Consider the following 144,179-nt stretch of genomic DNA (forward strand, 5'->3'; position numbering starts at 1 on the left):
CACATATGTTTGAGTAATTTTGCAATATTAGTCTGTCTCCATGTCCAAAACTCAAAACGAGACTGTAGTTTTCACCTTTTGTTCTACTCAGACTGGAAAATTTGAGGCTTGAAATTATCCAAATGATTCCAGTGAAGGTATGTGGAGTTTAAAAACACAGTAGAGCACTTCCTTTGACTTTACTTGAGTCATTTCTTGGGCTACTACTTTGTACTTGAGCATTATTACTTTGAAATAACGTCACTCTAACTTAAGTACAATCACTGGCTGCTACCGACCTCTGATTAAGATTATGCAATTCTATTTTAAAGGGACAGTCTGGAATTTTGGACATAGGACCTCATTTCCTGGGCTATGTTTACACTGAAACGAATCGCCGTGTCACCATATCAGAAACGATTTGTGTCCAGACACGTTGTTTCTGTGTCCGCAAGCTTTCACTATCCACACAGCTTTGAGCGTATTTGTTTACATTTTACAGAAACAAAATTTAAAATCACATGGCTCATTTGCATAAACTAACCAATAGTTCAGGGTTTAGTCCAGGTTTAATCCTGATTTAGTCCTTGTTTAGCTCTGGGTTTAGTCCTGGTTTAGTATAAATTTAATTTATTATTTTAAAAAAAAAAAGCTAATTTGCATAAATTAAGTGCTCACTAAACATCTCGCTATTGTGCTGCTGATGTGGTTCAGCTTCTGTCGGACCAAAGGACATGACTCAGTGGAATATGAGTCATGTTCTTTCTGTGACAGAGGATGTGCTGATGATGGTGAGTCTGTTCTGTGCTTCTGTCGTGTTGGAGATGGTTCATGTTAAACTTTTTAGAGATTATACATCTGCAGGTCGTACGCACAGACCGTATATATGAATGGACATATATTCTAGCCTCTTAACATTTTGGCGGTGAATTTCTTTGCAGTGCACAGACCTGCATCAGCATATCAGTGTTTTCAGGCCTTCACACAGTGCTGGATCAGATCTGTACACAGATGAATTCGTGGGAGCTGGCGGCACCAGATCGTTCCGTCTCTGGAGCCATTTTCAGTCGGATTAGTGTGAACGAACACTGCGTCCACAACGAAAACAACTCGAATACGAACTAGTGTGAATGAGGCCCTAGTGAGCCAAAGTGTTGGAGACATGTGGAGACACTTTTTTAAATATGTAAATGTCTGTGTTGATAGAATAATGTTTGAAATAAAACTAACCTTGCATCACATGAATCGTCGCATGTTGAGGGACTATTTTCTCATATATCAGTCCGCCGTTGCCGAGCTTTCTATCAGGAAGTACAACTCACGGCTGCTGCTCAGACATAAATCCTTCAAATGCAAGGTTACGTTTTCCTTCTAAAATTATTCTATCAACACAGACATTTACATGGACAGTCTGGTGTAATAATAGATTTTTTTCGGGTGTTTTGTGGAGTGGGTAAGACTGTTTTTAGTGGCAGGATAAATATGACCATTGACCTGCACTAGTCTAGCACCAGTGACCTCTGCAAATACAAGAACTGGATGGAATATTTTAAAAAGTGTCTCCACACGTCTCCAACACTCTGGATCACGAGGAAATGAGGTCCAAAATTCTGAACTGTCCCTTTAAATTTCACCAGAGTCAATATTTTATTCTAGTCTGACTGTCGCATTTCTCACAGTGGGCGAACTGCAGTTCATTTTATCGGCTGAATCAATTGAAAAGGGCCTATTCAGTTTAAGCTGTGGTCTGTGGCATCGATCGTGGTGTCTTTTTTTCACATTTGAGTCTGTATTGCTTTACAATTCGGAGATGGGGACCCACACACTGCCGCACACTGTTTCAGAACACATATAGTAGAGAAATTAACTGTTTTATTTGAGTTTTTTATGACTTTACGTTTTATATTTTGCTTGAATAACTGAATCTTACACCGAAAACTATTAAAATTGTGAGCTGGATCATTTCTTCAACTCCTGTTTCAAAGTTACCCAGACTTTATTTACATTTACAGTGTCTGCAGGGTGTATTTACATGGCCCAGAATACTACATGTTCAGATTTCAGGACACTCCCCGATCCTTAGACCTTGGACTCAGATAAGGAGGATCAACAGCAACAGATCGCAGCCACAGATCATCTTAAAGACTCCGTTCAGATCGGAGGTAAGACAAAAGTTATACGTGAGGTTTAAGGAATTGAGAAACACAAATATGATACAAACAAATAAAACAAAGCAGTGTTATATTAGTTTACCAGGTTTTACTATTTCAACTTTAACAATACGGTATTAAAGGTCCCAGATTACGCTTTTTTCTGATCTGTGTTGTGTTTTGTTTCATTCACACATGTTTAACGCAAAAATCCTGCATATTTTGACTGAGTTCTTCCCTCAAACAATCAATGTCGTGTGGCAATAATACTAGAATCATAAGAAAATTTGCAGATTTATAAGTAGGGCCCGACCGATATGGATGCTTTTGCGGCCGATATGATACTGATAAAACAGGAGTTGGAGTTGCCGATACCCGATATAAAAGCCGATATATTTACTGACGTAAAATCCACTGTAAATCTTCAACTGATTATAAAACGTCTGATTCTGAGGTCTGGCTCTGCTGGATTTTAAATTGAGTTTGTTTAGGCGACATTTATTGTTATTCTGCCTCGTTACTGTCATATTTAAAGACGTATGTTGGCCTAATGGTATTTTTCTATGACATTCTAGCTAGTAAACAAACTACAGCTCTCAGTCTTTAGCAGTAAATGTGGTAATGTGGTAATTAATAATGTGTAAATGTGGATCATTCACACCTCTATTTACAGCTTGTGTATGAAGAAAGAACGAAAAGTTGCTTCAAAAACTGACACATTTGAAACACTTGCTGCTCACACAGGCTCCTCTCAGATCACAAGTCTGCACTAATAAGTGTCCTTTCAATCCTGACTCAAAAAGATTGTCCGTAAATATAATATAATCCAGCATGTTGACAGCAGCTGTGAGTGTAAACAAGTGCACATGAGTGACGTGACTCTGGGGGTGCGTTCAGGGGCAGTACGGCGTCAGACACACAGACAAATTACTCCACAGGTAAATATTGATGCGATGCCACATATTAGGACATTTATCTGTCTGTAAATTGGATTAAATTGACATAATATAGAGAGTCTAAGATTTATAACGAGGTATAACATGCCCATATGGACTATTGGCCCATTACAGCAAGATTTAGGCTGATGGTCAATATGTCTCCAAGTGCCCATATCGGCTGATAATATTGGCCAAACGATATATCGATCGGGCCCTACTTAAAATCTCTACTGAACTAAAAGTAAAAGGCAGATGTTAACTTGAAAACTTCTTCAAGCTTCATGAAATCACAAGTTAGAAGAGAGTATTTTGAGCTTTGGAGATGTAGACAGACTTATAATAAAGTATTACTCAAACGTGTGTGAACGAAACAAAACACAACTCACTGTATGTTTTTGATGATTATAACATGGCTTAAAAAAGACCCAAAGACGGGGTTGTGACCCTCAGGTGGGTTGCAAGAGATTTTTTGGGGGGTTGCCTTGTCACGATCTGCATGTAGGTCTGTAATGTACAATTCTGACACATGAGAGAGCGAGTGAGTCCATGAATATATTATCGTCATTCTGGGTGAGCATGTCGTCAGAATATCCTGTCCTGTATTTCTATGCTTATCCTTTCAATACTACAAATATGTGTAGCCGGTTTCACGTCGTGGAAACCGTCTGACCTCGCAGCATAAGGATTCATTCGCTCAATGGTTGGTGGATGCTTGTTTTTGTTTAACCAATCGCTGCTATTTGGTCGTGACGTTTGTAATGCGCCAAATCCCGTAGGAAGAAGCACAATAACGTCTTTCCCCTCGATAAAATTCACCAAACATTCTCTTTGTTCCGGCTTTAAATCCTCGATCTCGGGAATCGTTGCCAACACAGAATGTCTGTCTTCGTCTACATCCATCTCGACGCTTTGTTTACTGTTGCGCTGTTCCACAAAAGGGACACAGACAGACGCGACGAGTTTGACGTCATGGCTTCACAGCTCTTCACTGATTGGCCGGTGTGCAGTCTACAAGTCTTAGAAAACGTCTAGTGCAGGGGTGTCAAACTCATTTTGGTCCGGGGGCCGTATCCAACCGACTTTGATCCTAAAGGGGCCGGATCAGAAAACTCATGTCATATAAACCCCAAAATAACAATAAGTTCAAATATTTGTGCAGAGAAACACAAATCTATTACAGAAATCTTTTTTAACTGATGAACTCTTTCTTTTACAAAATATTATAATATTATGAACAACCTGAAACTTTAAGAAAAATGCAATTTCAACACAATGTTTTAACATTAACTTGTATGCAAATATGAATAAGTCAATTTTTGTTGTAAAATCCTGCACTCGGCTCCACTTTTCTCATGTTGGACATTTTTCTGATGAGGGTGTCACGGTCAACAGTCAAAACGATCGTCCTTTAAGAGCGTTTGGAAAGAGACAAGTCTTCATTTGTGCTGCTCTGGTGGGAGGGGCCACGTACAGAGACGCTGGAGACGCTGCTGTGATAAACACCACAGAAAATTAACAATATTTTAATAGAAAATATAATTAAAATATTCTAGTAGAAAATCAGCCGAGGGCCAGATTAAAGGTCTTGGAGGGCCGGATCTGGCCCCCGGGCCTTATGTTTGACACCTGTGGTCTAGTGTATTCTGATTCCTGACCTAGTCGCTGGAAAGAAATGAAATTGAGCGGAGGCACTAGGTGACATTTTATGTTATTTTACTGACTATTTTGTTCCAATATTGCTGGTTCATTTGAATGTTGAAAAGAAAAAGAAATGGGCTACATTTAATGTCCAAACGGATCAACTTATGGATCCTTTTATTGCTACTTCAGTGACTATTTTTCATTGTTTAAAACTTGAGTAATACTAACTGTTCAGAGAGACACGATCACTCAGTCAACAATAAAATATCCTCATTAATCTTCAATAATGTTCAAATCCACCTTTATTTTGTGATTTGTGAATAATGTCTATTGACTTGAGTCTTGAAGGTTTGTGACTTTTAAAATCCCAGAAAACTTTAAAACTTACTTACTTTTGGACGTTACTTTGAAAAACATCCATTAGTTCTGTTTTGTTTTATTTACACTAACAGCATATTTAGGCTGAGTTCTTCTCTCAAACAGAAAAAAAACCCCACTCTGTTCCAACTTGTGACGTCATGTGGTAATACAGGAAATGCTCCACTGTGTTTTTAAACTCCGCACACCTTCACTATGATCATATTAAAATTTGCAGTCCTGGAATTGCCCGTGTCTTCTGAAGTAAAGGTAAAAGGCGAATAAAAACAAAACAGAAGTGCTTATCAGTTTGTGGCAGTTCTCTCGCAGATATTTGAACTATTGCCACGAGTTTATTGTTCAACAGCAACATAATTTTTATAGCAGAGGCCTCTCCTTGGCTAAAATAAATGCAAAACTGCTTCAGCCTCTGTGTCATGCAGCCTGTGAGTTTTATTTTCACTTTGAGCTGGAGTTTTATGACCTGTTCTGACCAGCGTAAGTCACAGAAAAGCTCGTTCTGACAAAGGCAATACGACGATTCTGATTCTGATGTCATACATTTCCATTTTTCTCATTTTCCCCCCTCGCCCTCTGTCTTTTCACGTGCATAATTTGTGAAACTCGGCACAAGACGCACGAGGACGTCTACTCTCTCTCCTCTTTCTCTGTTCCTTCTGTACTTTACTCTCTCTTTTTCTGTCTCTTTCTCTGCTCTCTCCCTCTTTCTCTGTTCCTTCTGTACTTTACTCTCTCTTTCTCTGTCTCTCTTTCTCTGTTCCTTCTGTTTTACTCTGCTCTCTTACTCTCCCTCTCCCTCTTCTCTGTTCCTTCTGTACTTTACTCTCTCTTTTCTGTCTCTTTCTCTGCTCTCTCCCTCTTTCTCTGTTCCTTCTGTACTTTTCTCTCTCTTTTTCTGTCTCTTTCTCTGCTCTCTCCCTCTTCTCTGTTCCTTCTGTACTTTACTCTCTTCTTCTCCTGTTTCTTTCTCTGCTTCTTTCTCTTTCTCTGTTCCTTCTGTACTTTACTCTCTCTTTTTCTGTCTCTTTCTCTGTTCCTTCTGTACTTTACTCTCTCTTTTTCTGTCTCTTTCTCTGTTCCTTCTGTACTTTTCTCTCTCTTTTTCTGTCTCTTTCTCTGCTCTCTCCCTCTTTCTCTGTTCCTTCTGTACTTTACTCTCTCTTTTTCTGTCTCTTTCTCTGCTCTCTCCCTCTTTCTCTGTTCCTTCTGTACTTTACTCTCTCTTTCTTCTCTGCTCTCTCCCTCTTTCTCTGTTCCTTCTGTACTTTACTCTCTCTTTTTCTGTCTCTTTCTCTGCTCTCTCCCTCTTTCTCTGTTCCTTCTGTACTTTACTCTCTCTTTTTCTGTCTCTCTTTCTCTGTTTCTCTGTACTCTCTCTCTTTTCTGTCTCTTTCTCTGCTCTCTCTGTACTTTACTCTCTCTTTTCTGTCTCTTTCTCTGCTCTCTCCCTCTTTCTCTGTTCCTTCTGTACTTTACTCTCTCTTTTTCTGTCTCTTTCTCTGCTCTCTCCCTCTTTCTCTGTTCCTTCTGTACTTTACTCTCTCTTTTTCTGTCTCTTTCTCTGTTCCTTCTGTACTTTACTCTCTCTTTTTCTGTCTCTTTCTCTGCTCTCTCCCTCTTTCTCTGTTCCTTCTGTACTTTACTCTCTCTTTTTTCTGTCTCTTTCTCTGCTCTCTCCCTCTTTCTCTGTTCCTTCTGTACTTTACTCTCTCTTTCTCTGTCTCTTTCTCTGCTCTCTCCCTCTTTCTCTGTTCCTTCTGTACTTTACTCTCTCTTTCTCTGTCTCTTTCTCTGCTCTCTCCCTCTTTCTCTGTTCCTTCTGTACTTTACTCTCTCTTTCTCTGTCTCTTTCTCTGTTCCTTCTGTACTTTACTCTCTCTTTTTCTGTCTCTTTCTCTGCTCTCTCCCTCTTTCTCTGTTCCTTCTGTACTTTACTCTCTCTTTTTCTGTCTCTTTCTCTGTTCTCTCCCTCTTTCTCTGTTCCTTCTGTACTCTGGTCTCCCTTGCCCTCTCTCTCTCTCTCTGGGTCTGTCGCTTTCTCTCTCTTCCTTCTGTTCTCTGCTCTGTCTCTCTCTCTCTGTCTCTCTCTGTCGCTTTCTCTCTTCCTTCCCTTTTTGTCCTCTGCTCTCTCTTTTTCTCTTCCTTCTCTTTCTGTCTTCTCCTGTGCTCTCTCTCTCACTCAATCAGTCTCTCTATCTCTCTTCTCTTTCTGTACTCTGCCCTTCCTTCTCTTTCTGTATTCTTCACTCTCCCTCCGTCCCTCCCTCCCTCGCTCTATCCCGCTCTCTCTCTCTCTCTCTCTGTCTCTTTCTCTCTTCCTCCTGTACTCTGCCCCCCCCTTTCTCTCTTCCTTCCCTTTCTGTCCTCTGCTCTCTCTCTCACACTCTCTCTTTTTCTCTCTCTCTTTCTTTCTTTCTTTCTTTCTTTCTCTCTCTTCTTCTCTTTCTATCCTCTGCCCCCCACTCTCTCTTTCTCTCTTCCTTCTTGTTCTGTACTCTCCTCTCTCCCTCCCTCTCTCTGGCTGTCCTCTTCTCTCTCTCTCTCTCTCTCTCTGTCTAGATATCTATCTATCTTTCTCTCTTCCTTCTCTTTCTGCCCTCTGCTTTTTCTCTTTCTGCTCTCTCTCTCTCTCTCTCTCTCTTTCTCACTCACTCATTCACTCTCTCTTTCTCTCTTCTTTCTTTTTCTGACTTCTCCTCTGCTCTCACTCTCTCTCTTCCTTCTCTCTTTGTCCTCTGCTTTCTCTCTCTCTCTCTCTGTCTCGCTCACTCTCTTTCTCTCTTCCTTCTCTTCTTGTACTCGCCTCCCTCCCCCCCCTCTTTCTCTGCATTCTCTCTGTCTCTCTTTCTATCATCCTTCTCTTTCTGTCTTCTCCTCTGCTCTCTCACGCTCTTTCTTTCTTCCTTCTCTTTTTGCCCTCTGCTCTCTCTCTCTCTCTCAGTCTCTTTCTCTCTTCCTCCTGTACTCTGTCCCCCCCTTCTCTCTTCCTTCCCTTTCTGTCCTCTGCTCTCTCTCTCTCTCTCACTCACACTCTCTCTTTCTCTCTTCCTTCTTGTTCTGTACTCTCCTCTCTCCCTCCCTCTCTCTGGCTGTCCTCTTCTCTCTCTCTCTCTCTCTCTCTCTCTCTATCTATCTAGATATCTATCTATCTTTCTCTCTTCCTTCTCTTTCTGCCCTCTGCTTTTTCTCTTTCTGCTCTCTCTCTCTCTCTTCCTTCTCTTTCTCACTCACTCATTCACTCTCTCTTTCTCTCTTCTTTCTTTTTCTGACTTCTCCTCTGCTCTCACTCTCTCTCTTCCTTCTCTCTTTGTCCTCTGCTTTCTCTCTCTCTGTCTCGCTCACTCTCTTTCTCTCTTCCTTCTCTTCTTGTACTCGCCTCCCTCCCCCCCTCTTTCTCTGCATTCTCTCTGTCTCTCTTTCTATCATCCTTCTCTTCTGTCTTCTCCTCTGCTCTCTCACGCTCTGGCTCTTTCTCTCTTCCTTCTCTCTTTGTCCTCTGCTCTCTCTCTCTCTCTCTCTGTCTCGCTCACTCTCTTTCTCTCTTCCTTCTCTTCTTGTACTCGCCTCCCTCCCTCCCCCCTCTTTCTCTGCATTCTCTCTGTCTCTCTTTCTATCATCCTTCTCTTTCTGTCTTCTCCTCTGCTCTCTCACGCTCTGGCTCTTTCTCTCTTCCTTCTCTTTTTGCCCTCTGCTCTCTCTCACTCACTCACTCACTCACTCACTCTCTCTCTCTCTCTCTCTTCCTTCTCTCTCTCTGTCTCTCTTTCTGTCAGTGTGTGTCGTTTCCTCTTCGGTGTTGGAGCGGGCGCAGTTCGCCGGGTCTCTGTCCAAACGCACCGGGATGATTTTCTAACATGACTCCACTTCACGTCTCCAAACGTAAGTAGCGAAAGTTACGCTCGTAAAATGACCTTTTCCTAAAAACTTTTACTCTCATTTCGCGTCGCTGCTTCATTTCATCTGCTGTGAGTTTAAAGTAACGCGAGTTTACGCACGGAAAAACGCGAAACTTTAACGCGTAAAATCCATGACAGCTGCGTATTTTGGAGATCGTGGTTCGCTTTTATCTCGCACGGTTGGCGTTGTGGTGCAGGGATCGGTTCCTTGGAGAGCTGTCATCCCGCAGATCGGCGCGTCCCAGCGGATTAACGGTGTTCATTTCCACCGGCGAAGTGCCCCGAGATCCACTTACAAGGCAAACGACAGCGCCAAACGAGACGGGGAGCAAGAGACAGAGAGAACGCGTCCTAGAAAGGCTGGAAAAGCTGAAGCAAAACTATTCTGAACGTGTTTTATGTTGAAAATTTATGATAAACACTTAAATCTACCGGAAAATTGCATGTTTACAAACTGAAAATCAATGAAAATCTTTACAAACTGTTCATTTCTTAAGCGTTCGCAGTATAGTTCGGGTAAAATTTGGATAAGGACCAAGAATTCCCTGGTTCCTCAAGTGTCTATACCAAAATTTGAACTACAGATGTTGAAGTTTAGAGGATAAAATTCACTTTTCGATACAGAGCGAGTTGTTTCTAAGAGTGCACTGCAAAAAAGCTTGGCTAAAACTGAAGATAAACACGTAAATCTACTGGAAAATGTTCATTTCTTAAGCCTTTACGATATAATTTGGGTAAAATTTGGACAAGGACCAAGAATTCCCTCGTCCCTCAAGTGTCTATACCAAAATCTGAACTACAAATGTTGAAATTTAGAGAACAAAATTCACTTTTCGATACAGAGTTGTTTCTAAGAATTCTTGGTCAAAATTTAAGATAAACACTTAAAATGACATGTTTACAAACTGAAAATCAATGAACATCTTTACAAAATGTTCGTTTTCTTAAGCTTTCATGGTGTGGTTTACATAAAATTTGGACAAGGACCAAAAATTCCTTCATTCCCCAAGTGACTATACCAAAATTTGAACTAGAAATGTTGAAATTTAGAGGACAAAATTCACTTTCCTACACAGAGCGAGTTGTTTCTAAGGGTGCACTGCAAAAAAGCTTGGCCAAAAAAAAAAAGATAAACACTTAAATCTACCAGAAAATGTTCATTTGTTAAGCTTTCACAGCATGGTTCGGGTAAAATTTGACCTGGACCAAGAATTCCCTCACAGTAAGTGTCTAAAATCCAAAATTTTAAACCACAGATCTAATCAGAATGTCTAAATAGATTATCTCACGATCATAAATATGTGTGAAATATAAATATAATGTTTCAAAAAGCAGGAAGAGCACATTTTTCTTATTTTCTTGTTCTTCTTTTTGCATCTTTGAGCCAACTGTGGTGTCCTGAGTGAAATCAAACTCAGAAGAAAAGACCCCCTCCCCTTGACTGACTTGTGTTCCTTATGTGCATCATGTACAGGATGATCACAACTTTCACGGTTTTGAGATCTCTTTGCTCCTTCAAAAACCAGCAGGTGTCTAATTCTGGGAACCTGGGGCACGGGGGAATCTCAAAACAGTGAACACTTGAACCCGTGAACTCTGTCCCATTAAAAAAACACACACAAACACGGTCTGTACAGTTTCACAGTTTATAATGATATCGTTTAATGTGACGATACGGTGTCGATATCATTTGCTGCTGTATCGATTTGGTTTGTTTTACTAAATTATTTTGTTGCAGAGCTACAGTTTTGTTGTTTGTTCAGAGGAAGGAAACTCTTTTATGTGACACATTTGACATTTTCACTGTTTCGATGATTAAAATGTTTGTGTTTCATATGAACGTTGCACAAGAAGTGGTTTAACAAAGACTTTTGGTTTCACAGCCACGATTTAGCCTTTATTTTTTATTGAACTGTGTCGGAATTGACTTGAAAAATATTATATCAAATCAAAAGTGCACTGTATTGAGATTATGTACGGCCTATGTATCGTATCGGCAACTTCTTAATGATTCCCTGAACCTAAGTTTCAAGATTCCCTAAAACTTCTATTTTTCTTCATTTGAGCCGCACTGATAAATCTAAAATCCATCTCAACTGATCTGGGGGAAAACTGATCCAAACCAGCCTCAGTGTCCAAAAATTTGTAGCACCTTTACAAAAGTATAAAATTTAGAAAATATTTAATTTTTTTCTATTTTGTCAAAGCCATACCGGCCTGTAAAAGCCTGATCCCGTCAGATCTCAGAAGCTCAGCAGGTCAGGGCCTGGTCTGGACTTGGATGAGAGACTCTGGGAAAATCAGGAGCCACAGTTGGACAACAGTGGTAAAAAAGGTGTTGTTGTGTCCTGAAGCAAGACACTTCACCCTCGCTGCCTAGTATGAACTCTCAAAGCTCTGTAAAGTGTCTTTGAGTGTCCAAAAAAGCGCAATATAAAACTGATGCATTCATTATTTTTTGTCTGTTTTGGCAACGTTTAGGAAAAGTCAAATTTGAAAAAGACAGAGGTGGGGACGTGTAAGTCGTGATTTGGACTCAAGTCAGATTTGAGTTACTATTTTTAGGGCTTAAGACTTGACTTGATAAAATGGACTAAGACTTGGGACTTGACTTGTACTTGAGGCCTGTGACTTTGCAAACCATCTAGTGTATTCTGACTTAGTCGCTGGAGAGAAATGAAATTGAGCGGAGGCACTAGGGCTGCGTTCAGACTGCAGCCTGAAGTGACCCAAATCTGATTTTTTGGCCCCTATGTGACCTGTATCTGATCTTTTAATGACAGTCTGAACGACACAGATCCGATTTCTTCAAATGCGACCCAGGACACTTGGATATGTGCTCCTGAAACCGATACATATCTGATCTTTTGACATGCGACTTCAGTCTGAACGGCCAAAGTGCATTCATCCACCTACACGTTATCAACAAGACCACAAACGTCACTATTCTGCGCTGAAGTAGGCAAAAATTGTTAATGAACTCTGTGTCACTGAAGCGAAGCACATCACCACTCACCACTCTTGGCTCCGTCTCCACATCCACACGTTCCTTTAAACGGACGTCACACAAAGCGCCACGGCCAAAAACCTCGTCCTTCTCCTTCTCAATCTCCTCCTTAAAACAAGTAAGTTGTTCATGTTCTGGCTCCGGTACGAGAGGAACTTTAAAATCTCCAGGTGCTCAATGCTCATGCGTCCATGTTTGGAACAACTTCCTTAAAACACAGAGACGCTCGCTGCGGTTGACGTCGTCGTGTCTCCAGTGTCACATGCGGGGACACTTTTGGGCTGTTTAATGTTCACACTGGAGTCACATACAAGTCACATTTAATTGGAAATGTGAACGACCTCGCAAAAACATCAGATTTCACCAAAAAAATCAGAATTGAGCGTTAAGCCCTGCAGTCTGAACGTAGCCTAGGTGGCGCCAGCCTTGCTACAACTCTCCACAGATCTGACCTGTAATGTAGTGTAGCGCTGATTTAATTTATACTTTGGAACATTCTACACAAAGCAATAACATTTCCACGGAGACAAGCAGTTTGCCGGGGCTCTCCACTAGAAATGTTACGCAGTGCACCTTTAATAAACCATTGGCACAGAAATGAAGCCACATCTCTGTCGGTCTGCCCCAGGGCGACCGCTTTGGCAACAGGAGGAGCAAACCGCGGTCATTACTGAAACACGACAGAATTAAATTACCTGTGTTTGGCTACAGCAGCACAGCACTTAATTAAAGGTTCATTGTGTAACCTTTCTTACGCAGGCGGGTTCACTTTTCCAGACTAGAATGTTCCAAAACATTCTATAAAGGGAGACAAGCAGGTTACAGGTCAGATCTGTGGAGAGGCAGCCCCACTCGCTCTTAGAATGTAACTTTAAATGTATTACAGAAAAAACGACATCTGTAGATTTTGTTGAATAATTAAAGCCATATTGTGGAATATTCCTGACAAAGCAATAATGAAGGATACAAGCAGATGTAGGAGAATTATTCTACTGGGGACGTGAGTCTTGACGTCATGAACTCCGCCCACCTACACCGGGACCAGACCGGGACTAAGACCAAGGACTGAACTGGGAGGACTAAACCAGATCTGAACCAGGACTAAACAAGGACTAAACCAGATCTGAACCAGGACTAAACGAGAACTGAACCAGGACTAAACAAGGACTAAACCAGAACTGAACCAGGTCTAAACCAGGTCTAAACAAGGACTAAACCAGATCTGAACCAGGACTAAACGAGAACTGAACCAGGACTAAACCAGGTCTAAACCAGGTCTAAACAAGGACTAACCAGACTGAACAGGACTAAACCAGAACTGAACCAGGACTAAACGAGAACTGGGTCTAAACCAGGTCTAAACAAGGACTAAACAAGGAACAGGACTAAAACCAGGTCTAAACCAGGTCTAAACCAAACTAAACCAGGACTAAACCAGGTCTAAACCAGGGTCTAAACAAGGACTAAACCAGAACTGAACCAGGTCTAAACCAGGTCTAAACAAGGACTAAACCAGAACTGAACCAGGACTAAACCAGGACTAAACCAGGTCTAAACCAGGTCTAAACAAGGACTAAACCAGGACAAATCCAGGACTAAACCAGGACTACACCAGGACTAAATCAGGACTACACCAGGACTAAACCAAGACTAAACTAAACCAGAACTGAACCAGGTCTAAACCAGGACTAAACCAGGTCTTAACCAGGACAAAATGAGAACTGAACAGGTCTAAACCAGGACTAAAAACTAAGGTCTAAAAAACAGGTCTGAACCAGGACTAAACCAGAACTAAACAAACAACTAGGTCTAAACAAGGACTAAACCAGAACTAACCAGGACTAAACCAAGGAACTAAACCAGGTCTAAACAAGGACTAAACCTAAACCAGAACCAGGTCTAAACCAGGACTAAACCAGGAACCAGGTCTAAACCAGGACTAAACCAGGACTCCAAACCAACTAAACAGGACTAAACCAGAACTGAACCAGGTCTAAACCAGGTCTAAACAAGGACTAAACCAGAACTGAACCAGGACTAAACCAGGACTAAACCAGGTCTAAACCAGGTCTAAACAAGGACTAAACCAGGACTACACCAGGACTAAATCAGGACTAAACCAGGACTAAACCAAGACTAAACCAGAACTGAACCAGGTCTAAACCAGGACTAAACCAGGTCTTAACCAGGACAAAATGAGAACTGAACCAGGTCTAAACCAGGTCTAAACCAGGACTAAACTAGGTCTAAACAAGGACTAAATGAGAACTGAACCAGGACTAAACAAGGACTAAACCGCGTCTAAACCAGAACTAAACCAGGACTAAACCAAGTCTAAACCAGGTCTAAACCAGGACTAAACCAGGACTCCACCAGGACTAAACCAGAACTACACCAGAACTACACCAGAACTACACCAGGACTACTCCGGAGCCATTTATAGACTGAAAAATACATTAAATACAAGAGCCTTACATGGGGTTCAGTTTGATCTACATGATCTATCATCCATTTATTAGCGCACAAAGATCAAACGATACATGTACACTGGTAAAAGTCATTTAATTCATCAAATTTTAGTCATTCAGCACATTACACAGGATTCAGAAATATCTTGGCGAGCAGGTGGAGAGATCCTGGTACCACCCGAGCTGCAGGTTGGAGACTCTGTAGCTCTGTGGAGTCACAGTTGATCTGGGTCTGGTTCAGTCCTGGCGTTCACCTGGTTTGGCCCCGGACTCTGACCCTGGCTCCTGTGTCTCCTGTGTCTGAGCTCAGAGAGGATCACATGTCCCTCTCCAGTGTAATGTGATTATAAAGCAGCTCCAAACCCCAGACCCTGCACCTGTCTATCTGTGTGTGACTGACTGAGTGAATGAGTGAGTGAGTTTACTGTCAGTACGGCAGCCTGTTTGGACAATCCACTCAAACGTAAACAAATGGCTGTTTTGGCAATACACAGGTGAGGCGATCTGCGCTGTTAAACGAGTCTCTCACACGTAAAATTACAGTCACACACTCGATAGAAACAGTTTTTCAGTTTGTCACTCTCACCTTTTTGTTGTAAATCAAACTCTTTTTCTTTCCTATTAATCACAGGCTCCTGAAAATGTGATTTTGCGTCCAACATTCCACCATTATACATCCATGTAGAACACCCCCAGCATGATATCAGTGCAAAGTATCAATAAGTGTTTGTACCTGAAGCGGTTAGTGTCCGGAAAGGCTTCTGACGTAAATCCCACATGCTGAAAGCCGGAAGATATTTGAGATGTTACAAACTTTGTAGATAATTCTCCAACGACAAGTACGGATTTATTTTTTTAAACCAGTTTTTTCTTGTTCTAATAGACACATCAAGAATTTCAGACTTCCGGTCATTGCACAACTCATACTGGGAAGGATTCTCCGAAAAAGTGAGCATCAAACCGCCATGTTTGTTTTCCCAGTGGGATGCGTCTATTGACAAAGCCGATCTTTTCAAGTTTTTTGAACCATATCGTTTTTTTTTCTGGTTCTGATATTGTCCTATTTTAGTTTTGGGATTCGGACATCGTAATTGTGTGGTTGTTGGATGTTCTGACAGCGGAAAACGGCTCGAGAAATTTGTTTGCGAACTCCATAAATGCAAAAGGGAATCAGATGTGTGTGACTGCAAACCTCTGTTCAAACTGTTTCCCTTCCCAACGGAATTGAAAAATAGTGAAAGGTGAAGGCGATGGGCAGGATTGATCCACGGGAAGGACAAAAAAGGAAACTTTTGGCTGCCTAAGAAATCATCCGAAATTTGCAGCGAACATTTTGTATGTGGAGCAACAACAAAGCGGGATCCCAATTGTTAAGCGAGAGGTGCAGAAGACAAACAGACTGAGCTGCACTTTCTTGTTCTTGTGGTTTTACAGCAACAGCCTTGGTCTCTTTGCAGTGGAAGGTGTTTCTTGGCGAACAGCTGGTGCCTTTCGATTTGGCGTTGACTTTTTAAATTCGTAAACAAGGTTGAGCGAGGGATCGGGATTTTGCTTTGATGGCTCTCCACGTACAAAACTAAAATACGACAAAATCAGAACCAGAAACAAAAGCGATATGTTTCAAAATACTTGAAAAGATCAACTTCAACCTGTAACATCCAGTGCACCCCGGTTATGTGTGTGCCAACTTGTGTAATGATTGGGTGAATATTTTTGCCCGCGGATGTTTCAGAAATTGCCGAAATTGCCTTTATAACGGCGTGACCTTTCAACTGACCCGTGTGACGTCAGATGACCTCGGATCGTCACCAAACTTTTTTTTTTTTGCAGCATCGGGCACGGGGGCTTGACCCACGTACCAAATTTGGTGACAATTGGTCCATAAATAAATTGTTGCAGGTGGACAGACACACAGGGAGAATACAAAACCTGGACAACCGTTTGGGGACCAGGTAATGATGAGTGACCAATGAGCTCCTTTTGTTTCACGTGTCACTCAAATAAACAGATCTGATTGGCCGGTCGTGTTTGAGCCTGACTCTGAAAGTGACAGAGGGAGTGTGCACTAGACTGATATAAATTTGTATAAAATAATACAGATTCTGAACAAATCTCTTATTAGAACAAGAAAATACTGATTGGAATAAATAAATCTGTACTTGTCGTTAGAGAATACACGCATCAAGAATGTCCGACTTCCGGTCATTGCGCATAATTAACTTGATTAACACGATTAATTTGCATATTTTGGGTGATTGTTAAGATAAACAGTTTTAACTCTTATTAACAGACTGATTATATTTGTGCAATTTTTGGTTAGTAATATGATTCAAATTGTTGTTATAGATAGCAGCTAAAAAGATTGAAGACAGGACATTAAAGCTCCAAAAATACCAAAAATATGTGTCCGTTTCTACTCTCTAATTGCAGTACCGTTCTGGATAAAGTGGTAAAGTACATGTATACCAGGGGTGTCAAACTCATTTTGGTCCAGGGGCCGTATCCAACCTACTTTGATCCCAAAGGGGCCGGATCAGAAAACTCATGGCATATAAACCCCAAAAACAGCAATAAGTTTATAATAAGTCTATAATATTTGTGCAGAGAAATGTAAATCTATTACAGAAATCTTTTCTAATTGATGAACTTTTTCTTTTACAAAATATTATAATATTATGAACAACCAGAAACTTTAAGAAAAATGCAATTTCAACACAATATTTTAACATTAACTTGTATGTAAATAAGAATAATTAAATTTTTCTTGGAAAATCCTGCACTCGGCTCCACTTTTCTCATTTTTGACATTTTGCTGATGAGGGTGTCACGGTCAACAGTCAAAACGATCGTCCTTTAAGAGCGTTTGGAAAGAGACAAGTTTTCATTTGTGCTGCTCTGGTGGGAGGGGCCACGTACAGAGACGCTGGAGACGCTGATATGATAAGCGACGCAGAAAATTACCAATATTTTAATAGAAAATATAATTAAAATATTTTAGTAGAAAATCAGCCGAGGGCCAGATTAAAGGTCTTGGAGGGCCGGATCTGGCCCCCGGGCCGTATGTTTGACACCCCTGATGTATACTGTATAGTCCTCCTACAAATCTCCAATAATATGTGTAAAAATATACGTACCATGGAAGAACAGTTTAATCATTTCAGTCAGTTTCAGGCTTTAGGTTTTGAATTCCGATTTGTTTTTAATTAGAACCATCTTTAATTAATTGTCATCTGTTGTTTGTGTCAAGAATGTGTGTGTGTGTGTGTGTGTGTGTGCATACCGCCGAGTGTGTAACTCCCTGTGGGGTATTTACGCAGTTTTATGTGGCCACCCAAGAGTTGTTAACTAATATTTGTGTTTTGTTTTTTCCTGATCAGATGCAGACTGGATGGTGGGAGCTTGAAACTTTCTCTGCACGTTTGTAAGATGGAGAGAGAGGGATCGTTCAGGAGGTAATAACACACACACTCACACACACACACACACACACACACACACACATATACAAAGAGAGACTTGTAGAAACATTTACTCTGTGCTTCTCAGTGGCTTTTGTGTCTCAGTCAAAGGTCGGGTGAGGGTCGTCAGTTCTGTGTCAGGGCAGTTTGAGGAGAGGAACAGCCCTCAAGACAAAAGTGAATCTGTGTGTCATTGGTTCATTCGTTTTTCAAATTAAAAATAAGAAAATGAAAAAAAATACAAAAAAAATTCATTATTTGTCTCCAAATTTTGTGTTTAAATGAAAAATGGAAAAAACGGATAACGGACGTTTCTCATTTCCATGACTTTAAACTGTGACTGAACCCGGACTGAACCAGGACTGAACCAGGTCTAAACCAAGTCCAAACCAGAACTGAACCGAGTCTAAACCAGGTCCAAACCAGAACTAAAACCAGGTCTAAACCAGGTCTAAACAAGGACTAAACTAGTGAACTGTTGTGTGATCAGGACTGAGACCGAGACTCAGACCGGGACCAGTCCAAGATTGAGAACAGGACTGAGACCAGGAGCGAGACTGGTTTAGTCCTGGTAGACCTGGTTTAGACCTGGTTCAGTTCTGGTTCCGGCATCACAGTTTAAGTCACGTAAACAGAAAACGGCCGTTATCCGTTTTTTCCATTATTCACAAAAAACGAATCATTATCTGTTTTTTTTTTCATTTTAGTTTTGGAGACAAATAATGAAGAAATAGTTGTTTTATTATTTTTGGTTTTATATTGAAAAGCAAATGAACGAATGATACTCCTCTGTGTCCTGCAGCATCACAGCAGCCTCCAGGGGGCGCCAAGTGAACAAAACTAAAAAGGCCTCGTTGTTAAAGCCAAGTTATAGTTGTGCGTCGACTCAGCACACACTGCTGCCATCGCCTTTTCGCAATAGTTTTCACTGCCGCGATGCTAGGAGGCTTTTCGTGTTTACAAAATGAAGCGGGAAAGCGGAGTACCAGAAACGTATGTAGAGCAGATGTAGAAAGGGCCAACGCAGAGAGTCTGTGTTGTGATGCGTACGATTTGATGCACGACAATAAATTGGGCTTTAGTCCACCCTGGTGTTTCAGTTGGTGACAAAAATGTTCTATTCTCTCATTCTCACTCTCCCTCAGAGTATTTCCTCTGGAAGGTTTTCTGCCACATTTGCTGCCCCATCTGGTGTAAAAAGTCTGTAGCATTTCAAATGTCCATAGTTATTTCAAACACACACACACACACACACACAAATATACATACACACACATGTACATAGGCAGAGGCTTTGTCTCTTCTGTGATGTCCTGTTTCTCTCTGGGACAAACAAAAACTGAAGTCTGCACATTCACAGGGACCTCATTCACTCTCTCTCTCTCGTTCTCTCTCTCATTCTTTCCCTCCTCTCTCTCTCGCTCTCTCTGACCCCCTCTCCCTCTTCAGGCCTCCCTCTCTCTCTCTCTCTCTCTCTCTCTCTCTCTCTGACCCCCTCTCCCTCTTCAGGCCTCCTCTCTCTCCCTCTCTTTCTCTGTCTCTCTCTCTCTCTGTATGACCCCCTTTCCCTCTTCAGCCCCCCCTCTTTTCTTTCTCTCTCTCTCTCTCTCTCTTCTCCCTCTCTCTTCTCTCTCTCTCTCTCTGACCCCCTCTCCCTCTTCAGGCCTCCCTCTCTCTCCCTCTCTCTCTCTCTCTGTCTCTCTCTCTCTCTGTATGACCCCCTTTCCCTCTTCAGCCCCCCCTCTTTTCTTTCTCTCACTCACTCTTTCTCTCTCTCTCTCCTCCTTCTCTCGTTCTCTCCTCTCTCTCACTCTCTCTTCTCTCTTTCACACACTCTCTCTCTCTTTCTCTTTCTTTCCTCGCTCTCTGTTTTTCTCTCTCTCTCTCACTCTCTCTTTCTCTCTCACACACACATTCTCTATCACTCTCTCTCTCTGACCTCCTCTCCTCTTCAAGCGTCTCTCTCTTTGTGCAGTAATTAGTCCGACACAGTTTCTCTTCAGTTCTTCCTGTTGTTCAGGGGACTCGTACAACAAGTGCCAAACGTCCTCCAGCCAGAAAGTTTAATACAGTTTAAATAGTTTGAAACAGGTCATTAGTGTTCGACCGGATGTCAAATAAAACTGAAACTCAGATAAATAATATTATACAATTTCAGGTAATCACAAATTGAATGGACGCAATTAACAAGTTTCCTGCTTAAACGACTAAATCTCCAGTCGTATTCTTCATTTAAAACTGCTAATGTGTTGTGAACTATGAAAATTACAACCAGTTACTTTTCCAAATTAGTTCAGCCTACTCTGCAAACTATGAAATATCAAAATCTTTTAAAAATGCCTTAAAAAACACTTTGTTTAAACCTCTGCAAACATGTTCTGAAATGCAGCTGATCAGTCAGTAATAGAAGTAGAAGTTCAGATTTCAGTTTTGTCATGTTATGTTCATGTTATAGCCCCTTGACACAAATTCCAAACTTTGAACAGAATCTGGATTTGAAAACATAAACTTGGAAATGTAATTACGGATGATCTTGAATTACAATGTGTCATTTTATAAAAAAAAAATAAAAAAATAATAATAATCGTCTTATCGTCTCATTTAAATCTAGAAGCAGTTTACAAGTAACCCGATTCATCAGCCAGTTTCACTTTGTGGAACACTTCGTGACCTCGCAGCATTAGGATTCGTTCACTTGACGCAGGCGGGTACTTTTTTATTTAACCAATCGCTGCTGTTTGGTCGTGATGTATGTAATGCGCCAAATCCCGCAGGAAGAAGGGCAATAACGTCTTTCCTTTTGATAAAATTAATCAAACATTCTCTTTGTTCCGGCTTTAAATCCTCGATCTCGGGAATCGTTGCCAACACAGAATATTTGTCTTCGTCTACGTCCATCTCGACGCTTTGTTTACTGTTGCACTGTTCCACAAAAGGGACACAGACAGACGCTCGAGTTTGACGTCATGGCTTCACAGCTCTTCACTGATTGGCCGGTGCATGGTCTACAACTTCCAGGGCTCTTGCAAACCATCTAGTGTATTCCGATTCCTGACCTAGTCGCAGGAGAGAAATTAATTTGAGCGGAGGAACTAGGTGGCACCAGCCTGACTAGTTTATTAGCAAGGACCACACCACAACAATTGAAAACGATAAAGATACTTACGACTGGGAGGAGACTCAAGCTCGAGGGTTTGTTTGAGGGGATCAGTCCAACCCATTTCAGGACCTTTGTACAGTAGAAGAAGTCTTCAGGCTGAAGGATGAACAAGAGACGTGGGGTGGGTGGAAGGGGGTCGAGAGAGCAGTGTTGTTGTCAGGATAGGCCTGTATAAAAAGGGTAACTGAAGGTGTGGTTGAGGTGAGTTGTGGTTCGCTGAAGAAGAACTCTTTTTGAGAACAGTTCTCGAGATGTGTAAAGAATCCCTCAGTCGTCCAGGTAGAAACCACGGCGAGGAGAAAATTCAGTTTGTTGACTGGACAAAAGTTAGTTTGGTTGAAGACGTTTCACAGCTCATCCAAGCTGCTTCTTCAGTTCTGGAACTGAAGAATCTGAATTTTCCCCTCGCCACTTTTTGAGAAGACTTAAATCATTATTGTGTCATGTTCTTCTGGCATAAAAAGTAAAATATAACTTTTTCTTTATTAGTCATGGTTTCCGACAAACAATTCTTTCCTGATTTGAAGGACACTTTCTGAGGATCCATAGACGACCTTTCCCCATTCAGAAGATATAATATTTTGACAGACAGACTGATACTTTATTGATCAAGAGGGAAATCCAAGATTTTTTCAATTTAGATGAGAATTTCTTGAATTTCTTCATTGCAATGACAACAGAAGATGGCTGAATATGGAGCTAGAGATCTGAAGGAACCTGCGTTCTTTTTAAACCCCATTATGTTTTGTCTACCGTCATCATTGAAGCAGTTTGTTAGCTAAATTATTTTCCAGTCCAATGAAACGTGTCACCTTTAAAAGCGTCCCCCTCCCTCACAGAAGCTCACGAGGCTCAAAGGTTCCATTGTTCTGCGGGCACACGAGGCTGGTGTCTCGTATGTCGTCTGCCTGGCACTGGAGAGGTTTGGACAGGAGCAGTGTCTGGGATTAGAACAGACAGAGACAGAGGTGATGCAGGAAAGGTATGCTGGGAAGTCCAATATTGTGCTAATTTTAGATTCAGATTCAGAGACGTTTGATTTTACTAACACATTTTCAACAAACCAGTGCAATCAATCAATGGTATAACACAACATTTTGGGCCCCGTAAACCTTACTCTGCAGATTTTTGCTTCACCCACTCCTTTTTGAACATGTATATAATTCCTTGCGAATCCTCATTATTGTCTGAATTTTCTTATGCTTTTTGTTAAGTCTTTATACTGATATTTCTGTGCATGTTTGAAATACACAACGGCAACAACAACTAAGGGACAGTCCAGAATTTTGGACATAGGACCTCATTTCCTAGTGAGCCAGAGTGTTGGAGACGTGTGGAGACACTTTTTTAAATATTCCATCCAGTCCTTGTATTTGCAGAGGTCACTGGTGCTAGACTAGTGCATGTCAATGGTCATAGTTTATCCTGCCACTAAAAACAGTCTTACCCACTCCACAAAACACCCGAAGAAAATCTATTATTACACCAGACTGTCCATGTAAATGTCTGTGTCGATAGAATAATGTTTGAAATAAAACTAACCTTGCATCGTATTAATTGTCGCATGTTGAGGGACTATTTTCTCATATATCAGTCCGCCACTGCCGAGCTTTCTATCAGTTAGTACAACTCGCTGCTGCTGCTCAGACATAAATCTTTCAAATGCAAGGTTGGTTTTACTTCTAAAATTATTCTATCGACACAGACATTTACATGGACAGTCTGGTGTAATAATAAATTTGTTTTGGGTGTTTTGTGGAGTGGGTAAGACTGTTTTTAGTGGCAGGATAAACTATGACCATTGACATGCACTAGTCTAACACCAGTGACCTCTGCAAATACAAGGACTGGATGGAATATTTTAAAAAGTGTCTCCACACGTCTCCAACACTCTGGCTCACGAGGAAATGAGGTCCTATGTCCAAAATTCCAAATTGTTCTTTAAGTGGGAATTCTGTATATTTAAATTGAGAACTAGAGAAAAGTCTTGCAGCTAAAATACATAAAACTGAAAAAATAAATAAAGAAAACTAGCAAAATTGAAAAAATAAAAATAAAAAAATAACATAAGTTGATTTGTGTAAAACAGGTTGTGTTCAACCTTCCTCCTGTGAGCCTCTCATTTTAGCAGCCGTGAGAAACTGAGAAGAATAAATTTGATGAATTACCTTTGTAAATGTATCGTTACACATTTACAAAGGTAATTCATCAGATTTTATTCACTAGGGACAATGTGTATAGTTCAGAAATCCCTTGGTGAACTATTGGGAGGAAGTGGAGAGCTGCTGGTCAGTCGTGGAGACTTGCAAGTTGTCCCTGGGACTCGAGTCAGACTTGAGTCACTATGTTTAGGACTTGAGTCTTGACTTGATAAAATGGACTAAGATTTGGGACTCGACTCAGACATGATTTGAGAAGACTTGATGCTTCTAAAAATCTATGTAATTTTACAGAAACAAATAGGAACATGTCCCTCCCACTTCTGTTTGGTACTTTGAATGTAAATGAAGTACTGTGATGTGGTATCCTCAAATGTACTACAGTAATATATAGTAAAATACAGTACAATACAGTAAAACAGAGGGAACTACATAGAACATGATCCTTCCATTTCAGTGCAGACAAAGTTTAGAACTTTTAAATCTCAATTCTTTCTGTTCTGACCATAAAGATTCACACTAAGATCTTGTCAACACATTTAACATGGAAAAAGTTACATTTCTACAACTGTTATATAAATACCCATATATAATATACTGTGACTTTTATAATATACTGTATAATACTGTATATACTGTAAAATATACCGTACAATTTAGTTTAAAATTCATATAAATTGCAAAAATCAAAGCTATAATCAAAGCTGAAGCTCAAAGCAGACGACTTGGACTTGACTTGGACTTATGGGCCATTGACTCGAGACTCGGACTTGGACTTGCCTGTGTTTGACTTGGACTCGGACTTGAGGTCAAAGACTTGAGACTTACTTGAGACTCGCAAAACAAAGACTTGGTCCCAACTCTGCTACTGGTTCAGTTTGGAGACCCATGTTTTTTTTTTTTTTAAGTCAACACTGCTCCAGTTCTTTGGGAGACTTTACAACGCCTTTATTATCAGTTTGTAGTTATCTGCAGCCTCATGCAAAACCATATAACTCAGAATGACATGCAAACTATCATGTTCTCCCCTAAGGCAACACTCATTATATTACTTAATATTTGATGTCTGTTCCGGGTCCTGGACGGTACAACCCATCCCCAGCATCTACATATTAACCAAACCAATTATACAAAACAAACAAGAGGACAGACAGCTGCATCAGGTCAGACATTTATGCTCTGAAATTTATTTGTCCATCCTCCTGAATTTACCCACAGTCTCTGCTTAATAAAGTTGTCAAAAGTATCAAGAATCAGCTACTTACCGATTAGGGGTGTAACGATATCCAAGTCTCACGATACGATATCTTCACAGTATGAAAATCACGGTACGATATTTATTGCGATATCGCGGGAAAACGCACGATATGACGGGGAGGCTCACGATTAGGAATGTAACAATATCCAAATCTCTCTGTACGATATTTTCACGACATACATCTCACCGTACGATATTATTTTGATATTTTGTGGAGGCAAATATGCGACTTTTTCCTCTTAAAATCCCTTGACAAGGCTTCATCCAAAAAACTAAGACTTAAAAGTGCTTAGATCTGTTATTTCTTCTTGTAATCTGCACTGAAATGGAGCAAAGGATCATGGTCTATGTAGTTCCCTCTGTCCTTTTAAGCTATTGCTGCACCATAACTTTTTTATTTAAGTAAAGAGACTTGTAATTCGATGTATTGTGATGGTCCATGATATTATTGTGAGAACTTTGACGATACGACATCACGATATTTCGGTTATTGTTACATCCCTATAACCGATACTGAATTTATTATCAAAAACTAGATCCCCCTTTGAGCAGGTATTGATACTAAAAAAGTCACACTGACAGGACAAAAATAAAGCTTTTCTGCAGTTTTATAATGATCCTGAGCTGTGTCAGGAAAAGTATAAGAGCACAAAGACTAGTATATACACCCATGGACCACTGAGGGATTAATATAAAAGAACGTACTTTGATTTAAGGTTGAAAATCACATTCTGTTGTCTAAAGAAAGTGTTTTTTATTCTAATTGTGGAATCAGTATTGATTATTTATTTATTTGGGTCACAGGTATATTTTGACATGAATTCACAGACAGTCATATTTAACATACACAGACCGAAAAGGTGTCGGCTGAAGCTTAAAGGTTGTATGGAGGATTTTTGTTTGTTTGTTTGTTTGTTTCAAATTGTCAATGAAAGTTTAAAATACCATTACAGAGATGCAGCAGCTTTGTAATTATGATGATCAAAAAAAAAAAAGAATGAAAATCCATCAACTGTGGACGTGTTGAGGCCAGATAAACATCAGCCAATAGAAAACGAGACTCCCTCATTTTCTATTGGCTGTTAGGTTGTCAATCAAATTCCCTAGTGTAAGTGACTCGCCGGCGCTTGGGGATTTTGTGGTTTATGCAGCGGTTCTTCGAGGCTTTTTTAAACTGTCGCTTCCTCGCATTTCGCACAAAGTTTGTTGAGACGGCGGACGAGAATCCACGACCAGTTCACCGCAAAAGAAAGTCCGTTTTTGAGGTCACTGAAAGAAAAAGAGAAGGGGAAAAGGAGCGAAGACAAACTGAGGTGATTCTTGGAGATTCCTTCCACCGATGGTGCGACTGAAGCAGACGAAGGGTCTAAAAACTGACACGTCGGTCGTTAAATTACCTCTAGACAGGAAACTTCAACAGTGATTCTGAACGTGCACAAGGACTCTCGCTGTATTTCTCTTCCCTTAAAAAAAATCCTCTATACAACCTTTAAGCTTATTATGCCTTTACCTTTTATTCCTTTATCAGAGCGTCATCTTGACACCAGTTCGTCTTCATCAATACAGCAAGAGTAAACAAACAAATCAGAAACAGCACAACAAAGTACGACAGCACAAACTAAGTATCATAATTCATGTATCTGTCCAGAGTTAAACACTTAAACTTCTTTATAAAGTGAAAGAGAGTGGTGCACAATTTTAGGTTTTTTATACAATTGTTCCACAGCTCCACCCCTTTAACAGATATTCAACATTTCATAATGTTTGTTCTAATTTTCTTTTTGATAAACAGGGCCGTACCTCTGAGCTCATATTGGCTCTTTTGGATTTTGATGTTCTGTAAAGATTTATTGAGTATCGAGGTCTATTCCTTTGTACTGAAATCGAGTTTAAGTAAATTTAAGTATCATGACAACACTGCTGCTTAAAGGAATGAAATTAATATGCCAGGAATTTTATATCGCAGTTTTCCTGGAGCCAGATTTTATGAGGATTCTTTCTTCTTTGTATCTTTATGTTAACTTGCATAGAGCTAATTGTTTCTTCTGAAAGTTCACACATTGCAGTTGTTTAAATCCAGAAGTGTCTTAGTCTTTCTGAAGTTGACCAATAGGAGGAGTGTGTTTGTTTAAGCGTACACTGCAAAAAACAAAATCTATTCAAGTTTAGATGACTTGAATTAAGAAAATGTTTATCATGATTTGAATAAATTTCTCTTGACAAGTAAAATGATCTGCCAGTGGAACAAGACTATTTATACTTAAAATATGAGAATTCATCTTGCTACAATTAAAATAAGAAAAACAACAACTTTTTGCACCTAAAATAAGAAACAAAATCAAATGTTGCTTGAATTAAGAAAAACACACTTATTCCATTGGCAGATACTTTTACTTGTCAAGTTGAATCAACTCAAATAAAGTGAAATGTCAATGTCAATGTTTTAACTTATTGCTTTTTTCTAGTGAGCATACATTTCAAAAAGTTACATCTTTCCAGGTTAAAATGACTTGAATTAAGAACAATTTTAATCTGATTTGAGTAAATTTCACTTGACAAGTAAAATTATCTACCAATAAAGCAAGACTTTATACTTTAAAATACAAAAATGCATCTTGTTTTCTAAAGATAAGAAATAAAAAACATATTCATTGGTAGATAATTTTACTTGTCAAGTCAAATCCACTCAAAATCAAGTAAAATGTTCTTTATTTGAGCAGTTTAAATGTACCTAGATATTACTTTTTGCAGTGTAGATCTGCATTCGTGAGAAAATTCATTCATTTGACCAAAACAGCAAATGCTCGCGATAAGGTTTTACTTTTGTCTTGTCATATTAAAAAATAGCAGCACTAGTCTCCTTTCTCTTTAGAATACAATGATGAAGTTGTGTGTTTGACCAGAGGAAGAAGGAAGTGAAAGATGAGAATCATGATGAAAAGAGGAAAAACGTCTGTGTCAAACTGAAGATTTTCACACCAACACAGAATCACTCACTCACTGCTGTTAACCGCATATGGTATACAGTTATATTAATATGGTCATTTTTATTTACATTTTTTTTTTTTTTCTTTTGTATTTTTTACATTAATTTGTATTCATTTATTTATTATTTTATTTATTTTATTTTCTCATTATATACCAACTGTTCTACCACTTAAGCCAGTTTTGTCCCTCCTACTAATACAGACCTGGGCATTGTACAGCTCCTTGGAATTATAAAATAAACATATTTTATCATTTTACCTCATGCATGGATTAATTAAGTTTTTTTATTTATTTATATAGCGCTTTTCACAGACATACGTCACAAACCAACACATTCACCCATGCACACAGCACTGTCATACTAAAATTAAAACTGCATTGCTTTTATTCGTTTATTTATTTATTTTATTTTATTTTTATTTAATTAATTTATTTTTTATGACATTTTTGTAAGGTCCCCTCACTTTTTCATTGCTTAGTCAAAACATAAACTCTTACCAGTCTTACCAGCTCATCAAAACAATGATATTTACTGCTTTTTATAAAGAAATATATTAATATTATGCAGAATTGAGTTAAGTTTTTTGGCCCTCCACAATATTTTCTGTTTCCCATGTGGCCCCATGGAAAAAATAATTTCCCATCCCTGTACTAGTAGATGAGGACACTTTCTACAAGTGTTCTCCAATTTATCACAAGGAAAATGCAAAATAGAATAATTAATATCTGGTATCCACTTTTGGTCATTTCAAAAAACAAAAATACACGGTGTGGTATAGGATTTTGATCCCGCGGTGAGGTGACCCCGGGGTCAGAATCCTATTATGGTATGTTGACCCCCCCATGAAAATCTATATTTTATTAATAAACAACGTGAATTCTATAGAAAAACTTTGAATATTAATACTATATTTACAAATTAAAACACATTGACATATTTAAAAGTGTTTTTGAAGAACTCAGATGCATTTTTTATGTCAATTATAACTTTTGAATGTTAAAAATTACTTAGTTGTTTAAACATATATGTTACTGAAAATGAGGTAGGTAGTTATTAATTAATTAGGTAATCAAAGTGATGTATAATGATTTGGAATCTACCTATGACTATAATAATCTGACCCCCCAATATGTTTATTATAGTTATTATGATGTAAAGTAAGAAGTAATGTTAGTTGAATATTGACAATGATCAATTATAATATAAAGGAGGTCAAAATCCTATGACCCCCCCCAATATGTTTATTACAACACAACATGACTACATTCAAGGTCATTATCCATACAAACCATTGCCTAAATTGACATTATGATTAAGGATTAATCTGAACATAAACTAAAAACCTTAACAATGTAAAATACAATATAAAAAGTGACAAGATTGCTATGTATACGTTACATTTACACAAAATACGAAGTCATTATCCATCAAAACATTTCTTAAAATACCTTAAAAGAAAGTGAATATGTAGCAGTATATAATAAAAGTAAATTACATGAGAAATAATGATCATATAAGTAACTACTAAAAAAAAAAAAGTAAGGGGAGTCAAAATCCTATAGGGGTATGTTGACTCCAGATTTTTCATGTCATAGTTTTATATTTTTTCCCCAAATATCTCCAAAATATGTTGTGTTCTCTGAGTCCTGGTCTGATCCTTTGGTTTTTGTAATGGTCCGTCCGCATCGCTGTTTCTTTACACAGGACATCTGCTCCATTTAATCAGAGCCGCCTGAGTCAACACTGACACATGTCTAATAAAAACTCTAATGAAGACTCAGATCTGCTCCTGGAAATACAACACACACTTTTGAACTTTAATCAAACATAAATCTGCTGATAAGATTTTCACGGCGATAAGAACACCTCACATGAATGAAAGAGAGGTTTAATGCCATACTGTGGGACATTTCAGACAAAGCAACCCCAAGTAATTAAACTGTAACCAAACTTGAATATACATTTTTGAGCTGTTTAAAGGTTCTATATCACATAACTGACTCTTGTGAGCTTTTAGTTATGTTATAATCATAGGCGGAGTTTGACTTTTGCGCTCGGGGGGCAAACATTTTAATGTCAAGGCACTAAAGTCAAGATGTAAAATGTGAATTGTCATGTGCACAGTACGGAAACGCCCTGTACAATGACATTATCGTTTTATTGTAAACACCGCTGTGCATTATAATTATTCTTTGACATTATACAGAATAGTTATAATGCTAATAATGCTGTAGACCGCACTGTAGACCGCACTGTAGACCGCCCGTAGACCGCACCGAGACCGCACCATAGACCACACTGTAGACCGCACTAGAGCCCGACCGATATATCGGTTGGCCGATATTATCGGCTGATATGGGCAGCTTTAGGCATATCGGCTATCGGCCGATATGCTTGCTGATATGGGCCGATATTTCATATGGGCATGTTATACCTCGTTATAAAGCTTAGACTCTCTACATTCTGTTCATTTAATCCAATTTACAGACAGATAAATGTCCTAATATGTGGCTCCACATCAGTATTTATCTACGGAGTCATTTGTCAGTGTGTGTCCGTACTGTCCCTGAACACACCACAGAGTCGCGTCACTCACGTGCGTTTGTTTACACCTGCAGACACAGATCCAAACACTGAGATTATATTCTTTTTACGGACAATCGGTTTGAGTCTGGATTAAAAGGACATTTATTAGTGCAGATTTGTGATGTGAGGAGAAGCCTGTATGAGCGGTGAGTGTTGGACATATGTCGACTCTGAAGCTAGTTTTTGTCATTTGTTATGGGTTAGCTGCTGTAGCTCCCGCTCATAAACAGACTGTTTTCTATTGGTCTGTTCTAAAGTGACTATATTGGCCGTATATTTGTTACTGGACCAGCACTGATATGTAAATGAACTGTGAATAGAGGTGTGAATTATGACATTTGCGCATATAATTAATTACCGCGGCGCGCACGTATTTACGGCTAAAGGCTAATAGCGCTACTTTCTTTACTAGTTATGGGTCCGTCGCGAACGAAATGACTCTTAGAACCGGCTCTTTGAAGGGAACGACGGGAGCCTGATCCTTATTGGGAGCCGTGTTTTCTCTTTCTCTCACTTTTTTTCTCTTCACGCCGCGTGCAGATTCGTGGTTTGACAGCGGCAGCGGCTAAAAACGAAACTTTGAGAAATTTGCGTGTACGTAGGATTAAAAAAAACACAAAAAAAAACAACAAAACAAAACAAAAAACGAGCATATTTGACTGTAGTTTAGCATAAAATAAATAAGTCCCGGTTTAGTCCTTTTTCAGTCCTGGTTTAGACCTGGTTCAGTCCTGATTCAGTCCTGCTTTAGACGTGCTTTAGTCCTGCTTGCAACAAAACAATCTGAAGAGCCACTTGGGAGCCAAAAGAACCAGCAGCTTTTAGTGAGCCGAGCCAAAAGAGCCGGTTCTCTAAAAAGAACTGGAATACCCATCACTAGTGTCTAGAATGTGATGCAAAAATGCCATTAAGTCAACCTAGTGTCTGTAAATATGATGTAAATAGGCAGAATAACAATAAATGTTGCCTAAATAAACCCAAGTTAAAATCCACCAGAGCCAAACCTAAGTTTTTTAAACAATTCAACATTTACAGTGAATTTTTACATCACTAAATATATCGGTGATTATATCGGCTATCGGCAGCTCCAACTTCCATTATATTGGTTTCATATCGGCCACAGCAAAATCCATATCGGTTGGGCTCTAGACCACACCGTAGACCGCACCGTAGACCGCACCGTAGACCGCACCGTAGACCGCACCGTAGACCGTAGACCGCACCGTAGACCACACTGTAGACTAGACTGTACTGTACTGTACTGTTGTATGCGTCAGGGGACCGCAGGCGAAAGTACCGGCGCAGAGCTCCACGCCCCACAGGGTAGAGCTCAGCCGCCACCCGATCACAGTTTGTGGACACCCTGCTGCGCGGGCTCTGGGTTCTCTCTCTCTCAAGTCCAAGATTAGTCCTGGTTCAGTCCTGGTTCAGTCCTGTTTTAGTCCTGGTCCAGTGTTGGTTCAGTCCTGGTTTAGTCCAGGTTTAGTCCTGGTTCAGTCCTGGTTCAGTCCTGGTTTAGTCCTGGTTCAGTGCTGGTTTAGTCCTATTTTAATCCTGTTTTATTCTTGGTTCAGTCCTGGTTTAATCCTGGTTCAGTCTTGGTTCAGTCCTGTTTTAATCCTGTTTTAGTCCTGGTTCAGTCTTGGGTCAGACTAGGATTCATATTTATTTCATACAATATTTTTGACATATTTAAAATATGAACACATTTTTTAAAAGTAAATATTTGTATTGGTCATATTAGACTAGGCCATATAGACTCAATGTCTATGTGGCCTAATATGTCTCGTGACATATTTCAGCCACTAGGGGGGCAGCCCTCCCCGCAAACTCTGTCTATGGTTATAAAGCTGTTACCTCCTCAAAAACAGACCTATATTATTAGTCTGTTTACTCCAAAGCTCAAAATGCTCTGTTCCACCTGGTGATGTCATGAAGCAGTGGTAGACCTGTCAGATCCCATCAGATCTCAGAAGAAGCAGAGCAGGTCAGGGCCTGGTTAGTACTTGAATGAGAGACCGCTGGGAAAATCAGGTGCCACAGTGGAGCGCTGTCATTGTGTCTTTAGGCACATTAGAATCAGAATCAGTATTGAGTATTGAGTCTAGTCTTTAGTATTGAAAACAAGTTTGAAAGTTTAGTATCATGACAACACTACTGCTTAAAGGAATGAAATTAAACACATTTTAGGAGTGTGATATGCCAGGAAATGTATGTCACAATTTTCTTTTTATTAGGATTCTTGTTAACTTTGTATCTTTATATTAACTGCTTCACACATTGCATTTGTTGTGAGTGATGGTGGTGGGTAGAGGGGCCGATGGTGCAGAATGGCAGCCTCGTTTCTGTCTGTGTTCAGTCTGTAACAGGGCTACAATATTATCTTAGTGAGTGAATGAATAATTCACGGTAAAGCATTTGAGTGTCCAAAAAACTCTCTATATAAAACCAATCCATTATTACAGTTGACTGATTTACTGTACATTACACTCATCACAGTTCCACTTACACACTCAAAACTACTTGTACCCATTTGTATTTATTGTCCTTTGTGTGTGTTTTCTGTGTTTTGGATTTCGAGGAGTCTTCACAGTAAACTGCGTCTGGGCAGTGGATCTTCCTCCAGCCTCACAGACCTGTCCCAGTCCAAAAGCTCCGGCTCTGGGGACAAGAGCGGGACTCTGGGGGGTCCCTCCGACGAGTCCAGAGACAAAGGAACACAGCAGAGGAGAGCAGGGGCCAACGCTACATGGAACAGGTCTGTACCGGTTTAGTCCTGATATAGACCAGATTTAGACCAGGTTTAGAATCAGTTTCGACTTGGTTTAGAACTGGTTTCGACTTGGTTTCGAATTGGTTTCGAATTGGTTTCGGCTTGGTTTCGACTTGGTTTAGACTTAGTTTCGACTTGGTTTAGAATTGGTTTCGACTTGGTTTCGACTTGGTTTAGACTTGGTTTCGACTTGGTTTAGAATTGGTTTCGACTTAGTTTCGACTTGGTTTTGACTTGGTTTGACTTGGTTTCGACTTGGTTTAGAATTGGTTTCGACTTGGTTCGACTTGGTTTTGACTTGGTTTCGATTTGGTTTAGAATTGGTTTCGACTTAGTTTCGACTTGGTTTTGACTTGGTTTCAACTTGGTTTAGAACTGGTTTAGACTTGATTTAGACTTGGTTTCAACTTGGTTTAGACTTGGTTTCAACTTGGTTTAGAATTGGTTTCGACTTGGTTTAGACTTGGTTTCGAATTGGTTTTGACTTGATTTAGACTTGGTTTCAACTTGGTTTAGAATTGGTTTCAACTTGACTTGTTTAGAATTGGTTTCGACTTGGTTTAGACTTGGTTTCGACTTGTTTTTAGACTTGGTTTTGACTTGGTTTCAACTTGGTTTAGAATTGGTTTCGACTTGATTTAGACTTTCGACTTGGTTTTGACTTGATTTAGACTTGGTTTCAACTTGGTTTAGAATTGGTTTCGACTTGGTTTAGAATTGATTTAGACTTGGTTTAGAATTGGTTTCGACTTAGTTTAGACTTGGTTTAGAATTGGTTTAGACTTGATTTAGACTAGGTTTCAACTTGGTTTAGAATTGGTTTCGAACTTGGTTTAGAATCGGTTTCGACTTGGTTTAGAACTGGTTTCGACTTGGTTTCGACTTGATTTCGACTTGGTTTGGACTTGGTTTGGACTTGGTTTAGAATTGGTTTCAACTTGGTTTTGACTTGGTTTAGAATTGGTTTAGACTTGATTTAGACTTGGTTTCAACTTGGTTTAGACTCTGGTGGGTCTCAACGTTGAGTCCAGAGACATAGGAACACAGCAGAGGAGGGAAAGGGCCAATGCTACATGGAACAGGTCTGTATTGTGTATTTAAAGATAAACAATGTAAATATGATGTGGATTGTCTCCTGCCTGCAGACAATCCACATAATAATTACATAAAAGTTACATAATAGACTTTTAAATTGCATTTTGGTGGTAAAAACATGGAATAACTTCCCTTCCCTGAGATAGAGGATTGATCCATTTGAGCATCTTGTTCAGTAGTGTCTCATTTTCATAGATCTACACCAGGAGTCATCAAACTAAGGCCCCTGGGTCGACTCCGGCCCTTTGACTAACCCCCCAGCCTCTCTGCCCCCCACCACTTGAACTGGCCCTATGAGATAATCCTCAAAAGTTGTCATGGCCTATTTTTTTTTTATTACTTTTTGACAAATAATAACACATTTGCATCATGAATTTTGTTGATTTTTTTCAATTAAAAATTATATTTATATGAAGTATGTATATTTAAATAATTAAATGACGTATTTACATTTTCTTCCGAATTTGCTGCCAAATTTTCATGACCTGACAAACTCAAGATCAAACGGTGACAGTAAACGCACATGCAGAGTTCTGTAGTGCAATTAAAAACAGCAAAATGTTGAGTGTTGAGTGTGAGAGTTGAGTTCGTAAAGGTGACAGAGAGTGCTGGAGTTTTCAAAGAACAGTAGACGACCAATTATTTTTTTGTCCAGTGTAAGGAGCATGCAGTTTGTCTGATATGGGCCCGGTCAAGTGGTAACGGAAGGAAACAGGGGCAGATTTTTTACATTCAAATGTCTCTTATTCAGAAACTAGAGGGACTATTGAAATAAGTAAAGTATCAGAATGTAGGAAAGAGTTACACTCCAACAGGGTCAAGTTAAACCTGTGATATTCTTTCAAGTTGTTGACAAAAAATTTAAAAACTCATGTCGGTAACGGAGGGAATGAAATATGCAGCACTTTTTGGGCAATAAATACAAACAGTGATAACTCTTGGTTCTCACTTACATATCCTTAACAAACTGGTTTGAATATTTGCTTCATATAGTTTTCTACCATATGGTACAAGATTAGGTTGAAAAACCTCTTACTTTTTGAGTCATGAGATTTTTTATTAAGAAAGGTCATGGTAACGGAGGGAAAATTGTGCAAACAAGTAGAAAGTGCATGATTTTGCATAATTTGTCAACTTTTTCCCCCCGAATACTTTAATATTACTTCAAAATGAAAGGAAACTATTTCTATAAAATATGTCAGTCCTTCCAAGCAAATTTTTATCATTTTAAATACGTTTTTTTTTTTTAAATCATGTATCTTCATCAGTGTTCAAAGACTGAATAACACAAGATATGATGAAATACATCAGTTTATTTACATGATTTGCAGGTCTTTGAAATTTGGGAAATAATTTTTGTTCCATGTTTCATACATGGTCTGTTTAAAACATATGGAACTTTAGAACCAAAAATGGTACAGAAAAAAGGTAAACAGTTTCATAAACTAGAGGACATATGTATCTGTTCAATACATTTTATATCAGATACATTAACTTGAATTTTTGGCCTTGATGTTTACTTCTGCTTGACTGGGCCCATGCGTAAAGAAAGTGTGGCAGTTTTCATCCGGAGCGATCACAGTCAGGAGCGATAATGTGGCTCCCAGAGAAAAAAGTTTGGTGTCTCCTGGCCTTCACCATAACTTCTCACTCCTTTGGATAAGAAAACGGGAAATGCCAAATAAATAAAAACTGAAGTCCCATTTAGATTCAAAATCTCTTTGACATCGGAGGCCCGCATTAGCAGCTAATTTATTACAGACCCTTATCCTGGTTCAGTCCAGGTCTAGCTCCAGGCCTAGTCCTTGTTTAGCCCCTATTTTGGTGTGCTGTGTGCTTAAGTGTGAACATATCCTGTGTTTGTTGAAAGTCTATTGAAAGTTTTATATTACTGTACCCAAAACTGACCTTTGTGAGCTTTAAGAAAGTAGTTCTGAAGTATAGTTATAGTTATAAAGTAGTTACCTCCTCGAAAACAGTTTTATTCACACGTGTTTGAGTAACCCTTTATTATTAGTAAGCAGGGACGTAACAATATCCAAATCTCATGGTACAATATTATCACAATATGCATCTCATGGTTCGATACTTATTGTGATATTTTGAAGAGGCTGTTTAAGAGGAACACTTTTTTGCTTTTAAAATACCCTGACAAGATTTTGGTGTGAATTATTTCCGTCGTAATCCCAAGAATTCAAATAAAAAACATATCCAATCCAATCCACTTTATTTCTATAGCACATTTCACAAACAAACAGTTTCCAAAGTGCTGCACAAATATAGAATAATACCAACAATAATAAAATGATAAAATAAATGCTTATATTTAATCACACTAGTCTTAAAATAATAAAACCGGTGAAATAAAATAAGAGCAAAATTATAGAATAGCAATAAATAAATAAAGCCAATAAAATACATTAAAATAAATAAAAGACACAGAGGACGACACAACTCACGCGGTGTTAAAAGCCAGAGAATTAAATTGGGTTTTAAGACGAGATTTAAAACTCTCCACTGTGGGGGCTGTTGGGAAATTGATTGGCTGTAAATCTGGATGAGGTCCAAGACGTATTGTGGGGTCAGTCCATTGAAAGCTTTAAAAACAAACAATAAAATCTTAAAATCAATTCTAAATTTAACAGGAAGCCAGTGCAACAACACAAGAATTGAGGTGATGTGCACTCTTCTTTTGGTTCTTGTTAAAAGTCGTGCCGCAGAGTTTTGGACGAACTGTAGTCGGTAAAGTGCATTTTGTCAGATCCCGGAATAAAGTGCATTACAGTTGTTCAGGCGTGATGAAATAAAAGCTTGCACAACTTGTTTAAAAAATTTAAAAAAAGGTTTGACTTTAAATAAAAGCCGCAAATGATAAAAACTTGATTTTAAAACACCATTGATTTGCCTGTCAAACTTAAAATCACTGTCTAGTGCAGGGGTGTCAAACATACGGCCCGGGGACCGGATCCGGCCCTCCAAGACCTTTAATCTGGCCCTCGGCTGATTTTCTACTAAAATATTTTAATTATATTTTCTATTAAAATATTGGTAATTTTCTGTGGTGTTTATCACAGCAGCGTCTCCAGCGTCTCTGTACGTGGCCCCTCCCACCAGAGCAGCACAAATGAAGACTTGTCTCTTTCCAAACGCTCTTAAAGGACGATCGTTTTGACTGTTGACCGTGACACCCTCATCAGGAAAATGTCAAAAATGAGAAAAGTGGAGGAGGCCAAGTGCAGGATTTTACAAGAAAAATTTACTTATTCCTATTTACATATAAGTTACTGTTAAAACATTGTGTTGAAATTGCATTTTTCTTAAAGTTTCAGGTTGTTCATAATATTATAATATTTTGTAAAAGAAAGAGTTCATCAATTAAAAAAGATTTCTGTAATAGATTTGCGTTTCTCTGCACAAATATTTAAATTTATTGTTATTTTTGGGGTTTATATGACATGAGTTTTCTGATCCGGCCCCTTTGGCATCAGAGTAGGTTGGATACGGCCCCCGGACCAAAATGAGTTTGACACCCCTGATGTAAGGTCTTGGTGACTGTGGGGCGAACATAATTTTATATGTTCACGTGCATATATCTTCATGTTGTCTGCACTGAAATGGATCATGGGATATGTAGTTTCCGGTGTTTATAAGAAAAGGAACTTGTAATTCGATATATTGTGAGACTTTTGACGATACGATATCACAATATTTCGGTTATTGTTACGTCCCTATTAATGAGTCCTTTAAGTGTTCTTTCAAGTATTCCTTATCATTACAGTTTTAACCTTCACATTGACTTTCAGGCCTCTTTTTTTACCGTCACCGTCTTTGTTTGTCACCACCTCTTAGAATCTCACGGCTGATTTCCTCTTCTAAATGAAAACCCTGTACACAAACCTGTATCTGTCCTTCTGTGACGTTTAGCTTCGGGGTCCGTGTGTTTTTCTTTTCACTCGGCGTCCATCTCGTCTTTTCACCCTCCTTCACTTCACTGCTTCACCTTTGTCCCGTGCCTCTCTCCTTTGACTCTTTTCAAAAGCTTTATTTAGGCCCAAAGAAGAAGAAGAACGGGGTTTGCTGCGGGCGTAGATGCTTTGTGGCTTTGTGGACATTACACAACTTTGAATGGGCAATTAAAACAAGTGCAATGGTCTTATCTGTACAGCCTCCAGGATCAGTAATACCATTATTATTATACTGATGCTGAATATCTTGACTTGGTAAATGAAATGACAGTTATAGGGTGAGGAGAACACATGCCCACATTTTTATTTATACATGTAACTCCATCTGTCTCCTGATAATTGTGCTCATGAATTAGGAATTGTACTTCCTATGTACTTGACCAGCCTTTAAGAATAAGAAACAGGTAGTGTCTGATTTAATCACTGTTGGGCAAGTTACTTCAAAACTGTAATGTGTTATTTATGACTTGTTACTGTCATTTCATAGTAATTCATACATTACAATATTACTGTATTTAAAATGCAAGAGATTACATGACTATTGCAGAACTTTAAGTTACTCTCACTAAAATAACTGTGCAAAGATGCCGAACTTTTGCACCGTATACGGACTGAACCAGAATTAAACCAGGTCTAAACCGAGAACTGAACCAGGACTAAACAACTGAACTAGGACTAAACCAGGTCTAAACCAGGACCAAGCCAGGACTAATCTTGGACTAGGACTTGGAATCTAGGACCACCCCTGAGAGAACCCCGAGTCCGTGGAGCAGGGTGTCCACAAAACACGATCGGGCGTCGGCTTCACCGCTGCTGATATCACAGTGATTTTATCGAATTTGTATGAAGAAAAATGAAAAACCCACCACTTGAATCCAGGTAAAAAATGCATTGTAACACACGTTACTGACATTTGTACCAAGTAAAACATTACCTTTTTTTTTAAGGTACCGGTATACCCAAAACTTCAAAATAGAGGCGGTATTATGCAAAATTAACTTTTTTAAAGGTTTCTACCACATTATAATGTTATTCCCTTATCTGAAACATGCCGAAAGAGGTTTTATATGTCATCCATGCACGTTTGAGTAATTTAGTGATCTCTCCTAGGCCCTATTCAAACCCTCTTCAAGTTTAGTAGTAAGATTCTGTTCAAAGTCTATGTCACCCATGCTCCTGCACATTAATTCTCCTTAAATATACAGAAACATTATACAAAACTGTACACAACAAACCTGATGCGATGTGCAGTAGTTTCCTTAGTGGAACATGTGCACAGATTTGTTATGATAATGCTCTGAAGGGGGAGTGACTTAATGTGGAGAGCACAGTGAGGGGAGAGTCAGAGCAAAAAACAAACAAACAAAAAAACAGAAACTTTTTTTAGTACATTGTTTTCTACAAATATAACATTTTAGAAACAATAAAAGGTAACACGGTGATCTAAACATGTTATATGTTAACAATGAATACCTGACAGTAAAAGTAAAATACAGGGGGTATTTTAAATGTCCAGATGTCCCTATTAACCCAGGACAGTTCCTGCTCAGGAATTTAAATAAAAACCTATAATATAAAGTAATTTAAAATAAGGAAATTCAAATTAATAATAAAAAAACTATGTCTATGGATGTGTGGTAACACCATGAAAACATGTACGGATAAAGTTATTTTGCAATTTATGTGATTAATTTATTGTGCACGTACAAAATAACAAAACACACTAATAATATAAAATGTACACTAATAATAATACAAAAAAAAAAACACACTAGTTAAAAAAGTAGGTGCTGGAAGAGGCAAAAAACCCAAAAGAGCTTATATTCAAGCCTCCACCTTCAGAATACAATAAAAACTGAACATTATCACTGTGCATAAAAAAATAAATAAAACATCACATTTACACACCTTGGACTGAATTCATGTGATTCAAACATGGATTAAAACACAATGAAACATCCACAATTGAATAATTATCAAACATTATCATGAAATATCAAACATTTCCTCACACTTAAACATTTCCTCTGATCTGCCGCCACTAACCAAATGTGAAAACCGACTTCACAGTTTCCCACCTCTGTATCGTCGGCAAAACTGAACTCTTGATGTGACTCATTTTGGAACATGAAAATGATGATTTTGACGAGTTTTGTATCTATGAATCTCTGCATTGGTTTTGAAGTAAAATGTGAAATGTTGGGGATCGTATTTTGTAATTGTGATTTACACTTTTTTACTTTAAGAAAATTAAAAAAAAGAAAATTACAAAAAAAAAAAAAAAAAGACTTCTCCAGAATCGTTTATTTGACATAGCCATCCATATTTTTGACCAATCTGAAAGAGAGTTATATATTAAATACAGAAAAATAAATACAGAAACCATAGAACAAAAAAGTCCCAGTTTTTAATTTTGTAAATCTGAGCACCCAACATTAACCCTGTAAACCTTAGACTTTATATCAAACTTAAATAGTATGACTTTTCTTATGCATTTGCAGTGTTGAGGAGTAACAGATTACATGTACCGGAGTTATGTAATCAGAGTACAAATTATGAGTAACTGTATTCAGTTACAGTTACTGTTTCAGTGAGTGGTAATTGGATTACAGTTACTATATCTTTTTTTTTTTTTTTTTTTTTGGTAATTCCACTCATTGCCAGAAAATAAACCAGGTCTAAACCAGGACTAAACCAGGTCTAAACCAGGACTAAAACAGGTCTAAACCAGGACTAAACCAGGTCTAAAACAGGTCTAAAACAGGTCTAAAACAGGTCAAAAACAGGACTAAACCAGGTCTAAAACAGATCAAAAACAGGTCAAAAACAGGACTAAACCAGGACTAAAACAGGTCAAAAACAGGTCAAAAACAGGACTAAACCAGGACTAAAACAGGTCAAAAACAGGTCAAAAACAGGTCAAAAACAGGTCAAAAACAGGTCTAAAACAGGACTAAACCAGGACTAAAACAGGTCAAAAACAGGTCAAAAACAGGACTAAACCAGGACTAAACAGGTCAAAAACAGGTCAAAAACAGGACTAAACCAGGACTAAACCAGGTCTAAACCAGGTCTAAACCAGGACAAAAACAGGATTTAACTGGACCATGCTGCGTGGACGTGTCTCTTCTTCTATCACAATATTTTTAATTTGGTTCAGTAAAGTCTGGGCTTTTTATTTTCTTTTATCAGACAAAACATCTTAGGTTACGATTTCCTCGTCTTTGCTTCTCTACAGCAAATCAAGTAATCCAAAGTATTCAGATTATGTTACTCACTTTAAATAATTTAATGGATTACGTTACAAACTACATTTTGGGGTGTGTAATCTGTAATCTGTAGGGGAATACATTTTAAAAGTCACCTTCCCAACACTGTGCATTTGCTAGTAATACTTAGATTATAAAATTGTCTATTTTTGTCTCAGACTGTGCGCTCAAAAGGGAGAGGGAGAGGAAAAGGGTGGATCACTCATTAACTTTTTTCCTATTTAGATTTGCACTAGAACTTTAACTTTAATATATTTACAAAGCTTAATCGCAGTACTTCCTTATCCTGGGACCTCTTTACTGACAGTTTTTACTTTTTAACACTAAACTAACTAAATATTTATCTTTTCTTGTTTTCCCAGTATCCACAACGCAGTGATCGCGGTGTTCCAGAAGAAGGACATGGGAGAGAATGAACTGTACACTCTGAACGAAGGCGTCAGGTCAGTGGAGCATTTTATTATAAAGCTAATTTAAGACCAGCCATACTTTCCTCTTTTAACACCACAGTGAATCTTGAGGCCGGGCTGCTTTGGGGAAAATTACCAAAATTATAACTTCCTGTGTAATTTTCCACCCTGCGCTCAGACACTAATCCCACACAGTTACACGTCCAAACAGTCACTAAAAGTCTTAAAAGTCTGACGCACAGTACTGACTTTTTACAAACTTTTAATGTACTTTTTAAGGCAGGTGATGACGAGTTTAAACATGCATTATGTAACTTTCCTGGTGGAAGCTCTGCCACTGCTTGCTTGTCTCCATGGAGATGTTATTGCTTTAAGTGAAATGTTCCACCTCATGGCACAAAAGGTTTAGGGTGACCAGACGACCCTGTTGACCCGGGACAGTCCCAGTTTTGAGCAGTGTCCCGTGTCCCAGCAGATTTATACAAAACCATTTATTTGTCCCATTTTTATACAAGAAATGTCCTAACTGTCCCTATTTTTGGTCAATTTGGTACCTGCCAACAGTAAAGAGAGACATAAATTGTCATTTGTTTAGGGGCCCGGTCAAGCAGAAGTAAACAGCAAGGCCAAAAATTCAAGTTAATGCATCTGATATAAAAATGTATTGAACAGATACATATGTACTCTAGTTTATGAAACTGTTGACCTTTTTTCTGTACCATTTTTGGTTCTAAAGTTACATACGTTTTAAACAGACCATGTGTGAAACATGGAACAAAAATTATTTCCCAAATTTCAAAGACCTGAAAATCATGTAAATAAATGGATGTATTTCATCATATCTTGTGTTATTCCATCTTTGAACTGTTGATGAAGGTACATGATTTTTCAAAAAAAATGTATCTAAAATGATAAAAATTTGCTTGGAAGGACTGACATATTTTATAGAAATAGTTTCCTTTCATTTTGAAGTAATATTAAAGTATTCGGAAGAAAAATCTGACAAATTATGCAAAATCATGCATAATTTTCCCTCCATTACTTTTCCCTCCGTTACCATGACTTTTCTTAATAAAAAATCTCATGACTCAAAAAGTAAGAGGTTTTTCAACCTAATCTTGTACCATATGGTAGAAAACTATATGAAGCAAATATTCAAACCAGTTTGTTAAGGATGTGTAAGTGAGAACCAAGAGTTATCACTGTTTGTATTTATTGTCCAAAAAGTGCTGCATATTTCATTCCCTCCGTTACCGACATGAGTTTTAAAATTTTTTGTCAACAACTTGAAAGAATATCACAGGTTTAACTTGACCCTGTTGGAGTGTAACTCTTTCCTACATTCTGATACTTTACTTATTTCAATAGTCCCTCTAGTTTCTGAATAAGAGACATTTGAATGTAAAAAATCTGCCCCTGTTTCCCTCCGTTACCACTTGACCGAACCCTTAGGTAAAATACAGAAAAGCTGCTTAAAAATGATAAAAACACTCTTCATGAATGGGCCGAGTACAGAAAAGTTTTCATTAATTACGCACTTGTTTCACAGTTTTATTATTACCAACCACCTCAAACCAGCGGTGTCCCAGTTTTTGATTGAGAAAATCTGGTCACCCGATGTTAGATGCCTATAAAACATAAACCTTTATCCATTTATTAGTGTATAAAGTTAGGCTCAAAATGATACATGTACAACGGTGAAATTGAATCAGTTTTTACTTATTCAGCACAATAAGTGTAATTCAGAAATCTGTTAGTGAGCTGCTAGGAAGGGGGTGGAGAACTACCAGTAGCTCCCGAGTTACAGGTTGGATACTCTGGTCTAAAGTGACCAGACGTTCCTATTGTCCCGTGTCCCAGCAGATTTATACAAAACCATTTATTTGTCGCAGTTTTATACAAGAAATGTCCAAAGTGTCACTATTTTTGACCAATTTGGTACTTGCCAACAGTAAAGAGAGACATAAGTCATTTGTTTTGGTAAAATACAGAAAAGCTCCTTAAAAATGACATAAACACTCAGACCAGATGTTCCTATTGACCCGGGACAGTCCCAGTTTTGAGCAGTGTCCCCTGTCCCAGCAGATTGATCCAAAACCATTTATTTGTCCCAGTTTTATACAAGAAGTGTCCCTATTTTTGACCAATCCGGTACCTGCCAACAGTAAAGAGAGGCACTAATTGTAATTTGTTTAGATTTGTGTGTATATGTGTGTGTATTGTGCTTTTCGTGTTAACTATGGGAACCAGTTTTATTATTAGTTTATTAAAGATTCACTATGTACATTTTCTGGTGGAGGATCTGATGCCAGCTTGTCTCCATGGAGATGTTACTGATTTACCCAGAATATTTCAGAGCCAATCATGTGATGTCAAATTACAGGTCAGATCTGTGCAGCGGTGACCCGGCTCATACTAACAAACACAAAACAAAAGCACAGTTTTGTCTAGGTCAGGCATGTCCAAACTGTGGCCCATGAGCCAAATATGGCCCTCAGACAAATTTTTCTTGGCCGTCAGGCTTCCAGGTGAATAGGTCCAAATGACTTTGCATGAATTAAAAATAAACTTTTTACTGCAAGTTCTTTGAAAAATTCACTGTATTGAGCACCAGTCTACGGCTTTGTCGGTGTTTGATATGTGGCCCTTGATAAAAAAAAGTTTGGACACCCCTGGTCTAGGTATTCAAAACAGCTGAATGTCATTGAATATATTAAAAATGGATGGGTTAATTTGATACAAGAAAACACAATGACATCACGTTTGGGCAGCGGCAGCAAAAAGGCAAAAAGCATTCGTATCAACAAGTCAACATCAACATTGTCAACAGTTATCGGCGAGTTTTAACTTTTTGAAGTAACATTTTTGATCCTCAACTTTCAGTGACTTAGAGTAAAATGATGAAGTCATGTCAAAACAATTAAATACAAAACCTACTTCAAAATATGACGTGTTATCTCGTCTTATCACTCACCTCACGCTCTGTTCACAGGCAGCTGCTGAAGACTGAGCTGGGCTCCTTCTTCACTGAGTATCTCCAGAACCAGCTGCTCACCAAAGGCATGGTCATCCTCAGGGACAAGATACGATTCTATGAAGGTACACACACATATTTACAACAGAAGGTACACACACATATTTACAACAAAAGGTACACACACATATTTACAACAAAAGGTACACACACATATTTACAACAAAAGGTACACACATATATTTACAACAGAAGGTACACACACACACACACACACATATATACATATATAAAAAAAATGTGTTTCTCACCTTCCACGGTGGTAGGTCTCTCACCCTCATTCAGCTCGGGTCCTCTACCAGAGGCCTGGGAGCTTGAGAGTTCTGCGCAGTATCTTTGCTGTTCCCAGTACTGCACTTTTCTGGACTGAGATGTCTGTTGTTTTTCCCGGTATCTGTTGTAGCCACTCTTCCAGTTTGGGGGTTACAGCCCCGAGTGTCCGATCACCACAGGCACCACTGATGCCTTTACTTTCCAGGCTCTCTCCAGCTCTTCCTTGAGCCCCTGGTATTTCTCTAGTTCCTCGTGTTCCTTTTTCCTGATATTACCATCGCTTGGTATTGCGATGTCAACCACCACGGCTCTGCTCTGTTTCTTATCCACCACCACTATGTCTGGTTGGTTCGCCATCACCATCCTGTCAGTCTGTATCTGGAAGTCCCACAGGATCTTGGCTTGGTCATTCTCCACAACCTTTGGAGGTGTTTCCCACCTTGATCCTGGGGTTTCCAGCCCGTACTCTGCACAGATGTTTCTGTACACTATGCCCGCCACTTGGTTATGTCGCTCCATGTATGCTTTCCCTGCCAGCATCTTACACCCCGCAGTTATGTGCTGGACTGTCTCAGGAGCCTCTTTGCACAGTCTACACCGTGGGTCTTGTCTGGTGTGGTAGATCTGGGCCTCTATTGCTCGAGTGCCCAGGGCCTGCTCCTGAGCAGCCAGGATCAGTGCCTCTGTGCTGTCCTTCAGACCAGCCCTCTCAAGCCATTGGTAGGATTTCTTGATATCAGCCACTTCAGTCCTTAGAAGCCAGCTCAATGGCAAGAAACAAGGTGCAGGCAATCAACAGCTACGCCCTGCCAATATATATATATATATATATATATATATATATATATATATATATATATATATATATATATATGTATATATATACAACAGAAGATACACGCTCATATCCAACATGGACATTAATTTTGTCCATCATACTATTTTATTTTTAGGGCACATCCAGTTCTAGAGCACCATATTTAAATTTTTTGTGACAATCAGTGCAAATGTTTCAGTTTTTTCACTCCTGGCTTGATTTCCGACAAATGTGTGTGGATACTGGTATCATATATTCATATTTTACCCGTGTTATACAACACCAAAAAAAAAAGAAGAAAAAAAAATCACTATTTGATGTATACATTTTAATTTATAGTCCTAAACTTAGTGCTGTGTAGTATGCAGTAGCTTAACCTTAGGGTGCATTCACATTTATCTTGAGTTGGTCCTGGTTTAAGCCCAGTTTAGTCCTCATGTAGACCAGGTTTGGTCCTAAAACTTGAAACAGTCTTCCTGAACATGTGAGACATGTCTCTACTTTGACTCTGTTTAAATCCAGGTTCAAAATAGTTCTGTTTAGCTGTGCAAAACTGAACAGTTTTTATTCCACACTCTTCTCTCTCATTTAATGTCTCTCTTTCTTATTTTTATGATGATTATTTATGTTTTGATTTGTTTATATTGTGATTTTAATGTATTTCTTATCGCTTTGAATTATTTTGTGCATGAATTGGAGCCAGGCTGGTGCCACCTAGTGCCTCCACTCAATTTAATTTCTCTCCAGCAACTAGGTCAGGAAACAGAATACACTAGATGGTTTACAAGAACCCTAGAAGTTGTAGACCACGCACTGGCCAATCAGTGAAGAGCTGTGAAGCCATGTCTGTGTCCCTTTTGTGGCACAGCACAACAGTAAACAAAGTGGTCAAGATGGATGTAGACGAAGACAGACATTCTGTGTTGGCAACGATTCCCGAGATCGAGGATTTAAAGCCGGAACAAAGAGAATGTTTGGTGAATTTTATCAAGAGGAAAGACATTATTGCCCTTCTTTCTACGGAATTTGAGAAAAGCTTAATGTACCAGTTAGTCCCATTTGCGGCGCATTACATACGTCACGACCAAATACCAGCGATTGGTTAAATGAAAAAGTACCCACCTACCGTCAAGCGAACGAATCCTAATGCTGCAAGGTCAGACGGTTTCCACGAGGTGAAACCGGCTGATGAATCAGGCTATACAAATTGTGCTTTACAAATAAACTTGCTTTGCCTGATGTAGTTCTGGTTCAATCCAGGATTAGTTCTGGGTTAAGTCCCAGTTTAGTCGCAGATTGGATGTTGTGCATGTGAAATGTGAATGCGGTCTTAATTACAAATACACGCATACCCTTTTATTTCTTATTAATTATAAAGAATATTAACTCTAAATAACTAAAATTTTACTTTTTCATAATATGTGCATGGTTTGGAACAAAGTGTCAGTTTTTAACATTTGAAATCTGTATTCACACTCTGACATGTACTACGCAGGCATTGTTTTTTGAATGACAACAAAAGTGTGTTTAAAGGTGGCTAAAGCGATTAAAGATGTGTGGTATTTCCGTGCAGGTTACTGATAAACTGATCTGATGTCAAACCACATACAGGTTTCATTTTGCCTCTTTGACCAAACAGGAAGTACATCTGCGTCAGTCACTGCAAACCCGAGCCTCAGATCTGGTTCAGAGTCGGGACATTATCTCATTCACTCCCACAGAGCCGGAGTAGATCAATAACAGCTGCGGAGTGTGGGCTGTAAACAGAGCATGGATCTGAGTCAATGATTAAGTCCCAAGGTTAAATTGTGTTTTAGTGGTTAACAAATGTTCTAAGAAGCTATGAAATCTTTGTCGGAAACGTAGTAGGCTGGTTATTGTTGTGGTAGTAGAAGTGCTGTAATGATTACGGCCAAGAGTAAAGTGTGAATTCAGTGTTATTATTGTATTTGCTGTGGCCCCAACCACCGGTTTGGGGCCCAAAACTGGGTCGTGGACCATCTGGTTCTGGGCCCCACAGGAAAATATTATACATCTTTAAAAGGTGTTTACTTTTTTATTATAGTGTACCGTCATATGTATTTGTTTTACTCAAAATATTAAAATATATAATGCTAATGAACCGGTAAACAATAATACTACAACTTATTCAAACTATAGGTAATTGTTTTATGCATTTTGTGCTGCTATTATATGCCCTGCCCCCTTCCACTGGCCTCCTTAAAGGTCCTTACAAGAAAAAAAAGTTTGGGGACTGTAATGGATTTTAGTAAATGATTAAGTCCCAAGGTTATATTGTGTTTTAGTGGTTAGTGATTGAACAAATTCTAAGGAGCCTTGAAATCTTTGTAGTAAAGGAAGTTGTGGTTGTCGTGTATATTCATGGATCTGAGTAAATGTTAAAGGGACAGTTCAGAATTTTGGACATAGAGCCTCATTTCCTAGTGAGCCAGAGTGTTGGAGACGTGTGGAGACACATTTCCATCCAGTCCTTGTATTTGCAGAGGTCGCTGGTGCTAGACTAGTGCATGTCAATGGTCATAGATTATCCTGCCACTAAAAACAGTCTTACCCACTCCACAAAACACCTGAAACAAATCTATTATTACACCAGACTGTTGATGTGAATGTCTGTGTTGATAGAATAATGTTTGAAATAAAACTAACCTTGCATCGCATGAATCGTCGCATGTTGAGGGACTATTTTCTTATATATCAGTCCGCCGCTGCCGAGCTTTCTATCAGGAAGTACAACTTGCTGCTGCTCAGACATAAATCCTTTAAATGCAAGGTTGGTTTTACTTCTAAAATTATTCTATCCTCACAGACATTTACATCAACAGTCTGGTGTAATAATAGATTTGTTTTGGGTGCTTGTGGAGCACCAGCGACCTCTGTACATACAAGGACTGGATGGAATATTTCAAAAAGTGTCTCCACACGTCTACAACACGTGAGAAATGAGGTTTTATGTCTAAAATTCTAAACTATGTGGTAAAAAGCAGCAAATGAAACTGGTTTAGTCTCAAGACAAAAAATCTAAAGGACTTGAATGAAAAATGTTCAAGTATAAACCTTAGACTGAGAGAAGTGTTCAGAACAAAGCAGTGAGAGGACAGTCGCAGCTGGACCAGGCGTTGTTTCAGTGAAGAGTTAAAGTGCATGTCACAGTTTAGACTTCTTATTTTACTAAAACTTAGTTATTATATTTAATAGTTTTACCTACTTTTTGGTTTTGGTACTTCCAGGTTGCACACAGGTAACAGATATGGAAAAAAAAGAAAATTCCATAACTGTTACCTAAAATCCAGACTGTAAACAGGGGCCAAACCTCAAAGTTACAGTGATTCTTGTGTGTTTCAGGTCAGAAACTGTTGGACTCTTTGGCCGACACCTGGGACTTCTTCTTCTGTGACGTTCTGTCCATGCTGCTGGCCATTTTCTACCCTGTTCAGGTACAAGATAAGATCATTTATTACATCCTGTTCATCTTCCGAGGGGGCTGATACAGGCCCTTGTACCTCCTGGACTTCTTTGTCTCATTACAAGTCCTTAAATCTCATGTTTAATGCGATATGCTTTAACTTTGACATGGGAATTGTCAAGACCGAACAAAAGTTCATTCTGCTGTCTCTGAGACCATCCCTCCTTGACAGTAGCTATATATATTCTTATATTTAACCCCAAAAATGTTAGCCAGGCTGGCACCACCTAGTGCCTCTGCTCAATTTCATTTCTCTCCAGCGACTAATTCAGAAATCGGATGCCGGAATGACGGTTTGTAAAAACCCTGGAAGTTGTAGACTGCATGCCGGCCAATCAGTGAAGAGCTGGGTCCCTTTTGTGGTTCAGCACAACAGTAAACAAAGCGGTCGAGATGAATGTAGACAAAGACAGACATTCTGTGTTGGCAACAATTCCCGAGATTTAAAGCCTTTTTATGAATTTTATCAATGGAAGACGTTATTGCCCTTCTTCCTACAGGATTTGGCATATTACATAAGTCACAACTAAATAGCAGCGATTGTTTAAATTTTAAAAAGTACCGCCTACCGTCGAGCGTGAAACCTTACGCTGTGAGTCAGATGGTTTCCACCAAGTGAAACCATTTGAAGAATCAGGTTGAAATTATCCACAATAAGAGGTTAAAGATACACTGCTGTTGTTTTTAGGGTAAAGAGCCGTCAGTTCGTCAGCTGGCTCTGCTTCACTTCAGAAACATCATCACTCTGAACCTGAAACTGGAGGAAGCTTTGTCCAAACCACGAGCCCGAGTCCCGCCCTCCATCATCCAGATGCTGCTCATACTACAGGTACTTCAATCTACTGTCTACAGTCTAATACATGAAAACATACAAAATACTACAACTACAGTGATATTAAACATAAACATTTGCATTTTTAAAGGTGCATTGTGTAACTTTTCTGGTAGGGGGTTGATATTTTTGAGCTATAAAATGACCTGTAATTGAATAAATGTAAGGTAGAGCTGTTTAATGTCACACTGTGGAACATTCCAGGGTGAGAAATTACATCCCGACACCCAACCAAAAAGTTACATAGTGCATCCTCAGTGTTTAAAAGCTAATTTTATCAAAGGATCCAACATGTAGATTGTGTTTATAAGTAGAATATATACTAATTAAGCTTTCTAGTGAAGGGTGGTCCAACAGTTTGTCTCCATGGAGATATGACGTTACCTGGTGTGTACAGTTTGCACTGTTACTGTAAATGAGGGTAACTTCTCCCCAGATCTTACCTGTAACTCTGCCTACTGTCGTCACCTTTATCCATGTTGAGATAGAGAAGTTTAATTCTATACTACGCATTATTCCAGCCAAGAAAAGTTACAAAGTTCTGCATTAATAATGTTGCATTTTCAGTAAAGCATGTTTAAAAAAAAAGGTAAATGGTCACATATTAATATAGCGTTTTTCAACCTTCAAAACACTTTACATCAATAACAAGCACAATCAGAAACAGCAACCTGGTCCCCCATGAGGCATCGGTGGGGGCAGCTGATCACCACAGAAGCAGTTTATGAGGAGCCCCGCCCATATCACATGATCGTTATATCCACAATGCAATGTGTCTATCTGTACAGGCCCATGAACATTTGTGTGATATTGGTCACACATGAGAATGTCTGTGTTTACTTTTTCTGAGATTTTGAGACCACTCCCGTTGCTCTAGCTCGATCCTTCACGGAGTTATGACCAAAAACGCATAATTGACCTTGACCTGTTTCAACCTGTAACATCCAGTGCCCCCGGTTATGTGTGTGCCAACTTGTGTGATGATTGGGTGAATATTTTAGCCCACAGATGGTTCAGAAATTGTCGAAATTGCCTCATCCTTTATAACGGCGTGACCTTTCAATTGACCCGTGTGACCTCAAATGACCTCGGATCGTCACCAAACTTTTTTTTTTTTTGAGGCATCAGACTCGGGGGCTTGACCCACGTACCAAATTTGGTGACAATCGGTCCATAAATGGCGGAATGATCACGGATGGACGGACACACAGACACACAGGGTGAATACAAAAACTGGTCAACCTGGGGGGACCAGATAATAATAATAATAATAATAATGTATCAGTTTTATATTGTGCTTTTTTGTACACTCTGGACACTTTACAGAGCATTATACAATCACTCCATACCCGGTGATGGTAAGCCACTATTGTAGCCACAGCTGCCCTGGGACAGACTAACAGAAGCGCTGCTGCCAGTCTGTGCCCTCGGCCCCTCTGAACACCACCAACGCTCACGCACACACCACTTTCCACTCCACTGCGGCATCTGATTTTCCCAGACGTCTCTCATCCAAGTACTAATCAGCCCCAACCTCGCTTAGCTTCTGAGATCTGACGGGATCAAGCTTTGACGAGCCGGTATGGCCACGGCAAGGAGCCACTCACCCATTCACACACCGGTGACGAGATGGGTCAAGTGTCTTGCCCAAGGACACAGCAACAGCATTTATCTGTGGGAGCTGGAATCGCACCACCAACCTGTGGATCAGCGGCTATGACTCACTACCAATAATGTTTACACCGAGAACAGAATTTGAACACCAACCAAACGCTCTATTAAAGGTTGTATAGAGGATTTTTTAAGGGAAGTGAAATACAGCGACAGTCCTTTTTCAAATGTTGTGCATGCGTGACACCACCTCCCTCCTCAACAGCTCCCTCAGTAGAAACACCTCCTCCCGCCTCGTTACTCCAGAAATCACGTTTGTTTACGGCCAGTGCGCGTTCACAATTACTGTTGAAGTGACCCGTCTAGAAATAATTTAGCGACCGACGCGTCAGTTTTTTAAATCCTTCGTCTGCTTCAGTCACGCCATCGCTGGAAGGAATCTCCAAGAATCACCTCAGTTTGTCTTTGCTCCTTTTCTCCTTCTCTTCTTCTTTCAGCGACCTCAAAAACCGAATTTCTTTTGCGGCGAACTTGTCGTGGATTCTCGTCGGCCATCGCAACAAACTTTGTGCGAATTGCGAGGAAGCGACAGTTTGAAAAAGCCTCTAAGAACCGCTGCATAAACCACATAATCCCCACACGCCGGCGAGTCAGTTACACTAGAAACGTAGGGAGTCTGATTGACGACCTAACAGCCAATAGAAAATGAGGGAGCCTCGTTTTCTATTGGCTCATGTTTATCTGGCCTCTCTACGTCCACAGTTGATACATTTTCATTCTTTTTTTTTTTTTTTTGGTCATCTGCTGCGTTTCTGTAATGGTATTTTAAACTTTCACTGACAATTTGAAACCAAAAAAAAAAAAAAATCCTCCATACAACCTTTAACTGGGACACCGTCGCCGTGAAAAAATGAAAGAGAATGTAGAGCAGAGGATGTAGTGAACGTGTTGACTCCTACAGGAAGTGGTGTGTGTGAAGAGAGAGCGCAGGCCTCTTCCCATGACCAGGCTGCCCCAGTGAGTCTGTGTAAACCATCTGTTTGTTTGGCCCTCAGAGATCTGCACGTAAACACCACCATAAAGACTCGTGTAAAGAGAGCAGAGCATGTGCTGCTTTAAAACAGTAAAAACACAGGAATTAAACACTTAACACCACCAATACTCGACCACACATGCTGGATTTCTGTTCTCACTCTTATTGTGTCTCTCTCTCTGTGCCTCTCCATTATTTTAGGATGTGCGTTCATTTCCTGAACACTTAATCTAACCTTAACCATACTTAGTACTTGCCAAACCTCAACCTAAACCCTAACTCTAACTTTTAATTCACTCATCTTAACTTTTAACACGTTATTGATCTTATTATGAAAAAAGCCTGACCTCAGCTGCAAAAAAGAATATTTTGGTGAACATACACAACTGGTCAAAAGTTTTATAACACCCTAATTTTTCCCAGTTATTTGTTGCAATTCAAGTCGTGCAAGTCCAATGAAGAGCTTGAAATGGTGCAAAGAACTGAACAGACAGAGGTTAAAAAAAAAAAAGATAAAGATACAAAACACAACAAGTCCAAGTTCTGCCAAAACTACCTCAGGAAAAAAGAACAAGATGGTAAAACTTGAAAACATGTGTCCAGCAGCACAGTGTCCAGACTTAAACCCCATCGAGCTGGTTTTGGGGACAGAAGAATGAAAGCCAAGAAACCTACAAGTGCCACACATTTATGGAAACTTCTGCAACAGACTTGGGAAGAAATTTCTGAGGAATATTTGATTTCTGTTGTAAAAAGAACGAGCCACGAGTGTGTTCAGCTGTTACATCTGCCAAAGGTGGACACTTTCATGAACCAAAAGTTTAGAATATGTTTTGGTGAACAGTAAACAGAACAAAACTGGAAAAAGTGTGGTGTTCTAAAACTTCTAACCAGTAGTTTATATTACAATAATATTCCTTGTCTTGTCTCATTTCTGGTAGATGTGCGCGACCTGAATGTCGTATGGAGATGTTTTTGCGATACCTGAAATGTTTCACAGTAGGGCTGCGTATCATTAAGTAGTACAACGATACATATGGTAAATGGTCATATTTTTCTATAGCGCTTTTTCCACCTTCAAGGCACTCAAAGCGCTTTACAACAAGGAACCACTCACCCATTCACACACCAGTGTACGCAGACACTGTGGGCAAGGTGGGTTAAGTGTCTTGCCCAAGGACACAATGACAGCATTCATCTGTGGAAATCAGCCACGTCAAACCTGTTCAGATCAGTGGGTGAATGCTCTACCAACTGAGCTACTGCCGCCCCAGTGTATATGCCCCCCTATGTATATCTCGATACATAGGCCCCGATACGATACATGTCTCGATACAGTGCACTTTCGGTTTGATACGATATATTTCAAATCAATTCGATACAGTTCAATAAAAAATAATGGCTTAATCATGGTTCTGAAACTAAAAGTCTTTGTGAAACCACTTCTTGTGCAAAGTTCATATGAAACACAAACATTTGCCAAAACAGTGAAAATGTCAAACGTGTTGCATAAAAGAGTTTCCTTCCTCTAAACAAGCAACAAAACTGTAGCACTGTAACAAAATAATTTAGTAAAATACACAAAAAAATACTCTTGGTGATATATATTGATACAGCAGCTTCGATATCGATACTGTATCATTACATTAAACGATATGATATATATAGATATTTCCACCATGAGGCTTTAAATTCAGGGCCTATTTACACGAGAATGCTTGCAGGTAAAAACGACTAAATATTTTATCAGAAGTGCCTTTCGTTTAGACGGTGACGATGTTTTTGGGGATTAAAAACGCAAAAATCTGAAACCATCCTCCAGAGTGGAAAATTTGAATACACTCCGCCGTAGCGTTTCCGTCTACACTGCCCAAGACGCAAAACTCTGGTCAGATCTGCTCAGGTCACGTACACGTTTACGTCACCTACATACAGTACACAGAAACCTGGAATGCATACTCTATCGAATTCCACACACTATTGCGTCACCGTATGCAAGCAGATTTCCTCTTGAAAACGCTCGTCTAAACGCGGAATAAAAAGTGAAGACGCGACATCCACTTTTGCGTCTTCTGTTCAGACCGTCATCATATAAACGTAACCTTAGACCTGACCTTGACCTGGTTGTGTCATCTAAATGCTTCCATGGACATAAATATGTTTAATGACAAACTGTGAAACATTTCAGGCAACGCCATAACATCTCCATGGAGAATTTTATTTCTTTCATTCATAAAGTATAAAAAGACATGAACAGTGTCACAGCGTCAGACATACAAGAAATGAATGAAAAGGAGCAGAAGAAGAGTCATCTTATGTTATCTGCCGCCTTTTCCCTTTTCAAGACAAAACATTAACTCTGATAGATACTTTAAAACGTTTCAAATCAGTACATTTCAGTTCAGGCACAATTATTATCCAATCCAATTAACTTTATTTCTGTAGCACTATAGCATTTCACAAACAAACAGTTTCCAAAGTGCTGCACTAATACATAATAACGTTTAGACCTGGTTCAGTCCTGGTTCAGTCCTGGTTCAGTCCTGGTTCAGTCCTGGTTCAGTCCTGGTTCAGTCCTGGTTCAGTCCTGGTTCAGAGACCTGGTTCAGTCCTGGTTAGTCCTGGTTAGTCCTGGTTCAAGTAAGTCCTGGTTCAAAGTGGTTCAGTAGTCCTGTTAGAATAGTCCTGGTTCAAGTCCTGGTTTCCTGGTAGTCCTGGTTCAATAATCATATTAGTCTTAATATAATAAAACCAGTAAAATAAAATAAGAGCAAAATCATAGAATAGAAATAAATAAATTCAATAAAAAAATAAAATAAATAAAAAAATAATAAAAAAACACAATTGATGCGGTTTATTAACTAATTGCAAACAGAAATCTTCACCACTTAGTTTCCGCTTTTTTTCTTATTATTTTCACACTTTTATTACTGCTGTTTCACATTTAAGTAACTTTTCTCTCAAACTGAAAACACCTTCACTATAATTATTTGGATAATTTCAGCTCTGGAATTGAAAATCTCGACTGAACCAAAGGTAAAAATGACATCACAAGGTGAAACAGAGCATTTTGAGCTTTAGAGATGTAGACAGAATGAAATAAAACACAACTGCAGGTCTGTTTTTGAGGAGGAAACAACATTATAACACGACTTAAAGCTCACAAGAGTCAAATTTGTGCACTTTTAAAACTAAAGAGACCCAAAGTTTTACTGTTTTTTAACTTCACAGGTCCATTTTACTGCTGCCGTTTCATGTGTTAGTAATTTCCTTTACTTGAAGTTAAAGTTGTGACGTTGGTTCATTGATGTGAAGCTTTTTCTTGTGGTGTTTTTTTCTGAGCTGTGGTTTGGACGCCGGTGCACTATTCAAATGATTAGCTGTTCTACTTCTCATTAAAAACACAGGTCTGGTGCCGCGTGTATCAGGTTTACTGGAAAAACTGTCACAATTTAATTACATTTTGGAAGAAGCAAGAAGAACAAAAATACAAACTCAGGCCGGTTTTGCTCTGAAATTTATTCATGGGCTATTTATTGTTAATCGCAGAAAACAAAGTGGCTGGTTTCCTGGTTTATCCAAAGAAATAGTTTTACAGTTTTTAGGTTTTCCACTGCTACAGGCCAAACAAGAGGCCAGTATTCAAGGACTGAACCAGGTCTAAACTCGGTCTAAATCAGGGTAGAAGCAGGACTAAACCAGGACTAAACCAGGACTAAACCAGGACTAAACCAAGACTAAACCAGGACTAAACCAGGACTAAACCAAGACTAAACCAGGACTAAACCAGGACTGAACCAGGACTAAACCAGGACGAAACCAGGACTAAACCAAGACTAAACCAGGACTAAACCAGGACTAAACCAGGACTAAACCAAGACTGAACCAGGACTAAACTTGGTCTAAATCAGGGTAGAAGCAGGACTAAACCAAGACTAAACCAGGACTAAAAAAGGACTAAACCAACACTAAACTAGGACTGAACCAGGACTAAACTAGGACTGAACCAGGATTAAACCAGGACTAAACTGGACTAAACTAGGACTAAACCAGGACTAAACTAGGACTAAACCAGGACTAAACTAGGACTGAACCAGGACTAAACCAGGACTAAACAGGACTAAACTAGGACTAAACCAGGACTGAACCAGGACTAAACTAGGACTGAACCAGGACTAAACTCGGTCTAAATCAGGGTAGAAGCAGGACTAAACCAAGACTAAACCAGGACTGAACCAGGACTAAACCAGGACTAAACTAGGACTGAACCAGGACTAAACCAGGACTAAACTCGGTCTAAATCAGGGTAGAAGCAGGACTAAACCAAGACTAAACCAGGACTAAAAAAGGACTAAACCAAGACTAAACCAGGACTAAAAAAGGACTAAACCAAGACTAAACTAGGACTGAACCAGGACTAAATCAAGACTAAACCAGGACTAAAAAAGGACTAAACCAAGACTAAACTAGGACTGAACCAGGACTAAACTAGGACTGAACCAGGATTAAACCAGGACTAAACTGGACTAAACTAGGACTAAACCAGGACTAAACTAGGACTGAACCAGGACTAAACCAGGACTAAACAGGACTAAACTAGGACTAAACAGGACTAAACTAGGACTAAACCAGGACTGAACCAGGACTAAACTAGGACTAAACTAGGACTGAACCAGGACTAAACTCAGTCTAAATCAGGGTAGAAGCAGGACTAAACCAAGACTAAACCAGGACTGAACCAGGACTGAACCAGGACTAAACTAGGACTGAACCAGGACTAAACCAGGACTGAACCAGGACTAAACTAGGACTGAACTAGGACTAAACCAGGACTAAACCAGGACTGAACCAGGACTAAACTAGGACCGAACCAGGACTGAACCAGGACTAAACTAGGACTGAACTAGGACTGAACCAGGACTAAACCAGGACTGAACCAGGACTAAACCAGGACTCAATGTGGTCAAATTACATTAAACAAATCATCAGAAATGTCTTTGTGGTGATAAGACAGAAGTCAGTTGTGTTACAGAAAATATAATGCTCAAAGGTGGTGTAGTTAGATTAAGTTTAAATTTGTCAAGCTGCAGATTCAGTGCCAGTATAAGTCGCATTTTTTTCATGGTTTGGGTGTTTCCTGTGACTTATATATTAAAATTTTCACACTGAAGCCACGAGAGGCTCTAGTCTTGTGTGTTGGTATCTGCTGCTCCTGTTCCTCCTGTACCACTGTCACTTCACTCTACTGCACATGTCTCCTGCAGAAAGAGCCTCTGTCCTGCTGCAAGTAGTGAAATATTCAGCCAAAAATGGTAATTGAGTCACAGAAAGAAAGTTTGGAGTGAGTAAGAAACTTGTAAGGGACTGGGGAAAAGCAGGGATGGAGAACACAGCTTCACGGCAACTGGGAGGATGCACCAAGAAACTTTCCTGGAGTCAGTGGATGGATGGACAAAACCTGGACTTCAGTGACACCGAAACCATCCTGTCGGGATTCAGAAAGGCCCGAATAATTCTAACTGGAACTGATGCTGAGTCTGACGACAGCGACACAGAAGAGGAAGCGACGCTCTGTTTACCTCCGGAGGTCGTGGAGTTGCTCAGAAGTGACACCGACGATGAAGAATTGAATGGATTTAGTGATTTGGAGTGAGATGGAGAGTTTGTTAAACTTGTTCTGTTCTGTTGTTTATGTTATAGTTTATCTGAAGAACTGTTCATATGTGACGTTAACAGTCTGTTGTTCTCTGTTCTATTGTTTTTACTAGAACTTGACTTTGAAGATGAAATGTCGGTTCCTGGTCTCTGATTTTGTAAGATAAATTTCCCCCAAAAGTGCGACTTATGTTTTTTTTCTTCTTCATTACTCATTATTTTGGCTGGTGTGACTTATACTCCGGCGCAACTTATAGTCCGAAAAATACGGTAACCAGGTTCAACATTTGTGAATTTACTTTTTTTTTTTATATATATTTCAATGCAAAGTGTAATGAAATCAATAGAAAAAACCTGTCATCACATTACCACATTCTCAAATCTGAAATCATTAAACAATTTTTATACAATTTTCCAGAAATATTGCAATACCCAATGCAGTTACTTAATTTTGTATGTTTTTATTAAATTGTGTAGTGCCGCAAGAGGCCACAGACTCAACCCAACGTTATCCAAAAGTGAAAGTGCAACATTTCACTTTAAATAACAAGAACAGTTTTATCATTTAACTTAACGCAGTTCAAACCTGCCGTGCGAATCATTCGGGTCTTGGTTAACAGTCTGTTGTTTTCTGTTCTATTGTCGTTACTATAACTTTACTTTGAAGATGAAATGTTGGTTCCTGGTCGCAGATTTTATAAAATAAATTTCCCTCCAAAAGTGCAACTTATATATGTTTTTTTATTCTTCATTATGCATTTTTTGGCTGGTGCGACTTATACTCCAGAGCGACTTAAAGTCCAAAAAATATGGTAATTAAAGTTACGCTATTTAAGTTTTCTGAGGCAGGGTCTGCGTGGAGATATTTTTCCTTAGTCTTAGTCTGTTTGTTGTTGTCTCTGCTGTTTCATATGAACATATTGACCCTGTATATTTTATGAATGCCGTGTGTGTGTTTCAGGGGGTCCATGAGTCCAAAGGTGTGACGGACGAATACCTGCGTCTGGAGGGGCTCATACAGAAGGTGGTGTCTCCGTACCTGGGCACTCACGGCCTGTTCTCCAGAGACGGACTGTCCGGCTCTCAGTGCTCCTCCTGTCTCTTAGGTAACCATGTGTTTCACTCTGGTAGAAGCTGGGTATTTATAATCTCTGTATTTTTATTGAGTCTACAGGAAATTAGTAGGACCAACAATGTACTGTTCTGATAATAAATAAGTTGGGATGTAACAATAACCGAAATATCGTGATATCGTATCATCAAAGTTCTCACAATAATATCGTGGATATATCGAATTACGAGTCTCTTTGCTTAAATTAAGAGTTATGGTGCTGCAATAACTTTAAAAAAAATAAAAATACAGAGAGAACTACATAGACCATGATCCTTTGCTCCATTTCAGTGCAGACTACAAGAAGAAATAACAGTTCTAAGCACTTTGAAGTCTTAGTTCTTTGGGTTAAGTCTTGTCAAGGCATTTTAAGAGGAAAAAGTAGCATATTAACAGTTTTGTTTGCCTCCACAAAATATCGCAATAAATATCGTACAGAGAGATTTGGATATTGTTATATCCCTAATCGTGAGCTTTCCCACGATATCGCAATAAATATCGCACCGTGAAGTTCATACTCTGATGATATTGTATCGTTACACCCCTAAAAATAAGTAAGATTTACACAGCGCATTTTCAGTCACTCCACACTCGAGGGGGGTAAACTATAGTTTTAGCCACAGCTGCCCCAAGACAGAGCAGGTCTGAGCTGGAAACAATCCTCTGACCTTTGGGTGGGTAACCACTTCTTTTGTCACCCCCTAAAACATTTCTGTGGACATTTCAAGTAAAAAAAAAAACTTTCTGCCTGGAATTTTACGTCACACTGGGGGAAATTATAGCCAAAGGAACAACACCTCCTGTAAACAAGCAGAAGGATGTCCTTCTCTAACGTCCGTCCCCATCCTTCCCTCCCAAAAAAAAACAACACACAAAACAAAACATGCTTTTATTTTGGTCTATTTTTGTCTGAAAGGGATGCTTGTTAATTATCAAAATGTGGTCAGTTCTGATTTAGTTTGTCTCTCTTTTTCACTATTTTATCTTTGACAATCAGCCCTCAGTGGTTCCTAAAGTGTTTTTTTTTTGGTATGTTCTGATCAGTTTTGAGTAGAAATGTAACAATAACCGAAATATTGTGATATCGTATCGTCAAAAGTCTCAACCATAATATCGTGGGAAGTCAGAATATATCAAATCACAAGTTCCTTTGCTTAAATACATGGTTTTATAGTAGCAACAGCTTATGAACATTGGAAACTACATATCCCATGATTCATTTCAGTGCAGAAAACATGAATAAATATGTTTTTTACTTGAATTCTTGGGCTTATGATGGAAATAATTCACACCAAAATCTTGTCAAGGTATTTTAAAAGCAACTAAGTGTCATATCTACAATTATATCAGCCTCTTCAAAATATCGCAATAAATATCGTACCGTGAGATTTGGATATCGTTACATCTCTAGTTTTGAGTTATTCATTTTTGTATCTGTCCATTCTCCAGAAAAGCGGATCCAGCCGTCCTGGTCCAAACCCGCTAACTCTCCCGCGGCTAAAAACCCGGTGGTCCGCTCCAAAAGCTACAACGTCCCGATGCTGACGCCGCTGGTGGAGTACGACTCGGACCAGAGCGGGGCGGTGGGCGTGGGCGTCCGGAGGCACTCTGTCTCTGAGATGCCCCTGTGCGTGGAGGAGAGCGAGTCTGGGGCAAACGCTAACAACAACACCACCAACAGTCTGACCAACTCACCCAGACGAACCCGCCAATCACAGGGCTCCACTGAGTCCTCTATTACAGACAGCACACACTCAGGTCAGTGCATGTATGCAGCCATATCGCTTGGTTTTCATATGATGCAGATACTGAAATAACAATATATTAATACTGACTGAGGTACTGAAAAACTCTCCTGTGAAAATAATTATTTTTAAAAATGCTGTTTTTTTTAAAGCTGCACTATGTAACTTTTTGGTTTGGGTCCATTACCTGTTTGTTTCTGTGGAGATTTCATCGCTCTGCCTGGTGCCACCTAGTGCCTCTGTTCAATTTCATTTCTCTCCAGCGACTAGGTCAGGAATCAGAATACATTAGACAGTTTGGAAGAACTCTGAAAGTTGTAGACCGCGTATCGGCCAATCAGCGAAGAGCTGTGAAGCCATGACGTCAAACTCAAGCGTCTGTCTGATTTGCTTTGTGGAACAGCACAACAGAAAACAAAGCGTCAAGATGGATGTAGACGAAGACAGACATTCTGTGTTGGCAATGATTCCCAAGATCGAGGATTTAAAGTTGGAATAAAGAGAATGTTTGGTGAATTTTATCTAGAGGAAAGACGTTATTGTCCTTCTTCCTACGGGATTTGGCACATTTCATATGTCACAACCAAATAGCAGCGATTGGTTAAATAAAAAAAGTACCTGCCTACTGTTGAGTGAACGAATCCTAATGATGCGAGGTCAGACAGTTTCCACAAAGTGAAACCAGCTGATGAATCAGGCTAGGTCCTATAGCAGACATGTCCAACTCAGGCCCAGGGGCCAAATTTGGCCTGCGATATAATTATATTTGGCCCACAAGATCACATCAAATATATATTAGAGCTGCTGCTGGTTACAGATAAACTATAGAGACGTTATTTATTTAGAATGTTGATATTATTTTATGTTATGTTTGTTCTGGATTTAATGTTTAAGCAAAACTATTATTAAACATTTATTTTATTCAGAAAAGGTTTAACATTACATATCTTGACAGAAGAGAAAACATGCAGATGTTGCTGACATTTTTCAATAAATATTTATTTGGCCCACGACTTAGTCCCAGTTTTTAATTTTGACCCTCTGTGAATTTGAGTTTGACTCCCCTGGTTTAAAGGTTATTAAAACAATAATTAGAAGTGTATACGTTGCTTTATTCTAAGTAAGATTGCACATTCAGTGACATATTTGCTTATTTTAAAGTGTTTATGTGTGAAATATAACATATTATTGATGCAAATTGTGTCTGGTGTGGACCAATGTAAGATTATGTGGATCCAATGAATAAAATACAAAATTATAATACAGTTTTTATATGTTTTTATCTGCAGACAACTCACCTCTAGACCAGACATCCAGACCTGAGTCGAGTGGAGCAGCAGAGCCTTCGCCCAGCCTCCTCCCCTCACCTTCCCCGGTGGAGGACGCTCACGGGGCGGACTCTCTCCCCTCCTCCTCCCCCTCCCCCTCCAGAGCCATGGTCCAGGACACGAGCTCCGGTCCCAGTCCCACCTCCAGCCCGGAAATGGTGATGGAAAACATGTTGGAAAGTCTGGACTCCGAGACTGAAGCAGACGGGATTTTTCTGAACTTCAGGAGATACTCTGGAAGTCCGACTCACAGCACCGGGAGCAACCGGCAAAGTGTGGCATGATGCAGAAAAGACAGAAAGAAAAGAAATGCACAAATGAAATGCACTTTTACTTAAGGTCACATATTATGCTTCACTCCAGCCATTCGAATTTGTATTTTTTCCTCATAAGCAGCCATATTTCTTTGGATATGAACGGACCATGAGTTTCTGATTGGCTAATCCACCTGTCAATCACACCCATCTGAATTCAGACCAGACCAAACTTGCATCTTTGGAAAGTGCTGAGTGTGCAATGGAAACACAGCTGCCATATTAACATAACATATTACCATGGCTGCTTTTTTTGTGCCACCACCAAAAGAGCTCAACAGCTGCCACCCACACTCTGGTTCTACAAATAAATTTAACATTAATTTTTCCAGTAGACTTCTTGAGAAAATCTGTTTCTTAAAGTTCGCAAGACTTCTCATTGCTAATCAGCTCTGTGGTCACCAGTGGTGTAGTGGGGGATTTTTTAAAGTGAGGGTATGTGATTTGTGACGTCCACCGCCCACCTACATACTAAAAAAAAAAGAGAAAACTTTCAGTACAAACATAAAGGTGCCAGCCCAGTAAAAATCTGTAATTTTTGACATTTTGTTGCTCAAAATGATGCAGAATCAGGCTACAACACATGAACCAGGCCTAAACCAGGATTAAACCAGGAATAAAACAGGTCTAAACTAGGACCTAACCAGAAATGAACCAGGACTAAACCAGGTCTAAACCAGGTCTAAACCAGGACTAAAACAGAACTAAACCAGGTCTAAAACAAAACTAAACCATTATTAAAACAGGACTAAACTAGGACCTAACAAGAACTGAACCAGGACTAAACCAGGACTAAAACAGAACTAAACCAGGTCTAAAACAAAACAAAACCAGGATTAAAACAGGACTAAACCAGGTCTAAACTAGGACTAAACAAGAACTGAACCAGGGCTGAACTAGGACTAAACCAGGATTACACCAGGACTAAACCAGGTCTAAACCAGAACTAAGGTCTAAACCAGGACAAAACCAGGTCTAAACCAGGTCTAAACCAGGTCTAAACCAGGACTAAACCAGGACTAAACCCGGACTAAGGTCTAAACCAGGACTAAACCAGGTCTAAACCAGGACTAAACCAGGTCTAAACCAGGACTAAACAGGACTAAACCAGGACTAATCTTGGGCTTGAGAGTGAGAGAAAGTGCGACAGGGCCACGGCTGTGCTTAGCCCCGTGAAGCTCTGCACCGGTCCTTTCTCCTGCGGTCACCCGACGGTCTACACGGGCACATGTCTGGGCTCGTCCCGACACTCAGTCCTGGTTCAGTTCTGGTTTAGTCCTGGTTCAGTCCTGGTCCCTCATGCCTCAGGTCACTACAGGACTGTCCTGCAGACATCATGAGCCTGTGCAGTTTGTTTTCACTGTTGCCAATAGCTCCAGTTTGACATTTAAGTTGTAGCTATTTTATATTTTGTTATTTTTTTATATCTCACATCGTGTACCCCCACGTACCACGCACACTACACCCCTGGCGGTAACGAATGACCACCAGACCTACAATTTTTATTTCAAATCTGTTTCTGAAACTTTATAAACTTAGATTTCATTAAAACGTTTAGCTGAGTCTTGAGTTTTAAATGTGCTTTTTGGACTTAAAACATCTGTGTTATATGTATTAGTTTGCATTTAGCCTTCGCGATGCCTTTGAACTTTTAATATTTCTATTTTTCGAAAAGTCTATGAGAAAAGTGAATAGGACATTTATTTGGGGAAACAGAGCGGAGTTTGAAGACGGTGGGACTGTTGAGCTCAGTAAGTGATAGTGTCAATTCCTGATATGTTTTGAGTAAATATGAAAGCACAGACTCACACACAAACACACACTGACACACACACACTCACACACAAACACACACAAACACACACAAACACAAAAGTTAATTGAGCATAATATGTGACCTTCATTGCACAAACTACTTTGAGCCAAGACTGACATTCCAGACACTCCGGTCTGAATGGACTTTGTTTGTAGAGAATATAATATTTTGTTCTAATCAACACAGACAATCAAACCTAATCAGAAGTTTTAACTTTTGCCTCATATTTCAGACAAATTTCTATTTTGTATCACTATTCTGTACGTGATTGAATGTGTGGGGAATAAAAATCATTGGGTATTTTCTCAAGTGTTGAAAACAGTAAAGATTTATTTGTGTATTCACTGACTCTAACTGTGTCTAACTTATTTTGTAAAGTTGTAATGCATCCTATTTTTGCATTTGTTTATTAAAGTGGGTAAACACCTAAACTCCACCCACGACCACATTTCAAACAGGCCGTGTCTCATTTCTCCTTCCTCGCTTCCTTTTTCTTGTTTCCTCTCCCCGATCCTCCATTTTTCAGCTGTCAGTCAAATGTGTCATATTAAGCAGTGTCCCAAAGAAAACCAGAAAAATCAGATACAAGAATCAAACTTTATTGGTCTCAGTGAGGAGTTTACATCCGCTCTGTTCGCTGTGTCTCTTCTGTGGGCGGGACATCCTCACCCATTTCCTGCAGAATGGAGGAGAGGAATCGAGGAGAAGGAAGCGAGGAAAGAGAAATGAGACGCGTCCATAGAGCTGCTAAACTGGAGGGGGGAGGTGGGGCGGGGTCTGGAGGTATAAGGAGCACTGTGATTGGTCTAACAGGTTCAAACTCCGCCCCTGCAGAAACATATGGAGAGTCTTGTGTGATGTCACCAACTACTTGAAACAGCAGAGTCCACTGAAGGCAGCACAATCTTAGTTTTATGTGGTTTTTTTTTAGGTTTTTTTTTTACCAGAAAGCTGCAAATTTAACTAGTTGGAACAAAAATTACCAAAAATTACAATATTTAAAACTATTAAAACAACAGATACACAGTTAGTAGCTAAAAACTCTGGATTTAGTATTTAGTTTAACAAAATAAAATATTACAGATTAAAACATCTATACTACAGCTGGGTATCATTCAGAAGTTGAAATACAATACATATCTTGATACGGTGAGCTGTACGATATAGTTCAATAAAAAATAAAGGCTAAATCATGGCTGTGATACTAAAAGTCTTTGTTAAACCACTCTTCTTCTTGTGCGAAGTTCAGATGAAACACAAACATTTTAATCCTCAAAACAGTGAAAATTTCAAATGTGTTGCATAAATGAGTTTCCTTCCTCTAAACAAACAACAAAACTGTAGCTCTGTGAGAAAATAATTTAGCAAAATATACCAAAAAATACTTAATATATTGTCAATATATCGATATAGCAGGTCAAGATATCGATATCACTTTTCCGCCTTCAGGGCTCTGAGCACACACACACTGGGGACACGGTGGGTAAAGTGTAAAGGTAAAGTGTCTTGCAGTGGATCTGATGGCTCCACCAATGATGTTTATGCGGGAGTCGAACTGCCAACCTTCTGATCAGTGAACCAAAGCTACAGAGCTACTGTCACCAGACTGCCCCCTACTGTCTAGACCAGGCATGTCCAAACTGGCCCGTGGACCAAATGCAGCCCTTAAACAAATTTTTCTTGGCCCTCAGGCTTCCATGTGAATTGGCCCAAATTTCCTTGCATCAATTAAAAATGTACTTTTTGCTGCAAGTTTTTTTTGAAAATCTACCTTGATAAAGCTCATATGTAATATTTAGTGTGTGGTTTTAAGGATCTTAGCATGAATAAAGACTGATGGCTCATTCTAATGTGATAAATATGCACCTATTTAAATAATTCACTGTACTGAGCACCAGTCTACAGCCCTCGATTAACCTTGTCTGTGTTTAAATATGTGCCCCTTGATGAAAAATGTTTGGACACCCCTGGTCTAGACTCTTATAACTTATATTTATTGTATATTACTGCTCTTCTGTTTTAGTTAACCCAGTGGCCCTCAAACTTTTCACACAAAGTATCATTAAAGGAAATATGTGACTTTCCGAGTACCACTAAACCAGGTCTATAAGAGAACTAATCCAGGTCTAATCTAGGACTAATCCAGGCCTAAAAGGTACTACATCATTTCCACTGTAGTTCTGAACAAGAAATGATCCAAAAGAGGTCAAAAACTGGATCAAATCAACTTTAAATGAGTGAAAATGACAAACTGAAGATCTGTCCAAGTCCCACCTGAAGAAGCACGTGGACCACCGTTTGAGAAACACCAGTAAACAACATTGAGTGTCCACTAGTTGGCAGTGTTTGGCATCTTTTATATTCTGACAGAAAAACACAATACAAACACATGGCCTTTATTTTTTCAGTTTGATATATTTACTTTTTTATTTGGCATCTACACACCGGTCATCTGTCAAATCTTTGTGCTTGTGACGCTGACAATCAAATCAAACACAATTCATACATTCAGCCATTCACAATCGATATATTTTCAGTATTTCCTATGAATTCTGTGTATTGTAGTATCGACAGTACAGTGATACAAATGTTCATACAGGTAGACCACAAGAAAATATAAAACGGGGGAAAATGCGTCGTGGTTTTCACTGTTTTCTGAGACACAGGAAGTTGAACCCAGCTCAACCTCTGCGCTGCCATGGCAACGAGAAATCAACAATTAACAATACAATTAAAAACAAGCATAAATCACCCAAATCTCATTACAGTTTTTCATGTTTTTCCAGGTCAGAAACTACGGCGGCTTATTGCAGTCACATGAATAAAAAAAATTAAAAAAAAGTAAAATGAGAAAAGTAAGTGGTTTCTTTTGTAATGAAGTTTTTCTGTATGTGCCTTAATAATCCGTGTATCATTCGTTAATTCGTTTTTCAAAATAAAACCAAAAATAAGAAAACGAAAAAACTATTATTTTCTTAATTATTTGTCTCCAAAACCAAAATTTTCAGTTTTTGATTTTGTGTTTAAATGAACAATGGAAAAACAGATAACGGCCGTTTTCTGTTTTTGTGACTTAAATTGTGACGCCGGACTGAACCAGGACTAAACTAAACCAGCTCTAAACCAGCTCTAAACCAGGTCTAAACCAGTCTCAGTCCTGGTCTCAGTCCCGGTCCTGGTCTCAGTCCTAAACCAGGACTAAAACAAGACTAAAACAGGTCTAAACCAGCTCTAAACCGGTCTCAGTCCTAGTCTCAGTCCCAGTCCTGGTCCAGTCCCAGTCTCAGTCATAAACCAGGACTAAACCAGGACTAAATGAGAACTGAAACGGGACTAAACCAGGACTGAACCAGGAGTGTTGGGACTGGCCTGGACCTGCGTCGGGTGATCAGGAAACCGGGACCAAACTGGGACCAGACAGGGACTGAGATCAGGACTCAGACTGGGACCAGACCAGGACTAAGACCTGGTTTAGTCCTGGTTCAGTCCTGTTTTAGTCCTGGTTCAGTCCGGCATCTCAGTTTAAGTCACAGAAATGGGAAACGTCCGTTATCCATTTTTTCCATTTTTCATTTAAACGCAAAATCAGAAACTGAAAAAAAATAAATAAAAATTATTATCAGTTTTTTCATTTTGGTTTTGGAGACAAATAATGAAGAAAATAGTTGTTTTTTCATTTTCTTATTTTTGATTTTATATTGTAAAACGAATGAACGAATGATACACTGATTCTTAATCAATTTCATTAGTTTACTCTTAAAGGTGCACCGTGTAACTTTTTGGTTGTGGGTTCTTCACCTGCTTGTTTCTATGGAGATGTCACCCTTCTGCCTGGAATGTTCCACAGTATGACATTAAACAGCTCTACTCAATATTTAGTCAATTACAGGTGGTTTTATTGCTCAAAAATATCTAAAAAAAAACAAAAAACATTCTGATTGTGAGCGGGGTCGCCTCTCCACAGATCTGACTGTAACTTGGTTTGGTTTGGACTCCATGAAGATAGAAAGGTTTAATGCCATACTGTGAAACATTTCTGACAAAGATGTGTGTAAAATCCCTTGAAAATTTTGGTCGAAATTTGTATTTAAGTGAATCCAATACACAAAGAATTCAACCAAAATTTCTGACAAAGCAAGAACATCCCCATGGAGAAAAGAAAATGAAGGAACCCCCACGAGAAAAGTTACACAATGGACCTTTAAGGGATCATTCAAGTGTCTTCTATAGCATTGTTTCCCAAAGACTGGCTCGAGACCCTCAGGTGGGTCACAAGAGATTTTTTTTGGGTCGACTAATTTGTGCCTGATCTTGTACTCTGGACTGGAACGAGCTACAAAAACAAAATCGCAGACAGGCCCAGCTATCTGATTAGAAATGTTGAAATGTTAAGACATGTTTTTAATAATTTCAAATCTTTTTGTAATTATTTTATTGACTGTTTTGTTCCAATATTGCTGGATCAATTGAATGTTGAAAAGAAAAAGAAATGGGCTTCATTTAAAGTCCAAATCGGCGACTTATGGATCCTTTTACTGCTGTTCAATTACTGTATTTTCCACCACTATTAGACTGGCACCAGACTGTGACTGAGACCAGGATCGGGACTGCGAGCAGGACTGAGGCCAGGACCAGACCGGGACCAGATTGTGATTGAGACCGGGACTGGGACCGGGACTGAGAGCAGGACTGAAACCAGGACTGAGGCTAGGACCAGATCAGGAATGAAAACGGTTTTAGTTTTGGTCCTGTTTTAGTGCTGGTTCAGTCCTGGTTCAGTCCATATGCGGCGCAAAATTCCGGCATCCCAGTTTAAGTCACGGAAATGGGAAACAGCCCCCTCGTCCCGGTTTATCCTCCTATGGGCACATTTCTGTATTTCGATTGCCTCTTCAATCCAGCGACGATGTTTGTTTTCCTTTGTCCCAATGATGTTTGCTCTGTCTCAGTCCAGAATGTGGTTCTGTCTTTTACAGTGCTCAGAAACGGTTGATTTAAGTTGTTCCTGTTCTGCTTTTTTTGTTGTTGTTGTTGTTGTTTGTGTTTCGCCTTTGCGGTTTCCTTCCCGCATTCTGTTCTATGTTCCTTTTTTCGTGTACTGAACGCCCTCCCTGTTTCCCCGATGTGTGTTTTACTGCAGGACATGCTGGGTATTTCGTATATAACATTAGATTTATCGTATTGTATACCGTATTTTCCGTGCTATTAGGCGCTCTGGATTATAAGACGCACTGTCATTAAATGGTCTATTTTTGAACTTTTTTCACAAATAAACCGCACTGGACTTTAAACGAAACACAACAGTGTGATGGGTGAGTGGTTTTGTTTGTTTGTTCGTTCACGGTGACTCTGGGCTTTGTTCAGTTGTGGCGTGTAGGGAGGGCGCTGTCCGGGACCAACGGATTGTCGGCGTTTTCGCAGTGACTCAGTTGTTCAGTCGTGTCTAGAAGCGGCACATCGCGCTCGCTTTTTCGGTTCGTTCCTCCGTTCCGTTCCTCGTCCTCGTGGAGTGATGAGTGTGGCTGTGGGCGCTCTGGATTGTGGGGCGCGCTGTCGTTTTTTGATGGAGTTGGAGGCTCAAGAGCCTAATAGCCCGGAAAATACGGTACTGTTTTTCATTGTTTAAAACTTGAGTAATACTAATTGTTCAGAGAGACACGATCACTCAGTCAACAATAAAATATCCTCATTAATCTTCAATAACGGTCAAATCCAAATTTATTTTACGATTTACGAATAATGTCTATTGACTTGGGTCGTGAAGGATTGTGACTTTTAAAATATGAGTCCCCAGAAAAAAAAATTTGGGAAACACTGATCTATAGAAGAATTCAGATTCAGGATTTATTTTACGTGTTAAAACTGGATTAACCTCACTCAACTTTTCTCATAAAACCCGAAACTTTTTTATTTATTTAAGTGAATCCAATCCGCTGAGAAACCGTAGTCATTGCAATTGTCTAACCGTTAAGTAAAAACTAATATTGGCAACCACAGCAAGTGAAAAACAATCGCTCTTTTAACCGTAATATTTTTATAATTCTGTTTTACATTCAAACTACATAGTGCAGGCGGGGTAAAGTGCTACTCAATACGTTTTTTTTTGTTTTTTTTTCTTTTACCTTGTTTCTGAACACATTTTGTTGTCAGAAACGAGGTCTGCGCTGGACAATACAAGAATATAAGGCTCTAAATATACTACAGTTCTTGAGATTTAACAGTTATAGGCTGTGTTTAAGTTCTAGAAAGAAATATTAAAATAGAAAATCAACAAATCTCAAGAGGATGTGGTAAACTTTGTGCCGGTTTTTGTTTCGTGTGAATAAAGACGGAGATACTAACCATAAATCAGGTCATATACTTGCATTTTGACAGTGTACAGTACCATATATTTGTATTTTTATTATTATTTTTTAAACTTTGGAGTCTTTTAAATGTTAATACAGTACATAAAGACACCTATTGAACGTTGCCCCTTATTTTAAAAGTTGCACTATGTAACTTTTCAGCTGCTTGTCTCCAGAGATTCTGTATTTGTTCATTGATTTGAATGTTATACAAAAAAGCAAATCCACGGTTCAATCTCAGCTCCCACAGGTGCGTACTGCCCTTGTGTCTTTGGGCAAGACACTTAACACATCGCTCCCAGAGTCCGTCTGTGGTAACTGCAGTGTGCACGTGACATTTTTTCCAAGTTTGTTAAAGGGACAGTCGGGAATTTTGGACATAGCATCTCATTTTCTTTTTAGTAAGAGTGATGGAGACGTGCGGAGACACTTTTTTAAATATTCCATCCAGTCCTTGTATTTGCAGAGGTCACTGGTGTTAGACTAGTGCATGTCAATGGTCATAGTTATCCTGCCACTAAAAACAGTCTTACCCACTCCACAAAATACCAGAAGAAAATCTATTATTACGCCAGACTGTCCATGTAAATGCCTGTGCCGATAGAATAATTTTAGAAGCAAAACCAACTTTGCATTTGAAGGATTTACATCTGAGCAGCAGCAGCAGCAGCAGTGAGTTGCACTTCCTGATAGAAAGCTCGGCAGTGGCGGACTGATATCACCTAGCACCTGTCTTGCTGCTGGGAAAATAGTCCCTCAACATGCGACGATTCATGCGATGCAAGGTTAGTTTTATTTCAAACATTATTCTATCGACACAGACATTTACATGCAGCCAGGTTGGTGCCACCTAGTGCCTCTGCTCAGTTTCATTTCTCTCCAGGGACTAGGTCAGAAATTAGAATACACTAGACGGTTTGTAAGAACCCCGGAAGTTGTAGATCGCGCACCGACCAATCAGTGAAGAGCCGTGAAGACATGACGTCAAACTCAAGCGTCTGTCTGGGTCCATTTTGTGGAACAACACAACAGTAAACAAAGCGTCGAGATGGATGTAGACGAAAACAAACATTCTGTGTACGCAACTAGGAATGTGCAAAAATAGTGAAAAATTGATATATTGTATTGTTTAATATGATGGTACAGTTTCGATACCATGGGCTGCTGTATCGATATATTGCCATGAGTATTTTTTGTCACTTTTACAAAATTATTTTGTTATCGAGCTACAGTTTTGTTGCTTGTTTAGTGGAAGGAAGCTCGTTTACTGTTTTGATGATTAAAATGTTTGTTATTCATACGAACTTTACACAAGAAGTGGGTTTAACAAAGACTTTTAGTATCACAGACATGATTTAACCTTTATTTTTTTATACAACTATATCGAATCAATTTGAAATACATTGTATCAAATCATAAGCTAAGCATATAGAGGTATGTATCGGGTCGGCAATAACACCCAGCCCTATTGGCAACGATTCCCAAGACTGAGGATTTAAAGCCGGAACACAGAGAATGTTTGGTGAATTTTATCAAGGGGAAAGACGTTATTGCCCTTCTTCCTACGGGATTCGGCGCATTACATACGTCACGACCAAATAGCAGCGACTGGTTAAATAAAAAAAGTACCCGCCTACCGTCAAGCGAACGAATCCTAATGCTGCGAGGTCAGACGGTTTCCACGAAATGAAACCGTCTGATGAATCAGGCTAATTCACATCGACACTCGGCTCACTAGGAAATGAGGTCCTATGTCCAAAATTCCAGACTGTCCCTTTAATGATAAGAGCGAGATTTGAACCACCAACCTCCAGATCACCACCCCCTGAGTCATTAAACCTGTTTATCTCAACGAAGACAAGCACCAGAGAGGCTTACAAGTCACACCTGTGGAGTGGCAAGCGCATTCCCAGTAAGAATGCATGCAAGATAAACCTCTACTTGAAAAAATACTAGAGAAGTTTCATAGCGCATCTTTAAACGTGCACTGTGTAACTTTTCTGGTGGAGGGTCCGACACCTGCTCGTCTCCATGGAGATATTACCAGTTTGAGTTGATTATAATTTGGTAATCACGATGGAGACAGGTTAATGGTCAGATCTGTGGAGAAGCAAGCCTGCACATGGTAAGAAACAGCTGTAACTGAACAAATACAAGGGAAATATGTTATAAATGCCGTACTGTGGAACATTCCAGGCAAAGAAATAACATCTACGTGGAGACAAACAAATAGCGGACCCTCCACCTTAAAAGTTACACAGTGCAGCTTTAAGGACAGTGAAACTTTGAGTGAGTTTTCTTTTCAAATGTTTCCTACGAATACAGTGGGACATTGAGTTCATGTTTTATTTATTTTCCTGTATACTGTAGATGTCAGTGTGATATTAATTGGCTTGTCTCGGGCGTCAGTCAAAGATGTCTCCCTGCGATGAAGAGACCAGGCGTGACTCTCCGTGATTCAGGACGAAGAAAGACTCTGGTTTTAGCCCCTTCTGCTCCAGCGCTTCTCTGAGACGCACAGGAGGCTCCAGGTAATACTGAAAAACAGAAATAAGTCGAAGTTTTAGTACAAATTCATTCAGATTTAATTACACGGACCAATATCAACAACTGGAATATGGATGTAACCACTATACACTCCACATGTTCAGATTGATCTCATATTAGTCTTAATTTAGACTTGGTTTAGTCCTGGTCTAGTCTAGTCTAAGTTTAGGTCTTGGTTAAAGGTCCTATATTACACAAAATGTTGTTACCTCATCAAAAACAGACCTGGAGTTGTGTTTTGTTTCATTCATTCATTTATTATTAGTCTGTCTACATCTCCAAAGCTCAAAATGCTCTGTTCCGCCTTGAGATGTCACGAAGTGGTACTTTTTCAAGTGAAACAGCTACCTTTAAACTTTAGTTCAGTAGAGATTGAAAACTGTGAGGCTGAAATTATCCAAATTATTTTTAAAAACACAATGGAGCACTTCCTGTATTACCACATGACATCACAAGGTGGAACAGAGAGAAGAACTCAGCCTAAATATGCAGGATTTGTGTGTTCAACATATGTGAATGAAACAAAACACAACTCCATGTAGGGCTGCTAGATTATGGAAAAAAAAACATTATCACGATTATTTTGGTCAGTATTGAAATCACAATTATTCAAACGATTATTTTTTAGCTACACGATGCATTTATTCAGCATTTCTCTCTCAAAAAAACAAAACAAAACAAAACACTTTGTAAGTTTTGCGTAAATGATCAATGACAGATTGAAAATAAATATAGGCTACAAATATGTACCTTAGAGAAGTTTTGCGATGTATAAAACATAAAATGAATTAAAATATACTTTGAACATGAAATAAGTCATAGAAAAACATAAATGTATCCAAAATAAACTATATAACCAGCTGTTCTACAATCTCAATATTTAAAAAACAATTGTATACTTATTTATATTAAAAATATCCCAAAATAAACTTTGTCAGTGTTAAATATATATTTGAGTTTGAAAATCGTTTGACACAAATCAAAATCATGATCAAAATTCAATTAATTGCACAAACTTAACTCAAGGTCTGTTTTTGATGAAGAAACAACATTAGGATCGGCCCTTTAAGTCCCAAAATTCTTCACTTTGCACTGAATAAAATTTTCTTTTACAACGCACTTTGTACAATCACTGTATTAAAGACTTAGATAATTAAATCTGTTTTATGTAAATATAACATTTAGCTGATGTTTCGTCCATCAGTGCATAAAAGGCGTTCGAGTGAAAAAGTACAAAAGACCCAGAAATAGAACTAAGAATGGAAAAAAGTATCATAAATATTCAAACTGAAGTCAATTCCGTCAACTTGACAATTTTTTAAGTGTGAATAAGTTTTATTTTCAATCAGTTTCAGTTTCAATCAGGTAATTAAAGTTACGCTAAAAGGAACAAGTGGACTCAATGGGAAATGGATGATTATGCAAAAATATGACAGTTCACAACCTTAGGGTAAACAATTAGAGTGTGTTAGAACTTTTGGCTTCTATTGTTAGAAAATCGCTTGCAAATTTTGACAGTCACAGGTTGTTGTTTCGCTTGTTATTGAGAAGCAGTTTCCCATCATGAAAGTGGTGATTTTTAGCCTTTTTGCTCTCTGAAAATCTGGCAACCCTGACCAGAACCCTGTCAGAACTGGAGAGGCTACGTGGATAAGTGGGGAAACTAAAAAAAAAAAAAAAGAGAGTGAAGAGAGAGGTTTTGTGCAGCTGGCAAAATTCAATTGTTTTGTTATGTACTCAACACAAATATACATCACATTCGTTAATCTATTCTTGCACATTACAGTCTGTTCTGACCTCATGGGCGAGTGCAAAGGTTCCCCAGTGAATGGCCACAGACTGTTTGGCCTGAAGATCCTCGTGTATCTGAACAGCCTCTGCAGGATCCACATGCTGTCCCACCATCACATCCCTGAAAGATGAAAATCAATTAATACAGATCAATACAACGACTATAACACGATTAGAACACTTTTAATACAAAGTTTTCCACACTACATTTAGTGTGGAAAACTTTGTATTAAAAGTGCACTATGTAGCTTTTTCAGACGAGGGTCGTTCCGTCATTTTCTTGAATCCATGGAGAAGTTATTGCTTAGCCTGAAATGTTCCACAGTATGGATTGAACTGGATTGATCCGGCAATTAGCTGCTGAAACTGACAGGTTTTTAACGTTCTGGAATTTTACGGACGAGTATGTGGGCAGGTAGTGATTACACACGGCGGGTCAGGACAAAATCAGGACTAAAATCAGGACTAAACCAGATCTAAACCAGAACTACTCTTGGATTTAAAAGAGAGAACCCTGAGCCTGTGGAGCAGGGTCTCCGCCAAGCGCGATCGGGCGACGGCTGCGCTTATCTCCGTGTGGCTCGGAGCTCTACGTCTGTCCTTTCTCCTGCGGCCACCTGACAGTCTACACAGGCGCAGCTCTGGGACTGTCCTGGTTCAGTTCTGGTTCAGTTCTGGTTCAGTTCTGGTTTAGTCCTGTTTTAGTCCTTGTTCAGTCCTGGTTTAGTCCTCCTGGTTCAGTCCTGGAGCAAGTCTCCCAGGTTAGTCCTGGGTTAGTCTGGCGTGTGTGGCACTTTCCTATAATCATGGGTTAATAGGCGGGTGTGGTGCTGTACTGCGCGGATGCGGGTCTCCAAAAATGGACCCGTGCAAGAATAAATGAGTCTTTGGTTCGTTACATGAAGGAGGAGGAAAATAACATCAGGACGACAGCAGCAATACGTTTTAAGAAGGATGCAAAAAGAGTTGTAGCTGCCTGAGAAAAGTGTGTAAAGTGTGTGGTGAGGGGTTTTAAAGCCTTAAAACAGATATAATAATAGTATAAAAATAAAGCTGACTACTTCACAGATTTTGCCTACTGCGGGTTATTTTTAGAACATAAACCCGCGATAAACGAGGGATCACTGTACTGTGATGTCACGTGAACACAAGCTCTGACTATCAATGCAATTAAGACAAGTTACAAATTTAGGATGGAAAACTTGTAGGAAAATACCTGGGCTGATACGCTCCGATGGGAATAGCAGCCAGGTCGAAAGGGCCGAAGCGCTGCCCGATCTCTTTAAAGGTGGGGCAGTATCCCGTGTCTCCAGCAAAGAAGAAACGATGCTCTGGTCCCAGAACCGTCCAGCTGCCCCAGAGCGTCTAAAACACACAGAAATACCAGGTTATTTTGATTATGTACACATTTCTTTGCATTATTGGAAGACATAGAAACATATCTGTGAGCTTTAAGCCGTGTTATAATGTTGTGGAGTTGTGTTTTGTTTCATTTACACATGTTTGAGTGATCCTTTATTATTAGTCTGTCTACATCTCCACCTTGTGTCGTCATGAAGCAATAATTATCAAGTGAGCATCTACCTTTTAACCTTTTTTTCACTAGAGATTGGCAATTCCAGGGCTGAAATCATCCAAATAATTTTTAGTGAAGCTATATGGAGTTAAAAACAGAATGCAGCACTTCCTGTACGTATTACCACGACATCACAAGGTGGAACAGAGTGTTTTCTGTTTGAAAGAAGAACTCATACGCCTAAATATGCAGAGTTTGTGAGTTAAATATGCGTGAATGAAACAAAACACAACTCCAGGTCTGTTTGTGGTGAGGAAACAACATTATAACATGGAAAAGTAGCGTAATATAGGCGTTTTAAAACTTGGACTTCGATCAGGGGTCACCAAACTTTTTTCTCTGGGGGCCACATTATCGCCCCCGACTGTGATGGGGGCCGGGTTCAGGTTCGGCCGTTGAACAGAACTGTACAACCCTGACGATGCAGGTTATATTCTTTGAAAACTGCCATGCTTTCTTTACATATCAGACAAACTGCACTGTCCTTACACTGAACAAAAAAATAATCAGTCGTCCACTGTTCTTTGAAAACTCGGCGCTCTCTGTCAAATATTCCTACTTTAACCCAGTGGTGTCAAACATACGGCCCGGGGGCTAGATCCAGCCCTCCAAGACCTTTAATCTGATCCTTAGCTGATTTTCTATTAAAATATTTTAATTATATTTTCTATTAAAATATTGGTAATTTTGTGCGCCGCTCAGCACAGCAGCGTCTCCAGCGTCTCTGTACGTGGCCCCTCCCACCACAACAGCAGCACAAATGAAGACTTGTCTCTTTCCAAACGCTCTTAAAGGACGATCGTTTTGACTGTTGCATTTTGCGTTTTTGCATTTCTCTGCACAAATATTTGAATTTATTGCTATTTTTGGGGTATATATGTCATGAGTTTTTTGATCTGGTCCCTTTGAGCTCAAAGTAGGTTGGATATGGCCCCCAGACCAAAATGAGTTTGACACCCCTGCTTTAACACTAGTCATTTTGCTGTTTTTAACCGCACTACAGAACTCTGCACGTGTGTCGACTGTCACTGTTTGATCTCGAGCTTGTCAGGTGATGAACATTCGGCGGCAAATGTAAATACATCATATAATTATTTAAATATAAACATACTTATGATATTTATACTTCATATAAATATCATTTTTTTATTGAAAAAAAAAAAATCAACAAAATACAAGATGCAGACATGTTATTATTTACCAAAAAGTAATATGTCAAGTTTTGAGGATTGCCTCATTGGGCCACTTCAAGTAGTGAAGGGCCGGACTTAGAAAAACTCACAAGGGAAATTCAGAAGGGAAAATTGTGATCCATCAACCAGGTATTTTCAGAATCCAAAATTAAATCCAAATACAAATCTCAAGGATCAAAATAAGGCTGTAGTTACTTAGGAGATATGACATCATCTGCTGAGAAAAATATACTGATTTATGGGAATTAATTCAGTAATAATTTCTTGTAATAGTTTTGTAGTTCAGATTTCAACATTTCCTCAAATTTCTCAAACTTCAAAGTGCGAAAAGAGTAAGTACCTATTTAAATCCAGTACTGAGGTCTGAAAAACCTTTTGGCCCATTGTTAATATTCATGGCTTTTCTGGAAAATTCCGTGTTATAGAACTGCCTTTTCAGTAAATATTAACTGCTGGGGCCGAGCATCAAAGCGCAGTCAATTCTAATGACGTTTATAGTTTTTTTTATGGGCTTCAAACGCTTTATTTTTAGATGCAGAAAGAGCAGTGGTCTGATTCTGAGCTGCTTTTAAAATAAACAGGATCTATGGGGAAAACAGAACACTGACTCAAACATTAAGTTGGATATTCCAGTTTATAAAATGTCCTTGTAATACTGATAAACTACAGTGATATAATGCATGTATGTCTATGGCAGAATGTTTAGTAGTTGGCACAATGTACACAAGTTTTAAGATCGTCTGAAAACTCATAAAAAATTCAAAATGGATTTAAACAAAACATTTTCATTTTTGTGTTTGTTTTTCAAGCTTGTAATTGTAATTTTATGAGAGAGAGACTTGTTTATCGACACAAATCAGGCACAAATAACTTGTAGTTTCAACTAATTCCATTCTTTATTGTTGGATTGTTAAAATCCTAACAAAGCCTCAGAGCAGTGCCGACAGTAAGCATCACACCCCCAGTACCGCATTTTTTCAGACTATAAGTGGCACTTTTTTTCATGGCTTGGATGGCTCTGCGACTTATACTCCAGTGTGACTTATATATTAAAATTTTCACACTGACAGCCACGAGAGGCTCTAGTCTTGTGTATCAGTATCTGCTACTACTATTACTTCTGTGCCACTGTCACTTGGCTCTACTGCACATGTCTCCTGCAGAAAGAGCCTCTGTCCTGCTGCAAGTAGTGAAATATTCAGCCGAAAAAGGTAATCGAGCAGCAGCAAGAAAGATTGGAGTGCACCATGCAACTTTCCTGGAAGTCACTGGATGGATCAACAAAGCCTGAACTTTGCTGACAACCGAAACCATCCTATTGGGATTCAAAAAGGCCGGAATAATTCTAACTGGAACTGATGCTGAGTCTGACGACAGCGACACAGAAGAGGAAGTGGCGCTCCGTTTACCTCCGGAGGTCGTGGAGTTGCTCAGAAGTGACACCGAGGATGAAGAATTTAATGGATTTAGTGATTTGGAGTGAGATGGAGAGTTTGTTAAACTTGTTCTGTTCTGTTGTTTATGTTATAGTTTATCTGAAGAACTGTTCATATGTGACGTTAACAGTCTGTTGTTCTCTGTTCTACTTGTTTTACTAGAACTTGCCTTTCAAGATGAAATGTCAGTTCCTGGTCTCTGATTTTATAAAATATATTTTCACCAAAAAGTGTAACTTATAGTCCAGTGTGACTCCTATATGTTTTTTTCTTCTTCATTACGCATTTTTGGCTGGTGTGACTTATATGTGACTTATACTCTGGAGCGAATTATAGTCTGAAAAACACCGTATCAACAGAAGTGCCCAAATGTGGTCTGGAATACATGTGTTTCTTGTATTAGTTTTAGTAGTTCATAAAATTACAAAAAAGAGGAAGTAGTATTTAAATCTACTTTCTCACTCTCACAAAAAAGTTGAAATGCACAGAAACTTGATTTGAAGTCAGCCTTTTCCAGTATCCAGCCAGAAACAGATTTGTTTTTCACAGTGTTTACTTTACACCGTGAGAACGCCTTTGCACAAATTTGACCGAACACTTCGCCTATTTTCCACTGAGATAGATAAATGTAATTCTATAGTTTCAAGCACAGCAATAACATCTACATGGAGACAACTTCTACCAGAAAAGTGCCACAGTGCCACTTTAACCTTTAACACTGGTAAAAGTGTCAAACCTGACCTTGTTGTCGTCGTACGGAGTGCGTTTGCTCCAGTGCTGTGAGGGCGTGCACACGAAGGTGACGTCATCGTGAGCCGGGACACAGTTCTCCTCCCACCAGTCCAGCTCCATCACGTTCTCACAGCCCATCTTCACCAGCCAGTCCATCAGCCCCAGAGGAACAAACCTGGAGCAGAGGGGGCAGTTTACACCAGGGAGGGGCAAAGGGGCAAATGAAGCAGCTGGATAATCACTGTCAAACTTAATAACAGTGGGATCAGAGCAAACCAAAGTGCTGAATGAGTTTAACAAGCCTATAACTAGCCTATATTACCATAGAGAGCATGACGGTCTAATCTCTCCTTCCTACGGCCTCAACCCAATAACATTAAATTGAAATTGGCTGAAACGATTGCAAAAACATTGTACGACAGATAAGTATGTAACTGTGTAAGTAAATGCACAAGTATTTGTCCATTAGCACAGCTTTAGAACAACTTATTCAGGCAAAAGTTAAAGCAACGTGGAGCATCGAAAGACAGCCAAGCAACCCTCACCCCAAAGCGTCATATAAAGACTTATATGGCTCATGTTTGCAATAGATAAAAAGTTATAATTAGATAAAGACATCGTCACAAAGTTCTGCTTTTACTTTTTGGGGAAAAACAGAATTTACTCATTTATGACAAAAAGATGGGTACTTCTAGCCTGATTCATCAGACAGTTTAAGTTTGTCTGACCTTGCCACATTAGGATTTGTTCGCTCGACGGTAGGCGGGTACTTTCTCTTATTTAACCAATCACTGCTATTTGGTTGTGACGTATGTAATGCGCAGCTAACAGGGTTAACTAGTATATTAAGCTTTTCCCAAATCCCATAGGAATAAGGGCAATAACGTCTTTCCCCTTGATAAAATTCACCAAACATTCTCTTTGTTTCGGCTTTAAATAATCGATTTCAGGAATCGTTGCCAACACAGAATGTCCGTCTTCGTCTACATCCATCTCAACCGTTTTGTTTACTGTTGTGCTGTTCCACAAAAAGGGACACAGACAGACGCTTAAGTTTGATGTCATGGCTTCACAGCTCTTCGCTGATTGGCCGGTGAACAATCTACAACTTCCGGGGTTCTTGCAAACCGTCTCGTGCTTTCTGATTCCTGACCTAGTCGCTGGAGAGAAATTAAATTGAATGGAGGCACTAGGTGGCACCAGCCTGACTAGGGAACTTCAGCTTTAATGGAATATTTAAAAGTGGATTCTTATTGTTGGTTTTCAGAGTCTAGAACGTCATACTCTCAAATGTGGGCAAGAGCCAGATTTCCCTATAAAAAAAAAAAAAAAAAAAGAAAAAACTGTACTTTGACAACTACAAGTAATATCCAAAAGGTAAACTAACAAATGTTGAACCTAATCAAGTGACTAGACCCAAGAACTCACTGTATTACTACACAAACAAGCATTTTAACTATATTCATTTTACCTGCCCTCATGTGTATTAAATATCATTGGTCCATAGAACGTTGTGATGTGATCTGAAACCCCGCGATAAACCAGGCCAGAGGACAGTGCTTAAACTCACCAGCGCAGCTCTGCCCCGAATCGAGCGTTCAGACTGGAGACAGATCCGACGTCCAAATGGTCATAGTGAGAGTGGGAGATGACAACAGCATCGATTCTGGGCAACTGAGAAAAAAAACAAAGACACAAGCAATTAAAAAAAGACTGAAGAGACATGACAGTAGAAGACAGAGACAGTATTACTCTAAAAACAGAAATCCAGACTGAGAATGTAAAGTAAAGTGTTATTTTTTCAAATCTAAAGAGCACTGGAACGAAATGTGCATTCAGTTTAGTTCGTTCTTATTTTTATGTTGTTCTGTTTTTATACATTTATACATTAAAGTGCATATGACAGGTTTTGATGATTCTCCAATATCTGCTTCATTTGGTGGGATAATCCATGTATGCATTTTCTTTCGCTTTATTCAGTGCCGGGTGTTATTGGGGAAGCTGGCCAAAGTGGTCAAAAGTAAGAGGCAGACGCAAAAATGTCCACTCACCAAAAAAAAAAAAAAAAAAGTCTTGCTTTCACTGTGGATTCGTGGCAAAATGAAAAATTATATATTTACAAAAAAACTGTGCTTAAATAAAGTCAAAAGCAACAGAAATTAATGAAACTAAGGAAAAACCCAAGTGCACACGGCTACACTGGAGGTGAACTCTCGACAGGCTGAAATGCACCGAATTTATAGTTCCCCGCACAGGAAGTACCTCCCTCCAGGTCAGCTCTTCTAGCCACTTTACCTGTTTCTAAAGTGTGCTGCTTAATTTCTTAAAAGGGCCTAAGTCCCCTTTAAATACCAGTGGTCAAAATAAACTATAAACACTGAAATCAAACAAACAAAATCCATCAAAAAAAAAAGAGAACTAAAACCAATTCTTCCCTCCACACGGTCAGGCCAAAACCTTCCCCCAGAGGCTATAAATATGGCCGTCCAAGGTCACGCCCCCTCTTTTGTCTCCAAACCATACGGAGTAACAGGTAAGTTGGTAAGTTATGGTAACCAAATGAATAGAAATAACCAAATAAAATATATTTAAAGTAACTGGGGTGTATTGTGATTAACTTAACTAAACAAAGACTAAATAAAACAAACCCAGGATAGTAATATTTGGCCGTTTAGTTGAATATTGGTAAACAGATGTAAAATTAAATTAAATGTGAATAAACAGGGACAACGGGGCCCTATTTGTCACAGTGTTTTTGATGAGTTAACATTATAACATGGCTTTAAACCTCACAAGACTCAATTCCACGTAACGCAGGACCTTTACACTGACCTGCTCCACGGTGCAGGGGGGTCCTCTGTACCTCTTTGGTCCCACAAACTGAATGGGTGACGCTCGTTGGCTGAAGATGGGGTCAGTTAAAATGTTAAGTCCGTCCATCTCCACCAGGACAGTGGCGTGGCCCAACCAGGTCACTCTGAGACCGGGTCCGGACTCGCTCAGGTCTGGGGTCCGAATGAAGAAAGGCTCCATCACCGGCAGCTCCACGTCCAAGGCCTGGAGATGAAAAGTATTACAAACAGAATTATTAACAGTATTATGCCATTAAAGTAGTATTATTAAAAGGTGCATTGTGTAACTTTCTAGTTGGGGGTTTGTCATCTGCTTGTTTCTATGGATATGCCATTTCTCTGCCTGGAATGTTCCACAGTGTGACATTAAACAGCTCTACTTTACATTTATTCAATTACAGGTGGTTTTATGGCTCAAAAATACCTAGAAAAACTGGTATTCTGACTGTGAGCGGGGTTGCCTCTCCACAGATCTGCCTTGTAAATTAGTCTGGTTTGGTCTCCATGAAGACAGAAAGGTTTAACATTCCAGACAAAGCAATAACATCTCCATGGAGACCAGCATTTGACGGACCCTCCACCAGAAAAGTTACACAATGCATCTTTCAGTATTACACTTCTATGTTGAACACATTTCTCTGTTTTGAAAAGCTGGCAAAAAGTATTTCTCTTTTTGTTGCCATGTCCTACAGATATTATCAGTGACAATAATGTACAATGGATTTTTGTTAGATTGCAGTAAAATACTAGCCAGGCTGGCCCCACCTAGTGCCTCCACTCAATGTCATTTCTCTACAGCGACTAGGTCAGGAATCAGAATACACGGCTTGCAAGAACCCCGGAAGTTGTAGATCGCGCACTGGCCAATCAGGGAAGAGCTGTGAAGCCATGACTGTGTCCCTTTTGTGGCACAGCACAACAGTAAACAAAGCGGTCGAGATGGATGTAGACGAAGACAGACATTCTGTGTTGGCAACGATTCCTGAGATTGAGGATTTAAAGCCGTAACAAAGAGAATGTTTGGTGAATTTTATCAAGGGTTAGGGAAAGATGTTATAGCCCTTCTTCCTACGGGATTTGGAAAAATTTTAAGATATAAAAGAATGAGAACTTCGCACATCAGTTACTAGAGACAGGTGCGTCGGAGGAAAGGGAGCAGCCAAAGAACATAGACAAAAATTACGCACACTGTTTTACTCGGAGGCAAACAGGCAAACAGGTCTGGCTGACGAAGGCCTAGTGCCGAAATGTTGCACGGTTTGTCCTAATAAATTTCACAATTTGCAAGTAAGACGGTGCGGGATTTCTCTCCATGGAAAAATTTAAGATACCAGTTAGCCCCGTTAGTGGTGCATTATATACGTCACGATCAAATAGCAGCAACTGGTTAAATAAACAAGTACCCGCCTACCGTCGAGTGAACAAATCCTAATGCTGCGGGGTCAGACGGTTTCCACACAGTGAAACCGACTGATGAATCAGGCTAGTAAAATACATTTAGCTTTTGAAAACATTTCTATACAAAGAATTTATTGTAAATCTTCAGCTGTTAATGGGTAATTTTTTGTAAATGATTAGTTAATGGTTAATAAACATTTACATATGATTTGTAGGTATGCCTTATTATGAAGTGCTACGGAAACCTCCTCAGGCATGTTTTGGACGAGGGAACATTATAACAAATTGATACGTCCTCTTTAAGATTTTACACTTACCTCTTTGTTGGGCACTTTGCTGTGGTCTTTATCGAGCAGCAAAAACCTCAGTAGAAGAGCGCTCGAGGGGAACCGCCACGTGGACCAGGGGTTGGTCCAGCGGCCATGTTTGTCTCGACACGACTTGGTCACTTCCTCCTGCGAATCAGTTCAACAGAAGCATTTGAAAAGTGAACAATAATATACTAAATTTAAAGCTGTAATGTAATTAAGCAATGTTTCAGGTGAAGGGCCTACCACCTGCTTGTCCCAATGGAGATGTCATTTCTCTGCCTGGAATGTTCCACAGTATGACTTTAAACAGCTCTACTTTACATTTATTAAATTACAGGTGGTTTTATAGCTCAAAAATCCCTCGAAAAACAAACATTCTGACTGTGAGCGGGGTCCCGTCTCCACAGATCTGACCTGTAACTTGGCCTGATTTGGTCTCCATGTAGATAGAAAGGTTTAATGCCATACTGTGAAACATTCCAGACAAAGCAACAACAACTCCATGGAGAAAAGCATCTGAAGGACCCTAAACTAGAAAAGTTACACCATGTGCAAAAAAATAAAAATAAAGTTGCTTTATGTAACTTTTCTGGTGAAGGGTCCACCACTTGCTTGTCTCAATGGAGATGTCATTGTTATGGCAAGAATGTTCCACAGTAAGGCATTATTATAGCTATCTCCATGGGGGCAGGCAAGTAAGTCTACAAAGCCTAGTTACAGCTCAAATCTGTGGAGCAAGCCCCTTCCAGTAAGAACTGAATTGAAGATTTAATTAATTTGAATTTAATTTTCATTTTCTTTTCTTTTTTCTTTTCTTTTTTTTATTTAGTTAATTTTTTTTATTTTTTTTTAATTTTTTTTTTATTTAATTTTTTATTTTTATTTTATTTTTTTATTTTAGTTTAGTTTTTGGAGCAAGCCCCTTCCAGTAAGAACTGAATTAAAGTTTTATCTAAATTTGAATTGAAATTTAAATTGAATTTTGAATTTTATTTTATTTTATTTTTTAGTTTAGTTTAGTTTTTTAGCTACACACTTATTATTTATTAAACACCAAATGGAAAAGTTTAATTTCATACTCTGAAACAATACAAGCAAAGCATCTCTTATCTATGGAAATAAGCAGGTGGTGGAACTGTCATGGAAGGATTTTTTATATTTTTTTTGCAATAACCAATTTCCGAATCCGTTGTGAGTTATGAAAAAGAAAGTAGGTTTATTCTTTGTTGCAACAGATTTGAGAGTCTGAGTGTCCCCGCTCTTCCTCCAGTCTTCCAGACCCTATGAACTCGCAGTATTTATACAAGAACGACAAAATATCAGACATTACAAAATCGATGGGTGAGTCACACGGTACGGTTTGGTGTTGGTTTGTGTCTCAGGATTAACATGCGACATTAAAACAATACGAGGTGTGGTACATTTTAAAGCGCAGAGATCTGAAACCCAGCTGTTCGGTCTGATCGTATCTGTAAATAAAACTGACACACCTGAGGAGACGAACAAACAGGATGGAACCAAAAGGTGTGACGTGAAAGGTTTTCTACAAAGTCTACAAACCAAAATTATTTATCTAAAGCCCGATATTTTATTTTACATGACAAAACCCTTACTGGAGAAGGTACAGGTGCAGCTTTAATTCCAACTGCTTTGTTTTGTTAATGAAACCTGAGAAGATGTAATGATACCTCCAGTCTGTAGTCGAGACGGAAGCTTTTTCGAGACGAGCTCTTCCTGGATGTTTGTGGTTCCACATCTCCTCCCTCCGCCTGTAATAATAATAATAATAAAAGTGATAATTAGTGGTGTAAAGATATCCAAGTCTCACGATACGATATCATCACGGTATGAAACTCACGGTACGATATTTATTGTGATATCGTGGGAAAGTTCATGATACGGTGGGGAAGCTCCTGATTAAGGATGTAACAATCTGTGTGTCATTCGTTAATTTTTTTTTTATTTTTTTAATAGAATCAAAAAATAAGAAAATGAAAAAACAACTATTTTCTTCATTATTTGTCTCCAAAACCAAAATAAAAAAACAGATAATGATTTGTTTTTTCAGTTTTCAATTTTGTGTTTAAATGAAAAATGAAAAAAAAAACCAAACAAAAACAGATAATGACCGTTTCCAGTTTCCATAATTTAAACTGCGATGCCGGACTTTGCACTGCATACGGACTGAACCAGGACTAAACCAGGTCTGACCGGTCCGGAAGCAGACCGGGACTGAGACCAGGACTTAGACTGGGGCCAGACCAAGACTGAGCCCGAGACCAGGACCGGGACTGAGACAGGGACTGAGCTCGGGCCGGAGGGAGGGACCAGACCAGAACTGAGACCAAGACTGAGTCCGGGATCAGATCAGGGCAAGGCCGTGATTGAGACCGGGACTGAGACCGGGACCAGATCAGGACTGAAAAAGGTTCAGTCCTGGTTCAGTCCGTTATCCGTTTTTTCCATTTTTCATTTAAACACAAAATCAAAAACTAGGGCTGACCAGACCGGAACAAAACTGGGACTGAGACCAGGACTTAGATCGGGACCAGACCAAGACTGAGCCGGGACAAGGACCAGGACTGAGACCGGGACTGAGCCCGGGCATGAGACAGGGACCAGACCAGAACTGAGACTAGGACTGAGGCCAGGACCAGACCAGGACCAGGCCGTGATTGAGACCGGGAATGAGACTGGGATTAGACCAGGACCGGTTCAGTCCTGGTTCAGTCCATTATCCATTTTTTCCATTTTTCATTTAAACACAAAATCAAAAACTGAACAAACTAATCATTATCTGTTTTTTCATTTTGGTTTTGGAGACAAATAATGAAATTTTTTTTTTTTTTTCGTTTTCTTATTTTTGGTTTTATATTGAAAAACAAATGAACGAATGATACATGGATTTGTAACAATATCCAAATCTCTCGGTACGATATTTATTGCGATATTTTGCGGAGTCTAAATATACAGTTGTTTCCTCTTAAAATGCCTCGACAGGACTTAACCCAAAGAACTAAGACTTAAAAGTGCTTAGAACTGTTATTTCTTCTTGTAGTCTGCACTGAAATGGAGCAAAGGATCATGGTCTATGTAGTTCCCTCTTTTTGCAGCACCATAACTCTTAATTTAAGCCAAGAGACTTGTAATTCGATATATTGTGATGGTCCACGATATTATTGTGAGAACTTTAATGATACGATATCACGATATTTCGGTTATTGTTACATCCCTAGAAATAATACATTTAAAGAAAACTACATTTTAATTATATAGGGCTTTTATAAACACTCAAAGATGCTTACAACAGAAAATCCAAATTCAACTTTAGTCGAGCTTGTTGTTTTTAAAGTGCAAGTACATAAAAGTAAGTAAATATAAAGTTGGATTGGATTTCTGTAGTGAAATGAGCCACAATTATTTCACACAAAAAGCAACACATCTTGGAAAAGCTTAAAAAAAATAGCTGCAAGAATGAAAAATGCGAATATACATAGGGTGCCAGTTAAATTTCTGATGATAGCCTAATGATATCTGTGGAAAATCCTCTGAAATTGCTGGTCACGATAAACCAAGACTTAAAAAAAATTCAGCTTTTGGAGAAACCCTCCCAGATTCAGAGAAAGAGAAAGAGGAACCTGGCATTACATTTACAGACAGATGAAATGACACGTGTGCTCCTCACCTGCACCAGGCTGTTCTCCTCCTCTAGTTCAGACTTGCCTGAAGACGACGGTTTCTCCATGAGCTCCAAACTGCACCTGACACAAAAGGGTATCATTTAGTAAAAGACACTTCACCTCATTTCACCCTGGAGTTTGATTTTTCACTCACTGGGTTTAAATAAATATGCACTGAAAATCTTTGTTTTATTTCTTGGGGCTATCAAATTATTGAAAAGTTACGTTTTGTGTCACCATACGAAGATTTCAAACTTGACTTCGATAACAAAGAATTCACTAAACACTCTGATATCGTTACACCCCTAGTATCAATTCTCTCTGTACGATATTTTCACGATAAACATCTCACGGTACGATATTTATTGTGATATTTTATGGCGGCTAAACAGTTAAAACTGTTAATATGCTACTTTTTCCTCTTAAAATTGTATTTATTTTAATAAAATAATGATAAAAAGATTAAGAATGATACAAAACATGTCTTAACAATTCAACATTTCTAATCGGATAGGTGGGCCTGTCCTCGTTTTTGTAGCATGTTCCAGTCTGGGTGCAGGAAGAGAGCGCAGCAGCAGATCAGGCACAGCATTCAGTCTGTTATTGTGCTTTGTTTTCATTTTTGTGAGCACAGAAAATCCCAATTCACTCAGGGTGTGATGATATCCAAGTCTCATGATACGATATTGTCATGGCATGAACTTCATGGTACGATATTTATTGTGATATTGTGGGAAAGCTCACCATATGGTGGGGCACTCACGATTAGGGATGTAACAATATCCAAATCTCTCGGTATGATAGTTGTGGCTAAACAACTAAAACTGTTACTGTATTTTCCGGGCTAAAAGGCGCTCTGGATTATAAGACGCGCTGTCATTAAATGGTCTATTTTCGAACTTTTTTCACAAATAAATCGCACCGGACTTTAAAGGAAACACAACAGTGTGATGGGTGAGTGGTTTTGTTTGTTTGTTCGTTCACGGTGACTCTGGGCTTTGTTCAGTTGTGGCGTGTAGGGAGGTGCTGTCTGGGATCGCTGGATTGTCGGCGTGTTCGCAGTGACTCAGTTGTTCAGTCGTGTCTAGAATTGGCACATTGCACTCGCTTTTTCGGTTCGTTCCTCCGTTCCGTTCCTCGTCGGCGCGGAGTGATGAGTGTGTCTGTGGGTGTTTTTCGCCGCGCGGTTGCTGTCTGCTCCGTGTGTGTTTGCGGCTTTGTAGTTTACTGAAGTCGTGCTGGGACACCTGACTGGATTCGTGTATAGGGCGCTCTGGACTGTGGGGCGTGCAGTTGTTTTTTGATGGGGTTGGAGGCTTAAGAGCGCTCCCTATGGTGTAGAAAATACGGAAATATGCTACTTATTTCCTCTTAAAATGCCTTGACAAGACTTAATCCCAAGAACTAAGACTTAAAAGTGCTTAGAACTGTTATTTCTTCTTGTAGTCTGCACTGAAATGGAGCAAAGGATCATGGTCTATGTAGTTCTTGTCTTTTTTTTCACTGTTGCTGCACCATAACTCAAAGAGACTTGTAATTCGATATATTGTGATGGTCCACGATATTATTGTGAGAACTTTGACGATACGATATCACGATATTTCGGTAATTATTACATCTATAATTTGAACAGATATATAATAATAATTTTCTGACTTATTACCATGAAAACAAGAATAGTGACATGACCGTCAGCTACATGCCCAATGGATCTCTGAATACAATATTTTCACTTTTGACCATTTTCAGTAGTTTGCAGAAAATTTTAATGGAGAGTGGGGGAAAGAAATCTAAATTTAAAAGAGAAAAAAAATCAACAATTTTATTTCCAGGACAATCCGCTCAGCCCTTTGTACCACACATATTTCATTTCCTCTCCTGTTAAGATTATGAGGAATAAGGGTCTGAACGCTCCACAAAGTGTGACGATGTAAATGAAATGAATAAATATCAGACTTTCATTGCGTTCATTTACAATGTTTATTTCGTTATCTTTACTCTGTTGGCCTATTTGATGTTTATGCACTTTGCACTTTGGGACCAAGACAGAGTTCGCCTTGTTGAAAAATAAAGTTTATCTTCTCTTATCGTAACAATATTTTTTGTGAGGCTGTATTTAATATGGTTACTGTTTGTGTTTACGAGTGTGGTATGCTTTTGTACAGAGATAAAATTTATATGATTTTAACTTTTATGACTCCATATAAATACAAACTAACCATTAAAGTGTGTGTGTGTAATCCCTTAGTCGACTTAGATTTAGAGTGACGAGGTTTCACCGTGAAGAAGAAGTAGAAGTTCAATTTCACTATTTATTTCTTACTGCAGTTTACAGTTCCACTTTCTTATAATATTGTACAGATACATTAGATGATCTCGCTTTTAGTTTACATTTTCTACAATTCCAATGAGCAAGCTACAGCTACTATGAGATATACTGCAGAAGTTAGGATGCATTTTTAGAAATAAGGAAGAAACACAGAGCTGCATAATGGGGCTGGGTCTCACTCAGAAGTTGTTGATACGAATAGATACCACGATACAGTGAGCTTACGATTCGATATGATTCAATACGATATATTTCAAATTGATTCGATCCGGTTCAATAAAAAATAATGTCTAAATCGTGGCTGAGATACTAAAAGTCTTTGTTAAACCACTTCTTGTACAAAGTTCATATGAAACAAAAACATTTTAATCATCAAAACAGTGAAAATGTCAAATGTGTCGCATAAATAAGTTTCCTTCCTCTGAACAAGCCACAAAACTGTAGCTCTGTAACAAAATAATTTAGTGAAATGCACCAAAAAACACTCTTGGAGATATATCGACACAGCAGCCCATGATATCGATACTGTATCATCACATTAAACAATACGATAGATCGATATTTCAATATTTTTGCATATTCCTACTGCACAATATATAGTGTATATATAAACTGGATCTAAATCACAATGTGAGTTGGTGCAATTATCAAATCGCAAAATGTTTCTTCAGAAAATAGAACGATCCACATGAAGACCAATATAAATGTTTTATGGTACTTTTATTGTAGTTTAGATCTCTACAAATATATTCTGAAATGTATGGGATACTCGTTTTTGTTTATATGTCATTTCTCCACCTGGAATGTCCCACAGTGTGACATTAAAAAAGCTCTAACTTACATTTATTCAATTACAGGTGGTTTTATAGCTCAAAAATACATAGAAAAACACATATTCTGAAGCAATAATAATAATAATCTCCATGGAGAAAAGCATTTGACAGACCCTCCACCAGAAAAGTTACACAATGCACCTTAAAACTCTGGGGCTGTAATTAACTAAAGAAATTCTTGGTCGACTAAAAAGAGGCCGCGGCAAAAGCTTTCAAAACGTTTAAATATCTCTATGATTAGACTAAAACTGCACTCACAAGAGAAGAACTACACAGGAGACTATGCAAAAAAGAATGAAATGAAAAAATGCAAATTAAACCCATGATTGACTATCAAAATTGTCTCAGAGTTGTCCTTCATGCTATTGGGAGTTTTTCCAAACAACATTAGATCAAATAAGTCTTTTTTACGTGTCAACATTTTTCGTTAATCCCCAAAAACATGACGGTCTCCTGGCTCAAGCCTCTGCCCCCAACATTTACTCAGAGGAAAGAGCTTTGTGTCGTATTGTTTGTATGAAAAGCACTCTATAAATAAAGTTTGACTGATTGATTGAAAAGGAAATATGGAGCAAATGAAGACAAATTTAATGGTCTATGTTTCAAATGAATCAGTCTTACCTTTTATATACGCGTTTTTTGTGAGCTTTTGGGCAACATTATGAATAGTAAATGTAGAGATTTTATCAGAACTCAATGTGTATGACTGTAGGGGTGTACAAAAATATTGAAATATCGATATATCGGATGTTTAATGTGATGATACAGTATCAATATCGTGGGCTGCTGAATCGATACATCGAAAAGAGTATTTTTTGGTATATTTTACTAAATTATTTCGTTACAGCGCTACAGTTTTGGTTGTAAAGTTTAGTTTATGTGACACATTTGACATTTTCACAGTTTTGAGGATTAAAATGTTTGTGTTTCATATTCACTTTGCACAAGAAGTGGTTTAGCAAAGACTTTTAGTATCACAGCCATGATTTAACCTTTATTTTTTTTAACCGTATCGAATCGTTTAGAAATATATCAAATCGAAAATGCACTGTATCGAAATATGTATCGTATCGGCAACTTCTTTATGATACCCAGCCTTAGCTACACACTGTTATTTTATTTTATGTAATTGTATTTTTACTGCTGTTTCTTAACTACATGTGGCTGCACCAAAGTTTTAAGCAAGTAAAACGACAACAAAAAAGCTCCTGATTCACTCACGATCCCTCAAATCTAAATATAATAAACATTTAAAACATTTTCTTCGACTAAGACTCCATCAACCCATTAATCAACAATAAACAGCTGAAGTCTTACAGCTTTATAAGACTTCAAGAAATGATAATCTCCCTTGAATAAAAGCATAATATATACTCACGGTGAAGGCAGCAGTTTAAGGTCAGTATTTAGGAGACTGGCAGGAGATCTGATGAGTCTTATCCTGTTATTATGCACACACCCAAACACAAGAGTCCAGGGCCTCACACAACATCTCCACCGACAATACAGACACTTCACTGGAGCCATCCCACTTAAATAGAGCTGTAACGGCAATCTGCTGAAGGGGAAATGAGCGGACACGGCCCTATCTGATTCACTTATGGAAATGCAGAAGAAACGGCCGTACTACTACACAACTCTATTATTAAAGAGCTCTTATTACGCCGCTTTCTGATCGATAATGCCGTTTCCTCATCGCAAACAGGCCTGGAGTTGAGTTTTGTTTCATTCACACAAGTTTAACACACAAATCCCGCATATTTAGGCTGAGTTCTGCTCTCAAACGGACACACAAACACCATGGGGTAATACAGGAAGTGCTCCAAGTTGTTTTCAAATTCCATACACCTTCGCTATGATGATTTGGAAAAGTTCAGTAACTGGTTAACTTGGAAAACTACCACTACATGACATCACAAAGTGGAACAAAGTATTGGAGATAGTAGACAGAACAAAAAAGTCGTTACTCAAACATGTGTGAATGAAACAAAACACAACTCCAGGTCTGTTTTTGAGGCGGTAACAACATTATAACGTTGGCTTAAAGCTCTTAAGAGTTAATTCTGTAAAATATATGACCTTTAAATTCACTTCCCGCTACGAATATAACAATAACCAAACTATTGTGGTATCGTATCATCAAAAGTCTCACAATAACGTCATGGATCATCACAATATTGAATCACAAGTCCCTAGGAATGTAACAATAACCAAAATATCGTGATATCGTATCGTCAAAAGTCTCACAATAATATCGTGGTCTGTCGCAATATATCGAATCACAAGTTCCTTTGCTTAAATACATGGTTTTATAGTAGCAACAGCTGATAAACATCGGGAACTACATATCCCATGATTCATTTCAGCGCAGACAACACGAAGAAATATGTTTTTTACTTGAATTCTTACGATTATGACAGAAATAATTCACACCAAAATCTTGTCATGGTATTTTAAAAGCAAAAAAGTGTCCCATCTACAATTATATCAGCCTCTCCAAAATATCGCAATAAATATCGTAGGGTGACATGCATATCGTGATAAGATCGTACCGAGAGATTTGGATATCGTTACATCCCTACAAGTCTCGTAAATTCATTGTTAAAACTGAAAACAGAGGGAACTACAAAGACCATGATCCTTTGCTTTGTTTCAGTGCAGACCACCATCATGAGCATCGCATTTAACATTTTTATCTGCAGAAATAAACAAATAAAACTGGCAAAATAAGCCCCTGCTCCTGCCATCCTCTGGTGTACCACTAGAGGTCCCCATACCCCTAACTGGGAAACTGTTCTAGGTCAGTGTTGTCACGATTTTATTAAAATTTCAAACTCTATATCAACACGAAAGAATAGACTTGATAATCAGTACGGATTCCAATACCATGACACCACAAAGATGATAAAAACACTCTTTCTTTAGACACTTGAATGTGATTTTCAACATTAAATTATAGTACTTTCTTTTCTATTCCCATGTGCCCATTTATCGGCATAATCCCTCAGTCGTCCAAGTAGGTTCCACAGTGGTCCATGGGTGTATACTAGTCCATTGTTTCCCAAATACTGGGTTGTGACCTATAGGCAAGAGATTTTTTTTTTTGGGTCGCCTTGTCACGATCTGCATGTAGGTCTGCAACATACAGTTCTGACACATGAGAGAGCGAGTGAGTCAGTGAATATATCATCGTCATTCTGGATAAGATTCTGGATTTCGTCAGAATGTCCTGTCCTCAGTAAGGCCAGTATCTCTATCCTTATTCCTTTCACTACTACATATATGTGTGTGAATAGTAGGGATGTAACAATAACTGAAATATCGTGATATCGTATCATCAAAGTTCTCACAATAATATCGTGGACCGTCACAATATATCAAATTACAAGTCTCTTTGCTTAAATTGAAAAGTTATGGTGCAGCAATAGATTAAAAAAAAGAGGGAACTACATAGACCATGATCCTTTGCTCCATTTCAGTGTAGACTACATGAAGAAATAACAGTTCTAAACACTTTTCAGTCTTAGTTCTTTGGGATTAAGTCTTGTCAAGGCATTTTAACAGTTTTAGCTGTTTAGCCTCCACAAAATATCGCAATAAATACCATATCGTGAGATGTATATTGTGAAAATATCATACAGAGAGATTTGGATATTGTTACATGCCTAATCGTGAGCCTCCCCACCACATCATGAGCTTTCCCACGATATCGCAATAAATATCGTACCGTGAGGTTCATATCATGACAATATCGTAACGTGAGACTTGGATATCGTTACACCCCTAGTGAATTGGGATTTTCTGTGCTACCAAGCACAGAAACAGACTGAATGCTGGGCCTGAAATGCTGCTGCGCTCTCCTCCTGCACCTGAACTGGAACATGCTACAAAACACGACAGGCCCACCTATCTCATTAGAAATGTTAAGACATGTTTTGTATCATTTCTCATCTTTTTGTAATTATTTTATTGGCTAATTTGTTCCAATAATGCTGGTTCAATTGAATGTTGGAAAGAAAAAGAAATGAGCTACATTTAATGTCCAAATAGACGACTTATGGATCCTTTTATTGTTGGTTAATTGTTTAAAACTTGAGTAATACTAATTGTTCTGAGAGACAAGATCACCCAGTCAACAATAAAATATCCGCATTAATGTTCAATAATGGTCAAATCCACCTTTATTTTGTAATTTATGAATAATGTCTATTGACTCGGGTCGTGCAGGTTTGTGAGTTTTAAAATATGGATCCCCAGAGATCATTCTAAAGCGATTCAGGAAAGCTTTTAGTATCGATACCAGCTCATGTAAATATCTAGTTTCTGTACTAGTTTCAGTTTCAGATTCAGATTTTCGACTCTTTTCACAACAGCCCTGCTCTAGATGGGCCCACACACTGAAGCTGCTCTCTGCTGATGATGCACTCACTATGAATGGACTGTGACTGCTGTCTACACCGAGCAGGACGACAATGGACCAGTGTGAACCCGACCACAACAAAGACCTGAGGACAACAGCGAGGCCAACACTGTCATAACAACCGATGCAGCAGCAAGTCAAGAAATACTAGAGAAGTGTTGTTAAAGGTCCTATAGTACGCAAAAATGACTCTCGTGAGCTTTAAGTCGTGTTATAAAGTTACTCAAACATGTGTGAAAGAAACAAAACACAACTCCAGGTCTGTTTTTGAGGACTTAACAACATTATAACATGGCTTAGAGCTCTCAAGAGTTAATTTTGTAAAATATATGACCTTTAAATTCACTTCCCACTAGGAATATAACAATAACCAAACTATTGTGGTATCGTATCATAAACAATTTCATAATAATATCATGGACTGTCAAAATATTGAATCACAAGTCTCTAGGGATGTAACAATAACCAAAATATCGTGATATTGTATCGTCAAAAGTCTCACAATAATATCATGGACTGTCACAATATATCGAATCACAAGTTTCTTTGCTTAAATGCATGGTTTTATAGTAGCAACAGCTTAAAAACAAAGAAAACTACATCTCCCATGATTCATTTCAGTGCAGACAACATGAAGAAATATGTTTTGTGCTTGAATTCTTGGGAGTGTGACGGAAATGCGGTTGCTACCTCCTCAAAAACAGACCCGGAGTTGTGTTTTGTTTTGTTTCATTCACACATGTTTGAGTAAAATCCTTTATTATTAGTCTGTCTACGTCTCCAAAGCTCAAAATGCTCTGTTCCACCTTGTGATGTCATGGCAGCTACTTTTGACCTTTTGTTCGGTAGAGATTGGAAATTCCAGAGCTGAAATGATCCAAATGATTCTAGTGAAGGTGGATGGAGTTTAAAAACACAGTTGAACGCACCCTGTATTACCCATGACATCACAAGGTGGAACGAGGTGGAGTGTTTTCTGTTTGAGAGAAGAACTCAGGTTATAAACACTGAAACAAGTGTGAAAGAAACGAAATAAATCACTCCAAGTAGCTCACAGGTGTCCAAGCCACAGAGGTGGGACCAAGTCGTTGTTTTGCAAGTCTCAAGTAAGTCTCAAGTCTTTGGCCTCAAGTCCGAGTCAAGTCCCAAGTCAAATACAGGCAAGTCCAAGTCGAGTCTCGAGTCACTGGCCCATAAGTCCAAGTCAAGTGCAAGTCGTCTGCTTTGATCTTCAAGTCATGTCAAGTCTCTAACCAATATATCTTAGATTTTTGCAATTTATTTGACTTTTAAGATAAATTGTAATTAAAAAAATCATAGTATATTTATGTATGAGTATTTATAGAGTATATAAGAGTTGTAGAAAGGTCATTTTTTTCTTTTTAAATGTCTTGACAAGATCTTAGAGTGAATCATTACAGTCAGAATAGAAAGAATTCAGATTTAAAAGTGCTTCTCAAGTCCCAGTTCTCAAGTCCGAGTCAAGTCCCAAGTCACTGACCTTTAAGTCCAAGTTGAGTCCCAAGTCTTAGTCCATTTTATCAAGTCAAGTCTCAAATCCTAAAAATAGTGACTCAAGTCTGATTTGAGTCCAAGTCACGACCTGTAAGTCCCCACCTCTACCAAGCCATACTACAAATCAAACAAGCCAGTTGATGGTGCAGATTCAAACACAAAAGAAACACTGACTCATATAACTATCACTGATTCGAAGTTATGATTAGTTTCATGTTTTGCGACTTGAATTTTCCATATATAAACCCACGCCGAAGATGCAAAAAATTTAACTTACACAGGCTGAGTTTACTAAACCAAAAAAATGCTCTAACAGGAAGTGCTCAAATGTGGTCACATGAATAAAAAAACAAAAAACCCAACCTCAAATCAAGAACTGCTTTCATAAACTATCTGCTTAAAGGTGCGCTGTGCAACTTTTCCGGCTTAGAACCATCTACGTTGTTGTATCCATGGAGATGTCATTGCCTTATCCATGTAGATAAGCAGGAAAAACCAAGTCACCTGAACAAGCTATAAACCGGTTAGGTATGTGAAGAGGCGATGCTGCTCATATTTACATTTTCAAAGCATTTCTACATATAAACTCCAGGCTGTAATCACATAAATGCTAGATACACATTTTTAAAGCCTTACTGTGGAACATTTCAGTCAAAAAAAGAACATCTCCGTGCTCACAACTGGTGGACACTACTAGAAAAGTTACAGTGGACCTTTAAAAAACATCCTGAAGCTTATTTATTTTTGCATTTTATACACAGACTGCTTTAAATTGGTCATAAAAACACACGAAATAAGGTCTTGTCAAATAAATACGCTGCAACTTTTAAACCAAATTACTTTTAAACCAAAACGAGTGCCCATTTTGGACACAGAAATCCAAACAAAATCCCCATATTTATATTTTTACGCAATGATGCTGCAAAGAAACGGTGTAGCAGCAGCGAGACATCCATGCACGTCTAACTCTCCTTACCTCAAAAGTTAAACGCCAAAGATCACCTCAAGCGCTTTCTTCAGCTCCGCGACATGTTTTCCTGCATCCAGGTTTGTAAAACAGTCGCTAAATAAGGAGATTTACGCAGACTTGAGCAATCCCACGCAGTTTGCATCACTCAAAACATTACGTGTCGCGGTGCAGCAACAAGAGGCGCAGAGGGGGGGAGAAAATGTTAAAGAGAAACGGCTTTAAAATGTAAATGTCAGAGCCAAAACAGCAGCTTTAAGGTTCGCAAGAGCTGAAAGCCAAGGATTAATTCTGTCCCTCTGACGTAGGCGCGATAACCAGTCACGTGACCTCTGCTGTGACTGCGTAAAAATAACTTTAATTGGAAGTAAATAAAAATACGAACGTTAAAATTAGATTAAATTATTATAGTTGATGGCGAATGCAATGTTTTTCAATAAATATGACAAAATAATAATAATAATAATAATAATAATAATAATAATAAAATAAAATATGAATTAATTTTCGTGCCGCGTTATGTTTAAGCTATGCATTTGTTGTCAAAATTGTAAACAGAAATACAAATGCAAAGTTTAAATTATTATAGTCAATGGAAAATGCAATGTTTTTCTATAAATATGATAAACAAATTTTAAAAAAAGGAAATTTTCGTGCCGCGTTAGGGTTCAGCTATGAATTTGCTGTCAAAATTGTAAATAAAAATACGAATACAGAGTAAAAATGATTATAGTCAATGGCAAATCTATAAATCTATAAATATGATACATAAAAAATAGATATATTATAAATTTTCGTGCTGCGTTATGGTTAAGCTATAAATTTGTTGTCAAAATTGTAAAGAGAAATACGAATTCAAAGTTAAAATTATTATAGTAAATACAAATTTTTTGTTGTTGTTGTTTTTTTTTAAATAAATATGATAAATAAATAAAAAATATACATTAATTTTCGCGCCGCGTTATGGTTAAGCTATAAATTTGTTGTCAAAATTTTAAATTAATATAGTCAATGGCAAATGCAATGTTTTTTAATACATATGATAAATAAATACATAAAAATATAAATAAATTTTTGTGCTGCATTATAGTTAAGCTATAAATTTGTTGTCAAAATTGTAAATATAAATACGAATGCAAAGTTAAAATTATTATAGTCGATGGCAAATGCAATGTTTTTCAATAAATATGATAAATAAATAAAAATATAAGTTAATTTTCGTGTTGTGTTATGGTTAAGCTATGCATTTGCAGCCAAAGTTTGTTAACTTTTAACACGCAAAAAGTCGATAAAATACAAACCGATCACTTTGACAGCCTTGTACGTATTTCTTAAGGCGTATATAATTTAGTTTTTGCACTTTTCTTACCGATCATGCTGCCATTTCACGTCTTGGGTCTGGACAACTTTGGCTATAAGCAGTAAGTTCAGTTTCCTGGTGTGTTTTTTAAAGTTACTGAACGTCGTAAACAGCTGCGTAGCGTTACGTAACACTGAACTCATATCGTTTTCTGCTCAGCACCATTCTTTTACAGTCCTTATTCGTGTTAAAAGTTATGTATGGGGTGGTGAGAGGACACAGAAGTTGGTCACATGAAGCAGCAATGAAAGTTTGCAGTGTACTTCCTGTTAGAGGCGTTCAAGTGCAATAGGAAAAAAAAAGCGAGAACTGTCAAAATTGTACAAAACGTCTGTAACATATTTATTACAAAATGTTTAAGTCCAGGCAGGCATGTTTATGTTACAGCAGAATATTACAAATTACTTAAAATTATAAAAAATTTACATAGAAAACTGGGTCTAGAAATAAAAACATTAAACCAAAACGAAGTCAGTGAACAGAACATGTTTGTTATTTAACGATATAACTCCTCTGCATGTCTCAATTGAGAGGTTAAAGCTTTGTCTGGGATGTTCCGTACTACGGCATTAAACATATTTCCATGGAGGTGGCACTTACAAGTCAGGTCTGTGGAGACTGGAGAGGCGAGCTCAGAAATTGGAAAAAATGCACGATAGAAAAGTTTTGCACCGTACCACAGAAACATACCAGGGAAAGCAGCAGCATCTCCATAGAAACGAGCAAAGTTACATCTTTTAACTCATTTAATGTTGAGAGAAAACAGACTTTTCAAGTCCCGGGCCGTCTTTAAAAAGTCAATATTTTTGTTTAAACACAGACATCCCTGTTGCATGATCTGATTTGTTGAGGTTTATTACAGTCAGTGCTCTTTCTGCTCCCCGTCTTCCTCCAGCTTTCGGATTTCAGATTTGAGGTGGTTGATGTTTTCTCGACTGGCCTTGAGTTTGTCTTTCAGCTCGGCGATCTCCTGACTCGTTCTCTTCTTTGCAGCTTCTACCTTTTCTTTCGTTTTCTGCTCCAGTTCACCAACTAAAAAAAAAAAAAAAAAAGAACCTGAGTAACAACATATGAAGCGTTTATACCAATAGTAGTGACCGTAATTAATAAGTTTGACCAGATTTTGGATTTGGAGTTACCAAATTTAATGGTACTTGATGAGTTTTGGTAATATGCATATGAAGAATGATCTATGAGATGTAGGGTTCAAAAATATTGAAATATCGATATATTGTATCGCTTAATGTGATGATACAGTATCGATATTGTGGGCTGCTGTATCGATATATCACCAAGAGTATTTTTTGGTATATTTTACTAAATTATTTTGTTACAGAGCTACAGTTTTGTTGTTTGTTTAGAGGAAGGAAACTTATGCAACACATTTGACATTTTCACTGTGTTGATGGTTAAAATGTGTTTCATATGAAGTTTACACAAGAAGTGGTTTAACACAACCATGATTTAGCCTTTATTTTTTATTGAACTGTATCAAAAAGTTTTGAAATATATCGTATCGAAAGCTCACTGTATCGAGGTATGTATCATATCAGCAACTTCTTAATGATACCCAGCCCTTTTGAGGAGTAATTTAAAATTTCAAAAAGATAGAGGAACATTGGGTGACATTTTCCAGAATTTACAGGGTGTCATCTTCAAATTTATGACAAATAATTTTATTGGTGAGCATTGGTGTGTATTTGTTGAATACAGAAACTATTGACGAGTCAAATCTATCAGTACAGATTCCACTTTGAGTCCTGTATTTTTCGGACTACAAGTCGCACTTTTTTCATGGTTTGGGCGTTTCCTGTGACTTATACACTGGTGCAACTTATACGTTAAAATGTTCACACTAAACCCACGAGAGGTTCTAGGCTTGTGTGCTCCTGTCCACTGTCACTTCACACAAGAAAGAGAAAAAGCCACTGTGCTGCCTAGTACCATGTCAGTCAATCGCATCATTACTTCTGTATCACTGACAATTTAAAATTTAAACAAACAATAAAGACAACAGAAACCATCCTGTCGGGATTCAGAAAGGCCGGAATAATTCTAACTAGAACTGATGCTGAGTCTGACGACAGCGACACAGAAGAGGAAGCGGCGCTCTGTTTACCTCCGGAGGTCGTGGAGTTGCTCAGAAGTGACACCGAGGATGAAGAACTGAATGGATTTAGTGATTTGGAGTGAGATGGAGAGTTTGTTAAACTTGTTCTGTTCTGTTGTTTATGTTATAGTTTATCTGAAGAACTGTTCATATGTGACGTTAACAGGCTGTTGTTCTCTGTTCTATTGTTTTTACTGTAACTTGACTTTTAAGATGAAATGTCGGTTCCTGGTCTCTGCTTTTATAAATAAATTTCCCCCAAAAAGCATGACTTATAGTCCGAAAAATACAGTAATAAGGTGGATTAAGGTTAGGGATGTAGAGTATTAGTTTATATTATAGTTCAGTGTTTGTTTGTTTATCTATCTGGACAATATAAGGTTTAATAGAGAGAAAAAAAGAGACGATTTGTGTTCATACATACATTCAGTCTCATGTTTGTACGCCCCCAAAGTGAGTTGCCTCGATGTGGTCAAAAGCTGCTGCATCATGGCTGTAGGATCCTGGAAAATCTGAAGTAAAAAATACACAGATTCAAGCCTAGTTCTTCTCATAGTTATCCAGTGTGTTAAATTATTACAGCTATAACACTAAAACATAAATATTCACTTTACCATTTCATCATAAAACTCTGAAACCACAGTCTTTTTGGGCATTGCACTCGAGTCAGACTGGAAAAGCTTCAGTAGATGGTACAGTGTGACCTACAGGGGAAATTAGCACAAATAAATAAGATGATAATAGTAGAAGTGGATGCATTTTTCTGTATAAAACCACACGGCTCTTACAGGTCTCTCATTGGGGTCAATAAAGAAGATCTTGATGATTATTTCAAACTCTCCCCATCCAGTCTCTGTGATCTCGTATGGGGGATTGGTCACCACTGAAAGTTCAAAAATGATTTAAACATTCCTTGCAAAGACAGGCAGAAATAATAATAATACATAAATAATAATAATAATAATAGTAAACAGGTCAGCTAACCTCTCAAAGGGTTCCCGTAGCTTTCGTGTAGTTTAAACTGAATCTTCTTTACGTAGGCAGACATATCCTGAAAATACAAAAAGTTAAATCAGTGTTAATTAGTGGTGTAACGATATCCAAGTCTCACGATACGATATCCTCATGGTATGAACCTCACAGTACAATATTTATTGCGATATCATGAGAAAGCTCACGATATGGTGGGGAGGTTCATGATTAGGGATGTAACAATATCCAAATCTCTCAGTACGATATTTTCACGATATGATATTTATTGTGATATTTTGTGTACCATGAGCTTCATACCGTGATGATATCGTATCGTGAGATTTGGTTATCATTACACCACTACAGATTATGCAGAAAAAAGCTACTTATCCTTGATGTTTTCTTCTAGATCAACAACTGTTTAAATATGACACCTACTCATAATATTGAAATTATAATTATTCATATCCACAACATTTTTAAACTGTCAGTAACTTTAATAATTATCGTGATATAATCGTTAATCGCAATTTTGTTATGCCATGACAATCGTGACACCAAATTTCAATATCGTCCCATATTTACTGCACAGCCCTGTTTATACCATTTAATTAGTTAATGTGTACTTGATGAGTTACATATAATACGAGTTATTGAACGTCATCGTCTATGGTCATGAGCTCTGGGTAATGACCGAAAGGACAAGATCGCGGATACAAGCAGTCGAAATGAGTTTCCTCCGCAGGGTGTCTGGGCGCTCCCTTAGAGATACGGTGAGGAGCTCAGTCACACGGGAGGAGCTCGGAGTAGAGCCGCTGCTCCTCCACGTTGAGAGGAGACCAGCTGATGTGGCTCGGGCATCTGTTCCGGATGCCTCCTGGACGCCTCCCTTGGGAGGTGTTCCGGGCATGTCCCACCGGGAGGAGGCCCTGAGGAAGACCCAGGACACGCTGGAGGGACTATGTCTCTCTACTGGCCTGGGAACGTCTCAGGATCCCCCTGGAAGAGCTGGAGGACGTGTGTGTGGAGAAGGAAGTCTGGGAGGCCCTCCTCAGACTGTTGCCCCCGCGACCCAACCCCGGATAAGCGGAAGAAAATGGATGGATGAATGTCATACTTAATATAAAACCATTATAGATTACTAAGTGATAGAGTCTTTTTTTTTTTTATTGATTGATTCATTGGTAAAGCGTATTACGTTTTCTTTCTGACACCTTAGCAAATAACACACACACACACACAAAAAAAATTCTTCAAAGAGAGTGTAGGAGTGTATTGTGTTTTTTTTTTTTTCCACAGACTGTATATATATTCTTTAAACAGTCTATGTGTTTTTTGTAGTTTTTTGTTTTGTTTTTGTACCTCGTTCCTGTAAGGCTTCACGTAAACAGACCACTGGTGCGTGTGTCCATCCTCCTCTCGCTTCTTTCCAAAATAGCGGGCAACATTTCCAAACACAATTGGTTTAACAATCGTGATCCCCTGTCAGTCAAAGAATACAAACAAAACAGTAAAAAATACAAATTGTACAACCAATATCTCATAAATACAACAAAGACATGAAACTAAAGGCGAAATACCTTAACTCTCCCTCCGGAATCTGGGCCAAATTCACTCATCTTTTTGAACATATTATAGAAAAATGCGTGAAATTAAAAACCTTAGATTATTGTCGCTCCGCGGAAATAATCTATTCCCAAATTTACGTCCATTTAGAAGCCAAAAATGAGAACTTATAAAGCTCTCGGTCTCAATTCAAACTACCAGCCAAAACAAGAGCCGGAAGTGCAACTGCCCGCATCATCCGGGTGGAAAGCAGTGTTTGACAATGGTTCCGCTCCGCTCGAGGCCAATGTTTTTATTGTTTTGTTTTATTTTTTTCGGGGGTGGTTTGCAATTTATCATACAGGAGAGCAGAAGGAATTAAATCAAAACTAAACAAAATAAAAAAAATAATTAATGTCATAAATTAAATAAAGCTATACTATACTTCTTATAGATATTGTAAGATTTAACAGCTTTTTTGTTTTGGACCCGTTTTATTGTTTGAAAATATTGTTGTATTCTTATACGTGGGCCTTTCTTTTTATTATAGATCTATATGCTTTGTTACTAAACTAGTTCTGATCACTTTGAATTGATTACTTAAGCATCTTGGATCTTTGCTGCAAATGTTTTACACTCTGAATTTTGTCTGTTGAATTTGAGGGCTTTAAAATATTTGCCTTGGGTCTTGTTCACGAGTGAGGGGAGGACGGAACGTGAGATTGATAGGCGGATCGGTGCAGCGTTGCTGTATCGGACCGTTGTGGTGAAGCAGGACCTGAGCCGAAAGGCGAAGCTCTCGATTTACCGGTCAGTCTTCGTTCCTACTCTCACCAATGGTCATGAGCTCTGGGTAGTGACCGAAAGGACGAGATCATGGATACAAGCGCTCGAAATGAGTTTCCTTCGCAGGGTGGCGGGGCGCTCCCTTAGAGATAGGGTGAGGAGCTCAGTCACACAGGAGGAGCTCGGAGTAGAGCCGCTGCTCCTCCACGTCGAGAAGAGCCAGTTGATGTGGCTTGGGCATCTGTTTCGGATGCTTCCTGGGCACCTCCCTCAGGAGGTGTTCCTTGCATGTCCCACCGGGAGGACGCCCCGGGGAAGACCCAGGACACGCTGGAGGGACTATGTCTCTCAGCTGGCCTGGGAACGCCTCAGGGTCCCCCAGAGGAGCTGGAGGACGTGTCTGGGGTGAAGGAAGTCTGGGAGTCCCTGCTTAGGCTGCTGCCCCTGCGACCCGGCCCCGGATAAGCGGACGAAAATGGATGGATGGAAAATATTTGCGCTCAATATTTATTAAAAGGTTATTTTGTATATTGAATTTGAACACTACACTTAAAATTTAAGCAACTAAAATTCAGAACATGCTATTTCAGAATTTAAAAATTCAACGTGTGAAATTCAGCAACATTTGAAATTCAAAATCTGATTATCTTCCATATATCCTCCTGAGACTCGGCCCCATTCATTTCTGTCCTTATGTCATAGTGGACACTGAGTTAACCAGTTTATCTTTTAAGTGTTTTGAGATTTGACACTCTTAATGGGGGGACTAGGTTCCTCTGCCTAAATTGGGCTAGGGGATTATAGGGTACTCTCATGTCCAGCTGGCCTGGGAACGCCTTTGGGTCCCCCCTGGAGGAGCTGGAGGAAGTGTCCAGGGTGAAGGAAGTCTGGGAGTCCCTGCTTAGACTGCTGCCTCCAAGAGTGGAAGAAAATGGATGGATGGATCATGTCCAGGATAAAAAAATAAAAACTGTAGGAGTTAGTTTGTGGCTGCACTATGATTTAAAAAAAAGAAATTAAAAGGGAGTCTAAAAACGTTTTGAGGTGACTGTAGAAGCTTGTCAGAGATGTTTGTCATCAAAAAAGTTTTGTTAGGGTGGATTTAACACCAAAACGTCCCCGGTGTCTATTATTGAGGACATGTTCCAAAATTATAAATAAAATGAACAAAATTTAAATGCTAAAGTGTTCATTTACTTCCAAATTGATAGAAAAATCACAAAAAATATATACTGCAATACACTTTTTCTTCAGGTCCCAGGAGCATATAAATGGCACAATCTTTAAACCTCAAACTGTGCATTTGTTCTACAATATATTAAATAATTTGCCAAAACTGATTTATATTATACCCTTTGTATACCTATAGACCAAGTAATTCCAATTTATAATTTCACATGGTCACATTACTCATTACCCAATTTATATCATCCACTCTTCAGCACTAACCCAACTACATTATCATTAGACCAAAAATAATGCAATGTCTAGAATCAGTTTTCTATTGACACTGCTTATTCACTTATATTATTATGTACATTAAATTAGTAACGTAAGAACTGAAAGAAAAACAAAAACAAAAAGACCCATCAGTTTTGGATTTCAGTTTTATTTGATCGTCAGACTGAACAGATTCACCATTTCTGGCAAAAAACAATCTCTCAAAGTAATTTCAGAAAAAAGGTTATCAGTATAGAAAATATATTTAGGTAATGTTTCTAGCTGGTCAATAATTGTAAGTTTACACGACCTGTAAGCATTAAGTTATACCATGGACTCCAGCTGGGTCGGCTGCAGTCGCTCCCACAGGCACAGAGCTGAAAACACTTACCTGAACAGCTGCAGGAGGAAACGTTAAACAGGCAGAAATAAACAAGACAATTTGGTGAACCCAGATATTTTCTCCAAAAGAAACACTATTTATAAAGCAATAAAATGTTGGTGCCATTGACAGCAGAACCACATGATATGAAATTGTTTTGTTTTCAGAAGCAGGATGAACGGCTGATCTACAATTTAGAGAAATATGGGAACATTGAAGGGACAATAATGTCTTGCACTTTAACAGTGGCCTAGTTAAACTTCAAATGGCAAAAGCATTTAACACTGGTCCCACACAAACAGAACACACTCTGAAGGTTTGTACACAAAAATTACTGGACCAAATTCATAAAAGGCCCTTAATGCATGTGAACTGTACAACCAGTGCACACATACGTGGAAACTGTAGCAAAATTTACATTTGCGTCAAAAACAGTTACCACTGGGAAAACTAAAGCAGAGAAAGAAATATCAACGAATGTACAAACATTATACTACATAGAACAACTTAAAAGATGTGTTTTAGGAGCAATAGCTACACCGTATTAGGACTTACAATTTAAAAATAGCCATTTTTCACACAGTTCCTACAAACCCGCTTTGATATGAAAACATCCTTAAGGCCAAATTCACATTTAATATAAACGCAGCTACAGTGTAGAAGCAGGAGTCTCCAACCTGTAGCTCAGGAGCCACCAGCAGCTCTCCACCCCTTTCAATTAGCTCACCAAGGGATTTCTGAAATACACATATTTTCCCAAATAACTCAAATTTGATGAATTAAATACCTATTATTGTAAATCTATCATTTTGATGCCCGACTTTGTGCACTCAAATAATGGTTTATGTTTTATCTAACTGTACCCCATCTAAGCCATGCCATGGCTCTTCTGTATACTTTATTTCCTGCGACAGCTAAAATGAGAAGCTCTCTGGAATTTTTGTTTTGTAAAGGTAGCTCACCTGAGGAAAAAGGTTAGAGACCCCTGGTGTAGAGGAAATCGCCAAAAGCACAGTCTACCTCAGTAAACATTTTATTACAACACCATCAGATTTATTCAAAAGCAGAGACATTTACAAACATTCTAACCATGGAAAGAGTAAATGAGAATGAGGGAGGGGAGGAGAACAACATCAAATATGTACTCTATAAAAACTAATGTCTAAACTGAATGTACACAGTACAAGAGGCAACGTAAAATAAAGCAAGAGAATATATCTGCATTGTCCATTAGAGGGAGCTGTGGGCTGTTTCTAGTTTTATGCAAAGAGCATCACACTTTATCACTTTCATTGTGAAATAAAACGTCATAAAAATAAAAGAGCAATTTGGAAAGTTTCTTTCATCTTTAGTCAACCATGAGTATAGTGTGTTTATAACAGGCTTACAGCGTGAAGGCTCCACAGCGGTCAGAGGAGGTGAGGAAGAGGAGCAGAGGAAGAGGAGTCCGTCAGGCGCCGTCCGTCCTGATCCTTCCTCGTCCTGATCCTCGTGAGCTGAAATGTGTCAGAATGAAGGGTGGAGTTTGGTTGGAGGCTTCCCAATAACATTTCCCCTAAACACCAGTAAAGTCTACACTAGTCCACAGTGCAGCCAGGGCTGGGCACAACGCAATCACCAGAGAAGAGGCCAGTTTTGGTTAAAATAATAAATAAACATCCAGTTCATTTAAAACATTTGACAGATTCAGAAAGAAAAGGACTTCCTGTTGAAGAGTGTTGACCCAACCCTCGCAGACACAAAGATCATGCACAATAACAGCATATAAACATATGATTGTCAATCATTAAAATTCATTCTCTTCACAACACCCTCCCCAAACCATGGTAACCCACAGTAGCCCACGATAAACTATAAACATATTTAAAAGTATACATTAAATTTGCCCTTCTACAAACATTAGCCCTCTGTAGCAGAGTACACAGTACTCAGTACACAGTACTGTAATCCTCCCACTGTGGGACACATAAAGGCTAATCTCATTTTACAAACATTTAAATTTGACTTTGTTTATACTGATGTTTAATGGCCTGTGGCCAGTGCATCCACGTGGGTAAGAACATGTACATTAGGCTTCAGTTTGCACAAGCCATTGTGAAATTCAGATATTCAACTTTAATCAAGCCACTTGGCGACTGGTTTGAATATTACTGTATAAAATCGACAAACATTTAGGGCGAATATTAGCAGTGAAACTTGAGTTGGAAACTAAACATAAATGAACAGATAAAAACTACTTCATTTGAGACAGAAACAAAAGGACAAAAGACAGATCACAAAACTACAAAGAGAAAGAAAGGTCAAAGCAGTTACGCTGTAGGACTCTGACGCTGTTCAGAGTCAATATTATATATAAATAATATTAAGTTATTCTGATTTTAAACCAGTGTCTATTTAACATACACAGAAAGGTACATGCAGGACAATGGTATCGCACATGTGGCAAATGTTTACTTAAGTGAACAACATGAGTTTAAATGTAATAAACTGTATCTAATAATAAATGATAAATCAGTGAAATATTTTTAAGGCCATTCTTTTCCATGTACCAGGGATGGTGCATGCAGACTATTATGCACATTTGTAGCAAAACATTACCAAAGTTTTACACTTACAAATATTGTAATCCACACGAATAACCAAACCAGGGTCAAACAGGTGCACAACAACTCAGAATATTGTGGAAAAGAGGCATTATTTTAGGATTTAAACATGTAAAACGGGTCACATGTTCAACACTTAATGATGAAGCTTGGAGATTTATTATCATTATTACAATAATTAGACTGTAATGTTTAAAGTGTATGAATCAAAATTCACTTGAACTACTGAAATAAAACCCTTTCCCACAATATTTTAATGTACTGATGTATCATGTACTCAACTCTTGTCCCACAGATACAAGTGATCAATGACAAATACAGTTTTTTATGTCAGTTACTGCTTACCTTGGAGAGGCTGGTTTTCATCTATTCAGGAGTGTCCAAACTGTGGCCAGGGGGCCAAATGCAGACAATCAAAATTGGGATACTTTGGATTCAAACAGCAACTTAATAAAAATGCTTGTGACTATGTGATTTTAACTCCATTAAGAGCAAAGACGGACTTATCATAGTTGAAACTATGACAAGTTATTGAGCGAGTCACTGAATTAAAGGGAGGTGACCGCACCAGTCTGTGGCCCTCTGATAAACGTGTGGACACCCCTGATCACTTTATATTTCAGACTCAACTATATAAACATTCGGGCATCAATGTTAAAGTTACATTGGAACATCTTGTTTACATGCAAAGCCTGGTTGATCCTGGTTTGACAAACTCCTTCAGTATAAAAACTGCCCACTACAATCATAAAACCCTAAAGATAGCTTTGTTTTAAATATCTGTAAAAACATTATTCACCACCTACAATTCCCACACAAACCTGACACATCCATGTTCAAACACTTAAATTACTGTGTTCTAAAAGGACAAAAGACAAGTAGAAGTCCTACCCTTTAGTAAAACAATGAACAAATTGGGTTAATTATCAAATTAATGACTCCACTGTACATACACCATTTCAAATCAAACTATCATGTAACTTTAGCAGCATAATAATAGTAGCAATCTCCCCTATGCTCTTATACACGTTAGCAGACATTTCAAAACTCTTGACAATAACAACTTGGCACAGAAACTATAAACTTGTATTTCATTTCAAAAGGTTCAATAACCACAGACAAGCCTCTGATACAACACTTCTGTTACAAACATGTTTCTAATTCAGGTTGGTTTTTTGGATTTTGTGTTTCAGGGATTGGTATAAGACTCAAAAGTCACAATTTGTCAGACAGAAACATCTTTGGCAAAACCAGGGCATGGGAAATATCATGTACAACATCAAAAACATGGTCAACAAAGGCTGTTTGCAAAGGACCACATACCACAATACAACAGCATTAGTTTCAGTGGAACCTGCTCTGTGCTCAGTGCATCAATTCATTTCAGCTTTTAGTGACATTCACAGATCGTCTGTCATAAAGACAGGGTCAAAACCACCCTTTAAACAATTATAAATGCTCCTTTATCACTTAGAGACAATACACATTTACAAAAGGAGTTTAATCAATTACCAGTTTAAGTTTCTTTTAATTTTAGTTTTAATTGTGGATTCTAACTTCTTACAAATTCAACTGCATTGCACATTTAAAATGTCTAAATATTTTTAGCAAATACGCAGTGAAATATTCAGAGACCTCAAACATACAGTTCATTAAAACACTCACAGTACGGTCATTTCCAATCACTTATTTTATATGATGTGCAGTATTTTAGCAAAAACAATGAACAATCGGTAACAGCACATTCATACTGAAAATTTAAAATATTAAAAATACTTTTGTTTTTAACTGTATCTATATGGAGACCCAGCAAATTCAAGTTACATTTACAGTTATATTAACTTGTTCCCAGACTCTCACATTTAGTTTAAATTTGTTATTCATTTGGGCAGTTCAATATAAATACAACACAAGTTTACAGGATGAGTAATACACACAGGTCTGATCTGTGATCAGGTCATAAACTGCACTCAGTCACAATAGTATTAATACTTATAGTATTTAGTACACAAATAAAATAGAAATAAGGAAATCACAAAAGTACATGAATGTCATGAGACTTACCTTATACTCACCTGTACTCCTGCAGTTTGACCCACTCTCCTCTGAACACAGATGCCCTTTAAACACACAGTATAAACACAGAGGTACTGACCTGTTAGCGGTGCCTGTACTCCCTCTCACGCTCCCTGTCTCTGTCCCGGTCTCTCTCGCGATGCCGGTCCCTTTCTCGGCTCCTCTCTCTGTAATAATCCTCGTGACGATCTCGTTCACGGCTCCGAGACTTGTGGCGCCGGCTCTTTTCTCTCGACCGACTGTGATCGCGTTCTCTGGAGCGCTCTCTTCTAGTGGCACAGACAGCCCGGTTAAACCACAGTGTGGGGTGTTTGGGGCAAGGGGGTGAAGGAGCGGGTTTACCTGGCTGAGCCGTAACTCTTGGACTCAATGCCGTGGAGACAGTCCTGCAGGGAGCTGATGAGCACTTTACAGCGGTCGTCTGCAGAGACCTTCGACTGTTTGATCAGAGAGATGGCCGTCACCAGGGTCTCGATGGCACTGCCGTAGTCCGCTGGATTCACAACACACCAGCATTAGAGAAGATGCTTTTAAAGGATCAGGTGGAGTTATATAAAAACAGTGTTTACCTGCGCTGGCGTCAGACACTGCCCTGGAGATGGCACTAGAGGAGATGGCTCTGTTTCTGTTCATGATCTCCTCAAACTCTGCCTCGCTTAGAGGGGCCCGAGAGGAATCCATGTCCCTAAAGAGAGAACAGAGAACTCAGACTCTGCTGGAGTCCACACACGGTTCACACTACACACACAAGAGTCTAGCCTCACCGTCCTCCGTGTCCAAAGTCTCGTTCATACGGCGGCGGACGCCCATACGGGTCATTAGGTCCCGGGGGGCCTCTGTCGTTGGGGGGCATGCTGTTGCCGGGCGGGGGGAAGAAGGCCGGGTTCACGTGTGGGGCAGGTGGGGGTCCTCCTGGAGGGGGTCCGGGCATGTGCGGAGGGGGTCCTAAAGCCATGGGAGGGCCGATGGGACCAGGGGGACGTGGGGGGAATGGGCCCGGAGGTGGGGGTCCCTGCTGAGGAGGAGGGGGTCCAGGCGGAGGGCCGTATCCTGGAGGAGGGGGTCCAGGAGGCAGAGGCCCCAGAGGAGGCTGCCCAAACTGACCAGGGAAAAGCACTGGCGGAGGAGGTCTGTCCCCACGGCCTGGGGGTCCGGCGAGGGGAGGGGGCAGACCTTGACCTGGAGGAGGGGGGCCAGGGGGCCCAGGATGAACAGGGGGTCCAGGAGGAGGCCGTGGAGGACCCTGCATTCCACCTGAAAGATAGAAAACAATAAATAAACATGATACATTGAAAACCAGCACTGGTAGACTGTGCATAATTTGTCTCTGCATTATGTACCTGGGAAGTGTGGTGGTGGTCCCCCGGGGCCAGGAGGGCCAGGGAAGCGATCCCCAGGTCCGGGGGGTCCAGGGTATCTGCCCCTGCCTCCTCTCCCGCCCATTGGGAATCCTCCACGAGAGCCGCCGGGAGGGCCGGCCTTACCTTCTCCAGACATCTGTCCTGAAGATGTGCCTGAGCCAGAAATTCATACAAAACATTTTACATATAGTCAACATGTACACAGGGAGACAGATCCAGGTCGCTCCACTATAACATTTTGCTAATTACTTTTACGAGACTGCATCTCAAACTGGCTCAGGGACTGCTTGTTGCACGGCGTGACGATAGGATTCTGACCATGAAGCTCACGCTTTGCCAATAAGTCCATCAACTTCCTGGAGGACCCCTCAGAGCCGACACAAACCAAAGCAAACCTAAACACAATTCAATAAATATATTAAAATAACAAGAAAATAAAATACTTATTTATATTAAAAACCTAAAACATTAGAGCATGGTGCTCACCCTTTGGACTGGCCATTTGCTCTGTTTTCAAAAAACTTTATTTCCAGCACATCTGTGATGCCAATCGACCGGATTGCTTCAGTGAGGTCTTCATCTGTGGTCCACTGCACACAGGCACCACGTGTTACAAAGTTAACATTGTTTTAATATACTTTTTTCTTTTGCATAAACAGAGTTGATTCATACCCATGTGAGGTTTCCTATGTACAGAGCGATCCTTTTGCCGGAGTAGTTGTACGCTGCATTGGCTGGGGCACTTTTCCCTCCCTCAGTGCCCCCTGGTGCCGAGTCCAGGTAATCCCGGTCTTCTGGGGCGTCTCCATTATTGGCCGATGGAGAAATAACATCATCGTACAGGTCTATCTGCTCATGCACCGGGTATTCAGCCTCCTGTCAAACACGTTAGACTAGGGTTAAAAATACGGAAATATTTATTCCACAAAGTAAGATTAAGTTTCATTGTGGGCACTGGCACATCACTGAGCAGGAAGGGGTGCACAATAAATAAACAATGAGCGCACGTGAAAAGTGAATATTACTGTGATTATTAATGAGCAAAAGGACATATAATTTAATATATATTTTACGTAACACATCGCAATACTATTTTGACTTTTTATCCTTAAACGCAGCACGGAGAAAGCAAAAGGGCGGAAATAAAGAGCAAAAACAAGATGCCAATGCAAAACAGTCCGCCTCATAAACATTACACACTCCCACAGTACAATGACAAACGATTTGAATTTGTTAACCGTGTTTATTTGCACAGAAGAAATGAAAACTTTGCGCAAATCTGCAGTCTAAAGTCATTTACAAAAGGCAAGAGCATCAGGCTAACAGCGCAGCTAACAATACAGAGTTTGGCCGCCATCAGAGGCCCGACGAAGCGCGCACTTTACTTCACTATGAACACAAAACTGAACAACAAACGCGAAAATACACGTGTTTTGGTCTGTGCGCTGGAATAAATACTGATAACGAAACATCTAAGCAAATAAAAACGGAGAGAAGCTAATGGGGCTAAAGGTTGCAGCGTGGTGGCCCGGGCCTGTGCGCAGACGGACACGGGGACTGCGCCATTTCTCAATATTAAATACATAAAACAACTGCGCACACCGACAGAAGACGCGCCAGTGGAGGTGAATCCGAAATAGATCGCGTTTACCTGGTTAAATTCCTCCTCCTCTACATCGGCGTAGATGTCGATGTGATCCACACCGTCCGCCATTTTCATCCGCTCTCTCTCCGCCCGCTGCGCAGAGCAACACGGAGCCGCAAAACAATGGCGCACAGAACCACGGGAGCGCCTCTAGCGGATAAGAGATAACATGCAGCCTGCAGCCAGCATTTTTTTTTTTTTTTTTTTTTTAAATACATGCAGTGTTGGGGAGTAACGGATTACATGTACCGCCGTTACGTAATCAGAGTACAAATTATGAGTAACTGTATTCCGTTACAGTTACTGTTTCAGTGAGTGGTAATTGGATTACAGTTACTTTGCTGAAATAAGTGGATTACAAGGCGGTATTTTCCTGTTTTCACATTTTGTGCTACATCCCATTTATTTATTTTTTTTATTTCGGTAATTTCACTCATTGCCTGAAGCCCAAACAGAACGCGCGCAATAAGAGCGATGGAAACGTCATGTAAAAGTTGGCGGTGTCAGTCACACAGTGACAGCAGTGCATTGGTAAAAACGCTTTTGTGTCTTGGAAATTCTTCTCCCGATGTGAGATATATATATAAAAAAAAAAACAAATATAAAATCGCCAACAACTTAAATGTGAAACCGGAGCTACTGGCACTGGTGAAAACAACCTGCATAGACTCATAATATCTGCACTCCGAGGGGACACACACACACAACACAAACACACACAAACACCTTCATCATCGTCATCACCTGAGAACGCGGACCACGTCTCCTTCCGTAGTTACAGCGCGCACCGCCGTCTCGTGCGCCGCGTGTGGACCGTGTTTTCTCGCGTAAACCGCGCTTCCTCCTGTGCGCCTCTAAACCAGAACTAACACACCAGGACTAAACCAGGACTAAAGCAGGACTAAAGCAGGACTGAACCAGGTTTAAACTAGGACTAAACCACGACTAAACCAGAACTAAAGACCTGGTCTAGACCAGGTCTAAAAATCAGGATAAAACCAGGACTAAACCAGGACTAAACCAGGTCTAAACAACATGACACCTAACAGTAGGTTGACATAATTTAAGGTGATCTCATATAATTTCTCTATCAATAATATTTTTTAATCTGGTGAAGGAAAGGCTTATCTTGTTACTGTCTTTTAACAGACAAAACCTCTTATATTAAGATCTCGTGGTCTTTGTTTCTCTACAGTAAACAGTCGCTTATTCATGGAGACTTGGGCTCAGACAATTTGAAGACAACAAACAAGAATTTTGAGGATGTGGTTGCTACATTTCATGTCGTTTAAAAAAAACATGACAATATCAAGTAATCCAAAGTAATCAGATTACGTTACTCACTTTAAGTAATTTAATGGATTACGTTACAAATTACATTTTGGGGTGTGTAATCTGTAATCTGTAGGGGATTACATTTTAAAAGTAACCTTCCCAACACTGAATACATATACATTCATGCGACTAAGACGGAGTATAAGGGTCAGATAAAAAAAAAATTAAAAATGCTGGCGCTACGAGAATAAAGTCGTAACATTTCGACATTAAAGTCGTAATATTATGAGAATAAAGTTATAATATTACGAGAATGAAGTCGTAATAAAACCAAAGTCAAAGTGAAAAATGCGGCAGAAGAAGAACCTTGTTTTTCAATATAAAACCAAAAATAAGAAAACAAACAACAATTTTCTTAATTATTTGCGCCTCCGGACTGAACCAGGACTAAACCAGGACTAAACGAGGTCCGAGACCAGACCGGGACTGAGACCAGGACTTAGACAAGGACTGAGACCGGGATCAGACAAGAACTGAGACCAGGATTGAGACCGGGAACAGGAACAGGACTGAGACTGGGTTTAATCTGGTTTTTATCTGGTTCACCCGTAGTACATACTCGCGTCGTAAACCAGGACTTTTTTTCAGTAGTCACATAAAGTCATACATAAAAACTCTACATACATTCGTCTTTTTTTTCTACTTTATGGGGGTAGTTTGCAAATTATCATACAGGGAAGCAGAAGGAATAAAACCAAAACTAAACAAAAAAATAATAATAATGTCATAAATTAAATAAAGCTATACTATACTTTCTATAGATATTGTAAGTTTTAACTGCTTTTTTGTTTTGGACCTGTTTAATCGTTTGAAAGTATTGTTATATTTCGATATTATATTGATGAATATTTGGTTTATTTTGAGACCATTTGGTTTTGTGTATATGATATTTTGCCAGCATAATGAGAGTCTGAATGAGGAATCCGAGATCTTTGAGGACGGAGGGACTGGTGAAAAAGAACAGGACGTCGCTTTCCTGGAGGCTGATCGCGTGTTTGGTTTTTCAGTGCGACAGAAGTCACAGTTGTAATCAATCTTTAATTTGGACCTTTCTAACGTTTTTTTGGCTGGGTAAATATTATGAAGAATTTTGAAATTGACTTCTTTAATTTTGTTATAAATGCAGAGCCTCTCGCCAACCAGCCAAGTCCCTGCTCCAAGTCAATCTCCCCGTGCAATGAGTTCCAGTATGAAGTTACTGGGGGGTCTGTTTGGAGGTTGAATAATATTTCTAATGTATTTATTCAAACATGTTTTAATTTTAATATTGACCTCTCCCAAATATAGATTGTTATTAAGTTTCTGGAGCTGAAAATTGAGTTGAAGTTGTTTACTTGGAAAGTGATAGATAGCTTTAAATTCATTGTATGAAAACATTTGTCTTTGTGCATTGATCACTTGATTAACCCACACTATCCCATTGTCAAACCAGGATCTAAAAAATAATGATTTATCGCGGTGCTTGTTCATTATTCCAAATGTAACAGCTGGTTGGCGAGAAGCACCAGCAGCCAGCATGCAACAGGAAGGAAAGGACCTCAGTGTTTATAGACAGAGCTCATAGATAAAGTCATGGCAGGACCCTTCAATTATTATTATTTATTTTTTCAGGACCCTCCAATCCAATTCAGTCCACTTTACTTCTGACGTTTTAGCACATTTCATAACAAAGACTGTTTCCAAAGTGCTGCACATTAAAAAAAAATAAAAATAAATAAATAAATCTACAATTTAATTCAATAGATGTGTGATAAAGTGGGCCTTTGTCTCATTTTAAATTCATGTTAGTTTATGTTAAATATTTTTATTTTGAAAGGGGTCTTGCTTTGCTTTGGGAGTTACCTGGATACTCACCTGGGGGGGGGGGGGGGGGGGGGGGGTACTTCCTGCTGGGTGGAGTATAAAGGCAAGCAGGTGTCATCAAGGAGAGACTTCTGTGCAGATGTTTGGTGTTTTGCTTTGAGTTACTTATTTTTTTGTGTCTATTTGTACTTTTGATGGTGAACTCCAGAAGGCTGTTATAAAATAAATGTTGTCTGGGTTTAGGACACTTTTTTTTTTTGATGCATCTGCCTTCTACTTTGACCACTTTGGCCAGATTCCTCACAAGATGCATCAAGAATCCTCGGTGTGAGCGTCAAACCGCCATGTTTGATTTCCCAGTGGGATGCGTCTATTGACAAAGCCGATCTTTTCTAGTCTTTTGAACCATATCGCTTTTGTTTCTGGTTCTGATATTGTCATATTTTAGTTTTGGGATTCGGACATCGTTAATTGTGTGGTTGTTGGATCCTAACAGTGGAAAACGGCTTGAGAAATTTCTTTGCGAACTCCATAAATGCAAAAGGGAATCAGATCTGTGTGACTGCAAACCTCTGTTCAAACTGTTTCCCTTCCCATCGGAATTGAAAAATAGCGAAAGGCGATGGGCAGGATTGATCCACGGGAAGGACGACAAAGGAAACCTTTGGCTGCCTAAGAAATCATCCCGAGTTTGCAGCGAACATTTTGTATGTGGAGCTCCATCAAAGCAGGATCCCGTTTGTTAAGCGAGAGGTACAGAAGACAAACAGACTGCGCTCGCACTTTCTTGTTCAACTTTACAGCAGCATCACGTCTTGGTCTCTTTGCAGTGGAAGGTGTTTCTTGGTGAACAGGTGGTTCCTTTCGCTTTGGTGTTGACTTTTGAAATTCGTAACCGAGGTTGAGTGAGGGATCGGGAATTTGCTTTGTTGGGGCTCCACATACAAAATGTTCACCGCAAACTCGGGATGATATACGCGGTCAAAGGTTTCCTTTTTTGTCTTTCCAGTGTATCAGGACTGCCCATCACATTTCTCAAGCCGTTTTCTGCTGTTAGGATCCAACAACGACACAATTACGATGTCTGAATCCCAAAATTAAAATATGACAATATCAGAACCAGAAACAAAAGCGATATGTTTCAAAAGACTTGAAAAGATCGGCTTTGTCAACAGACACATCCCACTGGGAAAACAAACATGGTGGTTTGATGCTCACTTTTTCAGAAAATCCTTCCCAGTATGTATTGCACAATGACCGGAAGTCCAAGATTCATGAAATGATGCATGTATGGAGCACTCACCGGAGCACAGGTAGGAGGATCTGGCACTGGGTAGCGGTCGGCTACTCATACGTCTTTGGCAGCTGCACTTGGGTGTTATTCACTCTTGTGCATGGTTACATCGTCTCTCTGTGATAAAAGCTGCTCTTTATTTCTTCTAAAACGAGGCAGAAAAGTTTTGAGAAAGCAGCTCCATCAGCAAAGCGAAAGGTACAGAACCTGTATTTCCTCTTTCTATTTAGCGACTTAAGATCTGAGTCAATACATTTTAGCAACAAAGAAAACAATTTGTTCGAAAGCCGTGATTCTTGCAAAGATATTTGTGTGTCTTCGTTTGAAACTGTTTGATGAATGAATGCTTGTGAATGTGCGTAAAGTTGCTCCGCGCTCTGATGACAGTTATGCAATGTGGATTGAATAACGCAATGTTGTGATGTGGTTTCAAATGACAATGCTGCAATGCTTTTGTTGAAAGGAAATGCTCAGTTTATTTCACACTGTGGATGTGTTTAGATGCAACGTGTCACTTAAAAACATGGAATATAAAAGGAAAAATGAGTCAAAGGAATGACCCGGCCTCGTGTCCTGAAATGGTTTGGTCAAAGGGAATGGCCTTTTTGAAGAAAGTTCAAAACAAATTCAAACAAAAAAGGTTTTATAAAAGAAATTAAATGATACCGACAATGAAACAAATGCAAAATGTGTCTCAAATATAAGAATCTTTTGGCGCTTTGAATAAAATGTGTTCAATGAGTCACTGCCACTTTATAACAATGGATCAAACTGTGGAACAAAATGAACGGGTTTTCAAATATAATGAAATACAATGAAAGATTTAAAAATGCACACAGAGCATGAGTCAACGAAATGGAGCACAATGACCCACAGGAACAACACTTTCCAAACAATAAATAATGATATAAGAGGATGATGTAGGCCGAGTCATAAAAGCTCACACTCCGAGCACTCTACCTTTTTCTTCTGCACATTTAAATGCTGGAAACTGAAAATGCACAAAACACGACAAATTCAAACCAAAAAGTACAAAAAGTAAATTGATCAAAAATGGGGACAACTGGGACAAATCAGTGGTTTTGTATAAATTTGCTGGGACAGGGGACACAGGGGTCAAAACTGGGACTGTCCCGGGTAAATAGGGACGTCTGATCACCTTGTTCAGCACCCATATTTCCTTCTTTTGTTTAGCAACTCAAGGTCATAGTCTCTACATTTGCCTATATGTTTATTGTTAATATCACTGCACAGAATTCAGGAAAATGCCACAAAAGTTTGTCTGAAGTTCATGAAGGATCATGTCATCAGCAGCTTTACCCCAAAGACCCAGAGGTGTTAAAACGGTTTTGTTATTTTGAAATATATCCTCTACTCCTCATACTCAAATGCTAAGCTAAAATATAGTGAAACCATTAAGATAAACCATGCTACATTTATTGGTGTGTACTGCTAGGCTAAAATACACCTGAACATGGATTTTCTGACTAGAGGGCCTTCTGATGATAAGGCTGACCCCGTTTTATTATTGCCATTTTGTTTTGCTTGTAGATAAACTTTGCTAATTAGTTCACCTGTCCACAATTTAAGCTAAAGCTAAATCTATTTCATGTCGTGTGTAGTAGATGTAGGGTGACCAAACGTCCGTTTTTCCCCGGACATGTCCGTATTTTGTCCTGGGCTTCTGTTTTTTTTTTTTTATAAAGTGATGCAAATGTCCGGGTTTTCATTGCCGTTCATTGGGGGCATTAAACTGAGCGTCTCTCGTAGCGTCTGTGACTCACAAGGAGCAAGACACAAACAGTCGGTCAGTCTGCAACATACCGAAGCACAAATGCGCATTAACAATGACTTGTACAAAAAAATTCTCCGTTTTCCATCCCAGTCGGGACAAGTGGGAGGACATGTGCACAGGTTGCGAGTGAGAGTACAGTGGTCCCTCGTTTATCACGGGGGTTACGTTCTAAAAATAACCCACGATAGTTGAAATCTGTGAAGTAGTCAACTTTATATTTTACAATTATTCGATCTGTGTTAAGGCTGTAAAACCCCTCACCACAAACTTTACACACTTTTCTCAGACAGGACAGATGCAACCCTTTTTACTTCCTTCTTAAAACTTATTGCTGCTGTCGTCCTTTTGTTATTTTCCTCCTTCTTTATGTAACGAACTGAAGATGAATTTATTCCGTAATGGAGCCCAACAGCGCAGAGTCCTGCACGGCTCCATTTTTGAAGACCCCCGTTACAACACCTCACCCGCGCAGTACAACACCGCACCTGCCCGTTAACCCGAGATTATATCAAACTTTTACGCTGCATACGCCACAGACTGAACTAAGACCAAACCAGGACTAACCCAGGACTAAGCCAGAACTGAAACAGGACTCACTGTCGGGATGGGCTCGGAGGTGACCGCAGGAGAAAGGACCGGCTCAGCTCCGCACTTCACGGAGGTAAATGCGACAATTGCCCGATCGCGTGTTGCCCGTGTGTAATTACTACCCGCCTATAATACACAATACGTGTTTATACCCGTGTCCGGGTTTTCACAAACGGAAATATGGTCACCTTAAGTAGATGTTAGTTAATGTTATCTGAATACAGCTGAAGCTAAAACATGTCGATTGTCATGGTACTAACCTGAGTTTTCAGATTGTTCAACACTGCTAACTTAAACCATGCTGACACTAGTTGTATACTGTTATGCAAAACACTACTGTAATAATAATTGAATACAGCTAAAGATAAAATATGTTTATTATCATGTCACTAAAAATTTTGTTTCCAGGTTTTAGGATGGCATCTAACTAGACTGTTTAATTTTGTAATATTTATTTAACACTGCTAAGCTAAACCATGCTAATGCTAGTTGTGTACTGCTAAGATAAAACACCACCATAATAGCCATATGCAATAGGAGGGTTTCAGTCACGTGATCACGATGATGTGCGAATTTCAGGTGGAGGGCAGGAAGTGAAGACAAACACAACAAACACGGCTCTGGAGAACACAGATATGGAGAAGAGTTCTTATTGTCAGGATTTAGAGCCAGTAGCGAGGCAAAAGTACGAGCAGTTAGTCGACAAATATATTGGGCGTGACCCCGATCTTATTGAAAATGAGAGAATTTTCAATCGAAGTAAAAGATTTGCCGACAATCGAGGCAGAGGATATCACGAACTCTCTAGCTCTTCACACATCGTTCTACAACAGACAACAGATGAAGGCGTACAAAAGTTTGGAGGCATATCACGGTTTTTTGTCAGTGGATGGGTCCTCAACCTTGGTGCAAAACGCCTAAATGATGATTATCGTTTGGTCTTCGCCGGGGTGAGTGTTTCTCTTATTTTATGTGTATAGACGTTATGGGAAAAACTGCAGTGTATCGGCAGTAACCGAACTATCCCAACTATTTAATGTCAACAAATGTCGTTAGCCGTTAGTCGTTAATGATTCGTTTATGTTTAGGTAAACCACAAAAAACAATTTAGCTTTGTAACAAACCTTTGATGAAGTGGTCACTGCAGACACGAGCATTAGCGAATTCTGCTCCTCCCGACCGCAAACAGGTTTGTAATCCACTTTTTACGGCGTTGTCCTGTCCGCTTTTCCCATTTCTGACCTTTGTGGACGACTATATTCGATACTCAAAAAAAATCACTTTTCCTTCTCTCGGTTAGAATGACTGGCACAGCCGTAAACTACACAACACATCTGCATTTTCCTCCAGTCAGTTCACTTCCTGCCCTCCATCTGATTTTGCGCTGACAAACGTAGCCCTGTGACGTCACGTGAAACCCGGCTATTGACTAACCCTTGAGTTTTCAGGTGCTGGATGGTGTCAAGTCTTAACATGCTATTGGAACTGTTTTACAGGTAGTTCTGCAATTATTTAGTAGCCTAGTGCTGACAAGTGAAAAATGGACCTCCATCTATTTGAAGTAAAAAAATCCATAAAAGGACCCAGGAACGTAAAAAATCTGCAGGATATGCCCAAAAATATGGACTGATAGAGCGAGACATTGCTACAACTTTGGTATGGGTCCAAAAACTCACTCAGCGAAAGTCATAGCAACAAAACACTAAATCAAGACCAGCTTTTGAGAAAGGAATCAATCACTATGATGTATTTACCACTGGAACAGAGTGCTGTGAAATCTTGTATATCCTCCTCTGTTAATGCACAACGCTTTATACACCGTCCACATATTAAACAACAAAGTAAGCAAGCAAAGTGCAAAAGATGGACAGAGACCACAAAGAACAATTAAACCATAATATATTTGAAAACATCTTTGCATCATGAAAGCCCACAACCAAGCCTGTCAAGTCCTGTATGCCCTCCTTTGGATCCTGACAGAAATGTACTGAAAAAAACTTGCAGAGTGTTTCCCCTTAAATCTGTAATGAGACGTGGGCCAGTTCTGCCACTGCAGCAAAAAAATACCAAGTGCACCAACAGCCAGACGACTGAACATAGAAAAATGTTGTGAATAAGATGCACAGAGGAAACCAAACAAAAAAGTCCCACCAAAAATAGGATGTCAAATTCATTCATGCAAAGAAAGTGAATTTTATGGTACTTGTGCACAAAGCGAAATCTTACACTAAACCAAAAACGATAGTGGAGGCTGAGAAAATTACACAAGATGGAACCAAATGTAGAAACCCCATGTCTGTTCAAACCTGATCATGATACAGAAAGTAAATCCCTTGTGAGGGGAAATTCACTCTCTGCACTTGACCTCATCCATCACCCAAGTGCTGCTCGGGCGTCAGGAGCAGTGACCAATTTCTGCACAGAGAGGAACCTCGCTGTGAGTGTGGGTGCTTGACACTCAGCCGCTGTATGTGAAAATACTCATATACGCACACGCTTTGAATATTCTGACTTGAGTTTTTATCCTTTTTAAGTTTTTTTTATCCTTTACGTTAAGTTAATTACATTACACATAATTTAATTCCTTTATTTAGACTTATATTCTAATTTGAGTGCACACATTTTAGTTAACATAAGTCTAATTTACTTACACTTGTTGTTTTTGTTTTTTTGAGCACCGGACGGAGGACCCTGGGAGAAACCATCAGGACTCAGCAAACGGGGGGAGCACTATTTAGTTTGTTTTACTAAGTTAGATTGTTTAGTTTGTGTTGAGGTCACTTTATTATCACTTATTATTTTCTGTGTTATAATTATTTGCCTTTTTGTTACTTTGATTAAGTTATTGGTTTAGTTAATTAATTAGTGATTAATTCCTCCCTCTTGTGTTTAGCTTTAGTTGGTCCTTAGGTATTTAAACAGCCCTGTTCCTTTGTCTGGTTGGGGTTAGTTTTGTTCTGTTCAGTTTGATTTTGAGTTACCCCAGTTTTTTGTTAGTAATTTGCCTAATTTGAGCCTTTGTTAAATTTTCTTTTTTGACTTTATTAAATTTAATCTTATTTTTATACCTTGTCTTTGCCTTTCTGTTTGGTCCCCTACAGACTGGTTGTATTGGTTTCACTCTGGTAGGTATCTGTGACATGACCATGAAATGGGTTCTAAATGTTGGTCCAAATAAAAATAAATATATAAATACATACATTTTTTTCTCTGTTCGTGTCTCGGTTTTTTTTTTAAGTGTTTTGCGTTTGGTCTGAACTGGTCTAAATGTGGCCAGACCATTTTTTTTTAATGTGATGGTTCTGGTCCTAACACATACACCAAGTGAAATACAGTTTATCCTAATCTAACTCGTTCCACAGGTTTGCACTGGTTTTCTCATGTGTGTATGTTTGTTTTTGAGCCTGAAGTGGTTCAAATTTGAATCGAATTATTGTCTTGTGGAATATGATGTTTAAATCTTTTGAAATGTCTTCTCGTTGCTGATTTGTTTTACATACTGTAACCTTTAAACTAGTCTTCACAGGTTTTCAAGGCTGCTGTTTGTCGTGAGTATAACTACACGCACTTACTAATGTACTAACCCTACAAAAGCATGGGCGGTGGGTCTAATCCTGCCACAGACGGCGCTGTGTGCCCCTTTGTGCCAGTCCCCAGCCTGGATAAATTCAGCGGGTTACTTCGTCGTAAAACCTGCCGCATATAGCCTGATATTAAAGTACTTAATTTGAGAAAAAAAAATATAAAAATCTTGTTTTGGGGATACTATACCTGTGGTAAATATGTATATTTAATAGATATTTTACTTGGACATATACATCAGTCTCTTGCTATTTTTGCTACTTATTTAGAAATGATTATTACCATTTATATTGTTGCTTTTTGTCATTCAAATATATCGTGATGTGTGAACTACTGTGTCCAAATAATGTCCCTCAAATCTCTCAAATGCAGGGACAATTTAACCTGACTATTACAGTACTTAACAGTATGGGTGTTAGGTAAAAGTTCTGAAACTCCATCTGTCTATGTCACATCTGTAAGTAAAATTTGTAGAAATTTATGGAGTAAGAAAGCTGTCAAAAATATTTGTGCGCATAAAATAGAAATCCGTGCGTATTTGGGAAATCCGTGCATATTTGGCTGTAGTTGCGCATAAAATAAATATTTGTAAACTCTCAAATGAGTCCAGTCGTACATAAAATATATTGTGTGTATTTTATCCATCAGAATACGAATTGAAAAATTACGACGTCATGAAATACAATCACGAAATGAAAATTTACGATTACGCTTTCATCAGTACGAATACGAATTCACAGACGGAACTTTACTGTCAAAAATACGTCATCACTTCACAGACATTATTCATCGAGCAGAAGAAACATCGATCAAGATCAAGACTGCACAGCTCAAGTTTGTAGCAGAGTAAAAACAGAGTAATAGCACAAGAAGCTACAACAGCGACCAACAAGTGGGTTAATTAAAATCTATTGTAAAAATGTCTTGAATTCGGGAACCGAACGCTGCTGTATAATATTGTGTAGAAACACCTCCTTTGAACGGGAAATTGCACCTATATGTTAGATAACATAGTGGTAGCCAGTTGGCTAACATCCGACGTAACGTTATCCCAGGGCTAATTAGCAAATATCAGGTTCTCTGTAGGTTTAGATTAAAACATTCACGACTACAGCCACAGCGAGCATCAGTCAGTCTTCATCTCAGCTGCATTTCAGACAATGGGTTTTTCATGAGTTATAATGGGTTATAATGAGCAAATCCATCCACGTCACGGGTGACGTTCTACTTACTGGTAAATACTGTAAACATACCAAGGTGTTGCCTGTAAACACGAACATTAATTGATGCTGGAAGCTGCATTAAACTGTAATGTGTAACATTTCATTAGCTGTGACGTCTGTAACCAGGACAGGACCGAGGAACTTTTGGTGGCATTTCATGCGAGAAATGCAGCTGAAGTGAAGACTGACTGATGCTCGCTGTGGCTGTAGTCGTGAATGTTTTAATCTAAACATACAGAGAACCTGATATTTGCTAATTAGCCCTGGGATAACGTTACGTCTGATGTTCACCAACTGGCTCCACTATGTTATCTAACATATAGGTGCAATTTCCCGTTCAAAGGAGGTGTTTCATTTCTCGCATGAAATGCCACCAAAAGTTCCTCGGGACGCTGAAATGTCCCAGTTTACACCAAACACTACCAAACTGTCCTGGTTACAGACGTCAGCCAAATTTATGCACGGATTTCCCAAATACGTACGGATTTCTATTTTATGCGCACGAATATTTTTGACAGCTTTCTTACTCCATAGAAATTTCAATATAATTCTGTTAACTTTTTTTTTAAACTAAAGTGAGTAGTCTAACCTGTCACATGCACTTTTATGTGAATCAGATTTGAATCATGTCTGGTGAATATTGACTGTACGGATACTGGAATATGTTCTATGTGTGTAAAGTGTGTCGTAATGTGTGTAGAATTGTGGAAAAAAATATAAATAATTCATTAAAGTTAAGTGACAGATGAGAACCCGTAGGCCTAGTTATTTCAGCATTGACAATTTGAGCAAACACTTTGACTCGGCTCCTTTTTATCTCTGCAGAATTTCAAGGCTCGAGGCTGGAGAATGCTTGAATAATCACCAATTCCACCAAAGTCAGAGAATCCAATTTTATCCTATTGATCGAAGCAATAATGTGATGTGTATGAAAAGCACTTAAGTGATTCCCAACAAGCAACCACACAAATGTTACAGAGCATTTAAATAAAGGCTGTTTTTTTTTAATGACATACAAGTCAGTGATTTTAAATAAACATGGATTTCTAATGACAAGACAACATGAGGAAAGTGCTGTAGGAGCAGAAGAGTGAAAAAGTTCCTGAATATGAACAAAATAAAATAAAGTTTACACAGAAAATACATTTTAAAGGTGGACAATAAGTCAAATTATCAATATCAAGGGTGTTTTAAAATGGTAACTACCTCAAGATAAAATGAAACTAACTTGTATTGTATTCTTGTACCGTATTTTCCGGGCTATTAGGCGCACTCTTAAGCCTCCAACCCCATCAAAAAACGACGCCCCACAATCCAGAGCACCCCATACACGAATCCACTCGAGTTTCCCAGCACGACTTCAGTAAACTACAAAGTCGCAAACACACACGGGGCAGACAGCGACCGCACAGCGAAAAACACCCACAGACACACTCATCACTCCACGCCGACGAGGAATGGAACGAAGGAACGAACTGAAAAAGCGAGTGCAATGTGCCACTTCTAGACACGACTGAACAACTGAGTCACTGCGAACACGCCGACAATCCGTTGGTCCCAGACAGCACCTCCCTACACGCCACAACTGAACAAAGCCCAGAGTCACCGTGAACGAACAAACAAACAAAACCACTCACCCATCCAACTGTTGTGTTTCCTTTAAAGTCCAGTGCGGATTATTTGTGAATAAAGTTCGAAAATAGACCATTTAATGACAGTGCGCCTTATAACCCAGAGCGCCCTATAGTGCGGAAAATACGGTAAATAAAAGTTATTGTTGCCTGCAAATCCAGACTAATATCTCTGTATTTTTTTTTAATTCAGATCAGTCTGGTCCCCATGATTTCTGTTCTGCCTCAAGCCAGAACCAAGCACGATCGTCCAACCAGATTTTTTTTTTTAATTACAACTCATTGGTCGCCCGTCATTTACAAGTAATAAAATCTAATTTCATAATGCTTTTATTCATTGCTTCTGCAGAAATCCGCAATGTTTCTCAGCCCCCTGTGATGTTTTTTTCTTAATTTTTTTCTCATATGGGCAGACCATGTGCGTCCCTGATTGGCTAATCCACCTGACAATCATGCCCATCGGAATTCTGGGAGATTTGTAAAATTACTCAATAATATTTGCCTGGGATCCAAAATACGCACTTTTTCAATACATGCATTACGAATTTCGGACTTCCGGTCATCGCGCAATGCATACTGGGAAGGATTTTCTGAAAAAGTGAGCCATGTTTGATTTTCCAGTGGGACGCGTCTATTGACAAAGCCGATCTTTTCAAGTCTTTTGAACCATTTCACTTTTGTTTCTGGTTCTGATATTGTCATATTTTAGTTAGTTAGTTAGTGTGGTTGTTGGATCGGCTCTAGAAATGGGCTTTGGAAGTTTGCGAACTTCATAAATGCAAAAGGGAATCAGGGAACATCAGGTGCCTTTCGCTTTGGCGTTGACTTTTTGAATTCATAACCAAGGTTGAGCGAGGGATCGGGATTTTGCTTTGTTGACGCTCCACATACAAAATGTTCATTGCAAACTCAGGATGATTTCTTAGGCAGCCAAAGGTTTAATTTTTCATCCTTCCTGTGTATCAGTCCTGCCCATCGCCTTCATCTTTCACAATTTTTCAATTCCGCTGGGAAGGGAAACAGTTTGAACAGAGGTTTGCAGTCACACACATCTGATTCACTTTTGTATTTATGGAGTTCGCAAACTTTCTTTCTCGAGCCGTTTTCCGGTGTTAGGATCCAACAGCCACACAATTAACGATGTCCGAATCCCAAAACTAAAATATGACAATATCAGAACCAGAAACAAAGTTCAAAAGACTCGACTTTGACAATAGACGCATCCCACTGGGAAAACAAACATGGCGGTTTTATGCTCACTTTTTTGGAAGTCCGAAATTCGTGATGCATGTATTCTTTTGGCTAAAACGCAACAAATATTTTTATTTCTTTTCAAGATTTTTAAAGAGGTTTTAGCATGTGTGACGGATTGACATATAATATTTTCAAATTTTGCACAATACCAAAAACAAAAAAAAAATCACCCTTTGTCTCATGATCACATACAGCAGGAAAATATAAAACACAAAATAATTACACAGGCAAAATCAGACATGAAAAAATGTATAAAAAGTACATAACATAAATAATTTTTAAATATCTCTTTACGGACTCCATGACACCAGAAAGTCTGATCCATTCACACAAATAAACGTGCATTTTTCATGAATTAAAAGTCCATAATACTGTATTTTAGATGCAAGCATTACACACGAGTTCTTCCCTTTTTTGCATTTGCAGTGGTGAGTTCAAAGTCCTTCCACATTTGAATCATCTTCTGAGTCTGATCCAGCGATTTGGCAATTTTGTAGTTAAATAAAAACTTTCACCAGCTACAAAAAAGTCCACGACGAGCAGTGTGATTTTGTGGATGCTGTTCTGAACCTCATGCGGGGTCCTTGAAGGAGTTTTTCGGAACATTTCTCAAAAGTCTGAAGAAATGTGAAGCAATCCTTTATCAGGAGTCGAGGGCCGATGTGACGAGACAAAGCAAAAAGAGGAATGCAGATAGAGACACGGATGAAGCTCCTCCACAGTCGTTTGCGTTCTCCTGTAAGAAAGAAAGATGATGGAAGTTTATTGAATGTGAATGTGCATCGGGATTTATTTTTATAGGGAAACACTCGGGATGGGACGAGGCACAACACGAGATTGGGTCCACAAGAACGGGACAAGACGAGATTTTGACATATATTTGCAATAAATAATAATAACAACATAGTGCAATCATTTCACAATTTTGGAGTCACTGTTTTTACTTAGTAGCAGTAGTAGTAGTTACTTGTAGTACCGCTTTTTGGAACTACAGCTTCTCAAATTGTATAACTCAATGTTTTTTTTTTTTTGTTTTTGTTTTTTTGTCCAAGCTAGCGGTAAATTCAGGAAAAAATCTCACAAGATCATGTCTCATGTATGCACCATCTTGTGTCAATTTGTATCGTGTGATCTTGTCCCGTCCTTATTCAACATCTGCATGAATATTGTTCTGTAAGTGTAGTTTTAGTTTTTACTTAAATATTACAATAACATTTTTATAAATACTTGAGTGATCTGGCAGCTACAGTACTGAAAAAAAGTAAAATATAAAGCACAAGTGTTTAAATTTATGTATATACATATTACACAACCGGTCAAATGTTTTAGAACACTGCATTTTTTCCATTTTTTTATTGTTTACTGTTGACCAAAACATATTCTAAACATTTGATTTATCAGTGTAGCCATCTTTTGGCAGATATAACAGCTGAACACACTCGTGGCTTGTTCTTTTTACAAGATAGAAATCAAATATTCTTCAGAAAGTTCTTCCCAAGTCTGTGGCAGAAGTTTCCATAAATGTGTGGCACTTGTAGGTCGCTTCACTCTTCTGTCCAGTTCATCTCAAACCAGCTCAATGGGGTTTAAGTCTGGACACTGTGCTGCTGGATGCTCCATGTTTTCAAGTTTTACCATCTTGTTCTTTTTTCCTGAGGTAGTTTTGGCAGAACTTGGACTTGTGTTTTGTTCTTTTATCTTTTTTTTTTAACCTCTGGCCGTTCAGTTCTTACCTTTGTACCATTTCACGATATTCATTGGACTTGCACAACTTGAATTGCAATAAATAACTGGAAAAATCAGGGTGTTCTAAAACCTTTGATCAGAGGTGTATTTTTTTTTACTAACTGAGTGAATACAGTAAAATTTTACTCAGCAAAATACTAAGCTATATGTAGCAAAATATTAACATTGTTCCATTAACTGAACCCAGTCGTGATCAAAGGGGACAGATATTATAAGTCTCAACTTCTTTCTGCTCTTTTTGTTCACATTAATGTATGAAACATAACTATTGTATATTCATCTTACATGAATGAAACAAATGAAAAAAATAAATGAAAATAATCTAAATTACTGCTCCTGTCAATTACAAAACAAAAATTTGGATACACTTTCACATCAAGTGTTATCTAAGAAAATGATTTGGCTGTTACTCAAAAGGCCTAACATTCTTTGGTGTGATCTAAACCAGTTTTAAAAGAGGACTGCGCCCAAATAATTGTGATGCATATATGAGTGTAAAATAAGAGTCAGACCTGAGGGTGATAGGCGTGGCATGACTCGGGGCGCCTGCGAATCTTCTGAGATCTCATTCTGTCGCATTTAGACGAGGAGTTATGTGCAGCGGCGTTAAGAAAATCAACAACAAAAACTCACAGAATTGACTGAGAGTATCTACAGAAGGATGCAAGTGAATTAGAAACAAATTTATCAAACTTTGCAAGATAGATATATAAGATAATTACTTTTATTTAACCAATTCTAACTCTCAAAAATATGTGGAACATATTTTTTGGCGAACCCTCCACCAGAAAAGTTACACAGTTCACCCTTAAATTCTGTTCATTAAAGTGCACTATCTAACTTTTGTGTTGGAGGGATTAGACCTGCTTGCTACCATGGATATATTATTGCTTTGATTAAAATGTTCCACAATATGCAATTAATTAAACGTATTTATTCTATCAATTCTTGTTGCCCAATATACCTAGAAAAACAGACATTTTAGAGACAAAGCCGCATTGGACATTTTCTAATCTGCTAATTACGACGGAGTGTGAAAATGGCTTTACATCTTTTGAACAAATTTTTTAATGATTAGTCATGTTGTTTTGCTTGTGTATTTAACTATGAATACAGTCAATACAACTATTCAGTGTTTATGTAGGTAGGTAGTTTATTCATTTAATGTTACGTGTTCATATAAAGGATATATTTGACTTCCTGAGGGTTGAGGGTGATGGGCGAGTACTGTCTGGAGCAGTCGCAGTCGGCCTGAACCACCAGCATCAGCAGGTTTGTGTCTGGGACCTGCTGTACCACAAACATCCTGCAGGGGGAAGCAAAGACAGTACAGTTAGATAGATCTATAGACAAACAAACAAACAGTGTTGTAGTCAAGACTGCGCTAAACAAGACCAAGACCAGGACAAGACCAAGATCTCTGAGAGTCGAAGTCAAGACCAGACCGAGGCCAAATCAAGACCAGCTTTGTCATTTCCTACATTTATTTGTATTTTACAGTTATTTTAGCACATGTGTTTTTATAAATCTAGCTCCATTCTATCTGATTAATGTTCATTTAAGATTAAAATAAGACAAGCAACCACTCTGCACCCCTTTTTTGGACCCTCACCCACAGTTTGAGATGCTCTTCTTTAGTCCCACTTCCACTGGCGCTTTACAGAAAACAACTTCAAAGTGAATCAAATGCTTTTTTTTCCAAGTTCATAACATTTACAGTTACATTTTCTTACTGGTTTTGCAGTGATTTTGAGCAGCCTCTGCACATTTAGCAGCTCTAAAGAAATATGATTGCACTCGTCAAGTGTCAGACCCTCAAGTCCGAGAAAATCTGAGACAAGAGCCATCGAGACCAAGACAAGACTGAATCAAAATGAGCTCGAGCCCGAGACAAGACCAAGAAGGTAAAAAACAGTCTTGCGGCCGCTCTCGAGACTACGACACGGGTAAATAGTATTGATTAATCCTGATGTGTCCCTTGATAAATGTGTAGGCTACTACTAGAATTAACCGGCTGAACAGATTCAGTACAGTTTATTTAAGCCAAACAATACTGAAACTCTTCACTAGATGGAAGCAAAAGACAGGAAACGATATCTGCATAAATATAAAACATGGTGGAAGGAGACAATTCATTTTCTTGAAAAAAAGCAAACAAAACATAAAAAAAAAAATAAAAAATAGAACATGTGACGGTGAGTGGATGGACCAAAATGTTGTAAATGTAATGTGGTTTCCTTAAAATAAAATATAACCCATTACTTTATTAATATATATTCTCCTTTAAAACTGTTAAAAATGTTCTGGAAATAGTAGAAAACACAGATGAATGATTGATTCCTTTCATTCTTTGGTACCAAACTTAAACTATACATTTTTCTGTACCTACCATTTACCATTTACCTACTTTTACATTTCATTATAATGACAAAATGACAAAATAGAATAATAATGTTCAGAAATTCTATTAATTGATTTATTCTTAAAAAATGCGTGTGTTTTTAATCATTCATTTTTGGGGACAAAGTAAATTTCTATATACTCTAGTCCAGGGGTGTCAAACTCAGATTCACAGAGGCCAAAATTAAAAACTGGGACTATGTCGTGGGCCAAACTAAATATTTACTGAAAAATTTCAACAACATCTGCATGTTTTCTCTTCTTTTGAGATATGTAATGTTAAACCTTTTCCTATTAAAATAAATGTTTAATAATAGTTTTGCTTAAACACTGAATCCAAAACAAGCATAATATAAAATAATAACAACATTTTAAATAAATAATGTCTCTATAGTCTATCTATAGCCGGTGGGTAGCTCTAATACGTATTTGATATGATCTCATGGGCCAGATATAATTATATCACGGGCCAAATTTGGCACCTGGGCCTGAGTCTGATATGTCTGGGATCAAATATTGTTATATACTATCAATTAATAATATACATTTTTGGTAGAACCTTAACTTTTTTGGTATCATACAGTGGTAGCTTTTAAATAGTATGAAGCCCTGTACTGATACCTGCTCTAAAACCTTAATAAAAGCTCTTGAACTTGGCCACACCTCAGAGAATAAAGTGTAGAAAAATGGTATCGTGCTTTTTTCCATCTCTCCTCCTCTCTGTCTCTCCTCCCTGTCACAGCTTTAAGATTCTCCCTCCATCCCGGTCCCGTTCACAGCAGCAGACGCCTCTCGCCCCGAGAAGCCAGAGCTCTGTCCCTGTGCGCTGATTTCCACTCCTAAAATAAACACGCATCTGTCTCTGTATAAAAAAAAAACAGAGCTGTACCAGAGCACGCAGAGGGGCTCCGGTCTGCACGGAGAGAGGGCACGGCCAATGTAAATAATCAAACACCTGCTTGTTCCCCTGTGACCTGTAATGTTCCACTGTATGGCATTAAAGGTGCACTGTGTAACTTTTTGGATAGGGGTCCGTCACCTGCTTGTTTATATGGATATGTCAATGAGGTGGTTTTATAGCTCAAAAAAACAGGCATTCTGAGTGAGCGGGGTCGCCTCTCCACAGATCTGACCTGTAACTTGATCTGGTTTGGTCTCCATGAAGATAAAAAGGTTTAATGCCACACTGTGAAACATTCCAGACGAAGAAATAACTCCACGGAGAAAAGCATTTGACGGATCCTTCACCAGAAAAGTTACACAATGCACCTTGAAACTTCTCCTTGTTACCTGTATTCAGTAATAGGGCTTTTATTGCTCAAAAAATAAAAAAAACATGCTTTCTCTACAGATCTGAGCTGCTTGTCTCCATGGAGATAGATAAGTTGAATCTCATACTGTGGAACATTACCGACAAATAGAAACAAGCAAGTGGCAGCCTCCCGATCAGGTAAGTTATATAGTGGACCTTTTTTAATTCGTATTACCGTATTTTTCGCTCTATAAGTCGCACTTTTTTTCATGGTTTGGGTGTTTCCTGTGACTTATACTCAGGTGCGACTTATATATTAACATTTTCACACTGGCAGCTGTGAGAGGGCACTGTGGGCTTGTGTGTCAGTATCTGCTGCTCCTGTTCCTCCTGTACCACTGTCACTTCACTCTACTGCGCATGTCTCCTGCAAAGAGAGCCTCTGTCCTGTCTGTATCATGTCAGTCGATTGCACCATTACTTCTGTACCACTGAAAATGTAGAATTTAAACAAACTTATAAAGACGAGTAAAAAGACTGAACACAAATGCCCCAAAAAAGAAAATCATATTTTGCAGATGACAAGTTGAAAGTAGTGAAATTTGCAGCTGAAAACAGTAATCGAGCAGCAGAAAAAAAGTTTGGAGTGAGAAAGAAACTTGTGAGGCACTGGGGAAAAGCGGGGATGGAGAACACATCTCCACGGGAAACGGTAGAGTGCGCCATTCAACTTTCCTGGAAGTCACTGGATGGATCGACAAAGCCTGGACTTCAGTGACACCGAAACCATCCTGTCTGGATTCAAAAAGGCCAGAATAATTCTAACTGGAACTGATTCTGAGTCTGATGACAGCGACACAGAAGAGGAAGCGGCGCTCTGTTTACCTCCAGAGGTCGCGGAGTTGCTCAGAAGTGACACCGAGGATGAAGAATTGAATGGATTTAGTGATTTGGAGTGAGATGGAGAGTTTGTTAAACTTGTTCTGTTCTGTTTATGTTTTAGTTTATCTGAAGAACTGTTCATATGTGACGTTAACAGTCTGTTGTTCTCTGTTTTATTGTTTTTACTAGAACTTGACTTTCAACAGTAAATGTCGGTTCCTGGTCTCAGATTTTATAAAATAAATTTCCCCCAAAAAGTGTGACTTATAGTCTGGTGCGACTTGTATGTTTTTTCTTCTTCAGTATGCCATTTTTGATTGGTGCGACTGATAGTCCGAAAAATACAATAGTAGAATTTTAGTAGCACTTTACTACTTTTACTTTGTTACGTTCCACCACTGAAAATGAGTGCATGTCTGTGTATAAAGTGTAGGGGGCGCTCACTTCTGGCAGCGTCCACACTTGATGATGCTGTTGGTCTCTTTGACGGAGGGTTCGTACACAAAGCTCGGGTACTCCGTCTCGCACGGCTGCAGGATCTCCCCTTTTTTCTTATGGACCGAAGCTAAGAAACAAAACACACAAGGATTAGTCAAATGAGCTGGATTAAGTTTAATTAATGCAACACGATCCTTCTCTCTCTCTGTTAATTATTTTCTAAGAAGTATTTAAATAGGAAATCCACAAATCCACTTAATCGTCATCATTAATCTTACCCAAACACTGTGAAATTTTGTATTGTACATCAAAAGTTTATTTTTTACCTAAGCATTGAACGAGGAGCCGTAATTTATGCCGTTTTAACGCATGAAAGTTAGACACTGGAATTCTCACTGACCCTGGTATAACTTTTTCAATGCATGCCCTTATTTTTATCTTTATTTTGTCATCGTTTTTTATATTATTATTTGTTTTATGTCTCCAAGTAAAACCAAAGCCAGTCCCTCGTCTGTGAATTGTGCTCACTGACAATGGCAATAAAACTTATTCTGATTCTAATCTCCATATATTTATCCAACCACACCACGAAATCAACACATCGACAACGGGAATGTTTCATTTTTATGGGTGTTTCACAGACAAATATACGTATCTATATAGAGAGAGATGCAGAGATAAATTATAATCCTGTGTATCCACCAGGGAAGTTTATTTGTTAGAGGCATGCGTACCTGACCAGAAAAATAAACTGCTTTTGAATCTAAATTAGGGTTGTCAAAAAATCAGATACTAAATCAATACTAAGACTTGCTCTGAAACTAGATAAACATTTGAGCAGGTAAGGAATTAGACAAAAAGCCCGTTAACTAACACTAATGTAGAATACTTGACAGATACAACACAATCAAATATGCAGGTTTAATTTTGGTATACAAAGTAATCTAATCCTCTAAAGGAGTTTGTGAAAAGAAATTCAGATTCTAGAGGTGACTGCTCTGTGCCGTTTAGGAAAAGTGCTTTTGGACAAACTCTTTTGCTTCTGGAGTGGGTCAAACATGGAACACAGAGCTGCTCATGTACGAGAACTTTCAACACTGGCAGCATTTTCTGAAGCTTTAAAACTGTGATTGTTCAAAGGTCAAATATGTCACAAGGTTTAACAAAATGAATCGTTTATATTGAGGGGTTGTTGGGTCGAACTTCAAATGAACTGTCTGAGGCCACGTTTGTATGATGACGGTCTGAACAGAAGATGCAAAAAGTGATGTCGCGTCTTCACTTTTTATTCTTCGTTTAGCCGAGTGTTTTCAGGAGGAAATCTGCGTGCATACGGTGACGCAAAAGTGTGTGGAATTCGGTTGAGTGTGCATGGTTCTGTGTACTGTATATCTGTGACGTGAAACATATACGCAACGTGAGCAGATCTGACCAGAGTTTTGCGTCTTGGGCAGTGTAGACGGAAACACTACGGCGAAGCGTATTCAACTTTTCCACTCTGGAGGGTGGTTTCAGATTTTTACATTTTTCAGCCCCAAAAACGTCATCACCGTCTAAACCACAGGTGTCAAACATAAGGCCCAGGGGTCAGATCCGGCCCCCCAAGACCTTTAATGTGGCCCTTGGGTGATTTTCTACTAAAATACTTTAATTATATTTTCTATTAAAATATTGGTAATTTTCTGCGGTGCTGAGCATAGCAGCGTCTCCAGCGTCTCTGTACGTGGCCCCTCCCACCAGAGCAGCACAAATGAAGACTTGTCTCTTTCCAAACGCTCTTAAAGGACGATCGTTTTGACTGTTGACCGTGACACCCTCATCAGAAAAATGTCAAAAATGAGAAAAGTGGAGCCGAGTGCAGGATTTTCCAAGAAAAATTGTACTTATTCCTATTTGCAAACAAGTTCATGTTAAAACATTGTGTTGAAATTGAATTTTTCTTAAAGTTTCAGATTGTTCATAATATTATAATATTATAATAAGAAAGAGTTCATCAATTAAAAAAGATTTCTGTAATAGATTTGTGTTTCTCTGCACAAATATTTGAACTTATTGTTATTTTTGGGGTTTATATGACATGAGTTTTCTGATCCAGCCCCTTTGGGATCAAAGTCGGTTGGATACGGCCCCCGGACCAAAATGAGTTTGACACCCCTGGTCTAAACGAAAAGCACTTCTGATAAAATATTTTGTAATTTTTACCCACAAGTGTTCTCGTGTAAACAGGCCCATAAATGAATTGTACAGTATGTATAGTAAGTGTGCTGGTTTTATGTACTTTTTGTGTGATTGTTGCTGTACTTTTTCCTGTCCTGTAGATTAATTAACATCAACCTGCCGAGGGACTGAAAATGGAAATGAGCCACGTTGGCTATAATCTTTACATATTTACATTTTAAATGTTCATCAATATGTGCTGTCCCTTTACACATAAATAAATGAGAAACAATGGGAATGGGACTAAAAAAGTGCCATTCCTAGGACAGAAATGAACCTTTCCTGAAGCTTTAGAATGATCTTGAGCTGTATCAGGACAAGCATAAGAGCACCTAGATGAGTATGCGCCCATGGACCTGGTTTAGACCTGGTTTAGATTTAGACTAGACCTGGACCACTGAGGGATTACACAGATATAAAACCACATGGGAATATAAAAGAAAGTACTATGATTTAATGTTTAAAATCATATTGTCTAAATAAAGAGTGTTTTTTTATTATCATTGTGGTATCAAGTCTATTCCTTAGTATGGAAATCCAGTTTGGAATTTTCATATCGTGAAAAAAGAGGCTTTAAACATGATTGTGCAGTTATTCTGAGTGTGACATTAAGTTGAAACGGTGTTTATTTTTGAGTCAGAGTGAGTCAGAGTGAAGGACGCGCAGAGACAAACCACAGAGGACAGGTACGTTTAAGGATCAGCTCACCTTCAGCAAAGTGCTCCGAGTGCCACAGGCCGCAGATATTAAACTCCAGAAGAAACCTACCGAGAAAAAAGAGAAGGAGGGAGAGAGAGAGAAGGAGGGAGGGAGGGAGGGAAAAGATAGAAAAGAAGAGGAGAGATGGAGAGGGAAGGGGGAGGGAGAAACAGAGAGGAGAGAGGGGGATAGAGAAGGGAAAGACAGAAAAGATGAGAGAGAGGGAAGGGAGAAAGGGGAACAGGAGTGGCGAGAGAAAGAGGGAAGGGAGAGATAGAGAGAGAGAGAAAAGAAAAGACAGAAAAGTAAAAGAGAGAGAGAGGGAAGGGTGAGAGAAAGGGATAGAGAAAGAGAGGGGAAAGGGGGAGAGGGGATAGAGAAGGGAATGACAGCAAAGAAGACGAGAGAGAGAGATGGGAGAAAAGGGGATAGGGATGGAGAAAGTGAGAGAAAGAGTGAGAGAGAGAGAAAGAGAGAGAAGGGTGAGGGAAAGGGATAGAGAAAGAGGTGAGAGAGGGATAGCGAAAGAGAGAAAGTGGTGAGAGAGAGAGGAGGGAAGGGGGAGGGAGAAATAGAGAAAAGACAGAAGGATAGAGAAGGGAATGACAGAAAAGAAGATGTGAGAGAGGGAAGGGAGAAAGGGGGATAGGGATGGAGGGTGGGAGAGAGAGAGAGAGGGACAGGAATGGCGAGAAAGAGGAATGGGAGAGACAGAGGAGAGACGGAGAGAGGGAAGGGCAAGAGAAAGGGATAGGGAAAGAGAGAGAGGGAAGAGAGGGAGGGGGGGATAGAGATGAGGGAGAGGGAAGAAAAGTAGAGAAAGAGAGATGAGAGAGAGATAGAGAAGGGAATGACAGAAAAGACAAAGAGAGAGAGGGAATGGAGAAAGAGGGATAGGGATGGAGAGAGTGAGAAAAAGAGATAAGAGAAAAGACAGAAAAGTAGAGAGAGAGGGACAGAGAAAGAGAAAGGGGGGAGAAATAGAGAGGAGGGAGGGATAGAGAAGGGAATGACAGAAAAGAAGATGAGAGAGTGGGAATGGAGAAAGAGGGATAGGGATGGAGAGAGTGAGAGAAGAGAAAATACAGAAGAGTAGAGAGAGAGAGAGGCACAAAGAGAAGGGGGAGAGATAGAGATGAGAGAGTAAAGTAAAGAGAGAGGGATGAGAGAGAGGGATAGAGAAGGGAAAGACAGAAAAGAAGAGATGAAAGAGGGAAGGCAAAAGAGGAACAAGGGAGAGAGAGAGAGAGAGAGAAGGACCAAAAATATGAGAAAAGCAGACAGAAGCAAAAAGATAAGAGGATAAGAATGGAGGGAAAGAGACAGCGGGAAGTGAACGGATGGAGAGAAAGGAGAGAGCGTGAGTGAGAGAGAAAAGAGGAGAGAGATAGAGGAGGAGGAAGAGGAGGAGGAGAGTGGTTTAAGTGACCATCAGAGCCTGAGCAGATTGTGAACAGACTGTCTTCACTCTGGGCCCGGCCCCAGCCTCGTGTCGGGGGAATATTTTAATGGGCCCAGCAGTTATTAAACAGTTTTATCTGAGGATCCAAAGGAGTGGACCAACCATTCAAACTGCAGAAAGTTTTCAAAAACGTCACTAACTTTTTGAGTTGATTCTACTGTATCCACTACTACTGTGTACCAATCTTATAGGGGGAAAGAATATAATGTATAGGCGAGTTTCATTGTTGACAAAAGCGCGCGTTGCATGCTGGGAATTATTTTGGTCGGCGGCAAGAAACACTAATTCAACATGACGGACGGAGCGAGAAAACACGTAAAGGGTATTGATCCCGGTTATTTATCCACTCTAACGGCAGAGGACCCAAGACCATTTGACCAGAAATTGGTCATAAGCATCGACGGAGCCAAATCACCCTTTTCAACCCCGACAAAAGGTGGAACAAACCAAATTTCTGGTCAGAATCGCCAACTACCTGGACAAATATTCACTTGAGCGATATCCACAATGACTTGGTGGAAACTCCTGGGCCATTCACAGCAGAAAAGATGAAAACCTCCAAGAGTCTCGATGTGTTGTTGAACTTGTTGGAGTCCACGGTTTGTTAGGATCTTCTACGTTTGCTCTGCGGATGTTTGAAAGCCGTTTAATTCACCGTTAGTGGTTGTTTTCACTCAGAATACGAAAAAGACATTTTCCTTCTTCCGTGCTTCTATTTGTGCATCCGATAATGCAGCAGGAATTTACCATTATCGGGGATAAATACGCGAGGTTACGCACTGTGTTTGACGCTATCCTGTTTCTTGCCTCCGACCAAAATATTTCCCAGCATGCAACGCGGGCTTTTAATAACAATGACGTCAGCTGAAACTCGCCTATATAATCCTTCAGTATCATTCCTTTTGTTCTATTAATAAGAAATTATCAAATAGAAAATCCACAAATGTTGGATCATTAAAGGGTTTGTATTACACTATTTTAAAGGTTAAAGAGTCCATATTTTTGTGCAATATAGAACCTTTCATCTTTTAATGACCTGATAGTCGTGTATTTTTCAACTGCAGAATTAAATAATCTAATCAAAATCACACGTGTACTTGCCCATCATCTGATTTAAACACAGTAGGAATACAAATATTAAAGGTGCATTGTGTAATTTTCATAGTGAAGTGTCAGTCACCTCCTTGTTGCTATGGAGATTTGAGTTTTATTCGTTTTTATGTATGTCTTATTGGGTAAATCGCTTTCCGTTAAAATTGCACAACTCATGCAATACGAATAAACTTGCCTTGCTTATTGCTGCACCTGAAATATTCCACAGTATGGCATTTTCTATCTATTTATCAATATGAACACAAACAGATGACGGACACTCCACCGGAAAAGTGACATAGAGTAACTGTAAATGGGATTTGGTGATGGCGAGTAGTAAACTCATACTAATTAATGTTTTTATTATAATATATTTTAGGAATGCTACAGTAAGTTTTGGTTTCCGGGGGCAACACTCACAGAATGAAGTTGGACAGGAACCATTTTAGGGCAGAGGCCAAACCGTAGAGCGGCTGTGCAAACAAAGAGAAAACATTTGTCAATATAATACATTTAAAAAAAAAAAAAAAAATACAGATAACCAAAACTGGAAAACTGGGAAGAGGTGATGCATTATATTTATATTATGGAGAAACTGAATTATATTTTAAGATTAGAAACAGAGAATTTGGGAGGATTTAGAAAGGCTGGCTAGACATTGTAAAGGCAATAAGATCAGATTTTACCTAAAAACTTTCTTTATTCCTCATTTTTTGTTCTGCTTCTTAGTTGTGTTACTGTGTTTATTATTATTTTCCTTTACAAGAAAATCTAAATACTTCTGATTGTAAACTGTGTATATATTGTCTTGTAAAAATCTATTAAAAATCTAATAAAAAATATAAATAATACAGATAAATTACAGATATTACTTACACTGATGAGGTGACGCCCACTGCTGACTGAGTGTGAGTGCATCTTACACATGGCCTGGTAGTCAAACAGAGAGACCCTGTGGAAAGAAAAAAAAAAACAGCAATGAGTATTGTTCATGCATCATCTCACTGAGCACATTACTGATTTAAAACTCGGGGAGACTGTGGCTCCAAAAGTTAGTCCTATTATCCTATTTTACTACGTTATTTTATCATGTGCCTGCTTAAAGTACTTTAAGTAGGACGACAGCGCCATCTGCAGTCCGACTTCCTCAGGACAGTATCCCAGGTGTGTGAGAGTAAAAAAGCCCCCTTGTCCCTCGTCGTCGTGCGATTCTGTCCTGAGGAAGTCGGACTGCAGATGGCGCTGTCCTACCTCCACCGGTAGGAAGACGGCACCAAAACCTGTTTAAATCAGCTGACCAACACGTCACAGCAACATCACATGACTCTGAGGAAGACAGCGAGTGAGCAGTCAAAACTGTCAGGTATGAAAACAAACTCTTGGTCTGAAAAAAGAACCTAATAACATAGGGACTATTTTCTCATATATCAGTCCGCTGCAGCCAAGCTTTCTATCAGGAAGTACAACTCGCTGCTGCTCAGACATAAATCCTTCAAATGCAAGGTTGGTTTTACTTCTAAAATTATTCTATCGACACAGACATTTATATCGACAGTCTGGTGTAATAATAGATTTTCTTCATGTGTTTTGTGGAGTGGGTAAGACTGTTTTTAGTGGCAGGATAACTATGACCATTGACATGCACTAGTCTAGCACCAGCGACCTCTGCAAATACAAGGACTGGATGGAATATTTTTAAAAGTGTCTCCACACGTCTCCAACACTGGAGGAAATGAGCTCCTATGTCCAAAATTCCAAACTGTCCCTTGTCATTAACAGCTACTTTTTACTTTTAGTTCATTAGAGATTGGCAACTCCAGAGCTGAAATGATCCAAATGATTTTAGGGAAAGAGTGTGGAGTGTGAATGAAACAAAACACAACTCCAGGTCTGTTTTTAATGAAGAAACATTACAACATAGATCAGAAAACAGCTCTGAACTATCATTACTTACCTTTAAAGTAAACGTACATATATGCAAAAGCTACACTTTACAACAACTTGCCGTTTTGATGATTTTAAATACTTTAAGACCTTTGACAACAACAGCCAAGAAATTTACATATGGCGTTATATTAATATACATGACTGCCTTTTCTCCCCGATGTTGTTGGTCCTTGGAGAGACAGAAATCCGATAAACATGCTAATGGGATATGGCAACACACACACACAAGCGCTGAAGTTCACGCAGGCAAAGGCAGTTACATAATACCCCGTGTGTCAAATGAAGCATGGAGAAATCTTTTAGCTGTGTTAAAAATAGCACATCACTCACGAGGCTCCCGACATTAAAGTCAAGTCGAGGCACTCAAAGAAGTTAATGCTAAAGCTACGGAGACAAGGGAAGTCCGACTCAACTAATCCGGGCTCAGATACAGCGCGCGGGGGAAAGCCTGTACGGATACACAACAGAGAAACTAATCCAGACAGGTTTATGAAGCCTTTTAAAATCTGTCTGCTGTAATAATGAAAGCAGGAGTCTATTAAGAAGAGTACTTGTAGTGATATGGTGTGTGTATGAATCTAACTGAAGGTACTACTCAGTCTAAAGCTCTGTTTCCCAAGTTAGACTTTTGTTTTAACACAATTTGATCAGAAAAAGCCGACTTAGGCTACGTTCAGACTGCAGGGCTTAATGCTCAATC

General features: G+C 39.0%; 5 protein-coding genes and 1 pseudogene across 11 annotated transcripts in view; 1 reads left to right on the forward strand and 5 right to left on the reverse strand.

Annotated features, from left to right (window-relative positions):
- Positions 1-8,745: 8,745 nt before the first annotated feature.
- LOC110156004 (proline-rich protein 5-like) lies at positions 8,746-64,907 on the forward strand. Of its 4 annotated transcripts, none has more exons than XM_055154020.1 (10): positions 8,746-8,965; positions 17,835-17,909; positions 32,652-32,825; positions 41,532-41,612; positions 44,572-44,678; positions 49,067-49,158; positions 49,876-50,016; positions 59,280-59,424; positions 60,879-61,187; positions 62,464-64,907. In XM_055154020.1, the coding sequence occupies exons 2-10, from the start codon at positions 17,884-17,886 to the stop codon at positions 62,784-62,786; spliced, it is 1,398 nt and encodes a 465-aa protein (XP_055009995.1). In that variant the 5' UTR covers positions 8,746-8,965; positions 17,835-17,883; the 3' UTR covers positions 62,787-64,907. The 4 variants fall into 4 exon arrangements, with proteins under 4 accessions (XP_055009995.1, XP_020775843.1, XP_055009994.1 ...); XM_020920184.2 differs by having other exon boundaries at positions 8,747-8,965; positions 32,649-32,825; XM_055154019.1 differs by having other exon boundaries at positions 8,747-8,965; positions 17,835-17,908; positions 32,639-32,825.
- Positions 51,496-51,613, reverse strand: LOC129409068 (5S ribosomal RNA; annotated as a pseudogene).
- An 8,400-nt stretch (positions 64,908-73,307) lies between the features above and the next one.
- On the reverse strand, positions 73,308-100,157 carry napepld (N-acyl phosphatidylethanolamine phospholipase D). 3 transcript variants are annotated; one of them, XM_055153531.1, is made up of 10 exons: positions 99,929-100,157; positions 88,501-88,570; positions 86,504-86,584; positions 84,822-84,959; positions 83,087-83,311; positions 81,825-81,928; positions 80,264-80,429; positions 76,534-76,682; positions 75,324-75,438; positions 73,308-73,516 (listed from the first exon to the last, which is right to left on the reverse strand). In XM_055153531.1, the coding sequence occupies exons 1-10, from the start codon at positions 100,060-100,062 to the stop codon at positions 73,385-73,387; spliced, it is 1,314 nt and encodes a 437-aa protein (XP_055009506.1). In that variant the 5' UTR covers positions 100,063-100,157; the 3' UTR covers positions 73,308-73,384. The 3 variants fall into 3 exon arrangements, with proteins under 3 accessions (XP_055009506.1, XP_055009505.1, XP_055009507.1); XM_055153530.1 differs by having other exon boundaries at positions 88,501-88,576; XM_055153532.1 differs by lacking the exon at positions 99,929-100,157 and adding an exon at positions 98,569-98,852 and having other exon boundaries at positions 88,501-88,576.
- Positions 100,158-100,237: 80 nt separating this feature from the next.
- On the reverse strand, positions 100,238-104,809 carry yeats4 (YEATS domain containing 4). The gene is made up of 7 exons (XM_020920190.2): positions 104,582-104,809; positions 104,364-104,483; positions 103,014-103,080; positions 102,818-102,912; positions 102,644-102,733; positions 102,454-102,541; positions 100,238-100,951 (listed from the first exon to the last, which is right to left on the reverse strand). Exons 1-7 carry the CDS (start codon positions 104,630-104,632, stop codon positions 100,782-100,784), a joined length of 681 nt encoding a protein of 226 aa, XP_020775849.1. The 5' UTR covers positions 104,633-104,809; the 3' UTR covers positions 100,238-100,781.
- Positions 104,810-106,921: 2,112 nt separating this feature from the next.
- Positions 106,922-114,974, reverse strand: cpsf6 (cleavage and polyadenylation specific factor 6). 2 transcript variants are annotated; one of them, XM_055153651.1, is made up of 10 exons: positions 114,846-114,974; positions 113,867-114,070; positions 113,681-113,784; positions 113,444-113,589; positions 113,174-113,347; positions 112,598-113,087; positions 112,403-112,518; positions 112,176-112,326; positions 111,913-112,099; positions 106,922-108,650 (listed from the first exon to the last, which is right to left on the reverse strand). In XM_055153651.1, exons 1-9 carry the CDS (start codon positions 114,912-114,914, stop codon positions 111,916-111,918), a joined length of 1,638 nt encoding a protein of 545 aa, XP_055009626.1. In that variant the 5' UTR covers positions 114,915-114,974; the 3' UTR covers positions 106,922-108,650; positions 111,913-111,915. The 2 variants fall into 2 exon arrangements, with proteins under 2 accessions (XP_055009626.1, XP_055009625.1); XM_055153650.1 differs by having other exon boundaries at positions 113,174-113,352; positions 113,443-113,589.
- Positions 114,975-129,895: 14,921 nt separating this feature from the next.
- The window catches only part of cacna2d4a (calcium channel, voltage-dependent, alpha 2/delta subunit 4a), a 305,574-nt gene continuing 291,290 nt past the window's right edge, over positions 129,896-144,179 (reverse strand). The window contains exons 33-39 of the mRNA XM_055154037.1: positions 142,409-142,484; positions 141,953-142,005; positions 138,988-139,043; positions 136,069-136,189; positions 132,281-132,396; positions 131,603-131,685; positions 129,896-130,080 (exon numbers count right to left, since the gene is read on the reverse strand). Coding sequence (XP_055010012.1) covers positions 129,988-130,080; positions 131,603-131,685; positions 132,281-132,396; positions 136,069-136,189; positions 138,988-139,043; positions 141,953-142,005; positions 142,409-142,484 — 598 coding nt within the window. The 3' untranslated portion in view covers positions 129,896-129,987. The remainder of the gene's footprint in view (positions 130,081-131,602; positions 131,686-132,280; positions 132,397-136,068; positions 136,190-138,987; positions 139,044-141,952; positions 142,006-142,408; positions 142,485-144,179) is intronic.

This window comes from Boleophthalmus pectinirostris, unplaced genomic scaffold (genome assembly GCF_026225935.1).
Source record: "Boleophthalmus pectinirostris isolate CB_2022bp ecotype Guang Dong unplaced genomic scaffold, ASM2622593v1 HiC_scaffold_18, whole genome shotgun sequence".
NCBI lineage: Eukaryota > Metazoa > Chordata > Actinopteri > Gobiiformes > Gobiidae > Boleophthalmus > Boleophthalmus pectinirostris.

Bases quoted from the DNA above. Each gene is read 5' to 3' on its own strand.
- LOC110156004 (XM_055154019.1), top strand. From the start codon at position 17,884: ATGGAGAGAGAGGGATCGTTCAGGA. The intron at 32,826-41,531 runs GTCTGTACCGGT...TTGTTTTCCCAG, and splicing joins GCCAACGCTACATGGAACAG to TATCCACAACGCAGTGATCG. The intron at 59,425-60,878 runs GTAACCATGTGT...TCCATTCTCCAG, and splicing joins GTGCTCCTCCTGTCTCTTAG to AAAAGCGGATCCAGCCGTCC.
- napepld (XM_055153530.1), bottom strand. From the start codon at position 100,062: ATGAGTTCAGTGTTACGTAACGCTACGCAGCTGTTTACGACGTTCAGT. The intron at 88,577-99,928 runs GTAAGAAAAGTG...CTTTTGTGTCAG, and splicing joins GTGAAATGGCAGCATGATCG to GTGCAGTTTGGAGCTCATGG. The intron at 81,929-83,086 runs GTCAGTGTAAAG...TTTTTTTCTCAG, and splicing joins CCCCCTGCACCGTGGAGCAG to TTGCCCAGAATCGATGCTGT.
- yeats4 (XM_020920190.2), bottom strand. From the start codon at position 104,632: ATGTTCAAAAAGATGAGTGAATTTGGCCCAGATTCCGGAGGGAGAGTT. The intron at 102,913-103,013 runs GTTAGCTGACCT...TTGAACTTTCAG, and splicing joins CTACGGGAACCCTTTGAGAG to TGGTGACCAATCCCCCATAC. The intron at 102,542-102,643 runs GTAAAGTGAATA...TTTTTACTTCAG, and splicing joins CAGAGTTTTATGATGAAATG to ATTTTCCAGGATCCTACAGC.
- cpsf6 (XM_055153650.1), bottom strand. From the start codon at position 114,914: ATGAAAATGGCGGACGGTGTGGATCACATCGACATCTACGCCGATGTA. The intron at 113,785-113,866 runs GTATGAATCAAC...GCCTGTGTGCAG, and splicing joins ACATAGGAAACCTCACATGG to TGGACCACAGATGAAGACCT. The intron at 113,590-113,680 runs GTGAGCACCATG...AATTGTGTTTAG, and splicing joins GCAAATGGCCAGTCCAAAGG to GTTTGCTTTGGTTTGTGTCG.